Source organism: Pituophis catenifer, unplaced genomic scaffold, assembly GCF_029215685.1.
Source record: "Pituophis catenifer annectens isolate HBS135680 unplaced genomic scaffold, rPitCat1.0.hap2 SCAF_1, whole genome shotgun sequence".
In the NCBI taxonomy this organism is placed as follows: domain Eukaryota; kingdom Metazoa; phylum Chordata; class Lepidosauria; order Squamata; family Colubridae; genus Pituophis; species Pituophis catenifer.
In genome coordinates, this window is record NW_027256881.1 from 351,825,508 (window position 1) to 351,947,403 (window position 121,896).

The 121,896-nt window shown below is 41.5% G+C and overlaps 4 protein-coding genes across 4 annotated transcripts; all 4 read right to left on the reverse strand.

Annotated features, from left to right (window-relative positions):
- Window positions 1-40,294: 40,294 nt before the first annotated feature.
- LOC139313125 (vomeronasal type-2 receptor 26-like) lies at window positions 40,295-42,109 on the reverse strand. The gene is made up of 2 exons (XM_070938516.1): window positions 41,557-42,109; window positions 40,295-41,199 (listed from the first exon to the last, which is right to left on the reverse strand). Exons 1-2 carry the CDS (start codon window positions 42,107-42,109, stop codon window positions 40,295-40,297), a joined length of 1,458 nt encoding a protein of 485 aa, XP_070794617.1.
- A 28,024-nt stretch (window positions 42,110-70,133) lies between these two features.
- LOC139313129 (vomeronasal type-2 receptor 26-like) lies at window positions 70,134-84,593 on the reverse strand. The gene is made up of 6 exons (XM_070938531.1): window positions 84,352-84,593; window positions 79,251-79,542; window positions 76,846-77,025; window positions 75,905-76,123; window positions 75,248-75,377; window positions 70,134-71,038 (listed from the first exon to the last, which is right to left on the reverse strand). The coding sequence occupies exons 1-6, from the start codon at window positions 84,591-84,593 to the stop codon at window positions 70,134-70,136; spliced, it is 1,968 nt and encodes a 655-aa protein (XP_070794632.1).
- Window positions 84,594-85,041: 448 nt separating this feature from the next.
- On the reverse strand, window positions 85,042-110,077 carry LOC139313138 (vomeronasal type-2 receptor 26-like). The gene is made up of 6 exons (XM_070938542.1): window positions 109,940-110,077; window positions 103,467-103,534; window positions 96,240-96,531; window positions 88,410-88,628; window positions 87,765-87,894; window positions 85,042-85,946 (listed from the first exon to the last, which is right to left on the reverse strand). Exons 1-6 carry the CDS (start codon window positions 110,075-110,077, stop codon window positions 85,042-85,044), a joined length of 1,752 nt encoding a protein of 583 aa, XP_070794643.1.
- Window positions 110,078-111,062: 985 nt separating this feature from the next.
- LOC139313146 (vomeronasal type-2 receptor 26-like) lies at window positions 111,063-120,989 on the reverse strand. Its single transcript, XM_070938555.1, has 5 exons — window positions 120,751-120,989; window positions 119,666-119,957; window positions 116,319-116,537; window positions 112,380-112,464; window positions 111,063-111,967 (listed from the first exon to the last, which is right to left on the reverse strand). Exons 1-5 carry the CDS (start codon window positions 120,987-120,989, stop codon window positions 111,063-111,065), a joined length of 1,740 nt encoding a protein of 579 aa, XP_070794656.1.
- Between the last annotated feature and the right edge of the window lie 907 nt (window positions 120,990-121,896).

Below are 121,896 nucleotides of genomic sequence, written 5' to 3' on the forward strand. Positions count from 1 at the left end.
CTAGTATTTTTCCTATAGATCTATCAATTTCCTGGGAAATTAGTAGTGCTGAAAAAAGAACCACCTAAATAATAGAAAATAAAGCTTGAATCTCACACTCCCATCCAGTGGTGAAATCCAAAATTTTTTACTACCAGTTCTGTGGGTGTGGCTTGGTGGGCATGGCAGGGGAAGGATGCTGCAAATTCTCCATTCCCATCCTACTCTGGGGCCAGCCAGAGGTGGTATTTGCCAGTTCTCCGAACTGCTCAAAATTTCTGCTACCAGTTCTCCAGATCCTGTCAGAACCTGCTGGATTTCACCCCTGCTCCCATCCTTTATGAAAAGATTGCTAGCTATTCTTCCAATGGGATGTGAAAGTATGGGAGGACAGGCTAGTAGGGTTCCCATATGTTGTTTCCTGAAATTTCCCTGCATTAAATTGGTTAGGAGAAGGAAGTTGGCCTGTGGGCTGAGTTTAGTTCCATAAACTAAGATGAGAACTATGAATACTTTGAAGCACGTCAATCCTACCAAAAATTAATTAATATGAAAATATATTAATATCAGCTGAATGGTGTCCTTGAACATGGAAGACCTAAATTTGAAGTGTGATCTACCTGTTTGATCAGAAATGGTCCCTTCTGGACAAGGGTCACATTGGTAGCAGCAAACTTGCTCGTCCTCTGGAACTCTTCTCCTCTCCCCTGCCTGGCACCTCTTCCTTCCACACCTGGCAAAGGGCACCTTCTAAAAGACAAAAGAGAAATGCTTGAGATGGCCTAAACAGTGAACATTTCCATGTTCAGAAGGTCTTCAAAATAAGTGATACACCATGTTCTACAAGAAACCAGGAACATCTCCTGAGGGATTAACACCATGGAAATTGTTCTTGTCTCCTCCAATTGCATCCTGGTTTTCATGCAGAAGTCTCTTCCAATCCCAAACCTTTGTAGACCTGCTACATATCTACCTCAATTGTGTTACACGCAAAGCTTTCTCACCAAATGTCCACATGTTTTTAATTCAATAGTTCTGTTTCCAGTTAGTAGGATATTCTGCCTCCCCAGGAAAGAATGAATCTTTCCCTAAATTTACGGCATTTCCTTCCGTCTCACCTTTGTGGCCCAAACAATTCCATCAGAGTCAATGATGAAATCTTGGCCTGGGAGAGCTCCAGCATGTACTTGCCCAACTTTCACAGGGACAAAAGATTGATTGGGGAGGAAAACCCAGTTGAGAAGATCATATCGAGCAGACCCGAGTCCATTTTCTGAGAAGGAGACTTCATCTCCAGCACTGTTGTTGAACTGGACATTTCTCAAATAGGCAAGGATCTGAAAGGAAAGAAACATTCAGAAATTAAAGTAATTAATCAGAAAGTCACAAATGAGACATCATGGCTTCTATCATTCCGTTTCAGGTCTCATTGATCTCTATGGGGACCTTGGCATTCTGGTGGGATTGGTTCGCACCTTGGGATTGGTTCAAAGATGAACTCGACATTGGGAGGCACCTCAAAAGAAACAGTTTAACCTAACACTCCAGCACGCAAATTTCACGTTATGTCTACATTTTCTCTGCAATCACTGTCTTCCAATAAAAATTCCTTTTGAAATGCCGCTTGTTTCAAGAGTGCTGGTTTCTTGAGAAGGCCAGTGAGGCAGGATCTTACATTCTGTGACAGTCAGCATCTTAGTTGTATGTCTTAAAAGCTAGACACGTTCCCTTGAGGGAGATCTGAGTAATCAGGAGTCAAATCAAATATTTGGCTCCTTTCCCAGCATTACAAAAGTTTTTCTTTGGACATTTGTATCATGGCTTCTTCTATTTCGGCTATACGGGAATGATACCTACGGATGAAGATTTTAATTCTGTATTCCAAATTTTGTTGTATGGTTTTGCTCTTGTAGGTCTTTGGTTATTCGGGTTTTCTCCCGCGTAAAATTGGAGGTGTCTTGGCAAAGTTTCGACGAAGTCTCATTCGTCATCTTCAGGCGGGTGTCTTCAGCTTCGTTCTTTGCTCCTAGAAGCAGGAAGCCAAAGACACCCGCCTGAAGATGACAAAAGAGACTTAATTGAAACGTTGCCAAGACACCTCCAATTTTATGCGGGAGAAAACCCGAATAACCAAAGACCTACATATATATATGTAGGGAAATATATATATATAGGGAAAACCTGGCTAGAAGGAAAACACACATAAACCCTATGAAGAAGTAAGAAAATTGATACTGTGCCTTTACAGGGAGGATATGGGTGTGGCCTACTGATGACAGCTAACGAGCTAGAAATGGATCTATTTAGGTCTCCCACCTAGCAGTGAGAGCTTGCTAGGTGTTAGAAAAGAAAAAAGCCCAGAACCGAGTAGATGAGATTCTACTGAGCTGGAGCTACAAAAAAACCTTGGCTACGTAGGGAAAACCTGGCTAGAAGAAAAACACACACACACACACACACACACACACACACACATATATGTGTGTGTGTGTGTGTGTGTGTGTGTGTATGTATGTATGTATGTGTATATATATATATTTATTTCAATGTTTCAATATATATATATATATATATATATATATATATATATATATATATATATATATTTGTGTGTGTGTGTGTGTGTGTGTGTGTGTGTGTGTGTTTCAATATTTCAATATATATATATTTCAATGTTTATTTTGACTCAAGGCCTTGTGAATGACAAACACCATCTATATCACTTCACTATCTAGAGTGGTCCAACATTTAGTCTTTGATGAAGAAATATCCCATAAATTTCAGACTAGGACCCATTAGGACATCTTTGAAACCTACTCTGTATGCCGAGAGTGACAAAAACTGTTTCCACACAATAAGCTTAGCGCTACAATGAATGACTAAGAAAACAAATAATGTGCAGTCATAAAGGATTCTAAGCCACATAAAACATAAACAACGGTTAAGAGAGATTGAGTTGAGGGTGTTTTTAGAGCTTGGATTCAGCCTACATAGTGAAGGAAACTGAGATGGTTCTGCAAATATGCCCACTAGGGCTATAACTAACCTGTTGAAATTCTTGCACAAAAGCATCCATATTGTCATCTTGCTCTCCACTGACACATCCTTCTTGGAATGGCCACCTCCTGAAACTCAGGGAACTGCTGAAAAGTTTTTAGGACCTGATAGGTAGTTCTTTCCTCTTTTGATCTTATGGATAATTGCTGTGGTTTACTTCTCTTTTCACCCTTCTACCCCATTTCAACCAAACAGTGTACAGAATAATAGAGTTAGAAGGGACCTCAGAGAGCTTCTAATCTAGCCCTCTGCTCAAGCAGGAATTCTTATACCATTTAAGACACATGGTTGTCCAATCTCTTCTTGAAAACCTCCAGTGATAGAGCACCCACAACTTCTGAAGACAAGTGTCACCATTCCAGAAAACTCCCACTCCGAGTAAAGACGCGGAAGCAAGCATTTTCCAAAGTTCTCTTTACTAGAATAGGTAAACTGGCATGTCAGATGTAAATGCCTTATTCTCTAATGTGTAAATAATATATGAACGGGGTATCAGGGGTTAACTTATTCTTCACTTCTTAATGTATTCATAATTCACCACTCCCACTTATAGCTCCACCCATTGTATATATAAGGAGCCACATACACCCTTTTCCTTGCTTCTATCTGTGAATATTCAGTGAATATAGAATGCCTATTGTAAATAAAAGGACGTATATTTAAACCTTTAACTCTTACTAATATTATTGAGTCTGATCCTGAAAATATTGCAACAAGCTGGTAGCAGAGGATGGTTAATTGACTCAATAAAAACTTAAAAATGTCTAAGAAAGATAGGCCCAACACCAGGGCCTACAGCAAAGAAATGGAAACAGAACAAGAAATAATCAACGAATCCACAAACGCAATTTCGAGAGAATCCGAAAAATACACCACTGAAGACGAAGAAATAATAGATGAAAATGATGACCAGGAAGAAATCGAAATAGAGAATAACGAACTCAGGTCAGAGATATTAAAACTATTAAAGAGCCAGAAGAATGATGAAAGCCTCATCGCGAAACTCCAAGATATGCTGAAGAACAGCGGAGCAGCGAGAGAGAAAAACATCACTAATGAAAAGTCTAAAGACCCAAAAATAGTGAGTGATATGACTGCAGAGAAAGTCATTACGAAGAAGAAAAACGGTGATCCCGCGCGAAATTTTGAATGGCAGCCATCTTGGTTTCAACAGGCCTCCAAGGTAAGCGAAGCAGAGCCAATCAAAATGCTCAATTCAAAATTTCTGGCGCGAAAAACGTTATCAGACAACGAAAATGAAAAAGAAGATTCAAACTCCTCAGAAGAATCAGAATCAGAAAGTGAAGATGATTCAACAAACTCCCAAATAAAATCAGCAATGAAAACGCTTTTTGCTGCATTTGGGCCAAAACTAAAAATTAACAAACAGCTACCGAAGAAGCGAGCGAGCAAGCCGATGCCTCAAGACCTGCCCGCTCCCATCCTGACTACGAGAACGCCGACGCCCGAACCCAGAGAGCCCTGCCGGTACCGCCCTACGCCACAGACCGAAGCAAGCACCAATGCCCTCAAAAGAAGAGGAAGAGCAGCCGCCGTCGTCAGGACTCCCAAAATCGAACCAGAGACCGATTCATCTGAAGAGGAGCAGAATGAGCGAGCCGCAATGGGGAGAACCTTCCACGATGACTCCAAAGAAGAAATGGACAACGCACATGCGCAAAACTACGCAGACGGTCCGGGAAGACATGAACTGGCGAGAAGATCATGCAGACTCGTTGCGAGCATCCCCATGCCGTTTTGCAATTTTCTACACTTGCGAGACCACGGACTACCTCAGGTTGTAAGTAATGGACACAATAATGTCAGAAATTTACCCAGTGACTTCCCAAAGCTAAGGGTTGATGGCATTAATTTGCAAGAATGGTATCAACAGCTCCAGGTTGTCTTTATGAAGGAAAACTTACTGTTTTTTATCACTAGTCCCCCAAAAAGACCTTGGACTCTAAAAATAGATTGTTTACACCATAGAGCATTTTTCTTAATAATATCTAGTGTGTCTCCTGCAATGTATCATAGCATTAAGCCAAATCTGACTGTTTCAGAAATCATTCAATGCATGTTTAATTTGTTTCACAGTGAGAGTGTAGCTACCACCACAAGGATGTCTAAAGATTTCTTTTCATCTAGGGTAAAACCAGGGGTTTCCATAAGTGAGCATTTAATATCTTTAAACAAAATAAGAGCTGAGCTGCATTTGAGGGGGGAGGTGATTTCAGACCAAACAATGAAAAGTGTTATTATCAACTCACTTGATTCATCATGGGACAATTTTATGTCACATTTAGACACTATCAATCTAGGATATTTATCCATAGAAAGTCTATCCAATAAATTGATAGCAGAAGACAATTCAAGAAGGAATCGTTCTAGCAATCACTCAGAACACAAACCATATAGGAAAGTAGCTTTCCAAGAAAAATATAATGAAACATTTAAATGCCACAATTGTGGATCCAGGGAACACAATAGAAGAGATTGTCCCAAAATTTCAAAAGAAAGGCATAGGTCAGAATATAGAAACAAATACAATTATAGACAGTCTTCCATAGATAGACATAGATATAGGAGCCCACCAAATTACAAAGAGAATAGAGGGGGCAGAGATAATTCAAAGGATAGAAAATCTGACTCACTGAACGGGCTAAATAAACAAGACAACACTAACACTAACATACAGCAAAATGAGAACAATAATTGGCTTATTGATTCTGGAGCAACTAATCACACCACTAATAACAAAAATATATTGTCTTCATTTACAGAAGATAAATTTGTAATAAAGGTAGCTAACCAAGAAAAGGTTCAAGTATTAGGTAGAGGGAATGTAACCTTGCCTGGTCTAGGAAAAATAGAGGGGGTATTGCTAATACCTGAAATACCTCATAACATACTAAGTGCTATAAAACTAAGTATAGATTCCGACATTAACATTGTTTTTTCAAAAGGAAAAGCGACTTTGGAGAAGAACAAAATAAATATAGGCACTGTGATGATTAAAGGAGGCCTACCTTATCTGATAACAAAGGAAAAATGGTTGCATAACATTGACTCAAATATGGAAGATTGTATTGAAGTAGATGATGAAAATATTAGCAATAGTGACAATGATGAGTGTAAAATATCTCATGATCACAAAGATGCACACAATGAAAAAAAACCAAAAATAGGTAAGCCAATTCATGATGAGTGTGCTCACATCTTACATAGGAAGCTAGGACATGCCAGTTTCCCTGTAGTACAAAAAATGACTGAACACGCAGAAGGTGTTAAAATAAAAAATTGTGAAAACTATTTGGAATGCTCAGTATGTAAATCTACAAAACTAAAAACTAGTCCCAGGCCAAGAAAATCTACTAGATCAACTAACAAAATTTTTGATTTAGTACACATGGACTTAGTTGGTCCATTAACTCCATCAATCACTTATAGAAAACGTTACTTCCTGACAATAGTAGACGATTATAGCCGCTATGGGTTTGTTTATACATTAAAACACAAAGATGAAACATTTCAAAAATTTAAAGAATTTTACAAACGCATAGAAACACAACACAACATCAAAATAAAACAAATTATGACAGATAGGGGATGTGAATTCATGTCTAAAGAATTCTCCCAATGGTTAAAAGACAAAGGAATGTTACATTACACATCTAGTCCATTTTCTGCGTTCCAGAACGGGATTGCAGAGAGGAAGAATTCCACATTACAAACCATGATTAGATGCACATTGGAAGATGCTGGCTTAAGCAAACAATTCTGGTCAGAAGCCTTACATTATTCAAATTACACACAAAATAGAACTTGGTCCAGCATTGTAAATAAGACACCATATGAAGTGATGTATAATAGAAAACCAAAATTAGCACACATGCACATATTTGGAGTCACTGCAGACGTACACATACCTAAGCAATTAAGAAGAAAGGGAGAAAACATATCCAGAAGACTCAGATTTATGGGATATGAAACCGGTACTAAAGGGTACAGATTCATTGATAATAATAACAAATTTATAGTCTCCAGAACAGCTGTGTTCCATGAACAGGCCAACTGGTCTAAATTACATCTTAATGAAATATTTCCAAATAAATATAAAGGTACAAAATCTCATGAAGAAGGGATCATAGAAAAGCAAAATATCAACAAAAATAAGAACAAAACCAAAACTTGGACAAATAATCAACACAAAATTAAGACAGACACACTAACAAAAAAGGAAGCAAGATATTTGCATGATAATGATAGTAAACCTGAAAAAACCATTAGAAACACCAGAAATCAAATGCCAAATAAATACAAGGATTATATAATGCATATGGATGGTGAGCCAACAACACCCAATACATATGAGGAAGTGTTAAAACTCCCTCGTGAAGAAAAAGAAAAATGGGAATTAGCGATGAAGAAAGAGATGGAAAGTTTACAAGGATTAAATGTATTTACACCTGCAATTGCACCTAAGGATAAAACAATTATTGGTACCAGGTGGATATATAAAATTAAGAATTTAGAGGGAGGCAATACTCTATACAAAGCTAGACTAGTTGCACAAGGTTATGCACAGAAATATCCGGAGGACTATACTGACACGTATTCCCCCACAGTAAGAACAGAGAGTGTCAAAACAGCTCTAGTGGTAGCATCAGCACTCAACCTTGATGTATTTCAATATGACATACAGACTGCGTATCTACACGCTAAACTAGATAAGGAAATATACGTAAGAGCACCTCACAGTCAATACACAAACAAAAATGAGATTTGGTTGTTAAACAAGAGTTTATACGGGTTAAAACAATCTGGTAAACGATGGTATGATTGTTTAGTGAAAGTACTTAAAACCATGGACTTCAACGCTACCACTGCTGATAACTGTTTTTTTGTCAAAAAGGATGATGATTACATTGAATTTGTATTGATTTATGTGGATGACATTTTATACATAGGAAAACATAAAGAGAGAAGAGAAACTTTTGTAACTAAACTAAATGAACATTTCTCGTTAAAATCTCTAGGTAAAGTAAACAAATATCTTGGTGTCCAAATTAATAAGACTAGAAGGGGATTCAAACTTACTCAGAGAGATAAGATTATAGAACTTTTAAATAAATGCAATTTAAACAATGCCAAACCTTGTGATACTCCTATGCAAACTGATTTTCTAAGAAACACTGATGAATCTTCCCCCGAATTCAAGGATAACACATTTTATAGGTCAATCATAGGTTCACTTCTTTATATATCTAATTGGACTAGACCAGATATCACCTTACCACTCAATTTATTATCCAGACATGTCAGCAAACCAACAATGTATCACTGGGAAGCTGTTAAAAGAATTTTAAGATATCTGAAAAGTACACTAGACTTTTGCTTAATATTAGAACCTAAAGACAATAAAGAACCAAAGCTTACTTGTTACGCAGATGCGGATTGGGCTGGAGACACCTCATGTAGAAAAAGTACATCTGGTTATATATTTCTCTTAAATGACTGTCCAGTTTACTGGTACACTGGTAAACAAGAACTAGTGGCCACTTCAACGACAGAAGCGGAATATGTTTGTTTATCCAAAGCTGCAAATAACCTTGTATGGTTTAATGATTTAATTTCAGATGTTTGGAAAAAACCTGCTTTGCCTTTTGTTATGCATGAAGACAATAAAGCAGCCATTGAAATATCTAGATCTGATGCCATTGGACAAAGGTCCAGACACATAGATATAAAATTTAAACATGTAAGACAATTATCTCAGGATGGATTTATTAAAGCAGTGCATTGTGAAACTTCAGAACAATTAGCTGACATATTGACAAAGCCTTTACCTTCTAAGCAGCACAAATATTTAACTTCTAAGTTGTATGTATTATATTGTCCTGAATCCGAGTGTAATTGGTGTTGTATAACGAATCGGCATTTAGAGGGGGATTTGTCAGATGTAAATGCCTTATTCTCTAATGTGTAAATAATATATGAACGGGGTATCAGGGGTTAACTTATTCTTCACTTCTTAATGTATTCATAATTCACCACTCCCACTTATAGCTCCACCCATTGTATATATAAGGAGCCACATACACCCTTTTCCTTGCTTCTATCTGTGAATATTCAGTGAATATAGAATGCCTATTGTAAATAAAAGGAAGTATATTTAAACCTTTAACTCTTACTAATATTATTGAGTCTGATCCTGAAAATATTGCAACATGGCACATCTGGGAAAACCCGAATCTGAGAAGTCTGGGTTTTCCCTCAGTAAATCAAAACCCCCTAAATCATCCCCTCACTCCTCAGTTGATCACATGCTCCAATCAACGTCCGTCCCATCTTGACTCAGCACTCCAACCACTCCTTCTCCAGATGCCGGATCACCCTGACCTTGACTGACAGGAAGAATGCTACTACGTCTACAAATAACCCCTCTACTAAATCCCCCCTCCTACTTTCCCACCCATGAGAAGGTAGCAGCATGGAAGCTTCTGGCCTAATATGGCTTCCAACGCTGACAATAAGCTGTTCCACTGATTAATTGTTCCCAATATCAGGAAATTTCTCCTTAGTTCTAGGTTGCTTCTCTCCTTGATTAATCTCCATCCATTGTTTCTTGTCTTGCCTTCTGGTGCTTTGGAGAATAATTTGACCCACTCTTCTTTGTGGCAGCCCCTCAAATACTGTAATACTGCTATCATGTCCCTCCTAGTCCTTCTTTTCTTTAGACTAGCCAAACCCAGAATCTTAATAATTTTTTTTATACTGTGGTGACCAAAACTGGAAGAAGTATTCCTCATGTCCATTGCTTCTTATCCTGCCTTCTGGTACATTGTAGAATAGGTTGACCCTTCAGCTCCTCAAATATTGGAAGTCAGCTATTATGTCACCCCTAGTCCAGGGATGAAATGTTCCCGGTTCGGACAGGATCACCCAATCCGGTAGCGATAGAAGCAGGTGGTTCAGACAACAGGTGGCAAAAATACCTGCCCCCCCCCCATTGCCCAGCTGAGCCATGCGATCATCAGGGGCTTTTTTTAATTTTTAAAAGCATTTTTTGTACAACCTCTTCGGCCGAAAAAATGCTTTTAAAAGTAAAAAAAAAAAGCCTCTGATGATTGTGCAACTCAGCTGGGATTGTCAGAGGCTTTTAAAAGTATTTTTTCTACAACCTCTTCAGCCGAAGAGATGAAGGATTGTCAGAGCCTTTTAAAATAAAAAAGCCTCTGCCGATCAGGCAACTCAGCTGGGATCATCAGAGACTTTTAAAAGAAAAAAAGCCTCTGCCGATCAGGCAACTCAGCTGGGATCATCAGAGACTTTTAAAAGAAAAAAAGCCTCTGCCGATCAGGCAACTCAGCTGGGATCGTCAGAGCCTTTTAAAATAAAAAAAGCCTCTGCCGATCAGGCAACACAGCTGGGATCGTCAGAGCCTTTTAAAAGCATTTTTTACAACCTCTTCGCCGAAGCGGTTGTAAAAAAAAATGGTTTTAAAAGTTAAAAAAAAGAGAAAGTTGGCCGCGCCCACCCAGTCACATTACCCAACCACCACCAAGCCACGCCCACAGAACAGATAGTAACAAATTTTAGATTTCACCACTGCCCTAGTCCTTCTTGACTCAATGGTATTTATTTCATATTGTTATCCTGTTTTAAAATAATTCTTTAAGCTGTTCTGAGATGTACAGATATGGTAGCATACAGAGATTGAATCAGTGAGCTCAAGAAATACATACAGGAAACTTTCTTTCTGGAGTTCTGTGGATTAAATAAAAAATTACATAGATTACCTGCCATGAATGGACATCTGAGATCCTCTTTCCAAGCTTCATCATGGATGGTTGGGCTCTGGATCCAAACATCGCATGTAATGCATGTGCCAGAGCAAAAATGGCATTGTAGATATTGTAACTTTCACCTGTCATGCTTGTTTCAAAAATGTGAGTGGGCACATTTTGTACATTCTCCTTTCCTGTACATTTCTTCTTCTTCTTCAGAGTGATCATTCCTGGTTTGTGAAATCTGCAGTCAAAGATCTTTTCCCACCACTGTGGGAGGAAGATGTCCCCTTTTGGGTGCAAAGGGTCTAAAGATATGAGAAAATGGCTGAATTCTGAGATATCCCCTGTGTGGTCCCTTAACTGCAAAGCCCCATGGAAGGGCTTTATAAGTGGCAATGCATCTTTAACTGCCGCCACATTATGTTTCCATTGGGAAGTTAGGATCCAAACTTTTTGAGGCAGTGACTTTGTTGACGTTATATGAAAATGCAAAGCTAACTGTATATTTGCATTAGTATGAGGGTCTCCAAAGAGAATAATCACTTCAGCTTGACAACAGTTTTTTAAAAAAAGGACAAATGTATTCCATGTATTGAAAAAATCATCCGATTTCAACATTTCAGTGAAGGCCACACAGATCTCCTTCTCCTTGAGCATCGGCATCAGAGATGAGAGGAAATGTTCTCCACTGTCAGCTTTGTTGGCCACCAGCCCAACCCAGTTCCACTGGAAATACAGGAGCAGCTGGACTAAGCCCACATACTGAGGAAATTCCTTAGAATTAATCCTGAAGAAGGAAGGATAAACTCTTCTCTCTCCCTCAGAGAACTCAAAGCCCACACCGAGCTGGGGAAAGTGAGATTCTTCTTTTAACGACAAACTAAGTTTTATGGTAAGTTTTAAGGGTCACCATTTTATGGCTGATGGCTCCATTAGTCAGCCTAATTCACTCTGACTGGCACCCTTAAGCTTCTTCCTTCTTAGGAAGAAGGGAAAATTACATATTTTGCCTGGTTGGGACAGGTCAGAAGACAAAGATACAAACCATTCACCTGATACAGGGAATACATTGCACTGAAAGGGTGGCTAAAGTATTAGTTAATTAGGAAGTAACTTCTACATAAAAAAATCCTCTTGGCACAGTCAGTATTTAGGAAATATCTCATTATCTGATTCTATCATAGAATAACAGAGTTTGAAGAGACCTTCACATCCAACCTGCTTAGACAGAAAACCCTATATCATTTCAGAGAAATGGTTATCCAATCTCTTCTTAAAAACTTCCAGTGTTGGAGCATTTACAAATTCTGGAGGCAAGTTGTCTCACTGATTAATTGTTCTAACTGTCAGGAAATTTCTCCTTAGTTCTAAGTTCTCTCCTTGATTAGTTTCCACCCATTGCTTCTTGTCCTGCAGTTCCTGCAACTATTCTTCATATGCCCATTGACAAAGGTGGGGCGGGAGGCAGGAAGCTGCTTTGTGTTTAAAACATGTTTCTCCATTTCTCATCCAGGGAAATACAATATGCTGCCTTTTTTTAATATTTTCTAAAATATTTCATTCTTCTAGGAGAGGGGTGGGTGCTAACTTCCTACAGAACTGTGTTAGCTTTTTGGCAGTTGCAGCACACTGCTCGCTCATATTTAAATGATTGTTATGTTATATAAAAAATTATCTTGACACATGAACATAAAAATAAATCCAACTGTCATGTGGATTCTCTAAGTCACATATTTGTGATGTGTCCCAGTAAGCATCTTTAGTTTCTCCGTGTTTCTCCTTCTTTTGTTTGTCCATGTCCGTATCCAACATTGGAAGCCCCTTACCTGTGGGACCTTGAAGATGCTGAAGATGGAGGCCATCTGCCTTGAAGATTTGGGGATTAAGCCTCCAATGACAGAGAGCAGAGGGTCCTGCCTGTCACATTTATAAATTGGAATCATTCGGCCTCGTGTGGAGAGCAGGGAGAGGCCGATTATTGAAATACTTCTCTCAATCTTTTGATTGTCAGAAATGTCGAACCCCAGTGTGATATTGGGGAGGAGAACCAGATCCTTGTTGACCTCTCCGACTGCAAATACCATGGCCAGGAACTGCTGGTAGCTCTTGGCTATGAGTCTATTGTGAGAAAAATCATGGGGGAAATTTTCAGAAAAGGTCATGCTGTTGTATTTGCCTTTCCTTGCCCCCCCCTTTTTTTTTTGGGTGTTGGTTGGAGTCAGAAGTCCCAAGTTTCATTGGTTTGAGCCCGTAGACATTTCTTGATGAAACTTGTATGACTTTGTGAGAAAGGAGAAAAGTGTCTCTTTTCACATCACAGAACATTTTATACCTTCTAAAGAACTTTCCCTCTTCACTTTGCTGCAGTGGTTGTAATCCTTCCCCGTTCTTTTACTGGCACCCTAATTAATTCTGTTCTCTTTTGGAGCAGTTTCTTCAGTGGGAGTCCCAGCATCTACAGTAGTGGCCAAAATTGTGGAAACCTTTTGGGGAAAGTGTATTTTCTAAAACTAGCTAATAAGTCCACTTTTTTTGGAGTGGTACCGTAAAATTATATACTGTATCAATGGGAAGATAATTTAATCAAGAATGTAATGCAATAACTTTTATGAAGGATTTGTTATTAGAATAGCAGTTAATGTATAAAGAAGAAAAGGGAAACTTGTAGAAAAAATGAGATATACAAAAATTATCACCATGTCAGTTAATCCTTAGTTGGGTAACCTTTAGCATGGATTAAGGCAGGGGTGAGTTCTACTTACCTTTACCACCAGTTCGTAAGAGGATTGCACGCATGCACAGATCACTGATGACGACATACAGGGCAGTTGCTGGGGCCTCCCGCCTGTTTTACTACTGGTTCTTGTGAACTGGTCTGAACCGGGGGCAACCCACCACTGAATTAAGGTCTTACAACATCTTCCCATGGAGTAAGCCAAGTCTTTTAGTTCTGCAGCTGTTATAATGTGAAACCAAGATTGAATGGTTGCTTCTAGTAACTTCGTTTAATTGCAATGGAATATTGCAATGGAATATTGTTTCCTTGAAACTCCCCCCCCCAAAAAAGTGGCGTTATTAGCCATCAAAGTTCACAAATACACTTTTCCCAAAAGGTTTCCACAGTTTTGGCCACTACTGTATTTGTGAAAGATTGTCAGCCCTACTGATTTAAAAACTGAGCAGTTTTTTATGCAACTCCTGGACACTGGAAAAGTATTGAGCTTCTCTTTAAGCTTATCCAGGAGCTTCTCTCCGAATTAATTTTATAACTCAACTTCTTCACAAGGCCAGTACAATTTCTAAGCTCTTGTCCTGCCTCACTTTTGTTGTTTACTGATGAAAACTTATTTATAGAGAATTTTACCTATTTTAAGAATTAGGCTCTTTACGGAAGAAAGAACAAAGATTTGAACTAGATGCCAGAACAGGTGTTTTTCAAAAGAGTCCCTGAATTTAAAACAAAGCAAATGATTATCTACATCATTCTCTTCCAGGTGAGACTTACACACTTTGCAGCTGTGTAAAAAGCAAGAATGGGTCTTTTTGGAAGTCTGGAATGATGGAAAGACCAATGGTTCCCAGGTGCACATTCCCACCAATAATGAGATCACCGGGCCTATAGTAGCTTTCCTGTGACTGGAAATAATTCCTCAACACACACACACTTTGCATCTTCTTAGCAGCAGTTGGAGGCAGGAGCCAGAAGAGCAGCAGCAGCAGGAGAGGCAGCCCAGTCATTCTTGTCACCTTCCCTCCTAGATCCTAAGTCAAGGTTTTTGGAGAAGCCAACTTGCAGGTAGCACTTGAAATCTCACCAAAGCTTTAGCACAATAGACACCACCCATTCTACCTGGATGGCCTCAGGGAAAATTTATATCAACCATGTTTCCTCTTATCAGGGTTCAGGCTGTGGCCAAAGAGAAAACAATGGCCAGCTGAGTCTCAGCAAACCCAGAAGTTTGCTATTTGCAAGACAAGAGAAAGTACAGTCATGTCCTGTCTCCACTGAGATAACTAGAGGCATATTTTTTTTATAGCGGATTTTATCGTGAAAGATTTGTGAGGGTAGAAATCTATAGGGGATACCTTAACAATTACTGTTCTGACATATTCTCCTGGCACTAGAAGGGGAAAAAACATGTTTATATCTCTTGTTGCTGATTCACAGAGCAAATCGACTTGAGAGTCAAGGTGAAGCTGGGTGTTTGAATTATATGAAAATGAGCATGTGTGTCATAATTTGGTATGATTTAGAGTTAGACAATAACTTTATTGTCACTTTGAATGTACACTAATCACCAAACCTTAAAATGAAATTTTGTTGCATACAGTTCTGAAAGAGTCACCACCTCCAATATACACTACAAAAACATGATGAAATAAATGAATAAATACAAAATTATGCACATACCCACATATGTTATATGACACAGAGAAATAACTCAGTCTAAATAACACAGAGAAAAAACACAATTTGGATGTATACATGTACACGGCAAGAAAAATGAATCTTGCGAGTTTACCAGAATCTGGTAGTGCTGCTTTAAATACTTTGAAACCTCTTCCCAGAGGGGAGCAACAGAAACAGACCTTGGAGTGGTTGTGTGGGGTCTCTAACAAAGCTTTGAGCTCTAAGTATGTAGTGCTTATAAGCAATATCCTGAAAAATAGGAAGAGAGCTTCCTATAATCTTCTCGATTGTCCTGACCACACTCTGTAAGAACTTTCTATCTGAGGTACTGCTGCCACTAAACCAAAAATTTGGTAAAATGCTCTCAATCGTACCTTTGTAAAAAGTGGCCAGGACAGAAAAAATTAAATTAAGAAACTGTACAGGTGGAAATTATTATCCATTTATTTAATCTCAATGTTGAGTTCTATGTCCATTACCAAGTCTTCTCTGGGGACAACTATCAAAATGCACCCAAGCTGAAATAAAAATTCCCAAATCCCATACAAATCAGAGATTTCTGTGCTTCATTATACTTTCTTTACAATTCAGATGGGGTCTCAATAAGATAATGTAGCATTTGGGGGAAAAGATACAAACCAAAAGACCAGCTCCAGAGGCCAAAATGGAGAAGATCTCCACAGCCACCATGGACTTTCCCTTAGTGCTCAGATAGGTGGGAAGGAAAGTGATCCAAACACTGCAAAAAACTAGCATGCTAAAAGTGATGAATTTGGCTTCATTAAAGCTGTCAGGCAATTTCCTGGCCAGGAAAGCCACTGTGAAACTGACAAGGGCCAAAACACCCAGATAGGCAAGGACAGCATAAAACATTGAAGCTGAGCCTTCATTACATTCCAAGATTATCTCTCCTACCAAGGAGTGGAAGTCAAAATTGGGAAATGGAGGGGAGGTTCCCAGCCAGGTGGCACAAAGAAGTGCTTGGATCAGGGGACAGGCTAAGACAATAGAGTTGGTCAGTGGTTTTCCTAAGAATTTCCTTGCCCTGTTCCCGGGTTTGGTGGCCATGAAGGCCAGAACCACCATGACAGTCTTTGCTAACACACAGGAAACTGCCAGGGAAAAGAGAATGGCAAAGGCAGATTGTTGTAAGAGACAGGTGATCCTCCCAGGTCGACCAATGAAGAGAAAGGAGCAGAAGAAGCAGAGCATTAGGGAGACCAGGAGGATGTAGGTGAGATCTCGGTTGTTGGCCTTGACAATCGATGTTTCGTGATGTTTAAGGAAAATCACCAGCACTGCCAATGTGATCATAGAGAGGAAAAGAGCGAGACATAATAAGGTGTATCCCAGGGTCTCTTGATAGGCAAGGAAGTGGATCCTCTTGGCAACGCAGTGGTCCTTGTGCTCATTGGGGTATCGGTCTTCTGGGCAGAGGTCACAGTGAGCAGCATCTGAAATCAAGAGTCTTGGTTTAAGGATTTCAGGGGCATCTGCCATAAGCGTTATCCCTCCCATCAGGGTGACATGACTGCCTCCTTTCTGCTGTGGGAAACAGAGAGACTTAGTGATGGAATGAACTATGTGTATTACATAGGAGATCAAAAAGAGCACATAATTCTTCAGGATGACACTGAGGGTAGATTAGAGACAAGAATATGTTCAGCCTTAGCTGTTTGATGAGTTTGCTGTGATATAAAGGGTCTCTCCAATCACTGGGCACATTAAGGAAGGGGGCTAGATTCCATATTAGATAGGGCTCTTTAATCAGCACTGTGGGTGGGAGGGGCAGATATGGTGGTAGCAGGGGGCCATATCATATTTTGGGAGTGTGCACCCGCTGCCTTCGAGCAATTGCGCACTCCGGTCCCCAATGCTTTTCTTGTTCCCCGGGTTCCACAGATCCTCAGGGCCCGGGCCTCTGGCTGATGTTGTGCAAAGCCAGGTCCGTGATAAATAAAGCCCCCCTCATTTGCGATCTTATTCAGGAGGGGGGAGTTGACCTGGCAGGTATTACAGAGAACTGGTTGGGTTGGGAGGGGGGGTTCTCCTCGTTGAAATGTGCCCACCAGGCTTCCGTGCTTTCCATCAGCCGAGGGCTCAGGGTAGGGGCGGGGGGAGTGGTGGCTGTTATAAAGGAAGGTCTTTGTCCGAGGGAGGCCACTGTACCTCAGATAGCCAGATGTGAGTCCCTCCTTGTGAAGTGGGATCGTGGGGTGCAGATGGGCTTGCTGATTGTGTACCTGGCTCCCTGCCACGTAGCGGAAGCCTTGCCCAAACTGCTCAACTTAATAGCCAGGGTGGCGGTGGATACCCCCCAGGCTTATGGTGATGGGGGATTTCAACCTGCCATCTGTCGGTGAAACATCAGAGGCAGCCCGGGAGTTCATCGCTTCCATGACGGCCATGGACCTGACCCCGTTAGTTCAGGGCCCTACTCACATGTGGTGGGGACACACTCTGGACCTGATTTTTGTCTCTGGTCAGTGGCTGAATGATCTAGAAACAGGGGATATAGTCATCAAGCCCTTGTCATGGTCAGACCATTCACTCCTTCGACTAGACTTTCGAGCCGCTACCCTCCACGGCAGGGAGACAGAACCGACTAGGTGGTTCTGTCCCAGGTGCCTTATGGATCCGGATAATTCCTCATGGAGCTTGGGCCATTCCCTGAGGCTCTGGCTCATGACTCGACTGAAGAACTGGTGGCCGCCTCGGATAGGGCAGCCACTGGAGCTTTGGACCGTATCGTGCCTTTGCGGCCTCTGACCCGGTGCCGATCTCAATTGGCTCCTGGGTTCTCTAAGAAGCTGAGAGAGATGAAGCACCAGAAAAGATGCCTGGAGAGCGGTTGGAGGGCCAGCCGCTCCGAATTGACCGAACACTGGTGAGGTCTCATATTAAGATCTACCTAGTGGCGATAAGAGCGGCAAAATCTCATTATTTTTCCTCTCTTGTTGCATCTGCAGAAAACCGCCCAGCCACTCTGGTTAGGGTAACCTGCTCCCTACTTCATTTGGGAGAGCGGGAAGACCCCTTGCAGGATAGGGCTGAGGATTTTGTGCAATATCTGCATGACAAAATCACTCAGATTCGGGAAGTCACTTGGACTCTGACTGGGTAGGCTTAGATGCGGTGATGGAGGTGAGTCTTGAGAGTGTTATCTGGGAGGAGTTTGACCCTGTGACTCCCGAGAATGTGGACAGGATTCTGGGAAGGCTTAGCACTGCCACATGTTTATTGGACCCGTGTCCCTCCTGGTTGGTGCTGGCCTCCCAGGCGGTCACACGAGGCTGGCTCCAGGTGATGATTAACGCTTCTCTGAGTGACGGTTTCTTCCCCTTTGCCTTGAAAGAGGCGGTGGCGAGGCCCCTCTTCAAGAAGCCTCCCCAGGACCCGGCTGTATTAGCAAACTATCATCCAGTCTCCATGCTTCACTTTGTGGTGAAGGTTGTTGAGAGTGTGGTGGCGCGACAACTTCCCCGGTACCTGGATGAAGCCGTCTATCTAGATCCATACCAGTCAGGTTTCAGGCCTGGGTACAGCATGGAAACAGCATTGGTCGCATTGGTTGATGATCTCTGGAGGGCTCGGAACAGGGGTTGTTCCTCTGTCCACCGTATTACAGTGGTTCTCCTCCTTCCTCTCTGACCGTATGCAATCTGTGTTGGCAGGGGGGCAGAGGTCGACCTCAAGGTGCCTTGTTTGTGGGGTGCCGCAAGGGTCGGTCCTCTTGCCCCTCCTGTTCAACATTTATGTGAAGCCACTGGGTGAGATCATCCGTGGTTTTGGGGTGAAGTTCCATCAGTATGCTGATGATACTCAGCTGTACATCTCTACCCCGGACCACCCCAATGATGCCCTTGATGTGATGTCCCAGTGTCTGGAGGCCATGCGGATCTGGATGGGGAGAAACAGGCTCAGACTCAACCCCTCCAAGACTGAGTGGCTGTGGTTTCCGGCATCCCGTTATAGCCAGCTGGTTCCATCTCTGACTATTGGGGATGAGATTTTGGCCTCCTCAGAGAGGGCTCGCAACTTGAGTGTCCTCCTGGATGCACAGCTGTCTCTAGAAGATCACATGACAGCTTTTTATCAGGTTCGCCTGATTCACCAGTTGCGTCCCTTTCTGGATCGGGACTCCTTGCGCACGGTCACTCATGCCTTTGTCACTTGCAGTCTGGACTACTGTAATGCTCTCTACATGGCGCTCCCCTTGAAGAGCACCTGGAGGCTCCAACTGATCCAGAATGCAGCCGCGCAGGTGATTATGGGAGTGACACGGTGCTCCCATGTAACACCTCTCCTGCGCAAGCTGCACTGGCTTCCGGTGGTCTTCTGGGTGCGATTCAAGGTGTTGGTTACCATCTTTAGAGCGCTCCATGGCTTAGGACCTGGGTACTTACGAGGTCACCTGCTGCTACCGATAGCCTCCCACCGGCCAGTACGCTCCCACAGAGAGGGAGTCCTCAGGGTACCATCGGTCAAACAATGTCAACTGGCAACCCGCAGAGGGAGGGCCTTCTCTGTGGGGGTATCCGCCCTTTGGAATGAATTGTCCCCGGAGATACAGATGATCCCTGATCTACGCACCTTTGGCCGTGCCCTCAAGACGTTATTGTTCCAACAAGCTGGGCTGGCCTAAACATTAATTTTAATGGGTTGTTTTAGTTTTTTAATGATTATTTTAATTATTTAATAAGTTTTTTAAATTGCTTTTAATTTTATATATGTGTTTGTTTTATTTCTTGGCTGTGTACTGCCCTGAGTCCTCAGGGAGAAGGGCGGTATATAAATTGGTAATTAAATTAAATTAAATTAAATATGTTGTTTACTGAAATTAACCTGCATTAAATTGGTTAGGAGCAGGAAGTTGGCCTGTGGGCTGAGTTTAGTTCCATAAACTAAGATGAGAACTATGAATACTTTGAAGCACGTCAATCCTAACAAAAATTAATTAATATGAAAACATATTAATATCTGCTGAATGGTGTCCTTGAGCATGGAAGACCTCAATTTGAAGTGTGATCTACCTGTTTGATCAGAAATGGTCCCTTCTGGACAAGGGTCACATTGGTAGCAGCAAACCTGCTGGCCCTCTGGAACTCTTCTCCTCTCTCCTGCCTGGCACCTCTTCATGCCACACCTGGCAAAGGGCACCTTCTAAAAGGCAAAAGAGAAATGTTTGAGATGGCCTAAGCAGTGAACATGCTTCATATTGATTTCCACATTTCTTTTTCCATGTTCAGAAGGTCCTGAAAATAAATGATACAACATGTTCTACAAGAAACCAGGAACATCTCCTGAGGGATTAACACCATGGAAATTGTTCTTGTCTCCTCCAATTGCATCCTGGGTTTCATGCAGAAGTCCCTTCCAATCTCAAACCTTTGTAGACCTGCCACATATCTACCTCAATTGTGTTACACGCAAAGCTTTCTCACCAAATGTCCGCATGTTTTTTAATTCAATAGTTCTGTTTCCAGTTAGAAAGATATTCTGCATCCCCAGGAAAGAATGAATCTTTCGCTAAATTTACAGCATTTCCTTCCGTCTCACCTTTGTGGCCCAGACGATTTCATTACAGTCAATGATGAAATCTTGGCCTGGGAGAGCCCCAGCATCTACTTGCCCAACTTTCACAGGGACAAAAGATTGATTGGGGAGGAAAACCCAGTTGAGAAGATCATATCGAGCAGACCCGAGTCCATTTTCTGAGAAGGAGACTTCATCTCCAGCACTGTTGTTGAACTGGATATTTCTCAAATAGGCAAGGATCTGAAAAGAAAAAAACATTCAGAAGTTAAAGTAATTAATCAGAAAGTCACAAATGAGACATCATGGCTTCTATCATTCTGTTTCAGGTCTCATTGATCTCTATGGGGACCTTGGCATTCTGGTGGGAGGGGGAAGGTTTGGAGCTAGGCTTATATGGGGTTTTCCTTTGGTCCTTTCTCTGCTTTGATGGACCTTTGGGGAAGTTGGGAAGGGGGAAGAATGTGCCTCTGGCCATCTGTTTTTTCTCATCACCAGAGGCACCTGGGAACTGCCTGTTATCACCTTCTTAGCCAAAAATTATCACAACAACTTTGCACCTTCGGATTGGCTCAAAGATTAACTGGACCTTGGGAAGGGCATCAAATTAATTTAATGACCACAGCTGAACAACTGTAGCAAAAAATCTCTTAAAATGGGTCAAAGCTCACTTAAGAACATGCCTTGCTTAGCAAATTTTGGTCTCAATTGTACTTATTCCTTATCGTTACACTGTTTATGGTAGCATAAAGATATTGAATCGGTAAATTCAAGGAATACATACAGGAAAGTTTCTTTCTAGGGCTATGGACTAAATAAAAAAGTTACATAGATTACCTGCCATGAATGGACATTTGATATCCTCTTTCCAAGTCTCATCTTTGATGGTTGGGCTCTGGATCCAAACAACGCATGTAATGCATGTGCCAGAGCAAAAATGGCGTTGTAGATATTGTAACTTTCACCTGTCATGCTTGTTTCAAAAACATGAGCGGGCACATTTTGTACATTCTCCTTTCCTGTACATTTCTTCACCATCTCTGGAATGAATATTCCTGGTCTCTGTATCTCACAGTCAAAGACCTTTTCCCACCACTGTGGGAGGAAGATGTCCCCTTTTGGGTACAAAGGGTCTAAAGATGTGAGAAAATGGCTGAATTCTGAGATATCCCCTGTGTGGTCCCTTAACTGCAAAGCCCCATGGAAGGGCTTTATAAGTGGCAATGCATCTTTAACTGCCCCCACATTATGTTTCCATTGGGAAGTTAGGATCCAAACTTTCTGAAGCATTGACTTTGTTGACGTTATGTGAAAATGCAAAGCTGATTGTATCTTCGCATTAGTATGAGGGTCTCCAAAGAGAATAATCACTTCAGCTTTACAACAGTTTTTTAAAAAAAGAATAAATGTTTTCCATGTATTGAAAAAATCATCCGATTTCAATATTTCAGTGAAGGCCACGCAGATCTCCTTCACCTTGAGCATCGGCATCAGAGATGAGAGGAAATGTTCTCCACTGTCAGCTTTGTTGGCCACCAGCCCAACCCAGTTCCACTGGAAATACAGGAGCAGCTGGACTAAACCCACATACTGAGGAAATTCCTTGGAATTAATCCTGAAGAAGGAAGGATAAACGCTTCTCTCTCCCTCAGAGAACTCAAAACCAACACCAAGCTAGAGAAAGTGAGATTCTTCTTTTAAAGACAAACGAAGTTTTATGATAAGTTTTAAGGGTCACCATTTTATGGTTGATGGCCCGATTAGTTAGCCTAATTCACTCTGACTGGCACCCTTAAGTTACTTCCTTCTTAGGAAGAATGAAAAGTTACATATTTTGCCTGGTTGGGACAGGTCAGAAAACAAAGATACAAACCATTCACCTGATATAGGGAATACATTGCACTGAAAGGGTGGATAAAGTATTAGTTAATTAGGAAGTGACTTCTACATAAACCATCCCGTGGTTTTGGGGTGAAGTACCATCAGTATGCTGATGACACCCAGCTATACTTCTACACCCCAGACCACCCGAACGATGCCCTTGAAGTGATGTCCTGGTGCCTGGAGGCCATACGGATCTGGATGGGGAGGAATAGGCTCAGGCTCAACCCATCCAGGACTGATTGGCTGTGGTTTCTGATGTCCCGATATAGTCAGCTGGTGCCATCGCTGACTATTGAAGGCGAATCATTGGCCCCCACGGAAAGGGCTCGTAACTTAGGCATCCTCCTGGATGCACGGCTGTCTTTAGAAGAGCACTTGATGGCTGTGACCAGGAGGATTTTTCATCAGGTTCGCCTGATCCGCCAGTTGCGTCCCTTTCTAGATCGGGACTCCCTACGCACTGTCACTCATGCCCTCGTCACCTCTCGTCTGGACTATTGTAATGCTCTCTACATGGGGCTCCCCTTGAGGTGCACTTGGAGGCTCCAACTGGCACAGGGTGCGGCCGCGTGGGTGGTTATGGGAGCGACGTGAAGTTCCCATGTAACACCTCTCCTGCGTGAGCTGCACTGGCTCCCGGTGGTCTTCTGAGTGCGCTTCAAGGTTTTGATTATCACCTTTAAAGCGCTCCATGGCTTAGGACCTGGTTATCTACGGGACCGCCTGCTACCACCAATTGCCTCCCACCAGCCAGTACGCTCCCATAGAGAGGGGCTCCTCCGGGTGCCGTCGGCCAAACAATGTCGACTGGTGGCCCCCAGGGGGAGAGCCTTCTCTGTGGTGGCACATACGATCAGAGGATCCCGGATCTGCGCACCTTCCGTCGTGCGCTTAACCCTTTTTTATTTAGCTTCCGGGTGGCTCCGCAGGACTTCGCTGACATCCCTCCTTGGGTGTCCGATCCCCGGTCTCGTAAAAGCCCCAGAACAGCCAAAAAACAGCTGTCTGGGGCTTGAAAACCCTCTCCCCAGGCAAAAGGGAGGGAGAAGAGCCGGCAGGCGGAGTTAGAGCCCCCCAAGTGCCTTAGGAGAAATCCTGGGGCGCGAAGGGCGAGGGCTCCCTAGAAGCCTGCCAATCTGCTCCGGACCTGGGAAGACTCTGCTAATTAGTGGGCTAGAAGCCGCGTCCATCTCTGCTGACAACAAATGAGGGATTTTTAACATCTTTAATTGCTGCAGGCAGAACAAGCCAGGAGAAGTCAGACTGCAAGTATTCACACTTAACTCCAAAGCTTTATTGCCTCCTTCGGAAGTAACAAATTAGCAATTTGCATCAAAATGGTGATTGAAACCTGAAAGGGAGGGGCAGACAAAGGGAAAGTTACAGAAAGTTTTGTTTCCCTGGCAGCCTCTTGCCTGGAAAGAATTGCTGTGCTGAGAGAAGGAGGATTTTAAATGTTAATTTATGATTGGGAAAATTCTTGGACTTTGATGAACTTTTCTTTTTGGCTTCTGAATAAAATATAACAATTAATTTAAACTGAAAATGGCCTTAAAATCTGTAAAGAATGTTCCTATTAAAGGAACGGGAAGTGCTGGCAGCTCCCCAGCTCACATTCCTAGATTGCAAGTTTCTGCCCCTCCAGCAGATCCACAGACTTTAACGTTGGAGATGTTACAACAAGCTCTCCAAGTTACACAAGAGAAACTTGCTATTGTGATTAATGAAAAAATTAATGAAACCAATGAAAAAATACAGGTTGTGTCAGATGAGATTGCAACTCGGAATCAGCAAATTAGGGATGATATTATAAAGTCATTTAAATGTTTGGCAGGCAATATTGAAATGGTGGATGATAAAGTTGAAGAAGTTAAACAATCTACAGTAATTTTGGATAATAAATTAGCAGAAGCTCAGAATAGAATTCAGAGGGCTGAAGATGATGTAGCTATGATACAATACAGAGATATGGAATTTGCTTTAAGATTTAGAGGGGTGAAGGAGAACAAACAAGAGAACTTGAGAGAAATGATGTCTGAGGTATTGGCATCGTTGGTGGGGGAGTCAAAAAATCATCTGGGCTGGCAGGTTGACAAGCTTTTTTCGTGTTAATTCTTGGGTTGCTAGACAGAAACATTTACCAAGAGACATTGTGATATATTTTACTACAAGGAGAGTACGTAATGAAATTCTACAAGCCACTTTTCAAAACAAACTTCGGGTTGAAGGCCAGGAAGTGATGACAATGAAAGAAATCCCCCCCTAAGATCTTGAGAGCCAGAAGGGAGTATCCTTTTCTGGTGGATGAAGTGAAAAAACGCCAGATACAGTACAGATGGGAGGTGCCAGCTGGATTAATAGTGACTTACTCAGGAGAGAGGTATCGGCTTAATACAATATGGAAAGCAAGAGATTTTTATATTAATGTATTAAAGGCTGGCACACCCAAATCACCCAAATCACCAGAAGGCAAAAGAAAGAAGGATGTGATGGAAGGTGAAAAAGAAGAGCTCCTGACAGTAGTTCAGGGGGGAGGTTTGACAGGCCAAGGAGAAGAACCACTACAAATTCAAATGGCTGTTCAAGAGTTGGAGTTAATTGATTTAGAGCAACCCAAGGATCAAAGACAGACCAGATCGGTGACAGCAAGGCTCACAGAGGTATCAAGACAGCAACAATTCCAGATGGCAACTCAAGAAACAATTCAAGAATCTACCAAAATAGAAGCAGTGGGAGGAGCAAGACCTAAAGGTCAATTGAGACAAGACCACCAGAATCTGCTCCAGTTTCTTCAAGGGCCCAGAGATGGGAACTAGATTTTTGACGTGGAATGTTAATGGTTTGAATTCTCCACAGAAAAGAAGAAAAATATTTCATTATCTCAAACAATTTAAAAATGATGTGATTTGTCTACAAGAGACTCATATAAGAGTACAAGATCAAAAATACCTGATAAATGCAAGACTTGGTACACACTACGTAGCAGCATCATCAGAAAAGAAAAATGGTATAGTTATATATCTGAAAAGAGACTTAGTTGCTAAATTAATTGAAGCAGATGACCAAGGAAGATTCTTAGAGATAGAACTTTTAATTAAAGGAGAAAAAATACTTGTAATTGGAATCTATGCCCCGAATCAACAACAAGAAAATTTCTACAATTTACTACACTCAAAGTTGACACAATGGGCATATAAAACTTGTATCCTGTTGGGGGATTGGAATGGGGTCTTGGATATTAAAAAAGATAAGAAGGGACCTAAACAAAATGTTTTAACAAGAGCAAAACTGCCCAAAGCATTTTGGGAGATGATGGATGATTGGGAGCTGAGGGATATTTGGCGTGAAAGAAATCCGGAAGAAAAAGATTTTGCTTTTTTCTCAGACAGACATCAATCCTTTTCAAGGATTGATTTTATACTAATTACTAATGATCTTTTATCTAGGGTGAAGAACACGAAGATTTGCTCAAGAATATTGAATATTTGGTTGGAATTGGAGTGTGGGAAAGGGTCTAGGAGGTCCTGGAGGTTAAATGATAACTTGTTTAGATATGAAGAAAATGTAAAAGAGTGTAAAAAAATTATAAAAGAATTTTTTGTTATGAATATGCAAAAGGGTACATCTATGGAAATGGTACGGGATGCAAGTAAAGCATATATGCGAGGAATTTTGATATATTTGAATAATAAGCATAGAAAGAAACAGGGGGCAAAAAGAAAAGAATTAGAAGATGAGATTGGTAAACAGGAACAGGCTTTAATAGTCAATCCAATAGATAAGAAAATTAAAGAGGCAATCAATTTATTGAAAGGTCAATTTAACATGTTAATAACAGATCAAGTGGCAACTAATTTACGATATGCAAAACATAATACTTTTTATAATGTCAATAAACCAGGCAGGTGGTTAGCATACCTGTTAAGGAAAAAGCAAAAATCAAGGACAATAGAGAAAATAAGATATAAGGGTAAGGAGGTTTATGAGCAACAATTGATTAAAAAATCTTTCTTAGAGTTTTATTCGAGGCTGTATACTGGTGATAAAATTAAAGATATAGATATAGATAGATATTTGCAGAAAGAGAATATTTATACAATCTCAAATGAGCAGAGGGATAGCTTAAACCAAATGATAACTTCCGAGGAAATTGTGTTAGCAAGTAAGCAGTTGAAAGTGGGTAAAGCCCCTGGGACGGATGGTCTGACAGCTATTTATTATAAAACTTTACAGGAGGAAATGGTGGAACCATTGAAAGAATTATTTAACAATATACAACAGGGAGGAGAGGTGCCTCCAACTTAGAAGACAGCATTTATCTCGTTGATCCCAAAAGAAGGGCATGACAATATAGATCCTAACAATTATAGGCCGATTTCATTACTGAACACAGACTATAAGATTTTTGCTAAAATTTTAGCAAATAGATTAATGACAGTTATGCAGCAAATGATTCACCATGATCAAACTGGTTTTATAAATGGCAGACAAATGAAGAGTAATGTAAGGCAAATTGTTAACTTATTAGAGTATCTGGGAAGGAACAACCAGGTCCCCGCAGTGCTAGTGTTTTTGGATGCTGAAAAAGCCTTTGACAGACTGAATTGGCAATTTTTATTAAAATGAATAGAAAGGATGCAATTTGGAGAACAATTTGTACAATCTATTAAGGCAATATATCAAAAACAAACAGTGCAAATAATAGTTAATGGTGGCTTAACAGATCCTTTTAATATAGAAAAAGGAACAAGGCAAGGTTGTCCCTTGTCTCCGTTATTGTTTGTGTTGACGCTGGAAGTTTTACTTTACTTTACCGAGGGCCCAGGGGAGGGGAGGGGGGGGTGGCAGTTATTATTAACGAGGATCTGGGTCCGAGGGAGACCACTGTGCCTCAGATAGCCGGATGTGAGTCCCTCCTTGTGAGTTGGGGTCGTGGGGTTCAGATGGGCTTGTTGCTTACGTACCTGGCTCCCTGCCGCATGGCAACAGCCCTACCTGAGCTACTCGACGTGATAGCCATGGTGGCAGTAGATACACCCAGGCTTTTAGTCATGGGTGATTTCAACTTGCCATCTGTTGGTGAAACGTCTGAGGTGGCTCGGGAGTTCATGGCTTCCATGACGGCCATGGACCTGACCCAGTTAGTTCATGGCCCTACTCACAGGGGAGGTCACACTCTGGACTTGATTTTTGTCTCTGGCCAGTGGTTGAGTGGTCTTGTTATAGGGGACATAGACATGGAACCCTTGTCATGGACTAACCACTCACTCCTTCGCCTAGATCTTTGAACTGCAACCCCTCGTCGCAGGGAGGCGGACCCAATTAGATGGATCCACCCCAGGTGCCTGATGGATCCTGATAGGTTCCAGACGGAGCTTGGGCCATTTCCTGAGGATCTAGCACATGACTCGGCCGAGGACCTGGTAGCCGCCTGGGATCGGGCGGCTGCTGGGGCCTTGGACCGAGTCGTGCCATTGCAGCCTCTGACCCAGTACTGATCCCGTGTGGCTCCTTGGTTTACTGAGGAGCTGAGGGAAATGAAGTGCCAGAAAAGATGCCTGGAGAGCGGTTGGAGGGCCAGTCTCGCTGAATCTGATCGAACACTGGTAAGGTCGCATATTAAGGCCTATCTAGTGGCGATAAAGACGGCAAAGTCTAACTACTTTTCTGCCTCTATTGCATCATCAGGGAATCATCCGGCCGCCCTGTTTAGAGTGACCCACTCCCTGCTACATCCGGGAGTGCGGGAGGATCCCTTAGAAGGCAGGGCGGAGGATTTCGGACAATACCTGTATGACAAAATCGCTCAGATCCGGGGGGATTTGGACTCTGACTGGGTAGATCAGGGCAGGGTGATGAGGAACAGTCTTGAGAATGTTATCTTGGAGGAGTTTGATGCTGTGACTCCCGATGATGTGGACAGGATTTTGGGGAGACTTAGTGCGGCCACATGTTTACTGGACCTGTGTCCCTCCTGGTTGGTACTGGCTTCCCGGGAGGTTACACGAGGCTGGCTCCAGGGCGTTATTAATGCTTCGTTGAGTGAGGGTTACTTCCCCACTGCCCTGAAAGAGGCGGTGGTGAGGCCTCTCCTCAAGAAGCTGTCCCTGGATCCGGCAATATTGGCTAACTATCGTCCTGTCTCCAACCTTCGCTTTATTGCGAAGGTTGTTGAGAGTGTGGTCGCATGACAGTTTCTGCAATTCCTGGAGGAAACATCTTATCTAGATCCGTTCCAGTCGGGTTTCAGGTCTGGGCACAGCATGGAAACGGCATTGGTCGCGTTGGTTGATGATCTCTGGAGGGCTCAGGACAGGGGTTGTTCCTCTGTTCTGGTCCTGTTAGATCTCTCAGCGGCTTTTGATATCATCGACCATGGTATCATGCTGCACCGGCTGGAGGGGTTGGGAGTGGGGGGCACCGTTCTGTGGTGGTTCTCCTCCTTTCTCTCCAACCGGTCGCAGTTTGTGTTGGCAGGGGGGCAGAGGTCGACCTCGAGGCCTGTCATCTGTGGAGTGCCACAGGGATCGGTCCTCTCGCCCCTTCTGTTCAACATTTATGTGAAGCCGCTGGCTTTGGGGTGAGATACCATCAGTACGCTGATGACACCCAGCTGTACATCTCCACCCCAGGCTACCCCAATGATGCTCTTGAAGTGATGTCCCAGTGCCTGGAGGCTGTGCGGATCTGGATGGGGAGGAACAGGCTCAAGCTCAACCCCTCCAAGACTGAGTGGCTGTGGCTTCCGGCGTCCCGATATAGCCAGCTGACGCCATCGCTGGCTATTGGGGGCGAATCACTCTCCCCCACGGAGAGGGCTCGTAACTTGGGCGTCCTCCTGGATGCACAGCTGTCTTTAGAAGATCATTTGACGGCCGTGTCCAGGGGGGCTTTTTATCAGGTCTGCCTGATACGCCAGTTACGCCCCTTTCTAGATCGGGACTCCCTACGCACAGTCACTCAGGCACTCGTCACTTCCCGCCTGGACTATTGTAATGCTCTCTACATGGGGCTCCCCTTGAGGAGCACCCGGAGGCTACAACTGGCACAGAGTGCGGCCGCGCGGGTGGTAATGGGAGCGACATGGCGCTCCCATGTAACACCTCTCCTGCGTGAGCTGCACTGGCTCCGGTGGTCTTCCGGGTGCGCTTCAAGGTTTTGGTTACCACTTTTAAAGCGCTCCATGGCTTAGGGCCTGGTTATTTACGGGACCGCCTACTACCACCAATAGCCTCCCACCGGCCAGTACGCTCTCATAGAGAGGGACTCCTCCGGGTGCCGTCAGCCAAACAGTGTCGACTGGCGGCCCCTAGGGGGAGAGCCTTCTCTGTGGGGGCACCTACCATCTGGAATGAGCTCCCCCCGGAGATACGGAGGATCCCGGATCTGCGCTCCTTCCGCCGTGCTGTGAAGACCTTTTTATTCCATCAAGCGGGCTTGGCCTGATCTCTTCCCTTTTTAAATATGTAAATTTTAATCTGTTTTTAAATTATTGGGGTATTTTAATTTGTCTGGGCCAAAAAGTTTAATTTGATTTTATCGGTTTTTTAAATTTTGTGTATTTATGTATTTTATTGTTGGCTGTTCACCGCCTTGAGTCCTTCGGGAGTAGGGCGGTATACAAATCAAATAAATAAAATAAAATAAAATAAATGTCGGCTGACGACTCCCATGGGGAGAGCCTTCTCTGTGACGGCGCCCACCCTCTGGAACAACCTCCCCCCAGAGATACGTACAATAACAGATCTCCGGATTTTTCGTCGGGCCCTGAAAACCCATTTATTTCAACTAGTTGGGCTGGCTTGAGTTAAATTTTAAATTGATTTTAAATTGCGTTGTTTTAATTTACAGCCAAAATATTTAATTATTTTAAACTGCTTTTAAATTTTGTATGTATTGTTTTTTACTTTGGCTGTTCACCGCCCTGAGTCCTATTTGGAGAAGGGCGGTATAGAAATAAGAACAAATAAAATAAATAAATAAATAAATAAATAAATAAATAAATAAATAAACATTGGATGCCCCTTACTTGTGGGACCTTGTAGATTCTGAAGATGGAGGCCATCTGCCTTGAAGATTTGGGTTTGAAGCCTCCAATGACAGAGAGCAGAGGGTCCTGCCTGTCACATTTATAACCTGGAATCATTCGGCCTCGTGTGGAGAGCAGGGAGAGGCCGATTATTGAAATACTTCTCTCAATCTGGTGATTGTCAGAAATGTGGAACCCCAGTGTGATATTGGGGAGGAGAATCAGATCCTTGTTGACCTCTCCGACTGCAAATACCACGGCCAGGAACTGCTGGTAGCTCTTGGCTATGAGTCTATTGTGAGAAAAATCATTGGGGAAATTTTCAGAAAATGTCATGCTGTCGTATTTGCCTTGCCTTGCCTTTTTTTTTTTTTTTTTTTTGGTGTTGGTTGGAGTCAGAAGTCCCAAGTTTCATTGGTTTGAGCCCTTAGACATTTCCTGATGAAACTTGTATGACTTTGTGAGAAAGGAGAAAAGTGTCTCTTTTCACATCACAGAACATTTTATACCTTCTAAAGAACTTTCCCTCTTCACTTTGCTGCAGTGGTTGTAATCCTTCCTTTTACTGGCACCCTAATTAATTTTGTTCTCTCTTGGAGAAGTTTCTTCACTGGGAGTCCCAGCATCTATAGTAGTGGCCAAAATTGTGGAAACCTTTTGGGAAAAGTGTATTTTCTAAAACTAGCCAATAAGTCCACTTTTTTTGGAGTAGTACCGTAAAATAATATACTGTATCAATGGGAAGTTAATTTAATCAAGAATGTAATGCAATAACTTTTATGAAGGATTTGTTATTAGAATAGCAGTTAATGGATAAAGAAGAAAAGGGAAACTTGTAGAAAAAACGAGATATACAAAAATTATCACCATGTCAGTTAATCCTTAGTTCGGTAACCTTTAGCATGGATTAAGGCAGGGGTGGGTTCTCCTTACTTTTGCCACCAGTTCGTAACAGGATTGCACGCATGCAGAGATCGCTGATGATGACATACAGGGCAGTTGTCGGGGCCTCCCACAGGTTTTACTACCGGTTCTTGTGAACTGGTCTGAACTGGGGCGACCCACCACTGAAGTAAGGCCTTACAACATCTTCCCATGGAGTAAGCCAAGTCTTTTAGTTCTGCAGCTGTTATAATGTGAAACAAAGATTGAATGGTTGCTTCTAGTAACTTCGTTTTATTGTTGGGTCGCTTTTGACCAACAAGTTTCTTTAGTCAGCTCCATAGATTTTCCATTGGGTGAAGGTTTAGGCTATTCCCAGGACATTCCAGCAATGGAATATTGTTTCCTTGAAACTCCCCCTCCCCCCAAAAGTGGTGTTATTAGCCATCAAAATTCACAAATACACTTTTCCCAAAAGGTTTCCACAGTTTTGGCCACTATTGTATTTGTTAAAGATTGTCAGTCCTGCTGATTCAAAAACTGAGCAGTTTTTATGCAACTCCTGAACACTGGAAAAGAGTTGAGCTTCTCTTTAAGCTTCTCACCATGACCTTCTCTCCAAATTAATATTATAACTCAACTTCTTCACTAGGCCAGCACAATTTCTAAGCTCTTGTCCTGCCTCACTTTTGTTGTTTACTGATGAAATCTTCTCTATAGAGAATTTTACCTATTTTAAGAATTAGGCTCTTTACGGAGGAAAGAATAAAGATTTGAACTAGATGCCAGAACAGGCATTTTTCAAAAGAGTCCCTGAATTTAAAACAAAGAAATAATTATCTACATCATATCCCTCCAGGTGAGACTTACACACTTTCCAGCCGTGTAAAAAACAAGAATGGGTCTTTTTGGAAGTCTGGAATGATGGAACGACCAATTATTCCCAGGTGCACAGTTCCACCAATAATGAGATCACCGGGCCTATAGTAGCTTTCCTGTGACTGGAAATAATTCCTCAACACACATACACTTTGCATCTTCTTAGCAGCAGTTGGAGGCAGGAGCCAGAAGAGCAGCAGCAGGAGGAGAGGCAGCCCAGTCATTCTTGTCACCTTCCCTCCTAGATCATAAGTCAAGGTTTTTGGAGAAGCCAACTTGCAGGTAGCACTTGAAATCTCACCAAAGCTTTAGCACAATAGAAACCACCCATTCTACCTGGATGGCCTCAGGGAAAATTTATATCAACCATGTTTCCTTTCATCTGTGTTCAGGCTGAGGCCAAAGAGAAAACTATGATCAAGGCCAGAGGTTTGCTATTTGCAAGACAAGAGAAAATACAGACATGTCCTGCCTCCACTGGGAGAACTAGGGGCATATTTTTTTATAACAGGTTTTATCATGAAAGACTTGTGAGGGTAGAAATCTATAGGGGATACATTAACAATTACTGTTCTGACGTATTGTCCTGGCACTAGAAGGGGAAAAAACATGTTTATATCTCTCGTTGCTAATTCACAGAGCAAATCGTCTTGAGAGTCAAGGTGAAGCTGGGTGTTTGAGTTACATGAACATGAGCACTTGTGTCATAATTTTTTTTTTTTTATTGCAAAAGTTTTACAATTACATTTTCACCCCTTTTTTCACCCCCCCACCACCCTCCCCAAACTTCCCCTCCTCCCTAACCCTCCCTAACCCTCCCCCCCCAGACTTCCCTATTACATACTCATAACTAATAACACTAATAAATAAACCTGAACCCATCCCTCCCCCTATATAATTTTTCCTCTTTGTCTCTTTACATTAAAATATTTCTAATACATTATTTTCAAATAAAAGCTATTTGATACTTTCTAGTTTGGTATTTGTTCTGAACATATTCTATCCACCTTTTCCATTCCCATTCATAAGTCTCTTGTGAACAATCTTTTAAATACGCTGAAATCTTCGCCATCTCTGCAAAACTGGCCATCTTCAAAGTCCATTCCTCAATAGTAGGCAAAGCTTCATTCTTCCAGTATTTACCTATCAACAATCTTGCTGCTGTTATCATATACAATATTAGTTTTATTTCACCCCGTGTAAAACCCTTAACTATACCCAATAAAAACAATTGTGGAGAAAATTGAATTTTTTTCTTCAAAACATTCTGCATGACCCACCAAATTTTTATCCAAAAAGCCTTAACTTTCCTACAGGTCCACCATACATGATAATACGTAGCATCCAAACATTCGCATCTCCAACATTTTGGCTGAACATTAGGGTACATACATGACAACTTTTTAGGATCTAAATGCCATCTATAAAACATTTTATAAAAATTTTCTCTCAGGTTTTGCGACTGTGTAAATTTAACATTCTGAACCCAAATTTTTTCCCAAGTTTCCAGCATCACTGGTTCTTCAAAATTCTGTGCCCACTTAATCATACAATCTTTAACTAATTCCGTTTCTGAATCTCTTTCTAACAAAACATTATAAAGCCTTTTAATATGCATTGGACCTTTCTCTCTTATATGTCTAACCAATTCTTCCTCATGCAACATAATACCAGTTTTTTGGTCCTCTTTCCATCTCATTTGTAATTGATTATATTGTAACCAGGTTAAATTAATCCCTTCGTCCAACAGTGTCTGCAATGTCTTCAGCTGCCATCTGCCCGCATCTGTAAAAAGAACCTCTTTATATAAAAACCCCCCGAGTGACATTATATTTGTATTCCACAAGGTATGACCAAGATCCAGCCATAGCGGTATTTTATAATCCCATTTGAGTCGGTGCTTCTTCCAAACTTTCATCAAGGAGTCTCTAAGTATATGACTTTTAAATACTTTATCCACTTTATTTTCATAGAATAAGTAAGCATGCCATCCAAATTCAAGATCAAAACTTTCTGCATTCAATATTCCAGCCTTTTTATTTCCAAACCAGTCACTTGTTAAAGTTAAAGCTGCTGCATCATAATATAACTGTAGGTTTGGGAGTTTAAGGCCTCCTCTTTCTGGAACATCTTGCATAATTTTCAATTTCACTCTCGGCTTTTTCTCGTTCCAGACAAACTTATTCACACCAGACTGCCAGACTTTCAGTTGTTTGTCACTTTTAAGCACCGGAATCATTTGGAACAAAAACAGAAATCTTGGCAAAATATTCATCTTAACTGCTGCTATTCTTCCAAGTAAAGACAGTTGCAGCTTTTTCCAAGTCTCCATGTCTTTCTGAACCTCTCGCCACAACACCTCATAATTATTTTGAAACAATTTCATATTTGATTCTGCAACCTGAATTCCAAGATATTTTACCTTAGGTACAATTTCAAAACCTGCCCTCCTTTCAAGCTCGTGTTTACGATCTTGTGTCATATTCTTAACTATCATTTTAGTCTTTTTTGAGTTCAGTTTAAAACCTGAAACTCTACCATAGTCTTGTATAATGTCGTTCATCAGGATTATTGATTCCATTGGTTGTGATAGGGTAACAACCAGATCATCTGCAAATGCCTTTATTCTATAATCCTCTTGCCTTATCACTATACCTTTCAAAATTTTTGAGTCCCGTATTGTATTTAGCAAGACTTCCAATGTTAATATAAATAAAAGTGGGGACAACGGACATCCCTGTCTTGTTCCTTTTTCAATTTTAAACTCTGTCGTCAAACTTCCATTAATAATAATCTGTGCTTTTTGCTCTTGATAAATTGCTGAGATCGACTGTATAAATTGGTCCCCAAAGCCCATCTTTTTTAAAGTCTTTAGTAGAAAGTTCCAATCCACTCTATCAAAGGCTTTCTCCGCATCCAAAAAAACCAGCACTGCAGAAATCTGTTTATTCTTATCAAGATATTCCAATAAGTCTATTACTTGCCTTACATTATCCTTCATATATCTGCCCTCAATAAATCCCGCTTGGTCCTCATGAATTACTTTTTGGATTACTGGCATCAACCTGTTGGCTAATACCTTCGCATAAATTTTATAGTCTGTGTTCAAAAGAGATATTGGTCTGTAGTTCTCTGGTTTTTTAGGACCAACTTGTTCCTTTGGTATCAGAGATATATAAGCAGTTGTCCAAGATGGGGGTATTTTACCCCCTTGTTGAATATTGCAAAATAAGTCTCTAAGTTGTTCCACCATTTCAGCTTGTAAAGTTTTGTAATACACTGCAGTCAAACCATCCGTGCCAGGAGCTTTGGCTGTTTTTAGCTGCTTAATTGCTGCTATTATCTCCTCCTCTGTTATAGGATAATTCATTCTTTCCTTTTGTTGATCAGTAATTTTTGTAACTCTCTTATCCTTTAAATATTTTTCTATAAGTCCATTCTGCACCTCTTCTTTGGCATATAATTTAGTATAATAATCCACAAAAGCTTCTTTAATTAATTTTTGTTGAAAAATTTCTTTCCCTCCAATGTTAATACTATCAATAGTCCGTATACTTTGTTTTTTCCTCAGTGTGTAAGCCAACCATCTGCCCGGTTTATTGGCATTGCAAAATGTATTATGCTTCGCGTATTGTAAACTTGTTGCAACTTGTTCCGCCATAAGCATTTGAAATTGGTCTTTCAAAAGTTTTATAGCACTTCGTATTCTTTCATCTGTTGGGTTTTTAATAAGTAATTGTTCCTTATTCTTTATTTCCATTTCCAACTCAGATCTTTTCTTTTGTCGGAACAGTCTATGTTTAGAATTCATGTAGATAAGTACCCCTCTCATATAAGCTTTACTAGCGTCCCAAACAATTTCAATTGGGGTACCTTTATTCAAATTTATCTCAAAAAATTCTTTCAAATGCTTTTTAAGTTCTATTGTATTTTTTTCATATCTAAACAAATTCTCATTTAATCTCCAAGAACGTCTCTCAACCTTATCCATCTCAATTTCTATCCATACAGGGCTATGGTCAGTCAAAGTTCTTGGAAAAATCTTTGTTCTTTTTGTCTTAATAAGTAGATCATTTGACAACAGGATAAAATCAATCCTAGAAAAGGATCTATGTCTATCGGAAAAGAAAGTGTAATCCAATTCATTTGGATTATGTATTCTCCAAACATCTTTTAGTTCCATATCTTCTTTCAAATCAAAAAAAGTCTGCGGTAGTCTAATTCTAGACTTTGCCAAGCTCTTTTTGTCTAATTTAGAATCAATTACTCCATTCCAATCTCCCATAAATAAAATAGATCTATAGTCCCATTGCACTATTTTAGTATGTAACATCTTGTAAAAACAATCCTGTTGTTGGTTGGGAGCATAAATTCCAATCAAAAGAATTTGACCATTTGCTGTAAGCAATTCAATTGCTACAAACCTACCATCTTGATCTAGTTCTATAACTTTTGCTGTTAATTTTTTATTAACATAAATAACCACACCATTCTTTTTCTGCGAAGTTGAAGATATATAATGTACTCCTAATTTTGAATTTATCAGATATTTCTGATCTTGAGTTGTAATATGCGTTTCTTGTAAACATATTATATCATTATTAAATTGTTTCAAATATGTAAATAGTTTCTTCCTTTTCTGTGCTGAATTCAACCCATTAACATTCCAAGATAAACACTTAAGGGTCATCGGCCTGTTTCTGGAGCGCAGAGCAAAATATTTGAAGTTCATCCAAGAGCTTCGATCTTGCTCCTCCCATAGCTCCACTCTCTTGTGGGGTACTCTTTGCTGCCTTCTTGTCTTGTCTTTCCTGTTGTTGTTGTTGCTTTTGTTTAAGTAATTTAGATTGAGCTCTAGTTATACGTTGATCTTTAACTTCAGTCAACTGAATCAAATCCAAAATTGGAGAAGAATCCAGCAAGGGCTCACTCAGAAAACCTCCTTCTGCACCTTGCACATTTTCTAATTCCTGCTTAGGCTGTTCTTCCAATTGCCTCTCTTCACTCTCCTTAATCTCCAAAACTGTAGATGTACGTGGAGATGGTGTTCTTTCCTTAAGAATAGTACTATAAAAATGTTGTGCCTTCTCCACAGTATTCAATCGATATCCTTCTCCCTTATATCTAAAAATTATCCCAGCTGGCGCGTCCCACCGGAAGGGTATCTGTAAGTCTTTCAATTCCTTAACAAGAAAACCAAATTCTTTTCTAGCTTTCAGCATTTTAGGAGGTAATTCTTTAAAAATTACAAGTCGTGAGCCCCCCACTTGTACAGAGGTGTGAAAAGATTTTTGGAGGATTTCATTTCTAATTTCTCTCTCAGTAAAATATATGACCACATCTCTAGGCAGTTGTCTTTGTCTGGCCACCCAAGAGTTCACTCTGTAAATTTTATCTATTTTGTGAAATACCAGATCAGGGTTAACTTGTAAGATCTTAGCCAAGGCTTCAGAGCAAACTTGTCTCAAGTCCTGTCTCTCCTCCTCTCGAATTCCCCGAAGCCGTATGGCAAATTCCATCGCCCGGAATTGTATCATGACAATCTCATCTTCAATTCTCTGCATTTTATTATCAGCTTCTTCAATTTTATAGTCATTATCTTTCATCCTAACATTAACTTCTAATTTGAGTTCTTCAACTTTAAAATCAACTTTCCCAATAAAATTTGCCAGGCCAGACGCCACTTCTGATATTTTTTTGGTCACCATATTTTGATTCTGCTTCACCATATCTTTAACTTCATTAATTTCCTGCAGAAATTCCTCATGTGATTTTTGAAGTTTATGATCTATTTCCTGTTGAGATTCTTGAAATTTTTCATCCAAAGTTTTAGAAATAAAGTCTTTTAAATCTCCCACATCAATTTCTTTTTTCTGAGTTTGTAACTGTTGAGCAGGGGGAAGTTGCGTTTGATGTTTATGTGTGGGGGATCCCCCCCCTGATGCCTTCCCTTCCTGCTTCTTTGAAGCCATTGTGCCACGTAAGCTAATTTTTCTAAAGAGGGAAGTTCTTTTTCCTTTCCCTCTTCCACAAAAGCTTCTAAAAAAGTCCCCCAGATTTAATCAAGTGAAGCTGAAGTAAAACAAAGTCAAATTTTAGAAAAAGAAATTTTTTCTTTAGATAGAGCAACTTTGTAGCAGCTTTATAACTTTGTAACAAAGCAAGAAGGCTTCACAAATCCACTTTCATTAGCTCGTTAACTCAAATGCTGGGCGCCATTTTTTTTCAAATCACTTTCACTCACTCACTTTCTCTTTTAAATTAGAAAGTCAACAAAGCACTGATACTTGCAGTTTTCAAGTTTCTGGATTCAAGTTGATATTTCCGTTGATTGTTAAAATTAGTTCCTTTCGCTTTAAGAGTTTGCTGCTGCCGGCTTGTTCTGCTAATTAGCAGAAACGTCCCACGCCGCCCGGAGTTTCAGCAGGTTGGAAGGGAGCCACGCCTGTTTCCTCCCCAGAAACAGTTCCCTGGGGGATTACAGGGGCTCAACCTGTACCCTGCTATCTCTTCTCCTTCAATCTTCAAGATTTTGGAGTTTTCGAGCCGCTCCTCGATCGCGGGGCGGCTCTACAGGCGGCGGGGCTGGCGGTCTTTAAAGAAACACCGCCGTCGCCGAGGCTCGCAAACCGGAAGTCAGCACTTGTGTCATAATTTGATATGACTTAGAGTTAGAATAACTTTATTGTCACTTTGAAAGCACACTAATCGCCAAACATTAAAATGAAATTTTGTTGCATACAGCTCTCAAGGAGTCACCACCTCAAATATACACTACATAAACATGATGAAATAAATAAATAAATACAAAATTCTGCATATACCCACATATATTATATGACACAGAGAAATTACACAGTCTAGTTTGGATGTATCCATGTACATGGCAAGAAAAATGAATCTTGCGAGTTTACCAGAATCTGGTATTGCTGCCTTAAATACTTCTATTTCTATTTCTATTTTATTTTATCAAATTTATATTCTGCCCTACTCCCGAAGGACTCAGGGTGGTGAACAGCCAAAAATAAAACACATAAATTACAAAATTTAAAAGACAGTATAAAACCACATTAGATAATTTGGCCCGGGACAAATTAAAACACCCCCAATATTTAAGACAAATTTAAAATTCACAATTTAAAAAGTTAAAAAGGGAAAAGTTAGGCCAGGCCAGCCTGTTGAAATAAAAAAGTCTTGAGGGCGTGGTGGAAGGTGCGTAGATCCGGGATCCTCCGTATCTCTGGGGGGAGCTCATTCCAAATAGCAGGTGCCCCCACAGAGAAGGCTCTCTCCCTGGGGGCCGACAGTCGACACTGCTTGGCCGACGGCACCCAGAGGAGCCCCTCTCTATGAGAGCGTACTGGCCGGTGAGAGGCTACTTGTGGCAGCAGGTGGTCCCATAAGTATCCAGGTCCCAAGCCATCCAGGTCCTAAGCTTCGAAACCTCTTCCCAGAGGGGAGCAAAAGAAACAGACCTTGGAGTGGTTGTGTGGCATCTCTAACAATTCTTTGAGCTCTAAGTATGTAGTGCTTATAAACAATATCCTGAATAATAGGAAGAGAGCTTCCTATAATCTTCTCAGCTGTCCTTACCACTCTCTGTACGAACTTTCTATCTGAGGCACTGCTGCTACTAAACCAAAAATTTGCTAAAATGCTCTCAATCGTACCTTTGTAAAAAGTGGCCAGGTCAGAAGTAACTAAATTAAGAAACTGTACAGGTGAAAATTATTATCCGCTTATTTAATCTCAATGTTGATTTCTATGTCCATTACCAAGTCTTCTCTGGGGACAACTGTCAAAATGCACCCAAGCCGAAATCAAAATTCCCAAATCCCATACAAATCAGAGATTTCTGTGCTTCATTATACTTTCTTTACAATTAAGATGGGGCCTCAGTAGGATAATGTAGCATTTGGGGGAAAAGATACAAACCAAAAGACCAGCTCCAGAGGCCAAAATGGAGAAGATCTCCACAGCCACCATGGACTTTCCCTTGGTGCTCAGATAGGTGGGGAGGAAAGTGATCCAAACACTGCAAAAGACCAGCATGCTAAAGGTGATGAATTTGGCTTCATTAAAGCTGTCAGGCAATTTCCTGGCCAGAAAAGCCACTGTGAAACTGACAAGGGCCAAATACCCCAGATAGGCAAGGACAGCATAAAACATTGAAGCTGAGCCTTCATTACATTCCAAGATGGCCTCTCCTATCAAAGAGTGGAAGTCCAAGTTAGGAAATGGAGGAGAGGTTGCCAGCCAGGTGGCACAAAAACCTGCTTGGATCAGGGGACAAGCTAAGACAATAGAGTTGGTCAGTGGTTTTCCCAAGAGTTTCCTTGTCTTGTTCCCAGGTTTAGTGGCCATGAAGGCCAGAACCACAGTGACAGTTTTTGCCAAGACAGAGGAAACTGCAAGGGAAAAGAGAATGGCAAATGAAGTTTGTTGGAAGAGACAGGTGAGCTTTCTGGGTCGACCAATGAAGAGAAAGGAGCAGAAGAAGCAGAGCATTAGGGAGACCAGGAGGATGTAGGTGAGATCTCGGTTGTTGGCCTTGACAATCGGTGTTTCGTGATGTTTAAGGAAAATCACCAGCACTGCCAATGTGATCATAGAGAGAAAAAGAGTGAGACATAATAAAGTGTATCCCAGGGTGTCTTGATAGGCAAGGAAGTGGATCCTCTTGGCAATGCAGTGGTCCTTGTGTTCATTGGGATATCGGTCTTCTGGGCAGAGGTCACAGTGAGCAGCATCTGAAATCAAGAGTCTTTGTTTAAGGATTTCAGGGGCATCTGCCATATGTGTTAACCCTCCCATCAGGGTGACATGACCACAGACTTAGTGATGGAATGAACTATGTGTATTACATAGTGGATCAAAAAGAGCACATAATTCTTCATGATGACACTGAGGGTAGATTAGAGACAAGAATCTGTTCAGCCTTAGCTGTTTGATGAGTTTGCTGTGATATAAAGGGTCTCTCCAATCACTGGGCACATTAAGGGAGGGGGCTAGATTCCATATTAGTGAGGGCTGTTTAATCAGCACTGTGGGTGGGAGGGGCATATATGGTGGTAGCAGGGGGCATATCATGTTTTGGGAGTGCGCACCCGCTGTCTTCGAGCAATTGCGCACTCCAGTCCCCAATGCTTTTCTCATTCCCCGGGTTGCACAGATCCTCAGGGCCCGGGCCTCTGGCTGATGTTGTGCAAAGCCAGGTCCGTGATAAATAAAGCCCCCCTCATTTGCGATCTTATTCAGGAGGGGGGAGTTGACCTGGCGGGTATTATGGAGACCTGGTTGGGTTGGGAGGGGAGGTTCCCCTCGTTGAAATGTGCCCACCAGGCTTCCACGCTTCCCATCAGCCGAGGGCTCAGGGTAGGGGCGGGGGGAGTGGTGGCTGTTATAAAGGAAGGTCTTTGTCCGAGGGATGCCACTGTACCTCAGATAGCCGGATGTGAGTCCATCCTTGTGAAGTGGGGTCGTGGGGTGCAGATGGGCTTGCTGATTGTGTACCTGGCTCCCTGCCACGTAGCGGAAGCCTTGCCCAAACTGCTCAACGTAATAGCCAGGGTGGCGGTGGATACCCCCAGGCATGGGGGATTTCAACCTGCCATCTGTTGATGAAATGTCACAGGCAGCCCGGGAGTTCATCGCTTCCATGATGCCCATGGACTTGACCCAGTTAGTTCAAGGCACTACTCACATGGGGGGGACACACTCTGGACCTGATTTTTGTCTCTGGTCAGTGGCTGAATGATCTAGAAACAGGGGATATAGTCATCAAGCCCTTGTCATGGTCAGACCATTCACTCCTTCAATTAGACTTTCAAGCCGCTACCCTCTACCGCAGGGAGACAGAACCGACTAGGTGGTTCCGTCCCAGGTGCCTGATGGACCCGGATAGGTTCCTGACAGAGCTTGGGCCATTCCCTGAGGCTCTGACTCAGGACTCGACTGAAGAACTGGTGGCCGCCTGGGATAAGGCAGCCGCTAGAGCTTTGGACCGCATCGTGCCTTTGCGGCCTCTGACCCGGTGCCGATCGCAATTGGCTCCCTGGTTCTCTGAGGAGCTGAGGGAGATGAAGCACCGGAAAAGATGCCTGGAGAGCGGTTGGAGGGCCAGCCACTCCAAATCTGACTGAACACTGGTGAGGTCTCATATTAAGATCTACCTAGTGGTGATAAGAGTGGCAAAATCTAATTATTTTTCCACTCTTGTTGCATCTGCAGATAACCGCCCAGCCACTCTGTTTAGGGTGATCCACTCCCTATTTCATTTGGGAGTGTGGGAAGACCCCTTGCAGGGTAGGGCTGAGGATTTTGTGCAATATGTGCATGAAAAAATCACTCAGATTCAGGAAGGCTTGGACTCCAAATGGATAGGCTCAGATGGGGTGATGGAGGTGAGTCTTGAGAGTGTTATCTGGGAGGAGTTTGACCCTGTGACTCCCGAGGATGTGGACAGGATTCTGGGAATGCTTAGAACTGCCACATGTTTATTGGACCCGTGTCCCTCCTGGTTGGTGCTGGCCTCCCAGGCGGTCACACGAGGCTGGCTCCAGGTGATGATTAACATTTCTCTGAGTGATGGTTTTTTCCCCTTCACCTTGAAAGAGGCGATGGTGAGGCCCCTTTTCAAGAAGCCTTCCCTGGACCCAACTGTATTAGCGAACTATCGTCCAGTCTCCAACCTTCACTTTGTGGTGAAGGTTGTTGAGAGTGTGGTGGCGCGACAACTTCCCCGGTACCTGGATGAAGCTGTCTATCTAGATCTGTACCAGTCGGGTTTCAGGCCTGGGTACAGCATGGAAACAGCATTGGTCGCATTGGTTGATGATCTCTGGAGGGCTCGGGATGGGGGTTGTTCCTCTGTTCTGGTCCTATTAGACCTCTCAACGGCTTTTGATACCGTCGACCATGGTATCATGCTGCGTCGGTTGGAGGGGTTAGGAGTGGGGGGCACCATGTTATGGTGGTTCTCCTCCTTCCTCTCTGACCATACGCAGTCTGTGTTGGCAGGGGGGCAGAGGTCGACCTCGAGGAGCCTTGTTTGTGGGGTGCCGCAAGGGTCGGCCCTCTTGCCCCTCCAGTTCAACATTTATGTGAAGCCACTGGGTGAGATCATCCATGGTTTTGGGGTGAAGTTCCATCAGTACGCTGATGATACTCAGTCACTTCCTGTCTGAACTACATTAATGCTCTCTATGTGGCGCTCCCCTTGAAGAGCACCCAGAGGCTCCAACTGATCCAGAACGAAGCCGCGCAGGTGATTATGGGAGCGACACAGAGCTTGTAAGCAAGGAATGTTGCTATTTTGTTTATGTATAGAAAAACAGAGTTGGAAAGTCTACTAGTCCAGCCCCCTGCTTAGGCAGGAAAACTCCATATCATTTCAGACAAATGGTTGTTCAATCTCTTCTTAAAAACCTCCAGTGTTGGAGCATTCACAACTTCTGCAGACAAGTTGTTCCACTGATTAATTGTTGTAACTGTCAGGAAGTTTCCCCTTACTTCTAAGTTGCTTCTCTCCTTGATTAGTTTCCACCCATTGTTTCTTGTCCTACTCTCAGGTGCTTTACAGAATACCTTGACTCTCTCTTCTTTGTGGCAGCCCCTGAGATATTGGAACACTGCTATCATGTCACCCCTAGTCCTTCTTTTCATCAAACCAGTCATACCCAGTTCCTGCAACCATTTGTCATATATTTTAACCTTCAATCCCCTAATCATCTTTGTTGCCCTTCTCTGCACACTTTCTAGAGTCTCAGCATCTTTTTTATAGCGTGGCAACCAAAACTGGGTGCAGTAATCCAAATGTGCCCTTACCAAGGCCTTATAATGTGGTATTAACATGTCACATGATCTTGATTCTATCCCTCTTTTGATGCAGCCTAGAACTGTGTTGGCTTTTTTTTGGCTGCTGCAGCACACTGCTGGCTCATATTTAAATGATTGTCCATTCAGACTCCAAGATCTCTCTCACAGTTACTATTATTGACCTAAATAATAAAACTTAAAGCTTAAACCTCACATTCCCGTCCTTTACAAAAAGATTGCTAGCAATTCTACCAATGGGATCTGAAAGTACGAGAAGACAGGCTAGTAGGGTTCCCATAAGTTGTTTACTGAAATTACCCTGCATTAAATTGGTTAGGAGCAAGAAGTTGGCCTGTGGGCTGAGTTTAGTTCCATAAACTAAGATGAGAACTATGAATACTTTGAAGCACGTCAATCCTAACAAAAATTAATTAATATGAAAACATATTAATATCTGCTGAACGGTGTCCTTGAGCATGGAAGACCTACATTGGAAGTGTGATCTACCTGTTTGATCAGAAATGGTCCCTTCTGGACAAGGGTCACATTGGAAGCAGCAAACCTGCTCGCCCTCTGGAACTCTTCTCCTCTCTCCTGCCTGGCACCTCTTCATGCCACACCTGGCAAAGGGCACCTTCTAAAGGGCAAAAGAGAAATGTTTGAGATGGCCTAAGCAGTAAACATGCTTCATATTGATTTCCACATTTCTTTTTCCATGTTCAGAAGGTCTTCAAAATAAATGATACACCATGTACCAGGAAAACAGGAACATCTCCTGAGGGATTAACACCATGGAAATTGTTCTTGTCTCCTCCAATTGCATCCTGGGTTTCCCTTCCAATCCCAAACCTTTGTAGACCTGCCACATATCTACCTCAATTGTGTTACATGCAAAGAAGTTTTTTCACCAAATGACCGCATGTTTTGTAATTCAATAGTTCTGTTTCCAGTTAGAAGGATATTCTGCATCCCCAGGAAAGAATCAATCTTTCGCTAAATTTACAACATTTCCTTCCATCTCACCTTTGTGGCCCAAACAATTGCATCAGAGTCAATGATGAAATCTTGGCCTGGGGGAGCCCCAGCATGTACTTGCCCAACTTTCACAGGGACAAAAGATTGATTGGGGAGGAAAACCCAGTTGAGAAGATCGTATCGAGCAGACCCGAGTCCATTTTCTGAGAAGGAGACTTCATCTCCAGCACTGTTGTTGAAGTGCACATTCCTCAAATAGGCAAGGATCTGAAAGAAAAAAACATTCAGAAGTTAAAGTAATTAATCAGAAAGTCACAAATGAGACATCATGGCTTCTCTCATTCTGTGTCAGGTCCCATTGATCTCTATGGGGACCTAGGCATTCTGGTGGGAGGGGGAAGGTTTGGAGATATGCTTATATGGGGTTTTCCTATGGTCCTTTCTTTGTTTTGATGGACCTTTGGGGAAGTTGGAAAGGGGGAAGAATGTGCCTCTGGCTATCTGTTTCTTCTCATCATCAGAGGCACCTGGGAACTGCCTGTTATCACCTTCTCAGCCCAAAGTTCTCACAACAACTTTGCACCTTTGGATTGGCTCAAAGATGAACTGGACATTGGGAGGGGCATCAAATTCATTTAATGACTACAACTCAACAACTGTGGCAAAAAACATCATGAATTGGGTCAAAACTCACTTACCTGCCTTGCTTAGCAAATTTTAGACTCAATGGTACTTATTTCATATCATTATACTGTTTTAAAACAATTCTCTAAGCTGTTCTGAGATTACCTGCCATGAATGGACATTTGAGATCCTCTTTCCAAGTCTCATCATGGATGGTTGGGCTCTGGATCCAAACAACGCATGTAATGCGTGTGCCAGAGCAAAAATGGCATTGTAGACATTGTAACTTTCACCTGTCATGCTTGTTTCAAAAATGTGAGTGGGCACATTTTGTACATTCTCCTTTCCTGTACATTTCTTCATCATCTCTGGAATGAATCTTCTTGGTTTCTGGATCTTGCAGTCAAAGACCTTTTTCCACCACTGTGGGAGGAAGATGTCCCCTTTTGGGTTCAAAGGGTCTAAAGATGTGAGAAAATGGATGAATTCTGAGATATCTCCTGTGTGGTCCCGTAACTGCAAAGCCCCATGGAAGGGCTTTATAACTGGCAATGCATCTTTAAATGCCCCCACATTATGTTTCCATTGGGAAGTTAGGATCCAAACTTTCTGAAGTGTTGACTTTGTTGACGTTATGTGAAAATGTAGAGCTGACTGTACATTCGCATTAGTATGAGGGTCTCCAAAGAGAATAATCACTTCAGCTTTACAACAGTTTTTTAAAAAAAGAACAAATGTTTTCCATGTATGGAGAAAATCATCCGATTTCAATATTTCAGTGAAGACCACACAGATCTCCTTCTCCTTGAGCATTGGCCTCAGAAATGAGAGGAAACGTTCTCCATTGTCACTTTCTGAGGCCACCAGCCCAACCCAGTTCCACTGGAAATACAGGAGCAGCTGGACTAAACCCACATACTGAGGAAATTCCTTGGAATTAATCCTGAAGAAGGAAGGATAAACTCTTCTCTCTCCCTCAGAGAACTCAAAGCCAACACCAAGCTGGAGAAAATGAGATTGTTCTTTTAAAGACAAAGTAAGTTTTATGGTAAGTTTTAAGGATGACCCTTATATGATTGATGGCCTCATTATTCGGCCTGACTAAAGAAGCAAACTTAAGCTTCCTTCTTAGGAAGATTGAAAAGTTACATATTTTGCTTGGTTGTGACAGAAGACAAGGATACAAACCATTCACCTGATATTGGGAATAAATTGCAAATGGGTGGCTAAAGTATTAGTTAATTAGGAAGTAACTTCTACATAAAAAAAAATCCTCTTGGCACAGTCAGTATTTAGGAAATATCTCATTATCTGATTCTATCATAGAATAACAGAGTTTGAAGAGAACTTGAAGATCTCCTAGTCCAACCCTCTGCTTAGGCAGAAAACTCTATGTCATTTCAGAGAAATGGTTATCCAATCTCTTCTTAAATACTTCCAGTGTTGGAGCATTTACAACTTCTGGAGGGAAGTTGTTCCACTGATTAATTGTTGCAACTGTCAGGAAATTTCTCCTTAGTTCTAAGTTGCTTCTCTCCTTGATTAGTTTTCACCCATTGCTTCTTTTCTTGCCCTCAGGGGCTTTGGAGAATAGCTTGGCTCCCTCTTCTTTTTGGCACTACCTGAGATATTGGAAGATTGCTATCATGTCTCCCCTAGTCCTTCTTTTCATCAAACTAGACATGCCCAGTTCCTACAACTGTTCTTCATGTGTTTTAGCTTCCAATCCCCTAATCATCTTTGTTGCCCTTCTCTGCACTCTTTCTAGAGTTTCAGCATCTTTTTCACCTGGTGTTGACCAAAACTGGGTGCAGTATTCTAACTGTGGCCTTACCAAGGCATTATAAAGTGGTATTAACATTTCACGTGATCTTGATTCTATCCCTCTGTTTATACAGCCTAGAATTTTTGGAAGGAATATCCATCTGGTTTCAGTTCCTAGTGGGGAAAAAAACCCTGGAAACATGGAGACTGCTAGGAAAGATGGTTTAATGGTGGACAGGATCACATGGTTTGAGTTCCTGAGCAGAAAAAGGGCCGAGATGCTGAGTGTGCCTTGGTTTTATGCTCTCTCTGCGCTTTGAACTTCCTGGGGCACAGGAAGAGTATCCCGATTGGTTATCAGACGCCTAGGGGGTGGGGGGGGGTCTTAGCTAGCCTTGCTGGCTGGTGTAATCTTCACAGGTGCCATGGGGTGAGTTTCTGTTGCTAGATGGGTGGGCCGGGAGGCAGGAAGCTGCTTTGTGTTTAAAACATGTTTCTCCATTTCTCATCCAGGGAAATATAATATGCTGCCTTTTTTAAATATTTCCTAAAATATTTCATTCTTCTAGGAGAGAGGTAGGTGTTAACTTCCTACAGAACTGTGTTGGCTTTTTGGCAGTTGCAGCACACTGCTGACTCATATTTAAATGATTGTCATATTATTTTGACACATGAAAATAAAAATAAATCCAACTGTCATGTGGATTCTCTAAGTCACATATTTGTGATGTTCCCCAGTAAGCATCTTTGGTTTCTCTCTGTTTTTCTCTTGTTTGTCTGTGTCCGTATCCAACATTGGATGCCCCTTATCAGTGGTGGGATTCAAGTAATTTAACAACTGGTTCTCTGCCCTAATGATTTCTTCCAACAACCAGTTTGCCAAATGCTCAGAAAGTTAACGACTGGTTCTCCCGAAGTGATGCGAATTGGCTGAATCCCACCAATGCCCCTTACCTGTGGGACCTTGAAGATGCTGAAGATGGAGGCCATCTGCCTTGAAGATTTGGGGATGAAGCCTCCAATGACAGAGAGCAGAGGGTCCTGCCTATCACATTTATAACCTGGAATCATTCGGCCTCTTGTGGACAGCAGGGAGAGGCTGATTATTGAAATACTTCTCTCAATCTTGTGATTGTCAGAAATGTGGAACCCCAGTGTGATATTGGGGAGGAGAACCAGATCCTTGTTGACCTCTCCGACTGCAAATATCACGGCCAGGAACTGCTGGTAGCTCTTGGCTATGAGTCTATTGTGAGAAAAATCATTGGGGAAATTTTCAGAAAAGGTCATGGTGTTGTATTTGCCTTTCCTTGCCCCCCCTTTTTTTTTTTTAGTGTTGGTTGGAGTCAGAAGTCCCAAATTTCATTGGTTTGAGCCCATAGACATTTCTTGATGAAACTTGTATGACTTTGTGAGGAAGGAGAAAAGTGTCTCTTTTCATATCACAGAACATTTTATACCTTGTAAAGTCCTTCCCCTCTTCACTTTGCTGCAGTGGTTGCAATCCTTCCCCGTTCTTTTACTGGCACCCCAATTAATTTGGTTCTCTCTTGGAGCATCTTCTTCAGTGAGAGTCCCAGCATCTACAGTAGTGGCCAAAATTGTGGAAACCTTTTGGGAAAGATGTATTTTCTAAAACTAGCTAATAAGTCCACTTTTTTTGGAGTAGTACCGTAAAATTATATATCAATGGGAAGATAATTTAATCAAGAATTTAATCAAGAATTTAATCAAGAGCCTTGATAGTACAAGGGTTTAGTGCACCCTGTTATTAACACAGCTGCCTGCAATTTCTGCTGGTTCGAATCTCTCCAAGGCTCAAGGTTGACTCAGCCTTCCATCCTTTCTAAGGTAGGTGAAATGAGGACCCAGTTTGTGGGGGCAATAAGCTGACTTTGTATAAAATATACAAAAGAATGAAGGCTATTGCTTAACGCATTGTAAGCCGCCCTGAGTCTCCGGAGAAGGGCGGCATATAAATCAAATTAAAAAAAAAAAAAGAATGTAATGCAATAACTTTTATGAAAGATTTGTTATTAGAATAGCAGTTAATGTATAAAGAAGAAACAGGAAAGTCGTAGAAAAAATGAGATATACAAAAATTATCACCATGTCAGTTACTCCTTAGTTGGGTAACCTTTAGCATGGATTAAGGCAGGAGTGGGTTCTACTTACCTTTACCACCATTTCACAACAGGATTGCACGCATGCACAGATTGCTGATGATGACATACAGGGCAGTTGCCAGGGCCTACCGCCAGTTTTACTACCGTTTCTTGTGAACCGGTCTGAACCGGGGGCAACTCACCACTGAATTAAGGCCTTACAACATCTTCCCATGGAGTAAGCCAAGTCTTTTAGTTCTGCAGCTCACCATGACCTTCTGTCCAAATGAATATTATAACTCAACTTCTTCACTAGGCCATCACAATTTTTAAGTTCTTGTCCTGCCTCACTTTTGTTTTTTACTGATGAAAACGTCTCTTAGAGAATTTTACCTATTTTAAGAGTTTGACTCTTTACCGAGGAAAGAACAAAGATTTGAACTGCACTAGATGCCAGAACAGGCATTTTTAAAAAGAGTCCCTGAATTTAAAACAAAGCAAATAATTATCTACATCATACCCCTCCAGGTGAGACTTACAAACTTCGCACAAAAAGCAAGAATGGGTCTTTTTGGAAGTCTGGAATGATGGAAAGAGCAATGATCCCCAGGTGCACATTCCCACCAATAATGAGATCACCGGGCCTATAGTAGCTTCCCTGTGACTGGAAATAATTCCTCAACACACATACACTTTGCATCTTCTTAGCAGCAGTTGGAGTCAGGAGCCAGAAGAGCAGCAGGAGGAGGAGGAGAGGCAGCCCAGTCATTCTTGTCACCTTCCCTCCTAGATCCTAAGTCAAGGTTTTTGGAGAAGCCAACTTGCAGGTAGCACTTGAAATCTCACTAAAGCTTTAGCACAATAGAAACCACCCATTCTACCTGGATGGCCTCAGGGAAAATTTATATCAACCATGTTTCCTCTTCATCTGTGTTCAGGCTGAGGCCAACGAGAAAACTATGGCTAGCTGAGTCTCTCTGGGAGAACTAGGGGCATATTTTTTTATAACAGGTTTTATCGTGAAAAAATTGTGAGGGTAGAAATCTACAGGGGATACATTAACAATTACTGTTCTGACATCATGTCCTGGCACTAGAAGGGGAAAAAACATGTTTATATCTCTTGTTGCTGATTCACAGAGCAAATCGACTTGAGAGTCAAGGTGAAGTTGGATGTTTGAGGTATATAAAATTGAGCATTGTGTTATAATTTTTCACATATGATTTAGAATAACATTATTGTCACTTTAAATGTAGACTAATCAGCATACATTAAAATGAAATTTCATTGCATACAGCTCTCAAAGGGTCAGCACCTCCAATATACACTACATAAACATGATGAAATAAATAAATAAATACAAAATTATGCATATACCCCCATATATTATTTGACAGAGAGAAATAACACAGTCTAGTTCAGGTGTATACATGTACATGGCAAGAAAAACGAACCTTGCGAGTTAAGCAGATGGATGGCATTGGGAACAAAGCTGTAACAGAATCTGGTAGTCCAGCTAGAAATACTTTGAAACCCTCTCCCAGAGGAGAGTGACAGAAACAGACAGTGAAGCGGGTGTGTGGGGTCTCTAACAATACTTTGAGCTCTATGTACCTAGGGCTTATAAGCAATATCCTGAATAATAGGAAGCGAGCTTCCTATAATCTTCTTGACTGTCCTTACCACTCTCTGTAGGGACTTTCAATCTGAGGCACTGCTGCAAAAAATGGCCAGGACAGAAGGATAAAGATGTGTTCTCCTCATCTGATGCAAGAAATACAAACTCTGGTTTGCACGCTTCAGTAAGGATGCGGTGTGGAGAGACCAGTTTAGATTGTTGGTGATCTGCACCAGTGATGAAATGTCAAATTTGTTACTACCGGTTCTGTGGCTGTGGCTTGGTGGTGGTGTGGGTAATGTGACTAGGTGGGCGTGGCCAACTTTTTGTTTTTAACTTTTAAAAGCATTTTTTCTACAACCTCTTTGGCCCTGAAGAGGTTGTAAAAAAATGCTTTTAAAAGCCTCTGATGATCTCAGCTGAGCCGCGCAATCGTCAGAGGCTTTTTTTTTTACTTTTAAAAGCATTTTTTCGGCCGAAGAGGTTGTGGGGGGGGGGCAGGGATTTTTGTTACCGGTTCTCCGAACCACCTGCCACCATCGCTACCGGATCAGGTGATCTGGTCCGAACCGGAAGCATTTCACCCCTGATCTGCACCCCCAGATATACAATACTGTTAACTATCTCTACAACTGTATCTTTGATACTGAGTGGAGAATGACTATGCCAGCTCTTTCTAAAATCTACAATGACCTCCTTTGTTTTATCAACATTTAGAACCAGGTTACTTTTATTGCACCGGTCCAACAGAGCCTTCAGCTCTTCCCTATCAGCATCTTCATTGTTGTCTTGGGTAAGACCCACCATTGCGATGTCATCCACATACTTCACAATATGATTCGTAGCAGATTTGGCACAACAGTCGTGGGTTATCAAACTGAAAAGTAGTGGTGTCAAGCGCCCTCGACAACTTACCGAATGAGAGGAGCTTTCCACGTGGAAAGCCAGCTGGCCGAACATATTAATGCCAGAATAATAAACACAGGTGTTGGTGATGGTGGCGAGACTGGGGCGATAGCAATAGCAATGTTGGTGGTGGGATTAGTGGGGTTCGGTACAGCTGTTTGTGGGATATTGGGAGGTAGGAATCCTGTGCCGGATAATTGGAACAACCCAACCTGAAGCTGTAAACACAGATCGAAGATGTCATATGCCAGCAACCGAGGAAACCTCCAGCAACTTCAAAGCGGGGAGAAAAACATGCAGCTTATCAACTGACGCTGATTGTGGGCAATTACAAAGCAGCCAGCAAGATAGCCTATAAAAAGGAGCTGAGTAGCGGCCGCTCTCAGCTCCAGCTTTATTCTTATATAGAGAGCCAGCATTTGCTTATCATCTGTCGAGTAGCTGTCATTAAACAAGTTAAATCATAGTTTGAGTTGTGTGTTTAACTCAGCCAGCACAGGCAGGAAAGAAAAGCCAAGAAGTGGACTCAAGACACAGTCCTGTGGGGAACCTATACTCAAATGGAGCCTTCAGCTCTTCCCTATAAGCATCTTCATTGTTGTCTTGGGTAAGACCCACCACTGCCGTTTATCCACATACTTCACAATATGATTCGTAGCAGATTTGGCACAACAGTTGTGGGTTATCAAAGTGAAGAGTAGTGGACTCAGGGCACAGTCCTCTGGGGAGCCCATACTCAAATGGAGTTGGAAACTTTTCTTCCAACTCGCACAAACTGGGACCTATATATGCTAATCAGGCATGGTGGCGGGGTGTGATGTTAGTTCGCTTCCTCGTTGTGCACCCTGGATAGCACGGAAGTGTGAACCAAATGACTGGCAACAATTGGCAGCCAGATTACATTGAAGAGTTGGCAGTTAATGCGAGTTGGCAGTCAGGCATCTTTGTAGAGCTCCTGTCTGAATATATGGCAACGGTTAAACAATGCAGGCCTTTTTTTTTTGGTCTTGAGCGACCTTTCACCACCAGCTCTATCTGTTGTGGCTCCGTCCTCCGAGCCTATTTTATCGGAGGAAGAAGGCTCCAAACATGAAGGAGAGGAGATGGCCAGGCCTCCCTCTCCAGGACCCTCCTCTCTGGCAATGCCTCAGGTGTCTCCCGAAGGAGAAGAGATTGGCCAGGAGCCAGGTGTTTCTGAGCCATTGGATAGTGACGAAGAAACATTGTGGTTGGACCCATGCCAGCATCGGAGAGACAAGTGTGCCCAGCAGAAAAGGAGGTGTGCCAGAGATTAAGCTGAGTCACTGGACCACACACCACAGGCTATAAAAGGGAGTGTGGTGGCCATTTGGACTCTGTGGCGGACAAAGCTAATCTCTGGCGAGTCACTTTGCACCTTTGGACACAACGCCTATTTGCTGTGGATTCAATTACAAACTGGACTATTCAAACTGTGTGTATTTTTGCCTGTGTTATCGGAGTAAAAGTTCTTGGCAGGCAGCCACGGAGTTGCTGCCAAGTTCCTTATCACTGACGTTGAGTGTTTGAAGAGTTTATTTAACCCACGGCTGGCTGGTTGGGTGTGTGCGTGGTATGGGGACAGAACACTATCAAGGCAGGAAGACTTAGTGAAGGAGTACAACAAAATTTTGAGAAACCCACTTCTTCTTGTGCACCTCTTTCCCTGAGGTGCCAGGACCCTCCTCTTCCTCTTCCCCTGAACTCAAAAAGAAGGAAAGAAGGAAGGAAGGAAGGAAGGAAGGAAGGAAGGAAGGAAGGAAGGAAGGAAGGAAGGAAGGAAGGAAGGAAGTGTTCATGGATAAAAATAAAGCAGCCTAAAGCTGATAGAATGAGATATTTTTCTCTAATAGTAAGACTCACAAGGACTAGTAGTCTGAGGAGCAATAGTAGGAGGTGTAGTAGCAGTGGGGAAAAGTGGACTAGTGGTGAGTAATGAATACTAGTTTGTGTATGTGTTGTCTAAGGGCCTGTGTTGTTGGATTGTCTCTCTTATGTTTTGGAGCCCACTGACTCAGAAATTTAAAAGAACCCATGAAAATAGCCACAAGAAGTGTGTATACCAATTATATAGAACATTTCCTGCAAATCATTTAGACAACATACCATCATCTCTATATACAGTTACACAAATATGTATCTTCCCAAATAACCAGTTTCTAAGCTCTGTGAGATATAAAGCCCAATTTTTTTAATCCTCGCAATTCATAAACAAGTCTGATTCACAAAATCAAAGGTTTATTGGAGATAAAATGAAGAAAAATAAAAAGTGGTTGCAAGCGCGGCCTCTTAGATCTATCCCAAATGGATTGAGTTCAAAGAGTGCAAAAAGCAGTTTTCAAGCTATAGATTTTATACTCCTACACAATGCACACCACTCCTAAGAATCCCTCCCAACTCCCCTTTATTCTCCTAAGTCATTCTTCAAGTTGTTTTACACTTTAAAGGGTCATCTTTTTTTTTTAATTTTATTTATTTCTTTACAACAAAATATTTATTCACACACAGATTGCGACGGGAGCTTTACAGAATATATTAACTTCAGTCAAGATATACAAATAAAAAATAAAAAATCTACACTAACCTTATAAGGTACAAGCATGCGATGATGACCTAGTATTTATATTGGAAGACCCCACTTTATCGGGTCCAAATTTGATTAATGAATTAGGAAAATATGGAAATATAGTGGGTTTAAAAATAAATAAGGAAAAAACTAAGGTTATTACTAAAAATTTGACAGTAAAGCAGGGGAAGGAATTAGAAGCGAATTTGGGATTTAAAGGGTCATCTTGACATTTCCTGCCTAACAACAACTATCTTGTCATGTTTACTTTTAACATCACCTTGGGCAAATGTTCCTTTTTACTGATAACAGTTTTGCCCAAGACGTAGGTTTCTGTCTCCAAGGGAGCTTTTAGCAAATCATACACTTTGTCTCGACTAATTACGATTTGTGATCAATTTCCAAAAGTAAGAACATCATAGCTTTTTAATACATTTAATACTTTTATAAAAGAGTAACTTATTAGGGTTAGGAAAATTACCCATTAGGAAATACCCATTAATGTCTATTTCACATGATATGTATTAATAAAGTATCTATTAAGTTAACAGTTAAAATGACTCATTTAATTCTAGAATTAAAAAAACTGATAGTCTACTGAATGAAAATGTTAGTAGGGCACTTAGCAAAACCTCAGAGCTCTATGGGAAGAAACATGTTTAAAAACATCGATAGTGAATCCAACCCATTTTTTAAAACTGATTTGATAAAAATAAATTAAAAAACTGTACAGGTGGAAATTCTTATCCACATATTTAATCTCATTGTTGATTTCCATGTTTATCACTAAGTCTTCTCTGGGGACAACTGACAAAATGCGCCAAAGTCAAAATAAAAATTCCCAAATCCCATACAAATCAGAGATTTCTGTGCTTCATTATATTTTCTTTACAATTAAGATGGGGTCTCAATAAGATAATGTAGCATTTGGGGAAAAAGATACAAGCCAAGAGAGCAGCTCCAGAGGCCAAAATGGAGAAGATCTCCACAGCCACCATGGACTTTCCCTTAGTGCTCAGATAGGTGGGGAGGAAAGTGATCCAAACACTGCAAAAGACCAGCATGCTAAAAGTGATGAATTTGGCTTCATTAAAGCTGTCAGGCAATTTCCTGGCCAGAAAAGCCACTGTGAAACTGACAAGGGCCAAAAAACCCAGATAGGCAAGGACAGCATAAAACATTGAAGCTGAGCCTTCATTACATTCCAAGATGGTCTCTCCTATCAAAGAGTGGAAGTCCAAGTTAGGAAATGGAGGAGAGGTTGCCAGCCAGGTGGCACAAAAACCTGCTTGGATCAGGGGACACCCTAAGACAATGGAGGTGGTCAGTGGTTTTCCCAAGAGTTTCCTTGTCTTGTTCCCAGGTTTAGTGGCCACGAAGGCCAGAACCACAGTGACAGTTTTTGCCAAGACAGAGGAAACTGCAAGGGAAAAGAGAATGGCAAATGAAGTTTGTTGGAAGAGACAGGTGAGCTTTCTGGGTCGACCAATGAAGAGGAAGGAGCAGAAGAAGCAGAGCATTAGGGAGACCAGGAGGATGTAGGTGAGATCTCGGTTGTTGGCCTTGACAATCGGTGTTTCGTGATGTTTAAGGAAAATCACCAGCACTGCCAATGTGATCATAGAGAGGAAAAGAGCGAGACATAATAAAGTGTATCCCAGGGTCTCTTGACAGGCAAGGAAGTGGATCCTCTTGGCAATGCAGTGGTCCTTGTGCTCATTGGGGTATCGGTCTTCTGGGCAGAGGTCACAGTGGGCAGCATCTGAAATCAAGAGTCTTTGTTTAAGGATTTCAGGGGCATCTGCCATATGTGTTATCCCTCATGTCAATGGTCAGGGTGACATGACTCCCTCCTTTCTCTTGTGGGAAACAGAGAGACTTAGTGATGGAATGAACTATGCGTATTACATAGCGGATCAAAGAGAGCACATAATCCTTCATGATGACACTGAGGGTAGGTTAAAGATAAGAATCAGTTCATCGTCAGCTGTTTGACCAGTTTACTCTGGAATAAAGGCAGTGGTGGGATTCAAAAAATTTAACAACCAATTCTCTGTCTAATGGGCTGGTGGGTGAGCGTGGCTATGGTGGGCATGGCCAGGGGGTGTGACAGGTAGCACTCAGCTTCCTACACACACACCCCAGGAGCAAAAATGGGGTGTGTGGGTACTCCTGGAGGGGGCGGGGCGGGGCGGGGCCAGCCAGCAATTTAACTACCAGTTTGCCTAAATCTGCCCAAACTGGCTGAATCCCAAAACTGAATAAAGGGTCTCTCCAATCCCTGGGCACATGAACGCCTATTGTACATTTCAGAGTGACAGAAATTATGAGATGTGGGTTTTTTTCAAATTAATATTGAAACCCACAGAATTCTGATAGATCTGTAAGGCAGGAATCTTGCTGTTTTGTTTATGCGTACCTTGTTCATTCTTCTGGGCTGAAAGTCACAAAACGAGAACTGTACATACAACTGTATATTGAGTATTGTAAGGGAGAAAGGTCTCTTTTCTCGTTCAAAAGTGATTTACCAGGAAATTGATTGTAGGAGAGAGAAAGGAAAAAAAGATGCAGAGACAATACAGCATTGAGAGCTTCCTGGATCAGCATCTCTGTTTGTATTTCAAATCTGCCCATTCAGATTGTTTTTCCCTCCAGGAGAAGGTTAGTAGAGAGCTATAAATCAATCTACTATTTTTCCTATAGATCTATCAATTTCCTGGGAGATTAGTAGTGCTGAAAAAAGAACCACCTAAATAATAGAAAATAAAACTTGAATTTCACATTCCCATCCAGTGGTAAAATCCAGAAATTTTTACTATCAGTTCTGTGGGTGTGGCTTGGTGGGCGTGGCTTGGTGGGCACGGCAGGGGAAGGATACTGCAAAATCTCCATTCCCACCCTTCTCTGGGGCCAGCCACAGGTGGTATTTGCCAGTTCTCCGAACTGCTCAAAATTTCTGCTACCGGTTCTCCAGATCCTGTCAGAACCTGCTGGATTTCACCCCTGTTCCCATCCTTTATGAAAAGATTGCTAGCTATTCTTCCAATGGGATGCGAAAGTACGGGAAGACAGACTAGTAACAGGGTTCGGCTCAACCCTGCTAAGACCGAGTACCGGCATCTCTTTTCGAACAAGATATTCCATCTTTGGTTATAGAGGGTGAGGTGTTGACCCCTGTCGACAGGGCGCGCAACCTGGGCATCACCCTGGATTCACGGTTCAAATTGGAATATCATGTAACGACTGTGACCAGGGGGGCATTTGCCCAGGTTTGCCTGGTGCATCAGTTGCGCCCCTACTTGGACCAAGATGCCCTATGCACGGTCACTCATGCACTCATCACCTCTCGTATTGACTACTGCAATGCTCTCTACATGGGGCTGCCCCTGAAGACCACTCGGAGGCTTCAGCTGGTGCAGAATGCGGCCGCGCGGGTAGTGATGGGAGTGTCCTGACACTCCCATGTTACACCTCTCCTGCGCGACTTGCATTGGCTGCCAATGGTCTTCCGGGTGCGCTTCAAGGTTTTGGTTACCACATTTAGAGCACTCCATGGCTTAGGACCTGGATATTTACGGGACCACCTGCTGCCACCAGTGGCCTCTCACCGGCCAGTATGCTCTCATAGAGAGGGGCTCCTCTGGGTGCTGTCGGCCAAACAGTGTCAACTGGCGGCCCCCAGGGGGAGAGCCTTCTCTGTAGGGGCACCTGCTATCTGGAATGAACTCCGCCCAGAGATACGGAGGATCCCGGATCTACGCACTTTCTGCCGCGCCCTCAAGACCTTTCTATTTCAACAGGCTGGCCTTCCCTAACTTTCCCTTTTTAAATTGTAAATTTTAAATTTGTCTTAACCATTTGGGGTGTTTTTAATTTGTCCCGGGTGAAATTATTTAATGTGGTTTTATACTGTCTTTTAAATTTTGTAATCTATGTGTTTTATTTTTTGGCTGTTCACCGCCTTGAGTCCATCAGGAGTAGGGCGGTATATAAATTTAATAAAAATAATAATAAAAAAAATAAAGCGCTATATGGCTTAGGCCCGGGATATTTGGCGGACCATCTGCAGCCAGCAACAGCTTCCTATCACCCGGTGCGCTCCCACAGGGAGGGCCTACTCAGGGTGCCATCAGCCAGACAGTGTCGGCTGGCGACCCCCAGGGAGAGAGCTTTCTCTGTGGGCGCACCCACCCTTTGGAATTAACTCCCTCTGGAGCTCTGGGTGGCCCCCGACCTTTGCTCTTTCCGCCGTGGGCTGAAAACTTGGCTATTTCACCTGGCCGCCTTGGACTAATGGGGGTTTTAATCCGGTTTTTATTGAATTTCTTAATTTTAACTTGGACTTCTGTTTTAATGGTTTGTCTGTTCGGTTTTAATTGTTGTGAGCCGCCCTGAGTCCTGTGGAAATAGGGCGGCATACAAGTCCCAACAAATAAATAAATAAATAAATAAATAAATAAATAAATAAATAAATAGTAGGGTTCCCATATGTTCTTTTCTGAAATTACCCTGCATTAAATTGGTTAGGAGCAGGAAGTTGGCCTGTGGGCTGAGTTTAGTTCCATAAACTAAGATGAGAACTATGAATACTTCGAAGCACGTCAATCCTAACAAAAAATAATTAATATGAAAACATATTAATATCTGCTGAACGGTGTCCTTGAGCATGGAAGACCTAAATTTGAAGTGTGATCTACCTGTCTGATCAGAAATAGTGCCTTCTGGACAAGGGTCACATTGGTAGCAGCAAACCTGCTCGCCCTCTGGAACGCTTCTCCTCTCTCCTGCCTGGCACCTCTTCATGCCACACCTGGCAAAGGGCACCTTCTAAAAGGGAAAAGAGAAATGCTTGAGAAGGTCTGAGCAATGAACATGCTTCATTGTTGATTTCCACATTTCTTTTTCCATGTTCAAAATAAATGGTTCACCATTGTCTACAAGAAAGCAGGAACATCTCCTGAGGGATTAAGGCCAGTAGCATTCCTGACCGAACAATGGATACTGGAGATTGGAACTGGGAGCTCAGTCTTGAGAGAAAGGGGGGAAAAGCATTGAGCTTTCTTTAAAAAAAGATTCATGAAGATCCAACTGAACAGGAATAGTCCATGAAAATTTTGTTTTTGTGTCCTCCAATTGCATCCTGCGTTTCAAGAAGAAGTCGCTTCCAATCCCAAACCTTTGTAGACCGGCCACATATCAATTGTGTAACACGCAAAGGTTTTTTTACCAACTGTCCGCATGATTTGTAATTCAATAGTTCTGTTACCAGTTAGAAAGATATTCTGCATCCCCAGAAAAGAATGAATCTTTCCCTAAATTTACAACATTTCCCTCCATCTCACCTTTGTGGCCCAAACAATTGCATCAGAGTTAATGATGAAATCTTGGCCTGGGAGAGCCCCAGCATCTACTTGCCCAACTTTCACAGGGACAAAAGATTGATTCGGGAGGAAAACCCAGTTGAGGAGATCATATTGAGCAGATCCGAGTCCATTTTCTGAGAAGGAGACTTCATCTCCAGCACTGTTGTTGAAGTGCACATTTCTCAAATAGGCAAGGATCTGAAAGAAAAGAAACATTCAGAAATTAAAGTAATCAACCAGAAAGTCACAAATGAGACATCATAGTTTCTAACATTCTGTGTTAGGTCCCATTGAGCTCTATGGGGACCTTGGCATTCTGGTGGGAGGGGAAAGTTTTGGAGCTAGGCTTATATGGGGTTTTCCTTTGGTCCTTTCTCTGCTTTGATGTACCTTTGGGGAAGTTGGGAAGGGGGAAGAATGTGCCTCTGGCCATCTGTTTTTTCTCACCACTGGAGGAGCGAGATCGTGGCACCTGGGAATTGCCTGTTATCACCTTCTCAGCCAAAAATTCTCACAACAACTTTGCACCTTCGGATTGGTTCAAAGATGAACTGGACATTGGGAGGGGCATCAAATTCATTTAATGACCACAGCTCAACAACTGTGGCAAAAAAATCTCTTAAAATGAGTCAAAGCTCACTTAACAACATGCCTTGCTTAGCAAATTTTGGACTCAATGGTACTTATTCCATATCGTTACACTGTTTATGGTAGCATAAAGATATTGAATCAGCAAATTCATGGAATACATACAGGAAAGTTTCTTTCTAGGGATATGGACTAAATAAAAAAGTTACACAGATTACCTGCCATGAATGGACATTTGATATCCTCTTTCCAAGCCTCATCATGGATGGTTGGGCACTGGATCCAAACAGCACATGTAATGCATGTGCCAGAGCAAAAATGGCATTGTAGACATTGTAACTTTCACCTGTCATGCTTGTTTCAAAAATGTGAGTGGGAACATTTTGTACATTCTCCTTTCCTGTACATTTCTTCACCATCTCTGGAATGAATCTTCCTGGTCTCTGTATCTTGCAGTCAAAGACCTTTTCCCACCACTGTGGGAGAAAGATGTCCCCTTTTGGGTTAAAAGGGTCTAAAGATATGAGAAAATGGCTGAATTCTGAGATATCGCCTGTGTGGTCCCTTAACTGCAAAGCCCCATGGAAGGGCTTTATAAGTGGCAATGCATCTTTAACTGCCCCCACATTATGTTTCCATTGGGAAGTTAGGATCCAAACTTTCTGAAGAAGTGACTTTGTTGACGTTATATGAAAATGCAAAGCTGACTGTATCTTTGCATTAGTATGAGGGTCTCCAAAGAGAATAATCACTTCAGCTTTACAACAGTTTTTTAAAAAAAGAATAAATGTTTCCCATGTATTGAAAAAATCATCTGATTTCAATATTTCAGTGAAGGCCACACAGATCTCGTTCTCCTTGAGCATGGGCATCAGAGATGAGAGGAAATGTTCTCCACTGTCAGCTTTGTTGGCCACTAGCCCAACCCAGTTCCACTGGAAATACAGGAGCAGCTGGACTAAACCCACATACTGAGGAGATTCCTTGGAATTAATCCTGAAGAAGGAAGGATAAACTCTTCTCTCTCCCTGAGAGAACTCAAAGCCAACACCGAGCTAGAGAAAGTGAGATTCTTCTTTTAAAGACAAAGAAGAGGGAAAGGAGAGCAATCAGATGGGGGTAGAACTCCCCAAAAGCCCCTGAAATAGCTTTGGGGCTAGGAGGGTGAGAGCTCCCCAGGAAATTCGGTGAAACTCCGAGATCCAGGGCACTTCTGCTTTAAGCAGAAAAAAACGTCGCGACCGTCTCTGCAATCTTTATTGAGATCTAAGTTGTTTATCCATGCAGACGGAGTGAAGACAGGAGAGCAGATAATCACAAGTAACAAGCCCTTAATTCTATGCTTAAATTGCTACTTTGAAGTTGATTGAAGCAAGGAAGAAGATGGCGCTTAATAGGGCGTGAAAGTGAAACTTAACTCTCGTTAAAGCAGTTAACATCCAGCATTGTTTAAGGTGGTTGGAGAAAAAGAAAAGAGAAATGGCTGGCTTTGTTGAAAACCTTGAAGATTCACTATTACAAACATCATTAAAGACACAAATACTGATTGGGGATCTTTTTAAAGAAATATTAAAATCATTTACCTCTGTGATAGGGGAGAGAATTGAAAGACTTTTTAAAAAGGATTTTATTCAAGTTCGAAACCAAGAGACAAAAGACATTGTATCGGAATTGCAGTTGCTAAATAACAGTGAATTGTGGAATGGAGAGGTGAAAGAAATTCAGTTTAATATGCCTCCGGGAAATGGAATGGATGTTTTTCAAATTAAGAAGGAAAGGTTGAGGGGCTTGAAGGAGCGTAATCAGGAAATACTGACTGAGATTTCCCCAAAAGCTTTGTTACAGTCAATTGGAAAATTGTCAGGAGGTGTTGGGATTCCTAATATAAGAAAGAAGATTCGAAGTGGAACTTTACAATTTTTTTACAAAAATGGATCCTTAATCGCAGTTAAGGAGATGTGTTCACTGAGAGGAATTACTTTGCAAAGAGAAGAAGATGAAGGTGGAGGAATAAGACTGAAAAAGAAAGTTCGCAAAAAAGTTAGGAAAAAACGGAGATGGAAAAATTACAATCTTTTTGTTGGGGAAGGATAGTAATAGTGAAAATGAATGATTATACCTGTGTTTAGGGATATGATTTGTTTTGAAAAGTTATACTATAGTGAAAATGAATGATTTACTTATATTAAGGGATATGATTTGTCTAGAAAAGTTACATTAAATAATGTTATGTTTGTATTGTTATGGATTACTGACCAAACTTTTATCATTGTCTTGAAGTATATTAATACTAAACTTATATGTCTAGGAATGTTTTGTTGAAGAATCTATATATGCTTATGGGTTAAAAATGGTGCAAGGGTTGAGGGAAGGTTTTTATAATATTTTTTTTAATGATTCAAATAGTGAAGATGTTATTTGATTATACGTAATGGATTTGTAGAGAACAAGATGAATCAGTTTGTTAAAAATAAGGTTTTTTACAATATATTTTATTCGCGATTGGTTAAAATATTTTGCTAATGTGTTAATATATGCAAAGGTTGGAGATGTGATGGTTAATTGTATCTGGGTTCTGATTGTGTAATGCTGGAAGAAAGAAGACTTGCTTATTATTGAAGAACGGCTAAGAAAGAAGTTGGATCGATTACTTTTAAATAATAATTGGTTTAAATAGTTATATTTAGATATGAAAGGGGAGTTAAAGTTTTTTTTTCTTTCTATATGTTTGTTAGATGCTATATCCTGTATTTGCTCTGGGATTTCCGGGGGGGGGGGAAGGTTGGGGGTGGAGGGGGGAGGAGGGAAGGGAAAACATGTGTAAAGAATCTGGAGAGGTTCTTGGAGTTTACATAACTGTTTTTTTTTAAAGAGGTTGTTAATTTGTAAATGTGGTTGTACAATCCATATATGGAAAGATGGCAAAAGGTTTATGTTTTTCTTGTAAAAATGTTTTTTGTCTTGTAAAACTCTTTAATAAAAAAAAAGACAAACTAAGTTTTATGGTAAATTTTAAGGGTCACCATTTTATGATCGATGGCTCCATTATTTATTTATTTTATTTTATTTTGAATTTGTATACCGCCCTTCTCCCTGAGGACTCAGGGCAGTGAACAGCCAAGTAAAAACATCAAATACAAATATTAAAATACAGTTAAAAATATATATAAATTTGGCCCCATTAATTAAAACAATAAACAAAACAATTAAAAACACTTAAAAAGAATTAGGCCAGCCCGGCTTGTTGGAAAAGGAAGGTTTTAGTCAGCCTAATTCACTGTGACTGGCAAGCTTAAGTTTCTTCCTTCTTAGGAAGAATGAAAAGTTACACATTTTGCCTGGTTGGGACAGGTCAGAAGAGAAAGATACAAACCATTCACCTGATACAGGGAATACATTGCACTGAAAGGGTGGCTAAAGTATTAGTTAATTAGGAAGTAACTTCTACATAAAAAAATCCTCTTGGCACAGTCAGTATTTAGGAAATATCTCATTATCTGATTCTATCATAGAATAACAGAGTTTGAAGAGACCTTGAAGGTCTTCTAATCCAACCCTCGGCTTAGGCAGAAAACCCTATATCATTTCAGAGAAATGGTTATCCAATCTCTTCTTAAAAACTTCCAGTGTTGGAGCATTTACAACTTCTGGAGGCAAGTTGTTCCACTGATTAATTGTTCTAACTGTCAGGAAATTTCTCCTTAGTTCTAAGTTGCTTCTCTCCTTGATTAGTTTCCACCCATTGCTTCTTGTCCTGCCCTCAGGTACTCTGGAGATTAGCTTTGCTCCCTCTTCTTTTTGGCACTACCTGAGATATTGGAAGACTGCTATCATGTCTCCCCTAGTCCTTCTTTTCATCAAACTAGACATACCCAGTTCCTGCAACTGTTCTTCATATGCCCATTGACAAAGGTGGGGCGGGAGGCAGGAAGCTGCTTTGTGTTTAAAACATGTTTCTCCATTTCTCATCCAGGGAAATATAATATTCTGCCTTTTTTTATATATTTCCTAAAATATTTCATTCTTCTAGGAGAGGGGTGGGTGCTAACTTCCTACAGAACTGTGTTGGCTTTTTGGCAGTTGCAGCACACTGCTGGCTCATATTTAAATGATTGTCATGTTATATAAAAAATTATCTTGACACATGAACATAAAAATAAATCCAACTGTCATGTGGATTCTCTAAGTCACATATTTGTGATATGCCCTAGTAAGTATCTTTAGTTTCTCTCTGTTTTTCCCTTGTTTGTCCGTGTCCGTATCCAACATTGGATGCCCCTTACCTGTGGGACCTTGTAGATGCTGAAGATGGAGGCCATCTGCCTTGAAGATTTGGGGATGAAGCCTCCAATGACAGAGAGCAGAGGGTCCTGCCTGTCACATTTATAACCTGGAATCATCCGGCCTCGTGTGGAGAGCAGGGAGAGGCCGATTATTGAAATACTTCTCTCAATCTTTTGATTGTCAGAAATGTGGAACCCCAGTGTGATATTGGGGAGGAGAACCAGATCCTTGTTGACCTCTCCGACTGCAAATACCATGGCCAGGAACTGCTGGTAGCTCTTGGCTATGAGTCTATTGTGAGAAAAATCATGGGGGAAATTTTCAGAAAAGGTCATGCTGTTGTATTTGCCTTGCCTTGCCTTTTTTTTTTTTTTTTTTTTGGTGTTGGTTGGAGTCAGAAGTCCGAAGTTTCATTGGTTTGAGCCCTTAGACATTTCTTGATGAAACTTGTATGACTTTGTGAGAAAGGAGAAAAGTGTCTCTTTTCACATCAAAGAACATTTTATACCTTCTAAAGAACTTTCCCTCTTCACTTTGCTGCAGTGGTTGTAATCCTTCCCCATTCTTTTACTGGCACCCCAATTAATTCTGTTCTCTCTTGGAGCAGTTTCTTTAGTGGGAGTCCCAGCATCTACAGTAGTGGCCAAAATTGTGGAAACCTTTTGGGGAAAGTGCATTTTCTAAAACTAGCTAAGAAGTCCACTTTTTTTGGAGTAGTACCATAAAAATATATATCAATGGGAAGATAATTTAATCAAGAATGTAATGCAATAACTTTTATGAAGGATTTATTATGAGAATAGCAGTTAATGTATAAAGAAGAAAAGTGAAACTCATAGAAAAAAACGAGATATACAAAAATTATCACCATGTCAGTTAATCCTTAGTTGGGTAACCTTTAGCATGGATTAAGGCAGGGGTGGGTTCTACTTACCTTTACCACCAGTTCACAACAGGATTGCACGCATGCACAGAGCACTGATGACGACATACAGGGCAGTTGCCGGGGCCTCCCGCCAGTTTTACTTCCGGTTCTTGTGAACCGGTCTGAACCGGGGGCAACCCACCACTGAATTAAGGCTTTACAACATCTTCCCATGGAGTAAGCCAAGTCTTTTAGTTCTGCAGATGTTATAATGTGAAACCAAGATTGAATGGTTGCTTCTAATAACTTCGTTTAATTGTTGGGTCACTTTTGACTAACAGATTTCTTTAGTCAGCTCCATAGATTTTCCTTTGAGTTAAGGTTTAGGCTATTCCCAGGACATTCCAGCAATGGAATATTGTTACCTTGAAACTCCAAAAAAAAAAAAAAAAAAAAAAAGTGGTGTCATTAGCCATCAAACCTAAAAAATACACTTTTCTCAAAAGGTTTCCACAGTTTTGGCCACTACTGTATTTGTTAAAGATTGTCAGCCCTGCTGATTCAAAAACTGAGCAGTTTTTATGCAACTCCTGGACACTGGAAAAGAGTTGAGCTTCTCTTTAAGCTTCTCACCATGACCTTCTCTCCGAATTAATATTAGAACTCAACTTCTTCACTAGGCCAGCACAATTTCTAAGCTCACTTTTGTTGTTTACTGATGAAATCTTCTCTATAGAGAATTTTACCTATTTTAAGAATTAGGCTCTTTACGGAGGAAAGAATAAAGATTTGAACTAGATGCCAGAACAGGCATTTTTCAAAAGAGTCCCTGAATTTAAAACAAAGAAATAATTATCTACATCATACCCCTCCAGGTGAGACTTACACACGTTCCAGCCGTGTAAAAAACAAGAATGGGTCTTTTTGGAAGTCTGGAATGACGGAATGACCAATTATTTTCAGGTGCACATTTCCACCAATAATGAGATCACCGGGCCTAGAGTAGCTTCCCTGTGACTGGAAATAATTCCTCAACACACATACACTTTGCATCTTCTTAGCAGCAGTTGGAGGCAGGAGCCAGAAGAACATCAGCAGGAGGAGGAGAGGCAGCCCAGTCATTCTTGTCACCTTCCCTCCTAGATCCTAAGTCAAGGATTTTGGAGAAGCCAACTTGCAGGTAGCACTTGAAATCTCACCAAGGTTTTAGCAAAACAGGCACCACCCATTCTACCTGGATGGCCTCAGAGAAAATTCATATCAACCATGTTTCCTCTTATCTGGGTTCAGGCTGAGGCCAAAGAGAAAACTATGGCCAGCTGAGTCTCATCAAGCCCAGAAGTTTGCTATTTGCAAGACAACAGTAGGTGACAGACATGTCCTGTCTCCACTGGGAGAACTTGGGGCATATTTTTTTATAACAGGTTTTAACTTGAAAGATTAGTGAGGGTAGAAATCTACAGGGGATACATTAACAATTACTGTTCTGACATATTGTCTTGGCACTAGAAGGGGAAAAAACATGTTTATATCTCTTGTTGCTGATTCACAGAGCAAATCGACTTGAGAGTCAAGGTGAAGTTGGATGTTTGAATTACATGAAACTGAGCACTCCTGTCACAATTTGTTCAGATATGACTTAGAATAATAATAATGATAATAATAATAATAATAATAATAATAATAATAATAATAATAATAATAATTTATTTATATACCGCCCATTCTCCCGAAGGACTCAGGACGGTGTACAGCCAGAATTAAAATACAAATATACAAATATACAATATCATAGTTAAAATTAATTAAAATCATTAAATAGTTTTGGCCGAATTTTAAAACCCAAAATTAAAACCCAATTTAAAATCATTCAATTTAACAGCCCCACGTGTCGGAACAGTAGGGTCTTGAGGGCACAGTAAAAAACCCGGAGGTCAGAGATTTTATGAATTTCTGGGGGCAGTTCACTCCAGAGGGCAGGAGCTCCCACAGAGAAGGCTTTCCTCCTGGGTGTCGCCAGCCGACATAACTTGGCCAACGGCACCCTGAGGAGTCCCTCTCTGTGGGAGCGAACTGGTCGGTGGGAGGCTGTTGGTGGCAGAAGGCGGTGATATCCTGGTCCTATGCCATGGAGCGCTTTAAATATGGTGACCAACACCTTGAATTGCACTCAGAAGACCCCTGGGAGCCAGTGCAGCTCGCGCAGGAGAGGTGTTACATGGGCGTAATGAGGTGCGCCCATAACCACCCGCGCGGCCGCATTCTGGACCAGTTGGAGACTCCGAGTGCTCTTCAAGGGGAGCCCCATGTAGAGAGCATTACAATAGTCCAGACAGGAGGTGACGAGGGTGTGAGTGACTGTGTGCAAGGCGTCCCGGTCCAGAAAAGGACACAACTGGCGGATCAGGCGAACCTGATAAAAAGCCCCCCTGGCTACGGCCATCATATGATCCTCTAAAGACAGCCGTGAGTCCAGGAGGACACCTAGATTGTGAGCCCTCTCTGTGAGGGGGCAGAGATTCACCCCCAATAGTCGGCAATGGCACCAGCTGACTATACCGGGATGCCGGGAGCCACAGCCACTCAGTCTTGGAAGAGTTGAGCTTGAGCCTATTTCTCTCCATCCAGACCCGCACGGCCTCCAGGCAGCAGGACATCACATCAAGGGCATCATTGGGGTGGTCTGGGGTGGAGATGTACAGCTGGGTGTCATCAGCGTACTGGTGGACTCTCACCCCAAAACCACGGATGATCTCACCCAGCGGCTTCACATAAATGTTGAACAGAAGGGACGAGAGGACCGACCCCTGTGGCACTCCCCAAGCGAGGCGCCTCGAGGTCGACCTCTTCAGTGACAGTAACGTTATTGTCACTGAATGTAGACAAATCAGCATACATTAAAATGAAATTTCATTGCATACAGCTCTCAACGGGTTACTATCCCAATATACACTACATGATGAAATGAATATATATATATATATATATACACATAAATAAATACATAAATAAATACATAAATAAATACATAAATAAATACATAAAAAAATAAAAAAAAATATGCATATACCCACATATATTATACGACAGAGAAACAACACAATCTAGTTTGGATGTATACATGTACATGTATACAAAGCTGTTACAGAATCTGGTAGTCCTGCTAGAAATACTTTGAAACCCCCTCCCAGAGGACAGCAACAGAAACAGACCCTGGAGTGGGTGTGTGGGGTGTCTGACAATGCTTTGAGCTCTAAGCCCAGAGCGCTTAAAGCAGAATCCTGAATAATAGGAATCGAGCTTCCTATAATCTTCTTGGCTGTCCTTACCACTCTCTGTAGGGACTTTCTATCTGAGGTACTGCTGCAGAAAGTGGCCAGGAAAAAAGGAGAAGGATGTGCTCTCCTCATCTGATGCAAGAAATGCAGACTCTGATTTGTTCGCTTCAGTAAGGATGACATCTGGAGAGACCAGGTCAGATTATTGGTTATCTGCACCCACAGATTCTTAATACTGTTGACCACCTCTACAGCGGCATTGTTGATATTGAGTGGAGTATGACCGTGCAGGCTCTTTCTAAAATCTACAATGACCTCCTTTGTTTTATCAACATTTAGAACCAGGTTACTTTTCTTGCACCAGTCCAACAGAGCCTTTACCTCTTCTGTATAATCATCTTCACTGTTGTCTTGGGTAAGACCCACCACTGCCGTGTCATCCACATAATTCACAATATGATTCATAGCAGATTTGGCACAGCAGTCGTCGGTTATCAAAGTGAAGAGTACTGGATTCAAAACACAGTCCTGTGGGGAGCCTGTACTCAGATGGAGTTGGAAACTTTTCTTCCAACTTGCTCAAACTGGGACCTATAGTTGCTAATCAGGGATGGTGGCAGGGTGTGATGTCAGTTCACCTCCTCGTGGTGCACCCTGGATAGCACGGAAGTGTGAACCAAACAAAACATCAGAGCTCTATGAAAAGAAACATGTTTAAAAACATAAATAGTGAATCCAACCCATTTTTTAAAACTGATTTGATAAAAAATAAAGGAAGAAACTGTACAGGTGGAAATTATTATCCACTTATTTAATCTCAATGTTGATTTCCATGTTCATTACCAAGTCTTCTCTGGGGACAACAGTCAAAATAAACCCAAGCCAAAATAAAAATTCCCAAATCCCATACAAATCAGAGATTTCTGTGCTTCATTATATTTTCTTTACAATTAAGATGGGGTCTCAATAAGATAATGTAGCATTTGGGGGAAAAGATACAAACCAAAAGACCAGCTCCAGAGGCCAAAATGGAGAAGATCTCCACAGCCACCATGGACTTCCCTTTGGTGCTCAGATAGGCGGGGAGGAAAGTGATCCAAACACTGCAAAAGACCAGCATGCTAAAAGTGATGAATTTGGCTTCATTAAAGCTGTCAGGCAATTTCCTCGCCAGAAAAGCCACTGTGAAACTGACAAGGGCCAAAAACCCCAGATAGGCAAGGACAGCATAAAACATAGAAGCTGAGCCTTCATTACATTCCAAGATGATCTCTCCTATCAAAGAGTGGAAGTCCAAGTTAGGAAATGGAGGAGAGGTTGCCAGCCAGGTGGCACAAAAACCTGCTTGGATCAGGGGACAGCCTAAGACAATGGAGTTGGTCAGTGGTTTTCCTAACAGTTTCCTTGTCTTGTTCCCAGGTTTAGTGGCCATGAAGGCCAGAACCACCGTGACCGTTTTTGCCAAGACAGAGGAAACTGCAAGGGAAAAGAGGATGGCAAATGAAGTTTGTTGGAAGAGACAGGTGAGCTTTCTGGGTCGACCAATGAAGAGGAAGGAGCAGAAGAAGCAGAGCATTAGGGAGACTAGGAGGATGTAGGTGAGATTTCGGTTGTTGGCCTTGACAATCGGTGTTTCGTGATGTTTAAGGAAAATTACCAGCACTGCCAATGTGATCGTAGAGAGGAAAAGAGCAAGACATAATAAAGTGTATCCCAGGGTGTCTTGATAGGCAAGGAAGTGGATCCTCTTGGCAATGCAGTGGTCCTTGTGCTCATTGGGGTATCGGTCTTCTGGGCAGAGGTCACAGTGGGCAGCATCTGAAATCAAGAGTCTTTGTTTAAGGATTTCAGGGGCATCTGCCATAAGCATTATCCATCCCATCAGGGTGACATGACCACAGACTTAGTGATGGAATGAACTATGTGTATTACATAGTGGATCAAAAAGAGCACATAATTCTTCATGATGACACTGAGGGTAGATTAGAGACAAGAATCTGTTCAGCCTTAGCTGTTTGATGAGTTTGCTGTGATATAAACGGTCTCTCCAATCACGGGGAACATTAAGGGAGGGGGCTAGATTCCATATTAGTGAGGGCTGTTTAATCAGCACTGTGGGTGGGAGGGGCAGATATGGTGGTAGCAGGGGGCATATCATGTTTTGGGAGTACGCACCCGCTGTCTTCGAGCAATTGCGCACTCCAGTCCCCAATGCTTTTCTCATTCCCCGGGTTCCACAGATCCTCAGGGCCCGGGCCTCTGGCTGATGTTGTGCAAAGCCAGGTCCGTGATAAATAAAGCCCCCCTCATTTGCGATCTTATTCAGGAGGGGGGAGTTGACCTGGCGGGTATTACAGAGAACTGGTTGGGTTGGGAGGGGGGGTTCTCCTCGTTGAAATGTGCCCACCAGGCTTCCGCGCTTTCCATCAGCCGAGGGCTCAGGGTAGGGGCGGGGGGAGTGGTGGCTGTTATAAAGGAAGGTCTTTGTCCGAGGGAGGCCACTGTACCTCAGATAGCCGGATGTGAGTCCCTCCTTGTGAAGTGGGATCGTGGGGTGCAGATGGGCTTGCTGATTGTGTACCTGGCTCCCTGCCACATAGCGGAAGCCTTGCCCAAAGTGCTCAACGTAATAGCCAGGGTGGCGGTGGATACCCCCAGGCTTATGGTGATGGGGGATTTCAACCTGCCATCTGTCGGTGAAACATCAGAGGCAGCCCGGGAGTTCATCGCTTCCATGATGGCCATGGACTTGACCCAGTTAGTTCAAGGCCCTACTCACACGGGGGGGACACACTCTGGACCTGATTTTTGTCTCTGGTCAGTGGCTGAATGATCTAGAAACAGGGGATATAGTCATCAAGCCCTTGTCATGGTCAGACCATTCACTCCTTCAATTAGACTTTCAAGCCGCTACCCTCTACCGCAGGGAGACAGAACCAACTAGGTGGTTCCGTCCCAGGTGCCTGATGGATCCGGATAGGTTCCTGACGGAGCTTGGGCCATTCCCTGAGGCTCTGACTCAGGACTCGACTGAAGAACTGGTGGCCGCCTGGGATAGGGCAGCCGCTGGAGCTTTGGACCGCATCGTGCCTTTGCGGCCTCTGACCCGGTGCCGATCGCAATTGGCTCCCTGGTTCTCTGAGGAGCTGAGAGAGATGAAGCACCGGAAAAGACACCTGGAGAGCGGTTGGAGGGCCAGCCGCTCCGAATCTGACTGAACACTGGTGAGGTCTCATATTAAGATCTACCTAGTGGTGATAAGAGTGGCAAAATCTAATTATTTTTCCACTCTTGTTGCATCTGCAGATAACCGCCCAGCCACCCTGTTTAGGGTGACCCGCTCCCTACTTCATTTGGGAGTGTGGGAAAACCCCTTGCAGGGTAGGGCTGAGGATTTTGTACAATATCTGCATGACAAAATCACTCAGATTCAGGAAGGCTTGGACTCCAAATGGGTAGGCTCAGATGGGGTGATGGAGGTGGGTCTTGAGAGTGTTATCTGGGAGGAGTTTGACCCTGTGACTCCCGAGGATGTGGACAGGATTCTGGGAAGGCTTAGCACTGCCACATGTTTATTGGACCCGTGTCCCTCCTGGTTGGTGCTGGCCTCCCAGGCGGTCACACGAGGCTGGCTCCAGGTGATGATTAACACTTCTCTGAGTGACAGTTTTTTCCCCTTCGCCTTGAAAGAGGTGATGGTGAGTCCCCTCTTCAAGAAGCCTTCCCTGGACCCAGCTGTATTAGTGAACTATCGTCCAGTCTCCAACCTTCACTTTGTAGTGAAGGTTGTTGAGAGTGTGGTGGCGCGACAACTTCCCCGGTACCTGGATGAAGCTGTCTATCTAGATCTGTACCAGTCGGGTTTCAGGCCTGGGTACAGCATGGAAAGAGCATTGGTCGCATTGGTTGATGATCTCTGGAGGGCTCGGGACGGGGGTTGTTCCTCTGTCTTGGTCCTATTAGACCTCTCAACGGCTTTTGATACCGTCGACCATGGTATCATGCTGCGTTGGTTGGAGGGGTTAGGAGTGGGGGGCACCGTGTTATGGTGGTTCTCCTCCTTCCTCTCTGACCATACGCAGTCTGTGTTGGCAGGGGGGCAGAGGTCGACCTCGAGGAGCCTTGTTTGTGGGGTGCCGCAAGGGTCGGCCCTCTTGCCCCTCCAGTTCAACATTTATGTGAAGCCGCTGGGTGAGATCATCCATGGTTTTGGGGTGAAGTTCCATCAGTACGCTGATGATACTCAGTCACTTCCTGTCTGAACTACTGTAATGCTCTCTATGTGGCGCTCCCCTTGAAGAGCACCCAGAGGCTCCAACTGATCCAGAACAAAGCCGTGCGGGTGATTATGGGAGCGACACAGTGCTCCCATATAACACCTCTCCTGCGCGAGCTGCACTGGCTTCCGGTGGTCTTCTGGGTGCGATTCAAGGTGTTGGTTACCATCTTTAGAGCGCTCCATGGCTTAGGACCTGGGTACTTACGGGGTCGCCTGCTGCTACCGATAGCCTCCCACTGGCCAGTACGCTCCCACAGAGAGGGACTCCTCAGGGTGCCATCGGTCAAACAATGTTGACTTGCGACCCACAGGGGGAGGGCCTTCTCTGTGGGGGTTCTCGCCCTCTGGAATGAATTGTCCCCGGAGATACAGATGATCCCTGATCTACGCACCTTTGGCCGTGCCCTCAAGACGTTATTGTTCCAACAAGCTGGGCTGGATTAAACATTAATTTTAATGGGTTGTTTTAGTTTTTCAATATTATTGGGGCCAAATTATTTAATATGTTTTTAAAATTGCTTTTAATTTTATATGTGTGTTTGTTTTATTTCTTGGCTCTGGAGGGCCCTGAATCCTTCGGGAGAAGGGCGGTATAAAAATTAGATCAAATAAATAAATAAATAAATAATGCGTAATGTACATTTCAAAGTGAGAGAAACTATGAAATATGGGTTTTTTTTCCAATTCATATTGAAACCCCCAGAATTCTGATAGAGCTTGTAAACCAGGAATGTTGCTATTTTGTTTATGTATAGAAAAACAGAGTTGGAAAGTCTACTAGTCCAGCCCCCTGCTTAGGCAGGAAAACTCCATATCATTTCAGAGAAATGGTTATCCAACATCTTCTTAAAAACTTCCAGTGTTGGAGCATTCACAACTTCTGCAGACAAGTTGTTCCACTGATTAATTGTTGTAACTGTCAGGAAATTTCTCCTTAGTTCTAAGTTGCTTCTCTCCTTGATTAGTTTCCACCCATTGTTTCTTGTCCTACTCTCAGGTGCTTTGCAGAATAGCTTGACTCCCTCTTCTTCGTGGCAGCCCCTGAGATATTGGAACACTGCTATCATGTCACCCCTAGTCCTTCTTTTCATCAAACCAGACATACCCAGTTCCTGCAACCGTTTGTCTTATATTTTAACCTCCAATCCCCTAATCATCTTTGTTGCTCTTCTCTGCACACTTTCTAGAGTCTCAGCATCTTTTTTATAGCGTGGCAACCAAAACTGGGTGCAGTTATCCAAATGTGCCCTTACCAAGGCATTATAACGTGGTATTAACTTGTCACGTGATCTTGATTCTATCCCTCTTTTGATGCAGGATAGAACTGTGTTGGCTTTTTTGGCAGCTGCAGCACACTTCTGGCTCATATTTAAATGATTATCCACTCAAACTCCAAGATCTCTCTCACAGTTACTATTATTGACCTAAATAATAAAAATTAAAGCTTAAACCTCACATTCCCATCCTTTATGAAAAAATTGCTAGCTATTCTTCCAATGGGATGTGAAAGTACGGGAAGACAGGCTAGTAAATTCCCATATGTTGTTTACTGAAATTTCCCTGCATTAAATTGGTTAGGAGCAGGAAGTTGGCCTGTAGGCTGAGTTTAGTTCCATAAACTAAGATGAGAACTATGAATACATCGAAACACGTCAATCCTAACAAAAATTAATTAATATGAAAACATATTAATATCTGCTGAATGGTGTCCTTGAGCATGGAAGACCTCAATTTGAAGTGTGATCTACCTGTTTGATCAGAAATGGTCCCTTCTGGACAAGGGTCACATTGGTAGCAGCAAACCTGCTCGCCCTCAGGAACTCTTCTCCTCTCTCCTGCCTGGCACCTCTTCATGCCACACCTGGCAAAGGGCACCTTCTAAAAGAGAAAGGAGATATTCTTGAGATGGTCTAAGCAATGAACATGCTTCATTATTGATTTCCACATTTCTTTTTCCATGTTCAAAATAAATGGTTCACCATTGTCTACAAGAAATCAGGAAAATCTCCTGAGGGATTAAGGCCAGTAGCATTCCTGACCAAATAATGGATACTGGAGATTGGAACTGGGAGCTCAGTCTTAAGTGAAAGGGGAAAAAAGCATTGAGCTTTGTTTAAAAAAAAAAAAAGATTCATGAGAATCCAACTGAACAGGAATGGTCTATGGAAATTGTTCTTGTCTCCTCCAGTTATATCCTGGGTTTCAAGCAGAAGTTCCTTCCAATCCCAAACCTTTATAGACCTATCACATATGTACCTCAATTGTGTTACACACAAAGAAGTTTTTTCACCAAATGACTGCATATTTTGTAAGTCAATAGTTCTGTTTCCAGTTAGAAGGATATTCTGCATCCCCAGGAAAGAATCAATCTTTCCCTAAATTTACAGCATTTCCTTCCATCTCACCTTTGTGGACCAAACAATTGCGTCAGAGTTAATGATGAAATCTTGGCCTGGGAGAGCCTCAGCATCTACTTGCCCAACTTTCACAGGGACAAAAGATTGATTGGGGAGGAAAACCCAGTTGAGAAGATCATATTGAGCAGACCCAAGTCCATTTTCTGAGAAGGAGACTTCATCTCCAGCACTGTTGTTGAACTGGATATTCCTCAAATAGGCAAGGATCTGACAGGGAAGAAACATTCAGAAATTAAAGTAATTAATCAGAAAGTCACAAATGAGACATCATGGATTCTATCATTCTGTGTCAGGTCCCATTGATCTCTATGGGGACCTGGGCATTCTGGTGGGAGGGGGAAGGTTTGGAGATATGCTTATATGGGGTTTTCCTTTGTTCCTTTCTCTGCTTTGATGTACCTTTGGGGAAGTTGGGAAGGGGGAAGAATGTGCCTCTGGCCATCTGTTTTGTCTCACTACCGGAGAAGCGAGATTGTGGCACCAAGGAACTGCCTGTTATCACCTTCTCAGCACAAAGTTCTCACAACAACTTTGCACCTTGGGATTGGCTGAAAGATGAACTGGACATTGGGAGGCACCAATGGGAGGGGCATTGAATTCATTTAATGACTACAACTCAACAACTGTGGCAAAAAAAACATCATGAATTGGGTCAAAACTCACTTACTTGCCTTGCTTAGCAAATTTTAGACTCAATGGTACTTATTTCATATCATTATACTATTTTAAAACAATTCTCTAAGCTGTTCTGAGATTACCTGCCATGAATGGACATTTGAGATCCTCTTTCCAAGTCTCATCATGGATGGTTGGGAACTGGATGCAAACATTGCATGTAATGTGTGTGCCAGAGCAAAAATGGCATTGTAGATATTGTAACTTTCACCTGTCATGCTAGTTTCAAAAATGTGAGTGGGAACATTTTGTACATTCTCCTTTCCTGTGCATTTCTTCATCATCTTTGGAATGGACATTCCTGGTTCCTGGATCTCACAGTCAAAGACCTTTTCCCACCATTGTGGGAGAAAAATGTCCCCTTTTGGGTGCAAAGGGTCTAAAGATGTGAGAAAATGGCTGAATTCTGAGATATCCCCTGTGTGGTCCCTTAACTGCAAAGCCCCATGGAAGGGCTTTATAAGTGGTAATGCATCTTTAGCTGACACGACATTATGTTTCCATTGGGAAGTTAGGATCCAAACTTTCTGAAGCGTTGACTTTGTTGACGTTATGTGAAAATGCAAAGCTGACTGTATATTTGCATTAATATGAGGGTCTCCAAAGAGAATAATCACTTCAGCTTTACAACAGTTTTTTAAAAAAAGAATAAATGTTTTCCATGTATGGAGAAAATCATCCGATTTCAATATTTCAGTGAAGGCCACACAGATCTCCTTCTCCTTGAGCATCGGCATCAGAGATGAGAGGAAACGTTCTCCATTGTCACTTTCTGAGGCCACCAGCCCAACCCAGTTCCACTGGAAATACAGGAGCAGCTGGACTAAACCCACATACTGAGGAAATTCCTTGGAATTAATCCTGAAGAAGGAAGGATAAACTTTTCTCTCTCCCTCAGAGAACTCAAAGCCAACACCGAGCTGGAGAAAGTGAGATTCTTCTTTTAAAGACAAACTAAGTTTTATGGTAAGTTTTAAGGGTCACCATTTTATGGTCGATGTCCCCATTAGTCAGCCTAATTCACTCTGACTGGCACTCTTAAGCTTCTTCCTTCTTAGTGGAAAGTTACATATTTTGACTGGTTGTGACAAGTCGGAAGACAAAGATACAAACCATTCACCTGATATCGGGAATACATTGCACTGAAAGGGTGGCTAAATTATTAGTTAATTAAGAAGTAACTACTACATAAAAAAATCCTCTTGGTACAGTCAGTATTTAGAAAATATCTCATTATCTACTTCTATCATAGAATAACAGAGTTTGAAGAGACCTTGAAGATCTCCTAGTCCAACCCTCTGCTTAGGCAGAAAACTCTATGTCATTTCAGAGAAATGGTTATCCAATCTCTTCTTAAAAACTTCCAGTGTTGGAGCATTTACAACTTCTGGAGGGAAGATGTTCCACTGATTAATTTTTGTAACTGTCAGGAAATTTCTCCTTACTTCTAAGTTGCTTCTCTCCTTGATTAGTTTCCACCCATTGCTTCTTGTCCTGTCCTCAGTAGCTTGGCTCCCTCTTCTTTTTGGCACTACCTGAGATATTGGAAGATTGCTATCATGTCAACCCTAGTCCTTCTTTTCACCAAACTAGACATACCCATTTCCTGCAACTGTTCTTCGTATGTTTTAGCCTCCAATCCCCTAATCATCTTTGTTGCCCTTCTCTGCACTCTTTCTAGTGTCTCAGCATCTTTTTCACCTCGTGGTGACCAAAACTGGGTGCAGTATTCTAACTGTGGCCTTACCAAGGCATTATAAAGTGGTATTAACATTTCACGTGATCTTGATTCTATCCCTCTGTTTATGGGACCATCTGGGTTCAGTTCCAAGTGGGGAAAAAGACACTGGAAACAATGGAGGCTGCTGGGAAAGATGGTTTAATGGTGGACAGGATCACATGGATTGAGTTCCTGAGCAGAAAAAGGGCCGAGATGCTGAGTGTGCCTTGGTTTTATGCCCTCTCTGCGCTTTGAACTTCCTGGGGCACAGGAAGAGTATCCCGATTGGTTGTCAGATGCCCAGGGGGTGGGGGTGGGGGTCTTAGCTAGCCTTGCTGGCTGGTGTAATCTTTCCAGGTGCCATGGGGTGAGTTTCTGTTGCTAGATGGGTCCTATTGTGTTGCAGATGATGCCCATTGACAAAGGTGCGGTTGGAGGCAGGAAGCTGCTTTGTGTTTAAAACATGTTTCTCCATTTCTCATTCAGGGAAATATAATATTCTGCCTTTTTTTAATATTTCCTAAAATATTTCATTCTTCTAGGAGAGACGTAGGTGCTAACTGCCTACAGAACTGTGTTGGCTTTTTGGCAGTTGCAGCACACTGCTGGCTCATATTTAAATGATTGTCATGTTATATAAAAAATTATCTTGACACATGAACATAAAAATAAATCCAACTGTCATGTGGATTCTCTAAGTCACATATTTGTGATGTGCCCCAGTAAGCATCTTTGATTTCTCTCTATTTTTCCCTCGTTTGTCTGTGTCCATATCCAACATTGGATGCCCCTTACCTGTGGTGGGATTCAAGTAATTTAACAACTGGTTCTCTGCCCTAATGATTTCTTCCAACAACCAATTTGCCAAATGCTCAGGAAGTTAATGACTGGTTCTCCCGAAGTGGTGCCAATTAGCTGAATCCCACCAATGCCCCTTACCTGTGGGACCTTGAAGATGCTGAAGATGGAGGCCATCTGCCCTGAAGATTTGGGTATGAAGCCTCCCATGACAGAGAGCAGAGTGTCCTGCTTGTCACATTTATAACCTGGAATCATCCGGCCTCGTGTGGAGAGCAGGGAGAGGCCGATTATTGAAATACTTCTCTCAATCTGGTGATTGTCAGAAATGTGGAACCCCAGTGTGATATTGGGGAGGAGAACCAGATCCTTGTTGACCTCTCCGACTGCAAATACCATGGCCAGGAACTGCTGGTAGCTCTTGGCTATGAGTCTATTGTGAGAAAAATCATGGGGGAAATTTTCAGAAAAGGTCATGCTGTTGTATTTGCCTTTCCTTGCCCCCCCCTTTTTTTTGGTGTTGGTTGGAGTCAGAAGTCCCAAGTTTCATTAGTTTGAGCCCGTAGACATTTCTTGATGAAACTTGTATGACTTTGTGAGAAAGGAGAAAAGTGTCTCTTTTCATATCACAGAACATTTTATACCTTCTAAAGAACTTTCCCTCTTCACTTTGCTGCAGTGGTTGTAATCCTTCCCTTTTACTGGCACCCTAATTAATTCTGTTCTCTTTTGGAGCAGCTTCTTCAGTGGGTGACCCAGCATCTACATTAGTGGCCAAAATTGTGGAAACCTTTTGGGGAAAGTGTATTTTCTAAAACTAGCCAATAAGTCCACTTTTTTTGGAGTAGTACCATAAAATTATATACTGTATCAATGGGAAGTTAATTTAATCAAGAATGTAATGCAATAACTTTTATGAAGGATTTGTTATTAGAATAGCAGTTAATGTATAAAGAAGAAAAGTGAAACTCATAGAAAAAATGAGATATACAAAAATTATCTCCATATCAGTTAATCCTTAGTTGGGTAACCTTTAGCATGAATTAAGGCAGGGGTGGGTTCTACTTACTTCTACCACCGGTTCGCATGCACAGATTACTGATGACGACATCCGGGGCGGTGGGCGTGGCCTCCCTCCAATTTTACAACCATTTTTTTTGAGAATTTTTTTTTATTTTAAAGCAAAAAGAAAACATAAAGCCATCATCATTCCAAACAATTACAGACAGTGAGTCAAACGGTTCATATTCTCTTGTGCATAAACCCATTTCTAAAATACCAATTTATAACAGAAACTTATATCTTTTATAGAAAAAAAAAACCATCAGATATTTTACCTTTACATCAACCCCATATTTCATGCTTCAATTCCATGATTTATTATCTATCCATTGATAAAACAAATCCCATATCTAGTAATATTGTTTATCTTCCTGGTCTCTAATTTCAAATGTCAATTTACTCATTTCAGCACATTTCATAATTTTCTTAATAATCTCATCATCAGTAGATAACTTCTCTCCTTTCCAATTTTTAGCAAATACGATTCTAGTCACTGTTAAAACGTTCACATTTAAATATTGCAATTCTCTGTTATATGTTTCTGGTAAAATCCCCAATAAAAATATCTCTGGTTTAAAGTCAATATGTTTCTTTGTCATTTTTTCCAACCACGTGTGTATCTTAGTCCAATAACTTTTAGCTTCTACACATGTCCACCACATATGGCAATATGATCCTGGAGTCTGATGATACTTCCAACATTTCTCCGATTTATTCCTGAACATTCTGGCTATCCTTGTTGGGGGGTAGGTGCCACATGTAAAACATCTTATACAAATTCTCCTTATATGCTGTAGACATTGTCATTTTATAATTCTGCGACCACAATTTTTGCTATTTTTCTAAATCAATACCATGACCAAAGTTTTTCCCCCATGCTATCATTGACTCTTTAACTTGTTCTTCTTCCAATTTTACCTCTAACAAGTATCCATATAATTTTTTAATCACATAGTCATCAAAACCCATTAAAATCTTATCAAAATTAGTCATAACATTATAAAAGCCTTCTTGTTTAAGGTCTTCTTCATATCTAGAATGTATTTGCAAGTAAGAAAACCAATCCATCTTGAAACCTTGTTCTTCTAATTCTTGCTTTGTTTTAAGTTCACCCTTTTCATCCATTAATTCACTATATCTAACAATTTCCTTTCTGAATTCCCTTCTGAATACTACTGAATATGAAAATGCTTCAATTGTAGATACCCAGACTGGAATTTTCAAATAATGTTGTTTTTTAATCTTTTCCCAATTCAACAACAGAGCCTCAGATATATAGTGTCTTCTAAAATACCCCTGTATTTTTGTTCCTTTATACCATAAAAAAGCATGTCACCCCATCAACAAATCATGTCCTTCTAGATTCAATCATCTAATATTTCCTAAAGGTATCCATTCTTTAATCCACATCAGGCTTGTTGCTTGATAATAAAGTTCCCAATTAGGTAAACCAAAGCCTTCCCACATTCTAGCATCTTGTAATAACTTTAATTTTATCCTCTTTCCCTCCCAAATATATTTTAACACGATTTTATTCAAATCTTCAAAAAAATCTTTCCCCAATCTAATTGGAATTGTCTGGAACAGATATAAAATTCTAGGCAAAATATTCATCTTAATAGTTGATATCCTACCAATCAAGGAAAGCTGCCAATTTTCCCATTTCAACAAGTCTGCCCCCATCTGTTGCTTAAGTTTATTATAGTTATTTTCTTTAAGTGTACTACACCTTGCTGTCAAATATATTCCCAAGTATTTAACTTTATTAGTGACCTGAATCTTTGATATCTTCATCAATTCTTCTTTTTGCTTTGTCAACATATTTTTGGTCAAAATCTTCGTTTTATCTTTATTAATTTTCAAACCAGCTACTTTCCCAAACTCTCCAATATTCTCTCTCAAAGTATTTATTGAGTTAATGGATCTTCAATAATAAAGACCAGGACATCAGCAAATGCTTGCAATTTGTATTCTTCTTTTTGAATTTTCATTCCTTTTATATCTTTTTCTTCTCTAATATTTCTATTTAAGATTTCTAATGTCAATATAAACAACAGTGGGGACAGTGGACATTGTTGTCTGGTACCTTTTTCTATCTCAATGGAATCAGTCAATTCTCCATTTATCATTACTTTTGCCTTTTGTTTGTGGTATAAAATTTCTATTGCCTGAATAAATTTTCTTGTGAACCGGTTTGAACCGGGGGCCACCCACCACTGAATTAATGCCTTGCAACATCCTCCCATTGAGTAAGTCAAGTCTTTGAGTTCTGCAGCTGTTATAATGTGAAACCAAGATTGAATGGTTGCTTCTAGTAACTTCATTTTTTTGCTGGGTCATTTCCCAGGACATTCCAGCAATGGAATATTGTTACCTTGAAACTCAAACTAAATAAATAAATTTAAAAAGAAATTGGTGTCATTAGCCATCAAACCTAAAAAATACACTTTTCCCAAAAGTTTTGGCCACTACTGTATTTGTTAAAGATTGTCAATCCTGTTGATTCAAAAATTGAGCAGTTTTTATGCAACTCCTGGACACTGGAAAAGTGTTGAGCTTCTCTTTAAGCTTGTCACCATGACGTTCTGTCCAAATGAATATTAGAACTTTATTTCTTCACTTGGCCATCACAATTTCTAAGCTCTTGTCCTGCCTCACTTTTATTCTTTACTGATGAAAACTTCTCTATAGAGAATTTTACATATTTTAAGAGTTAGGCTCTTTACAGAGGAAAGAACAAAGATTTGAACTGCACTAGATGCCAGAACAGGCATTTTTCAAAAGAGTCCCTGAATTTAAAACAAAGCAAATAATTATCTACATCATACCCCTCCAGTTGAGACTTACACAGTTCGCAGGTTTGTAAAAAGCAAGAATGGGTCTATTTGGAAGTCTGGAACAACTGAAAGAGGCATGATTCCCAGGTGCACATTTCCACCAATAATGAGATCACCAGCCCTATAGTAGCTTTCCTGTGACTGGAAATAATTCCTCAACACACATACACTTTGCATCTTCTTAGCAGCAGTCGGAGGCAGGAGCCAGAAGGAAAGCAGCAGCAGGAGAGGCAGCCCAGTCATTCTTGTCACCTTCCCTCCTAGATCCTAAGTCAAGGTTTTTGGAGAAGCCAACTTGCAGGTAGCACTTGAAATCTCACCAAGGTTTTAGCACAATTGACACAACCTATGCTACCTGGATGGCCTCAGGGAAAATTTATATCAACCATGTTTCCTTTCATCTGTGTTTAGGCTGTTGCCAAAGAAAAAGCAATGGCCATCTGAGTCTCAGCAAACCCAGAGGTTTGCTATTTGCAAGACAACAGTAGGTGACAGACATGTCCTGTCTCCACTGGGAGAACTAAGAGCATATTTTTTTATAACAGGTTTTATCTTGAAAGATTTGTGAGGGTAGAAATCTACAGGGGATACATTAACAATTACTGTTCTGACATTGTCCTGGCACTAGAAGGGGAAAAAAACATGTTTATATCTCTTGTTGCTGATTCACAGAGCAAATTGACTTGAGAGTCAAGGTGAAGTTGGATGTTTGAATTACATGAAACTGAGCAGTTGTGTTATAATTTGTTCAGATATGACTTAGAATATCATTATTGTCTCTTTGAATGTAGACTAATCAGCATATATTAAAATGAAATTTCATTGCATACAGCTCTCAAAGGGTTACTATCCCAATACACACTACATGATGAAATGAATAAATACATAAAAAATAAATAAATATGCATATACCCACATATATTATACGACAGAGAAATAACACAATCTAGTTTGGATGTATACATGTACATGCATACAAAGCTGTTACAGAATCTGGTAGTCCTTCTAGAAATACTTTGAAACCCCCTCCCAGAGGACAGCAACAGAAACAGACCCTGGAGTGGGTGTGTGGGGTGTCTGACAATGCTTTGAACTCTATGCCCAGAGCGCTTAAAGCACAATCCTGAATAATAGGAATCAAGCTTCCTATAATCTTCTTGGCTGTCCTTACCACTCTCTGTAAGGACTTTCTATCTGAGGCACTGCTGCAGAAAGTGGCCAGGACAGAAGGAGAAGGATATGCTCTCCTCATTTGATGCAAGAAATGCAGACACTGGTTTGTTCACTTCAGTAAGGATGACATCTGGAGAGACCAGTTCAGATTGTTGGTTATCTGCACCCACAGATTCTTAATACTGTTGACCACCTCTACAGTGGCATTGTTGATATTGAGTGGAGTATGATCGTGCAGGCTCTTTCGAAAATCTACAATGACCTCCTTTGTTTTTTCAACATTTAGAACCAGGTTACATTTCTTGCACCAGTCCAATAGAGCCTTCACCTCTTCTGTATAAGCATCTTCACTGTTGTCTTGGGTAAGACCCACCACTGCCGTGTCATCCACATAATTCACAATATGATTCATAGCAGATTTGGCACAGCAGTCGTGGGTTATCAAAGTGAAGAGTACTGGACTCAAAACACAGTCCTGTGGGGAGCCTGTACTCAGATGGAGTTGGAAACTTTTCTTCCAACTTGCTCAAACTGGGACCTATAGTTGCTAATCAGGGATGGTGGCAGGGTGTGATGTCAGTTCACCTCCTCGTGGTGCACCCTGAATAGCACGGAAGTGTGAACCAAACAAAACCTCAGAGCTCTATGAAAAGAAACATGTTTAAAAACATCAATAGTGAATCCAACCCATTTTTAAAAACTGATTTGATAACAAATAAATGAAGAAACTGTACAGGTGGAAATTCTTAGCCACTTATTTAATCTCAATGTTGATTTCCATGTTCATTGCCAAGTCTTCTCTGGGGACAACTGTCAAAATACACCCAAGCCAAAATAAAAATTCCCAAATCCCATACAAATCAGAGATTTCTGTGCTTCATTATATTTTCTTTACAATTCAGATGGGGTCTCAATAAGATAATGTAGCATTTGGGGGAAAAGATACAAACCAAAAGACCAGCTCCAGAGGCCAAAATGGAGAAGATCTCCACAGCCACCATGGACTTTCCCTTGGTGCTCAGATAGGTGGGGAGGAAGGAGATCCAAACACTGCAAAAAACTAGCATGCTGAAAGTGATGAATTTGGCTTCATTAAAGCTGTCAGGCAATTTCCTGGCCAGAAAAGCCACTGTGAAACTGACAAGGGCCAAAAAACCCAGATAGGCAAGGACAGCATAAAACATAGAAGCTGAGCCTTCATTACATTCCAAGATGATCTCTCCTATCAAAGAGTGGAAGTCCAAGTTAGGAAATGGAGGGGAGGTTGCCAGCCAGGTGGCACAAAAGCCTGCTTGGATCAGGGGACAGCCTAAGACAATGGAGTTGGTCAGTGGTTTTCCTAAGAGTTTCCTTGCCCTGTTCCCTGGTTTGGTGGCCATGAAGGCCAGAACCACCATGACAGTTTTTGCCAAAACAGAGGAAACTGCCAGGGCAAAAAGAATGGCAAAGGCAGCTTGTCTGAAGAGACAGGTGATCCTCCCAGGTCGACCAATGAAGAGGAAGGAGCAGAAGAAGCAGAGCATTAGGGAAACCAGGAGGATGTAGGTGAGATCTCGGTTGTTGGCCTTGACAATCGGTGTTTCGTGATGTTTAAGGAAAATCACCAGAACTGCCAATGTGATCATAGAGAGGAAAAGAGCAAGACATAATAAGGTGTATCCCAGGGTCTCTTGACAGGCAAGGAAGTGGATCCTCTTGGCAATGCAGTGGTCCTTGTGCCCATTGGGGTATCGGTCTTCTGGGCAGAGGTCACAGTGGGCAGCATCTGAAATCAAGAGTCTTTGTTTAAGGATTTCAGGGGCATCTGCCATAAGCATTATCCATCCCGTCAGGGTGACATGACTGCCTCCTTTCTCCTGTGGGCAACCGACAGACTTAGTGATGGAATGAACTATATATATTACATAGTGGATCAAAAAGAGGAAGAGAACATGTACAAAATATTCTATAGATGGCACCTCCTCCCACCAGTTTGTTTAGCAAGAATGTTTCCGAATACCTCCCAAACTTGCTGGAAATGCAAATTGCAAAAAAAAAAAAAAAAAAAAAAAAGAACCTACTACCACATGTGGTGGTCTTGTCAGAAAGCAAAAGAGTTTTGGCAGGCAATCAAGATACAAATAGAGGAAATTATACACCAGAAAATAGAACTGAGACCAGAAACCTTCCTATTAGGAATAATTACAGGACATTACGAAAAAGAAATAAAATATCTAATTATTCACATACTAACAGCAGCACAGAAAATTTTTGCCCAGAATTGGAAGCATGAAGATATACCAACAGAAGATAAAATAATCAGCAAAATTATGGAATGTGCAGAAATGGACAAACTTACAAAGGAAATACAGGAAAAGGAAGAAGCAGATTATTATTTAGTATGGTAGAAATGGTATAACTGGTTGGAGAAAAAGAAAGGAAAAGAAGAATAGGGACACAAAAGAGAGAACAAACTCATAAATAAAAACATAGTACTAATTAAGGAATATAGTAAATGAAATACATAGATTAAGAAAATCAGAAAAGAGGATGTACTAGAAACAGAAATAAAAAAGATACATCAGAGAAGAATTTTATATATATATATAATATATGGATACATGGATATGAACACAAATATAATCTATCGATGCAACAAGTTCAAAAAGGAAGTCATAAAGACTTGATTCATGTTTATTTGTTATGTATGTTTTATTGTTGTATGTATGTATGTTTGTACTTTCTAACTAATAAAATTTAATACATAAAAATTAAAAAAAAGTAATCGAGTTTGACACCCCTGGTATATTGTAACTGCAGCAAGACTATATGCTTAACAATGAAAGAATAATGAAATTGTCACAGTGGAGGAATGGATTGTGAAAATGTCAGAACTTTTGCTGAGATGGCAAAGTTGATTTGTTTGGTTAGAGGGGAAAAAACTTTTTTTCTTGCACCTTTTTCTTTCTTTTCTATGTTTTCTTTGTATTTGACTTTTACTGTATGCAAATCTCTCAATAAATATAAATGATTTTTTTTTTTAAAAAAAGAGGAAATAACCCTTCATGACGACATTGAGGGTAGGTTAGAGACAAGAATCTGTTCAGCCTCAGCTGTTTGATCTGTTTGCTGTTGAATAAAGGGTCTTTCCAGTCACTGGGCACATTAATGCCTACTGTACATTTCAGAGTGAGAGAAACTAGGAATAGATCAATCTCTTATTTTGCCTATAGATCTATCAATTTCCTGGGAGATCAGTAGTCCTGAAAAAAGAACCACCTAAATAATAAAAATTAAAGCTAGAACCTCACATTCCCATCCTTTATAAAAAGATCGGTAGCTATTCTTCCAATGGGATGTGAAAGTAGGGGAAGAAAGGCTAGTAGGGTTCCCATATGTTGTTTACTGAAATTACCCTGCATTAAGTTGGTTAGGAGAAGGAAGTCGGCCTGTAGGCTGAGCTTAGTTCCATAAATTAAGATGAGAACTATGAATACTTTGAAGCACGTCAATCCTAACAAAAATTAATTAATATGAAAATATATTAATATCTGCTGAATGGTGTCCTTGAGCATGGAAAACCTCAATTTGAAGTGTGCTCTACCTGTTTGATCAGAAATAGTGCCTTCTGGACAAGGGTCACATTGGTAGCAGCAAACCTGCTTGCCCTCTGGAACTCTTCTCCTCTCTCCTGCCTGGCACCTCTTCATGCCACACCTGGCAAAGGGCACCTTCTAAAAGACAAAAGAGAAATGCTTGAGATGGTCTAAGCAATGAACATGCTCACATATTGATTTCCACATTTCTTTTTCCATGTTCAAAATAAGTGGTTCACCATTGTCTACAAGAAATCAGGAACATCTCCTGAGGGATTAAGGTCATTGTTCCTGACCGAACAATGGATACTGGAGATTGGAACTGGGAGCTCAGTCTTGAGAGAAGGGGGTGGGGAGCATTGAGCTTTGTTTAAGAAAGATTCATGAAGATCCTACTGAACAGGAATGGTCCATGGAAATTTTGTTTTTGTGTCCTCCAATTGCATCCTGCATTTCAAAAAGAAGTCCTTTCCAATCCCAAACCGTTGTAGATCGGCCACATATCTACCTCAATTGTGTTACATGCAAAGGTTTTCCCCAAATGTCCGCATGATTTGTAATTCAATAGTTCTGTTTCCAGTTAGAAGGATATTCTGCCTCCCCAGGAAAGAATGAATCTTTCCCTAAATTTACAGCATTTCCTTCCATCTCACCTTTGTAGCCCAGACGATTCCATCAGAGTCAATGATGAAATCTTGGCCTGGGAGAGCCCCAGCATCTACTTGCCCAACTTTCACAGGGACAAAAGATTGATTGGGGAGGAAAACCCAGTTGAGAAGATCATATCGAGCAGATCCGAGTCCATTTTCTGAGAAGGAGACTTCATCTCCAGCACTGTTGTTGAAGTGCACATTCCTCAAATAGGCAAGGATCTGAAAGGAAAGAAACATTCAGAAATTAAAGTAATTAATCAGAAAGTCACAAATGAGACATCATGGATTCTATCATTCTGTGTCAGTTCCCATTGATCTCTATGGGGACCTTGGCATTCTGGTGGGATTGGTTCGCACCTTGGGATTGGTTCAAAGATGAACTTGACATTGGGAGGCACCTCAAAAGACGCAGTTTAACCTAACATTTCACATTTCACATTTCATAATTTCACATTATGGCTACACTTTCTCTGCAATCACTGTCTTCCAATAAAAATTCCTTTTGAAATGCCGCTTGTTTCAAGAGTGCTGGTTTCTTGAGAAGGCCGGTGAGGGAGGACCTTACATTCTGTGACAGTCAGCATCTTAGGTGTATGTCTGAAAAGCTAGACATGTTCCCTTGATGGAGATCCGAGTAATCAGGAGTAAAATCAAATATTTGGCTCCTTTCCCAGCATTACAAAAGTTTTTCTTTGGACATTTGTATCATGGCTTCTTCTATTTCGGCTATACTGGAATGATACCTACAGATGAAGATTTTAATTCTGTATTCCAAATTTTTTTGTATGGTTTTGCTCTTGTGATACTTGGGTGTATATATATATATATATGCATATTCTTTCTAGCCAGGTTTTACCTATGTAAACTTAGTTGTTCTTCAGCCCTAGGTTCTGTGAAAACTCATTCACAAGTTCTTGGGCCCTTTTTCTGCTGACAAACTGCAACTCTGTGTTGCTTCCTGGGAAACCCAGATAGCTATTTCTACCTCTTAAGGCGTCATCAGTGGGCCACACCCACTTCCCAATTATCCTCCCTGTAAAAGGCATAATGTATCTTTTTTCTTTTTTCATAGGCTTTTATGTGCATATTCTTTCTAGCCAGGTTTTACCTATGTAAACTTAGTTGTTCTTCAGCCCTAGGTTCTGTGAAATCTCATTCACAAGTTCTTGGGCCCTTTTTCTGCTGACAAACTGCAACTCTGTGTTGCTTCCTGGGAAACCCAGATAGCTATTTCTACCTCTTAAGGCGTCATCAGTGGGCCACACCCACTTCCCAATTATCCTCCCTGTAAAAGGCATAATGTATCTTTTTTCTTTTTTCATAGGCTTTTATGTGCATATTCTTTCTAGCCAGGTTTTACCTATGTAAACTTAGTTGTTCTTCAGCCCTAGGTTCTGTGAAATCTCATTCACAAGTTCTTGGGCCCTTTTTCTGCTGACAAACTGCAACTCTGTGTTGCTTCCTGGGAAACCCAGATAGCTATTTCTACCTCTTAAGGCGTCATCAGTGGGCCACACCCACTTCCCAATTATCCTCCCTGTAAAAGGCATAATGTATCTTTTTTCTTTTTTCATAGGCTTTTATGTGCATATTCTTTCTAGCCAGGTTTTACCTATGTAAACTTAGTTGTTCTTCAGCCCTAGGTTCTGTGAAATCTCATTCACAGAACCCAAGAACTTGTGAATGAGATTTCACAGAACCTAGGGCTGAAGAACAACTAAGTTTACATAGGTAAAACCTGGCTAGAAAGAATATGCACATAAAAGCCTATGAAAAAAGAAAAAAGATACATTATGCCTTTTACAGGGAGGATAATTGGGAAGTGGGTGTGGCCCACTGATGACGCCTTAAGAGGTAGAAATAGCTATCTGGGTTTCCCAGGAAGCAACACAGAGTTGCAGTTTGTCAGCAGAAAAAGGGCCCAAGAACTTGTGAATGAGATTTCACAGAACCTAGGGCTGAAGAACAACTAAGTTTACATAGGTAAAACCTGGCTAGAAAGAATATGCACATAAAAGCCTATGAAAAAAGAAAAAAGATACATTATGCCTTTTACAGGGAGGATAATTGGGAAGTGGGTGTGGCCCAGTGATGACACCTTAAGAGGTAGAAATAGCTATCTGGGTTTCCCAGGAAGCAACACAGAGTTGCAGTTTGTCAGCAGAAAAAGGGCCCAAGAACTTGTGAATGAGATTTCACAGAACCTAGGGCTGAAGAACAACTAAGTTTACATAGGTAAAACCTGGCTAGAAAGAATATGCACATAAAAGCCTATGAAAAAAGAAAAAAGATACATTATGCCTTTTACAGGGAGGATAATTGGGAAGTGGGTGTGGCCCACTGATGACGCCTTAAGAGGTAGAAATAGCTATCTGGGTTTCCCAGGAAGCAACACAGAGTTGCAGTTTGTCAGCAGAAAAAGGGCCCAAGAACTTGTGAATGAGTTTTCACAGAACCTAGGGCTGAAGAACAACTAAGTTTACATAGGTAAAACCTGGCTAGAAAGAATATGCACATAAAAGCCTATGAAAAAAGAAAAAAGATACATTATGCCTTTTACAGGGAGGATAATTGGGAAGTGGGTGTGGCCCACTGATGACGCCTTAAGAGGTAGAAATAGCTATCTGGGTTTCCCAGGAAGCAACACAGAGTTGCGGTTTGTCAGCAGAAAAAGGGCCCAAGAACTTGTGAATGAGATTTCACAGAACCTAGGGCTGAAGAACAACTAAGTTTACATAGGTAAAACCTGGCTAGAAAGAATATGCACATAAAAGCCTATGAAAAAAGAAAAAAGATACATTATGCCTTTTACAGGGAGGATAATTGGGAAGTGGGTGTGGCCCACTTATGACGCCTTAAGAGGTAGAAATAGCTATCTGGGTTTCCCAGGAAGCAACACAGAGTTGCAGTTTGTCAGCAGAAAAAGGGCCCAAGAACTTGTGAATGAGATTTCACAGAACCTAGGGCTGAAGAACAACTAAGTTTACATAGGTAAAACCTGGCTAGAAAGAATATGCACATAAAAGCCTATGAAAAAAGAAAAAAGATACATTATGCCTTTTACAGGGAGGATAATTGGGAAGTGGGTGTGGCCCACTGATGACGCCTTAAGAGGTAGAAATAGCTATCTGGGTTTCCCAGGAAGCAACACAGAGTTGCAGTTTGTCAGCAGAAAAAGGGCCCAAGAACTTGTGAATGAGATTTCACAGAACCTAGGGCTGAAGAACAACTAAGTTTACATAGGTAAAACCTGGCTAGAAAGAATATGCACATAAAAGCCTATGAAAAAAGAAAAAAGATATATATATATATATATATATATATATATAAGTCTCATTCGTCATCTTCAGGCTGGTGTTCTCGGCTTCGTGCTTCCAGGAGCAATGTGAGATCGCAGCTGTCTCTTCCTTTTAACTGCTAGTGGGGGTGTGAGCTGATTGGGTGGGGACTTGGCTGTGCTCTGATTGGATGGGGGGTTGGTTGTGCTCTGATTGGCTGGGGGTGTGTTCTGTTTGGTTGGGGGCTTGGTTGTGCTCAGCTTAGTCTGAGTTGCAGGGGGATTTGAGCTGGTGAGCTGCGTTGTTGTTGTTTGGCTTCGTGTTTGTGGCCGTGCGAGCTCTTCACGGTGGGTGTCAGTCTGCTTCATGTATGGATTGGAGGGGTTTAAAGTGGCTAATGATGCAGCTGCGGTCTGGCTTCTGGTCCTTGGTCGTGGCTCATTATCAGTGTGGGTTTGAGTCTGCTTTCTGCGTGGATGTGTGGTGGTGACATCCTGTGTGGCTCTCATGAGTGTGGGTCTGGTGTCATTCGTCGTGTTAGGGACTCGTTTGTCAATAAGGGCGGGTTTCCAAATGGCTGGTAGGCGGGAGGTATCGTCTCGTTTGTTCATGCTGTGTGGGCGTTTTTCTATCTCGATGGCTTCTCTGATTATTCTGTTGTTAAAGTGTTCAGTTTTGGCGATAGTTCTGGTCTTTTTAAAGTCAATATCATGTCCTGTGGCTTTAAGGTGTTGGACCAGGGAAGAAGTTGGTTCCTCTTTTCTGACTGAGTTCTTGTGTTCTTCTATGCGTGCACTTATTCGTCTGTTGGTTTGTCCGATGTATGTGGTGTGGCAGGCAGTGCATGGGATTTCATATACTCCTTGATTTTCTAACTCAATTTTGTCTTTGGGGTTCCTTAGGATGGTGGATATTTTTCGGTTTGTGCAGAATGCTGTCTTGATGTTATGTTTGTGGAGGATTTTGCTTATTCTGTCTGTGGTGCCTTTTATGTATGGGAGGAGGGCTTTGCCGTTTTCTTGTTCTCTGTCTTGGATTTTAGTGGGGGTTTCTTTTTGGATTAGGTTGGTGATCTTATTTCTTTGGAATCCATTGGATGTTAGTACGTTAGTGAGAGTGTGTAGTTCGGTTTTTAGGTGTTGTTCGTCAGCTAAGCGTTTTGTTCTGGAAATGAGTGTCTTGGCTACAGAGTTGATCTGGGCAGGGTGGTGGTGTGAGAGTGCGTGCAGATAGCGGTTTGTGTGTGTTTTCTCCTGGTAGATAGTGTGTCCTAGGGAGCCATTGGATTTTCTGTAGACTAAGACATCCAGGAAGGGAAGTTGGTTGTTCGCTTCTGTTTCCATGGTGAACTGTATTTTGGGGTGTAGGCTGTTGAGGTGTGTGAGGAAGTTGTCCAGTTTTTCTTTCCCATGTGGCCAGATTATGAAGGTGTCGTCTACATATCTGAGCCAGAGTTTGGGTTTTGACACCCACCATGAAGAGCTCGCACGGCCACAAACACGAAGCCAAACAACAACAACGCAGCTCACCAGCTCAAATCCCCCTGCAACTCAGACTAAGCTGAGCACAACCAAGCCCCCACCCAAACAGAACACACCCCCAGCCAATCAGAGCACAACCAACCCCCCAGCCAATCAAAGCACAGCCAAGTCCCCACCCAATCAGCTCACACCCCCACTAGCAGTTAAAAGGAAGAGACAGCTCCGATCTCACATTGCTCCTGGAAGCACGAAGCCGAGAACACCAGCCTAAAGATGACGAATGAGACTTCGTCGAAACGTTGCCAAGACACCTCCAATTTTACGTGGGAGAAAACCCAAATAACCAAAGACAGACAGACAGACATAAATACATACATACATACATACATACATACATACATACATATATATATTTCAATGTTTATTTTGACTCAAGGCCTTGTGAATGACAAATAGCATCTATATCACTTCACTATCTAGAGTGGTGCAACATGGCCCAGCTGAGCCATGTGATCATCAGGGGCTTTTTTTTTTGTACCACCTCTTTGGCCGAAAAAATGCTTTTAAAAGTAAAAAAAAGCCTCTGATGATTGTGCGGCACAGCTGGGATCGTCAGAGGCTTTTAAAACTATTTTTTCTACAACCTCTTCGACTGAAGAGATGAAGTATCATCAGAGGCTTTTAAAAGAAAAAAAGCCTCTGCAGATCAGGCAACTCAGCTGAGATTGTCAGAGGCTTTTAAAATAAAAAAAGCCTATGCCGATCAGGAAACTCAGCTGGGATCATCAGAGCCTATTAAAATCATTTTTTTACAACCTCTTCGCCGAAGCGGTTGTAGAAAAAAATGGTTTTAAAAGTAAAAAAAAAAGAAAGTTGGCCACGCCCATCCAGTCAAATTACCCCATCACCACCAAGCCACGCCCACAGAACAGGTAGTAACAAATTTTAGATTTCACCACTGCCCTAGTCCTTCTTGACTCAATGGTACTTATTTCATATTGTTATCCTGTTTTAAAATAATTCTTTAAGCTGTTCTGAGATGAACTGATATGGTAGCATACAGAGATTGAATCAGTGAGCTCAAGAAATAAATACAGGAAACTTTCTTTCTGGGGCTCTATGAATTAAATAAAAAATTACATAGATTACCTGCCATGAATGGACATTTGAGATCCTCTTTCCAAGTCTCATCATGGATGGTTGGCCATTGGATCCAAACATCGCATGTAATGCATGTGCCAGAGCAAAAATGGCATTGTAGATATTGTAACTTTCACCTGTCATGCTTGTTTCAAAAATGTGAGTGGGCACATTTTGTACATTCTCCTTTCCTGTGCATTTCTTTATCATCTCTGGAATGAATATTCCTGGTTTGTGAAATCTGCAGTCAAAGACCTTTTCCCACCACTGTGGGAGGAAGATGTCCCCTTTTGGGTTCAAAGGGTCTAAAGATGTGAGAAAATGGATGAATTCTGAGATATCCCCTGTGTGGTCCCTTAACTGCAAAGCCCCATGGAAGGGCTTTATAAGTGGTAATGCATCTTTAACTGCCCCCACGTTATGTTTCCATTGGGAAGTTAGGATCCAAACTTTCTGAAGCGTTGACTTTGTTGACGTTATGTGAAAATGCAGAGCTGACTGTACATTCGCATTAGTATGAGGGTCTCCAAAGAGAATAATCACTTCAGCTTTACAACAGTTTTTTAAAAAAAGAATAAATCTTTTCCATGTATTGAAAAAATCATCCGATTTCAATATTTCAGTGAAGGCCACACAGATCTCCTTCTCCTTGAGCATTGGCATCAGAGATGAGAGGAAATGTTCTCCACTATCAGCTTTGTTGGCCACCAGCCCAACCCAGTTCCAGTGGAAATACAGGAGCAGCTGGACTAAACCCACATACTGAGGAAATTCCTTGGAATTAATCCTGAAGAAGGAAGGATAAACTCTTCTCTCTCCCTCAGAGAACTCAAAGCCAACACCTAGCTGGGGAATGTGAGATTCTTCTTTTAAAGACAAACTAAGTTTTATGGTAAGTTTTAAGGGTCACCATTTTATGGTTGATGGCTCCATTAGTCAGCCTAATTCACTCTGACTGGCACCCTTAAGCTTCTTCCTTCTTAGGAAGAATGAAAAGTTACACATTTTGCCTGGTTGGGACAGGTCAGAAGACAAAGATACAAACCCTTCACCTGATACAGGGAATACATTGGACTGAAAGGGTGGCTAAAGTATTAGTTAATTAGGAAGTAACTTCTACATAAAAAAATCCTCTTGGCACAGTCAGTATTTAGGAAATATATCATTATCTGATTCTATCATAGAATAACAGAGTTTGAAGAGACCTTGAAGGTCTTCTATTCCAACCCTCTGCTTAGGCAGAAAACCCTATATCATTTCAGAGAAATGGTTATCCAATCTCTTCTTAAAAACTTCCAATGTTGGAGCATTTACAAATTCTGGAGGCAAGTTGTTCCACTGATTAATTGTTGTAACTGTCAAGAAATTTCTCCTTAGTTCTAACTTGCTTCTCTCCTTGATTAGTATCCACTCATTGCTTCTTGTCCTGTCTTCAGGGGCTTTGGAGATTAGCTTGGATCCCTCTTCTTTTTGGCACTACCTGAGATATCAGAAGATTGCTATCATGTCACCCTCTAGTCCTTCTTTTCATCAAACTAGACATACCCAGTTCCTGCAACTATTCTTCATATGCCCATTGACAAAGGTGGGGCGGGAGGCAGGAAGCTGCTTTGTGTTTAAAACATGTTTCTCCATTTCTTATCCAGGGAAATATAATATTCTGCCTTTTTTTAATATTTTCTAAAATATTTCATTCTTCTAGGAGAGGGGTGGGTGCTAACTTCCTACAGAACTGTGTTAGCTTTTTGGCAGTTGCAGCACACTGCAATTTATTTAAATGATTGTTATGTTATATAAAAAATTATCTTGACACATGAACATAAAAATAAATCCAACATCATATTTGTGATGTGTCCCAGTAAGCATCTTTAGTTTCTCTCTGTTTTTCCCTTGTTTGTCCGTGTCCGTATCCAACATTGGATGCCCCTTACCTGTGGGACCTTGAAGATGCTGAAGATGGGGCCCATCTGCCTTGAAGATTTGGGGATGAAGCCTCCAATGACAGAGAGCAGAGTGTCCTGCCTGTCACATTTATAACCTGGAATCATCCGGCCTTGTGTGGAGAGCAGGGAGAGGCCGATTATTGAAATATTTCTCTCAATCTTTTGATTGTCAGAAATGTGGAACCCCAGTGTGATATTGGGGAGGAGAACCAGATCCTTGTTGACCTCTCCGACTGCAAATACCATGGCCAGGAACTGCTGGTAGCTCTTGGCTATGAGTCTATTGTGAGAAAAATCATGGGGGAAATTTTCAGAAAAGGTCATGCTGTTGTATTTGCCTTGCCTTGCCTTTTTTTCTTTTTTTTTGGTGTTGGTTAGAGTCAGAAGTCCAAAGTTTCATTGGTTTGAGCCCTTAGACATTTCCTGATGAAACTTGTATGACTTTGTGAGAAAGGAGAAAAGTGTCTCTTTTCACATCACAGAACATTTTATACCTTCTAAAGAACTTTCCCTCTTCACTTTGCTGCAGTGGTTGTAATCCTTCCTTTTACTGGCACCCTAATTAATTTTGTTCTCTCTTGGAGAAGTTTCTTCACTGGGAGTCCCAGCATCTATAGTAGTGGCCAAAATTGTGGAAACCTTTTGGGAAAAGTGTATTTTCTAAAACTAGCCAATAAGTCCACTTTTTTTGGAGTAGTACCGTAAAATAATATACTGTATCAATGGGAAGTTAATTTAATCAAGAATGTAATGCAATAACTTTTATGAAGGATTTGTTATTAGAATAGCAGTTAATGGATAAAGAAGAAAAGGGAAACTTGTAGAAAAAACGAGATATACAAAAATTATCACCATGTCAGTTAATCTTTAGTTGGGTAACCTTTAGCATGGATTAAGGCAGGGGTGGGTTCTACTTACCTTTACCACCAGTTCGTAACAGGATTGCACGCATGCACAGATCACTGATGACAACATACAGAGCAGTTGCCGGGACCACCTGCCAGTTTTATTACCGGTTCTTGTGAACCGGTCTGAACCGGGGCAACCCATCACTGAAGTAAGGCTTTACAACATCTTCCCATGGAGTAAGCCAAGTCTTTTAGTTCTGCAGCTGTTATAATGTGAAACCAAGATTGAATGGTTGCTTCTAGTAACTTCGTTTAATTGTTGGGTCGCTTTTGACCAACAAGTTTCTTTAGTCAGCTCCATAGATTTTCCATTGGATGAAGGTTTAGGCTATTCCCAGGACATTCCAGCAATGGAATATTGTTTCCTTGAAACTCCCCCTCCCCAAAAAAGTGGTGTTATTAGCCATCAAAGTTCACAAATACACTTTTCCCAAAAGGTTTCTACAGTTTTGGCCACTATTGTATTTGTTAAAGATTGTCAGTCCTGCTGATTCAAAAACTGAGCAGTTTTTATGCAACTCCTGGACACTGGAAAAGAGTTGAGCTTCTCTTTAAGCTTCTCACCATGACCTTCTCTCCGAATTAATATTATAACTCAACTTCTTCATTTGGCCAGCACAATTTCTAAGCTCTTGTCCTGCCTCACTTTTGTTGTTTACTGATGAAAACTTCTCCATAGATAATTTTACCTATTTTAAGAGTTTGGCTCTTTACGGGGGAAAGAATAAAGATTTGAACTAGATGCCAGAACAGGCATTTTTCAAAAGAGTCCCTGAATTTAAAACAAAGAAATAATTATCTACATCATACCCCTTCAGGTGAGACTTACACACTTTCCAGCTCTATAAAAAAAAAGAATGGGTCTCTTTGGAAGTCTGGAATGAGGGAACGATCAATTATTCCCAGGTGCACCGTTCCACCAATAATGAGATCACCGGGCCTGTAGTAGCTTTCCTGTGACTGGAAATAATTCCTCAACACACATACACTTTGCATCTTCTTAGCAGCAGTTGGAGGCAGGAGCCAGAAGAACAGTAGCAGCAGCAGGAGAGGCAGCCCAGTCATTCTTCTCACCTTCCCTCCTAGATCCTAAGTCAAGGATTTTGGAGAAGCCAACTTGCAGGTAGCACTTGAAATCTCACCAAAGCTTTAGCACAGTAGACACCACCCATGCTACTTGGATGGCCTCAGGGAAAATTCACATCAACCATGTTTCCTCTTATCTGGGTTCAGGCTGTTGCCAAAGAGAAAACTATGGTCAGCTGAGTCTCATCAAGCCCAGAGGTTTGCTATTTGCAAGACAACAGTAGGTGACAGACATGTCCTGTCTCCACTGGGAGAACTAGGGGCATATTTTTTTATAACAGGTTTTATCTTGAATGATTTGTGAGGGTAGAAATCTACAGGGGATACATTAACAATTATTGTTCTGACATATTGTCTTGGCACTAGAAGGGGAAAAACATGTTTATATCTCTTGTTGCTGATTCACAGAGCAAATCGACTTGAGAATCAAGGTGAAGCTGGGTGTTTGAGTTACATAAAAATGAGCACTTGTGTCATAATTTGATATGACTTAGAGTTAGAATAACTTTATTGTCACTTTGAAAGCACACTAATCGCCAAACATTAAAATGAAATTTTGTTGCATACAGCTCTCAAAGAGTCACTACCTCCAATATACACTACATAAACATGATGAAATAAATAAATAAATACAAAATTCTGCATATACCCACCTATATTATTTGACACAGAGAAATAACACAGTCTAGTTCAGGTGTATACATGTACATGGCAAGAAAAATGAATCTTGCGAGTTTAGCAGATGGATGGCATTGGGAACAAAGCTGTTACAGAATCTGATAGTCCAGCTAGAAATACTTTGAAACCCCCTCCCAGAGGACAGTGACAGAAACAGACAGTGAAGTGGGTGTGTGGGGTCTCTAACAATACTTTGAGCTCTATGTACCTAGTGCTTATAAGCAATATCCTGAATAATAAGAAGCGAGCTTCCTATAATCTTCTTGACTGTCCTTACCACTCTCTGTAGGGACTTTCAATCTGAGGCACTGCTGCAAAAAATGGCCAGGACAGAAGGAGAAAGATGTGTTCTCATCATACCAGATGGATGACTTAGGGAACAAAGCTGTTACAGAATCTGTTAGTCCTGCTAGATATACTTTGAAACCTCTTCCCAGAGGGAAGCAACCGATCATAAAGTGGGGTCTCTAACAATACTTTGAGCTCTAAGCACATAATGCTTATAAGCAGCATCCTGAATAATGGGAAGCCAGCTTCCTATAAACTTCTCAGCTGTCCTCACCACTCTCTGTAGGCACTTTCTATCTGAGGCACTGCAGCCACCAAACCAAACAGGGATACAGTTTGTTAAAATGCTCTCAATTGTGGCTTTGTAACACGTGGCCAGGACAGAAGGTTTAAGATGTGCTCTCCTCATCCGACGCAGGTAATGCAGATGCTGATTTGCACCAACTTCAGTAAGAATGACGTGTGAAGAGACCAGTTCAGATTGTTAGTTATCTGCACCCCCAGATACTTAATACTGTTGACCACCTCTACAGCTGTATCCTTAATATTGAATAGATTTTTACTATGTCAGCTCTTTCTAAAATCTACAATGACCTCCTTTGCTTTATCATTTAGAACCAGGTTACTTTTATTGCACCAGTCCACCAGGAAATTCCTCCTTAGTTTTGGGTTGCTTCTCTCCTTGGTTAGTTTCCATCCATTGTTTCTTGTCTTGCCTTCTGGTTCTTTGGAGAATAATTTGACCCACTCTTCTTTGTGGCAGTGTTTGTGGCAAATACTGGAATACTGCTGTCATGTCATCCCTAATTCTTCTTTTCTTTAGACTAGCCAAACCCAGAATATCAACATCTTTTTTTTATATATTGTGGCAACTAAACCTGGATGCAGTATTCCATGTGTGGTCTTACAAAGACTTTGTAAAGCAGTGTTAACACTTCACATGATCTTGATTCTGTCCCTCTATTACTGCAGCTAAGGATATCATTCACTGTTTTGGCTGCCGCCACACACTATTAACTCTTATTTAAGTGATTGTTCACTAGGACTCCAAGTTCCCTCTCACAGTTACTGGTATTGAGCCAAATTTCATTTTATTTGTACCTGTACACTTGTTTTTTCTTGTCTAGGTGTAAAACCTTACTTTTCTCTACATTGTTTCATTTTATTAGATAGGGCCCAGGGTTCAAGTCTGTCAAGATCCATCTAGATCTTGAGCCTATCTTCTGCGGTGTTGGCTATTCCTGCCAGCTTAGTATCATCTGCAAATTTGATAAGTTCTCCTTCTATTCCCTCATCTAAGTAATTTATGAAGACATTGAAGAATACTGGGTCTAAAACAGAAACTTGGTTTACCCCACTGCTTACTTCATTACAGTCCTCTGATAATTCCCTGGTGTTCCACAAGCTTTGAAAGATGTGGTTCAATGATTTCAAGATCACATCAGCCAACTCCTTCAGAACTCTGGGACATAATCCATCATGTCCTAGTAATTTGAACTCATTTAGAGTAGACAGGTGTTATCTAATCATTTTGTTGCCTATTTTAATTTGTATTCCTGGCCTGTCTTTTATGGTTCTGTTTTTGGTAGGTTGAGCTATTTCTCCTTTTTGTGTGAAGACAGATGCAAAGAAAGAATTAAGCAGCTCTGCTTTCTCCCTGCTGCTCCTCAATTTCTTGCCATCATCTCCCATTAGTTGACTGATTGTTTCCTTGAGTTTTTTCTTGTTTTTTATATGTTGAAAGAAACTTTTTAAAATTATATTTGACTTTTGTTGCAAGTATTCATTCTGAGCCTTACTGTAACTTTCCTGACTTCATCTTTGCAGATTCTGGTTATATGCTGATATTCCGCCTTTGTTATATGTCCCTCTTTTACACTTTTTGTATTTATCCTTTTTGTCTTTCAGCTTATCAGAGAATTCTCTGTGCAAACTTGTTGGTTTCTTCTTGGCTTTCTTATTTTTCTATTTTAATGGTCCAATCTATCACTCTGACTGTTTGAAGATTTCCTAAGGATAATTCAGAGGTTCTCTCAGACCAACTATTTTTCATTCCATTCCATTTCATTCATTTCATTTCATTCATCTGCAGTTTGAACCTTTCATTGAGTGGCAATTCTAATATCTTGGTAGTGAACACAACACTGTAAAACACTAACACGTTAAAAGTTTCCTTTAAAAAGAACAAAATTAGAAAATGTATTCCATGAAATAAACACATCTTTAACATCAAGTATATTTCCCTGCAGGGAACTGGATCTCAATGGGAATAAATAAAGGACATGGAAAACAAAATACTGAGTGACCAGCCATAGCATTAAATAACCAATTATTAATTGACAAAAGCTTCCTTCATCTCAGGAACTTTAAGAAAAGTCATCCTATTCTAAAAAAGCTTTAAAGACAAATAAAAAATGTGGCTTATCCTGTCATCATCCTGTTAGAGATTCTTGTTTCTTATCATATTTTCTCTACAATTAAGATTGGCCATCAGTAAGATAATGTAACATTTGGGGAAAAAATACAGACCAAGAGAGCAGCCCCAGAGGCCAAGATGGAGAAGATCTCCACGGCCACCATGGACTTCCCTTTGGTGCTCAGGTAGGTGGGGAGGAAAGTGATCCAAACACTGCAAAAGACCAGCATGCTAAAAGTAATGAACTTGGCTTCATTAAAGCTGTCGGGCAATTTTCTAGCCATAAAAGCCACTGTGAAACTGATGAGATCCAAGAAACCCAGATAGGCAAGGACAGCATAAAACATTGAAGCTGAGCCTTCATTACATTCCAAGATGGCCTCTCCTACCAAGGAGTGGAAGTCCAATTTGGGAAATGGGGGAGAGGTTCCCAGCCAGATGGCACAAAGAACTGCTTGGACCAGAGGACAGGCTATGACAATAGAGTTGGTTAGTGGTTTTCCTAAGAGTTTCCTTATCCTGTTCCCTGGTTTGGTGGCCATGAAGGCAAGAACCACCATGACAGTTTTTGCCAAGACAGAGGAAACTGCAGGGGGACAACTCAAAAAGAAAGTAATAGAATATGATTCACCAGTAAGGGCAGATCTTCCTTGGTTCAAGATTGTTCTTAGAGAAGGATCTGTTGAATTCCAATGGCCTTCTAAGTAGACTATTACATTTATGGTTAGCAGTTAGCAGTTTATACTGGAATACCAATAGATCTCTCGGCCACAAATCCTGCTATTCAATTTTTATCTACATCAGTTTTTCTCAATGTCAGTAGCTTATAGATTTTCTGGATTCAACTCTCAGGAGGCTGGCTGGGAAATTCTGGGAGCTGAAATTCATACATCAGAAATTCACTCAAGTTGAGAAACTCTGAAATACATTATTTCTTGGTATGTTCTAATACATTATTTATTGATATGTTCTAAGAGTCATAGTAAGGGAGACACACTGGGACATTAATGTGGCATGTTAGGTAGACAAGAGAAGATGTTCTTAGACTGATCAAAAATGATTCTCATGGTAACTTAGTTTTAGGAGAGCAAATGTTAGAAAGACTCATATGCATGAGCTCCCAACCACAGTAGGCCGCTCATGCAGGCTAGTGATCAGGGGTTTTCCCATTGGACCCTGGTATTGGATGGGAGTGGAATGGAGAGCAGAGATTGACCAATTCCTGCCCTACAATTATTATTCATTGGTGAGAGGACAGGACTGCCCAATCCTTATTCCTTAAAAGTAAGGAATCGAGACTTGGGGGCATGAAAATTTAAGTCCACATCCTGAAGATTTCTTCTGGAAATATTGACTACAGGGAACATGTCCAACTTGTCCAAAATGACAAAGAAAATTAAATCATATAATTAAGTGAACTGATTCCTTGACTTGGAAAGATCCACAATGGAAGGGTGCATCTGAAGATGACCTTATTTTATTATTGTTTTGCTTTACTTTGTTTTGTTTACCATATTTGTATGACTTCCCATCTCATAAGAGAGTGACTCTGGGTGGCAAACTTAAATAAAAAGAAACAAATAAATACATACAAACACACTTGATAATAATTGTTATTATTACAAATGATAGAAACTGCACACATGAAACAAAAGACCATAAGCTTAGTGTCAGTAAAGGAACCATCAAAGGTCCTCTGGGATTTGTCAGGCATGATAGTCATAGTTTATTTGTCCCAGGAAGACCTACAATGGAAGGAGGTTCCCTAGATTTGCTCTACCTGTCTTATTAGAAATGGTCCATTCTGGACAAGCATTACATTGCTAGCAGCAAACTTACTTGCCCTCTGGAACTCTTCTCTCTCCTGCATGGCACCTCTTCACACCACATCTGGCAAAGGGCACCTTCTAAAAAAGAAATGTATGAGACAACCTAAACGATGAACATATTTCATTTATTCAATTCAAAGTTCCTATTTCCATCTTTGCAATATTTTCAAAAAAAAAAAAATGGTTAACTAGGATTTATAAGAGACCAGGAATAAATTTTTGGGGATTCAGTTCAGTTGCATTCTGGAGCCATCAATGGATGCTGAACATTGGATCTTGGACCTTGACATAAAATGGAAGGCTTTTGACATTAAACTACAGCTGTCAACTGTCCAACTAATTGAACTAATAAAAGCAGCCATTTTCGGGAACTTTAAAATCCCAAAAGCAAAACTTTATTGAGTACATCATTTTCGCACTGAAGAAAGGAAAACCAACTCTAAATTTTCCTGGGTAAACCTGCATAGTTAAAAATGAATTTCATCCCTCCTCCCATGGAATGTGTCACATGGACCAATTAGGAATCAGCCTTTTGTTTTGATAACAGTCCACGTCTTGGCTGACACCTGCAGAAGTGTCCTTGGCTCTCACGGTTAAAGATTGTAACCTCTGCATTCCATCTCATCTTTCCCTCCCCCCAGTTCTTTGCATGTTGAAAAGCAATCATAGTCACAAGCATTTTTCAATCTTGACAACAGTATTTCTAAAAGAAAAATGAGGAAGTCATTGAACATGAATGGTCCATAGAAGTCACTGTTGCCTGCTCTAATGGAATCATGTGTTTCAAGCAGAAGTTCTTCCCAATCTCAATGCTTCATGCATTTGGTTCTAATTTTTATACATAACTCTTTTAATTCTAATTGCTTTTATGTCAATCATTTTATCACTTGTATACTGCTCAGAGTTGCCTTATCAGTGAGATCAGTGAGAAAATATTTTTATTTTCTTTTAATGACCCTGTAATCCCTTGCATCGGGGTGGACTTGGGTTGACTAAATGGAGCTGAGCATTTACTGACCGGATGCCCTTCCTGATGTCTACACAGTGTTCACAGCAGATAATAACTCATTGCACCCGGAGAGAAAATATCTGCCGCTACCTAGAATCGAACTCCCAGCCTCCTGATTGTCATGTGAAAGCTCCACTTCTAGGCCACCATGCCACTTGGCAGACATAAATTTAATAAATATATAAAAGAAATGGACCTGTCACAAATGAGACCTCAAATATATTAAAGTGAAAGCAAGTTTTTTATGAAACATCTGCCACATTTTCTGATTTAGTAGACCTGTTTTCCAGTTAGAAGGATATTGGACATCCCCAGGACAGGGTAACTCTTTCCTTCAATTTACAATATTTCCTTCCAGCTCACCTTTGAGGACCAGTTGATTGCATCAGAGTTAATGGTGAAATCCTGGCCTGGGGGAGCCCCAGGATATATTTGCCCAACTTTCAAGGGGGCAAAGGATTGATTGGGGTGGAGAACCCAGTTGAGAAGATCATAATGAGCAGATCCCAGTCCATTTTCTGAGAAGGAGACCTCATGTCCAGCACTGTTGTTGAACTGCACATTCCTCAAATGGGGAAGAATCTGAAACGAAAGAGACCTTCTGAAATTGGACTAATCAGCTGAAAGCCACAAATGAGACATCATGGCTTCTGTCATTCTGGGATAGGAGATGGGTGTATGTTTGAGAAGCCAGAAGAGTTTTCTTGGTGGAGATCGAGCAATCAGGAGTAACAAAAAAAATGACTCTTATCCCAATATGAGAAACATTTCTCTTTATTATGCTGCATATTTTTTTTATTTTTTTATTTTATTTGTCAAACACATAAGATAAGAGATATAACTATAAACATGATTATGAATACATGAAATGGATACAAATAAAAGGGGGACAGTAGGACAGGGACGGTAGGCACGCTGGTGCACTTATGCACGCCCCTTACAGACCTCTTAGGAATGGGGTGAGGTCAACAGTAGACAGTCTAAGGTTAAAGGTTTGGGGGTTTGGGGAAGAAACCACAGAGTCAGGTAGTGCATTCCAGGCATTGACCACTCTGTTGCTGAAGTCGTATTTTACACAATCGAGTTTGGAGCAGTTTACCTTGAGTTTGTATCTATTGTGTGCTCGTGAATTGTTGTGGTTGAAGCTGAAGTAGTCATTGACAGGTAGGACATTGTGGCACATAATTTTATGTATTACACTTAGATCAGATTGAAGGCAGTGTAGTTCTAAGTTGTTTAAGCCCAACATTTCAAGTTTGGTGGCATAAGGTATTTTATTGTGAGCAGAGGAGTGGAGGATACTTCTTGTGAAATATCTCTGGACTCGCTGAATTGTATTAATGTCCGATATGCAGTGTCAGTTCCAGACAGATGAGCTGTATTCGAGAATTGGTCTAGCAAAGGTTTTGTATGCAATAGCTTGCAGTACAATATTACCAGAGAAGAAGTTTCACAAAATTAGGTTAACAACTCTTAATGCCTTTTTGGCAATGCTATTACAGTGAGCTCTGGCATTTAGATCATTAGAGATGTGTGTGTGTGTATATATGTGTGTGTGTATGTATGTATGTATGTGTATGTGTATATGTATATGTATCATGGCTACGTCAACTCTAGTTCTACCAAATTATACCTATATACAAAGATTTTAATGCCACATAGCAAATATCATTGCGTGGTTTTGCTCCCGTGATAGTTGTCTATATGCATTTTTAAATCTTTTCTTTGGCCCAAGGTCATGCAAATAATAAATGCATTTTAGGAATACATAAATAATTTCTATCAATAGCCAATAGCCTCCCACCGACCAGTCTGTTCCCACAGAGAGGGTCTCCTCAGGGTGCCATCAGCCAAGTTATGTCGGCTGGCGACACCCAGGGGGAGGGCCTTCTCTGTGGGAGCCCCAGCCCTGTGGAATGAACTGCCCCCGGAAATACGTAAGATCTCCGACCTCCGGGTGTTCCGCTGCGCACTGAAGACCCTGTTGTTCCGCCAGGCAGGGATGTCAATATAATAATTTTAAATTGGGGTATTTTAATTTTTAGGGTTTTAAATCGGCCAAATCTATGTAATTATTTTAATTTTTAATTATTGTTGTGTCTTGTATTTTTAAATTGCCTGTACACCGCCCTGAGTCCTTCGGGAGAAGGGCGGTATAGAAATAAAATTATTATTATTATTATTATTATTATTATTATTATCACAATAGTATAAAATTCCACTGACTTTCTCTAACTGACATTGAAGGAGAGCAGCATGGAGCAATCAGGTCCAAACAAATGGGGCCATATGGAAAGAAGAATCTGTCCTGGTTTGTCACTTTGCTACCCAGGAATATCCAACTTTTAGTCCTTGATGCCAAAAGCCTGATGAATTTCAGACCAGAAACCTGTTATGATTACTTGGAGTCATATTCTGTGTTCCGAAGGCTACTTTCACACAACAAGTTGAGTTGGTTGAAAAGATTAGCCAGTGATATCACTGACTCCTTTCATGTTCCCCTGGCAAGAACTGGAGTGAAGGACAAGAGCTCAACCCCTCCCATGGCAGCTCTTGAGTCGCGAACATGGGCTTCCTCACCTCCTGCCCAGTGTTGCAACCACTTGAGCCACCATGTTCCTATAAACCAAGGTTAAACTGATGACACCCAGCTGTACATCTCCACCCCAGGCCACTCCAAAGATGCCCTTGAAGTGATGTCTCAGTGCCTGGAGGCTGTGCGGATCTGGATGGGGAGGAACAGGCTCAAGCTCAACCCTTCCAAGACTGAGTGGCTGTGGCTCCCGGCATCCCGATATAGTCAGTTGACTCCATCACTGACTATTGGGGGCGAGTCTTTGGCCCGCACAGAGAGGGCTCACAATCCGGGAGTCCTCCTGGATATGCAGCTGTCCTTGGAGGAACATCTGACGGCTGTAACCAGGGGGACCTTTTGTCAGGTTCGCCTGATTCGCCAGTTGCGGCCCTTTCTTGATCGGGATTCCCTGTGCACAGTCACTCATGCCCTCGTCACCTCTCGCCTTGACTACTGCAACGCTCTCTACATGGGACTCCCCTTGAAGAGCACCCGGAGGCTCCAACTGGTCCAGAACGCAGCAGCGCGGGTAGTGATGGGAGCAGCATGGCGCTCCCATGTAACACCGCTCCTGCGCGAGCTGCACTGGCTCCCAGTGGTCTTCTGGGTGCGCTTCAAGGTGCTGGTTATCACCTTTAAAGTGCTCCATGGCATCGGGCCTAGCTATGTTCGAGACCGCCTGCTGCTACCAACGACCTCCCATCATCCTGTGCGCTCCCACAGAGAGGGCCTCCTCAGGGTGCCATCAGCCAAACAGTGCAGGCTGGTGAACCCCAGGGGGAGGGCCTTCTCTGTGGGGGCACCTACCCTCTGGAATCAGTTGCCCCCAGAGATAAGGAGAATCCAAGACCTCAGTGCCTTCCGCTGTGCCCTTAAAACCCACTTTTTCCAGCAAGCCGGGCTGGCTTAAGAAGAAATTTTTAAATGTTTTAATTGGTTTGTGATTTTTAATTTTTGGGCCAAATTTATATATATTTTAATTGTTTTTTAATATTTGTATTTCATGTTCTTAATTCTGGCTGTACACCGCCCTGAGTCCTCAGGGAGAAGGGCGGTATATAAATTGGAAATAAATAAATGAATAAATAAATGGAATAATTGGTTTGTTTATAGGCACAAGGCAGGTGATGAATTCAGAATGTAAGTCCTCCAATAGATCTTAAAAATAGAAAATGTGATTCCTGAAGATGGGAATATTATTTTAACCACTAGTTGAAGCCAGAAAACATTGTGTGTTCTGTTTGTCTTTCATTTATTTGGACCATCTTGCCCAAATATTACGGCCAAAAGTGAAGAGTGTAAAAGTGCAAATCCGTGCTTTTCTGTTGGTGGCCCTGCTTTTTTCTGGAATAACTTCGCCCCAGAAATGGGATCTTCTCCCATGTCCCACAAGCTATTAAAACAGAATTATTCTGAAATGAATTTGAGTTTCTGAAGTCTTGCTGTCAATTGTATTGGTTCTATAATTATTTAATTAACTGCAGTGTTGGGTTAGTGTCAGGATTCCAAGTAACACACTCAACAGAATGAAAACTCCAAGGCAGGCATATTCTTCGAAGTATAGATTTATTAGGTATGTCATATTGGCACATCTGGGGAACCTGACTCTAACACCCCCCTCAGGTTTTCCCCTAGTTAAAAGTAATGTTTTCCATAGTCCAATCAGGTCACAGTCCAAAGGTCACTTGGACTCCTCCTCACCTCCTCACACCTTTTTATTATTATTATTATTATTATTATTATTATTATTATTATTATTATTATTATTATTATTATTCAAATTTCTATACCACCCTTCTCCTTTCGGACTCAGGGCGGTGAACAGCCAAAATAAAAACATTTATACATAAAGTTACAGTTAAAAATAGAGTTAAAATAATTTATAAATTTGGCCCGTAATTTAAAACTTGTCAATTTAAAATCAATATTAAAAATTTAAAACTAACCCTAAAATCAAGACAGACCGGCTAACTGAAAAAAATAAGTTTTTAGGGCCTGACGAAAAGTCCGGAGGTCGGAAATCACTCGTATCTCTGGGGGTAGATTGTTCCATAGGGTAGGTGCCACCACAGAGAAGGCTCTCCTCCTGGGGGTCACCAGTCGGCATTGTCTGGCCGACGGCACCCTGAGGAGGCCCTCTCTGTGGGAGCGAACCGGCCGGTGGGAGGCTATTGGTGGCCGAAGGCGGTCCCATAAGTACCCTGGCCCTAAGCCATGGAGCGCTTTAAAGGTGATCACCAACACCTTGAAGCACACCCGGAAGTCCACCGGAAGCCAATGCAGCTCGCGCAGGAGAGGAGTCACATGGGAGCGCCCCGTCGCTCCCATAATCCCCCACGCGGCTGCATTCTGCACCAGTTGGAGCCTCCGGGTATACCCCAAGGGGAGCCCCATGTAGAGAGCGTTACAACTTTCCCTGGTGGGAAAGTCCTTGGTTCTCAGAGGAAAGAATTTTATTTCGGCTACAATCCCCAGCTATCTCTATCTCTCCCCTCCTGTTCCCATAGATCAACTCATCTCTGCTGTGGCAGCCCTGGAGATGCCAAGGGACAATGGCTCCAGGACTGACATGCAGACTCATTTTTATTAGGAAACATAGCCAAAACTAGTTTCCAAAGAAACTAGGGCTTCTTGTAAATTGTTCACTCTATTTCTCCATCAAACAATTATCTTGATATTTGATACCATATATAAAAAAATCCATTCTCAACCCTCTGGATGGTCTATATTTGCCTCAATCTCAGGCCTTCTACCAGAGACCTGGCAGTTGGAGGGCTCTAAACAGTATTTTAGCACTTCCTAGCACTGCCCTTTTTGGGACAGAGAGTTCTGCTGTTGTTTTGGGGATCTGTTGGAGCCACTATCCCAATTTAGGAGTCCCAGGCCCAAGTGTTTCTACCATAACTGAAACCACTTTGGCCTTGACTTTCCATATCTTCTCTAGTTCCTCCTTCAGGCCTTGGTCCTTCCCCAGCTTCTCATGCTCCTTCTTCCTGATGTTGCTGTCAGTCAACACTACTGTGTCTATCACCAGCATTGTCTCCTTGTCAATGACCACTATATATGGTTGATTGGCCAATAGCAATAGCACTTAGACTTATATACTGCTTTACAGCCCTCTCTAAGCAGTTTACAGAGCCAGCATATTGCCCCCAACAATTTGGGTCCTCATTCCAAGGTCCACCTTGGAAGGATGGAAGGCTGAGTCAACCTTGAGCCTGGTGAGATTTGAACTGCCAAATTGCAGGCAGCCGGCAGACAGCAGAACTTTACTATACATTGCTTTTGTATCTATTCTCTAAGCATTGATAAAATAAATTCCATATATTATAATAATCAGTTTCTTCCTTGCCTCTAATTGCAAGTGTTAATCTATTCATTGCTACACATTCCAATATTTTCTTAATCACATTTTCATCTGTAGGAATCTCTTCACCTTTTCAATTCTATGCAAATACAATTTTAGCTGTTGTTATTACAAGAATAATCAAGTATACAATTTCTTCACTATAATTCCCTGGTAAAATCCCCAATAGAAATATTTCAGGTTTTACATCAATATGCTGCTGCATCATCTTCTCCAACCACATACGAATTGTTGCCCAGTATTTTTTTACATCTACACATGTCCACCACATATGATAAGTTCCTGTGTCTGACGACGTTTCCAACATTTAATTGATTTATCTTTAAACATTTTTGCCAGTCTTTCAGATGACAAGCACCACCTATAAAACATGATACATATTCTCCTTGTATGCAGTAGACATTTTTAATTTATAATTTCTTAAGGAGAAATGTTTTAGCATAATTTAAATTGTACTATACCAAATCTCAAATGTAATATAGAAGGAATTTCAAACAGGGAATTAAAATGATATATCTTTGCACCGATATGATTGTACAATATTTTCATAATTTTTAATCATTGGAAGAACAAGCCCCTCATCATTGCTAAGATATGACATCAAATTTAAAAAATGCCCCAAAGTCAAAATAAAAGTTACTACTTTACACATAAATCAGAGATTTTTGCGCCTCATTATATTTTCTCTCTGATTCAGATCAGGCCTCAATAGGATAATATAACACTTGGGAGAAAAGATGCAAGCCAAGAGACCAACTGCAGAGGCCAAGATGGAGAAGATCTCCACAGCCACCATGGACTTCCCTTTGGTGCTCAGATAGGTGGGGAGGAAAGTGATCCAAACACTGCAAAAGACCAGCATGCTAAAAGTGATGAACTTGGCTTCATTAAAGCTGTCAGGCAATTTCCTAGCCAAAAAGGCCATCATGAAACTGATAAGAGCTAGGAAACCAAGATAGGCAAGGACAGTATAAAACATTGAAGTTGAGCCTTCATTACATTCCAAGATGGCCTCTCCTACCAAGGAGTGGAAGTCCAAGTTGGGAAACGGGGGAGAGGTTACCAGCCAGGTGACACAAAAAACTGCTTGGACCAGGGGACAGGCTGTGACAATGGAGTTTGTCAGAGGTTTTCCTAAGAGTTTCCTTGTCTTGTTCCCTGGCTTGGTGGCCATGAAGGCCAGAACCACCATAACAGTTTTTGCCAAGATGGAGGAAACCGCAAGGGAAAAGAGAATGGCAAAGGCAGTTTGTTGGAAGAGACAGGTGAGCTTCCCAGGTCGACCAATAAAGAGGAAGGAACAGAGGAAGCAGAGCAGGAGGGAGATCAGGAGGATGTAGGTGAGATCTCTGTTGTTGGCCTTAACAATTGGTGTGTCATGATGTTTAAGGAAAATTGCCAGGACTGCCGATGTGATCATGGAGAGAAAAAGAGCAAGAGAAGCTAAAGTATATCCCAGGGTCTCTTGATAGGTGAGGAAGTGGATCTTCTTGGCAATGCATTGGTCCTTGTCCTTGTTGGGATATTGGTCTTCTGTGCAAGGGTCACAGTGAGTAGCATCTAAAATCAAGAATTCAAATATTTGACTGAAGAGTCCAGGCACATCTACCATAAGCATCATTTCTCCTTAGTTATTCCTCTTTGCTCCTGCTGTGGCCTGACTGTCCCCTTTCTGTTCTGGCAAATCCACAAAGAAATTGATGGAATGACACAGGGTGATCAAAAAAGGCAATTCTTTCTCTATTATTGATGATGCTTTGACTAAATTAGCCAGAAAGTTCAAATCCAGTTATCCTAGTCTGTTTTGTTTTCTTTTAACGACCCCATAATCCCTTGCAGGGTGGAGTCTGGGAAACTGAATGGAGCTAACAGAATGTTTAATGGCCGGATGCCCTTCCTGTCACCAATGCAGAGTTTTGTTCAGCAGATATATATTCTCATTGTGCCCAGAGAGAGAAATATCTGCCTCTACCTGGGATCAAACTCACAGCCTCCTGATTGTGAGGCAAGAGCTCCACCTCTAGGCCACCGCAACACTCCTTAGCCTGGTTTGTTTGCTGTGAGGAAAAAAATGCCATTTCTAATCACTTGGCACTTCCATGACTATTGTGGCTTTCAGTATTTGAGAGAGGTTGCCATTTCTTCCCCAATTTTATTTCCTATCACCCAGAAATGCTACTCTTTTGTATATTTGTGCGTTATTTTTGTGATTGGGTTGAGAAGATCTAAAATGCAACAGAGAAGGATATAAAAATATCTACTGAGTTTCGGGAGTGGGAAAAATCTCTTTGCCAAACCAAAGATGATTTATAGAGAAATTGATTACAGGAGGAAGAGAGGAAAGAATGATCCAGAAGCACCATAGCTCTGAGAGCTGTTTGGCTCAAATTTTCCACTTTGTACTTCAAATCGGTTGATTCAGATTTTTATTCTTGTTGCAGGGAAGGATTAGCAGCCCCCAGACAGATGGATTTCCTGTTCCTCTGACAGATCTATCAATTTCATAGGTAACTGATAGTGCTGACAGAAGATGCATACTCTAAAGATTAAAAAAAAATAACTTAACATGCAGTGGTAGCCAGTTTTCCCAAAGGGACATGACATTACAATGCATGAAATTATTGAGGAGTGAGAGAGGGGGACTATGTGGACAGGACAATTTAAAACAATAAACTGTAACATCCTGCTGTAAACTATGAATATTTGGACATATGTCAATCCTATAAAAATGACAACAATCTTAAAATTTTGTTTTACTGAATGACTTCCGCCATATGTCAAGATCTGTTTTTAACATTTGCTCTACCTGTCTGATTAGAAATGGTGCCTTCTGGACAAGGGGCACATTGGTAGCAGCAAACTTGCTCGCCCTCTGGAACTCTTCTCCTCTCTCCTGCCTGGCACCTCTTCATGCCACACCTGGCAAAGGGCACCTTCTAAAAGAGAAAAGAGAAATGCTTGAGATAGCTTCAGCAATGAATATGCTTCCTATGCTCATTTGTACATTTTGGTTTCCATCATCGGAATGTCTTCAAAAGAAATGGTTAACTAGGATCTATCAGAAAAAGACAGGAAAAGCTATGGAGGGATTAAGTCCACTGGAAACCTGATTCATTTATTCTGAGCCATGGTGGCGCAGTGGTTAGAATGCAGTACTGCAGGCTACCTCTGCTGACTGCCGGCTGACTGCAATTTGGCAGTTTGAATCTCACCAGGCTCAAGGTTGACTCAGCCTTCCATCCTTCTGAGCTGGGTAAAAATGAGGATCCGAAATTGTTGGGGTCCTTAGGCTGACTCTGTAAACCACTTAGGAAGGGCTGTAAAGCACTGTAAAACAGTATATAAGTCTCAGTGCTATTGCTATTCTTCTCCACATTCCTATTTCAACTGGAGTAAAGCCTTCAAAGGAAATGGTTCAACTGAGCTTCCCAGACACCAAAACCAGCTGATTTAGGCCAGTGACATTCCCAACCCTACAATGGAATCGGAAGATTGGAACAGGGACCTAGGACCTAGCTATTCTGACCTAGGCTTCCTTAAAAAGCATGAAGCAGAGTCTTGGTCCCGGCCAAACCCCTTTTATTTACACGACTGTGAATTCCTTTCATTCACAGTCAGCAAGACTTGTCAAACAGTCTCTCAAAGGAATATTTATCAACACAAACCTTATCTTGCATGGAAAGCTGCCAGATAACGAGTTTCCAAACACAGTGTAAGGCAAAACTTGGCACAGAGTTTCTTAGAGTAACGAACAGAACTTTCCACTCTTGAAACGACCGAATGAGTGAATTGTTTCCTGCAAAAACCAACTCCTCCTCATTCACTCCTCTTTTGTTTCTTATGGGACGGACCAATCATCTCCAAGGTGTGGTTTTATTCCCAAGTCGACCCTGCTTTCTTAGTTGTTCTTGTCTTCTGGCAGCTCTGTGCATGCGCACACTGGAAACAGGCTCCAGCTGTTCCTCTGCCTCACTGCTGTCTAGCTCCCTCTCTGCCTTCAACACAGAGCCCTCGTCCGAGCTTTCCTCAGCCCCCAGGATTGGCCCATGTTCCTCCCCAACCTCCTCACTGTCTGACTCTGCTGACAGCTCTGCTGGCCACCAGGAGGGCTTGTGACATTAAGATACAGCTTTTATGAAACAATAAATGATGAGGATCAAAATGAACAGTGTGAGAGAAACAAGTTCTTAGAGGGATGGGAGCGGGTGAGAAAATAGAAACAGGAGAAATGGGTTCTAATTGAGGCATCATTGAAGTATTTGTTTCTCAGTACGCTTTATCAAATTTTCTATGGCAACATCATTGATATGCTTCTTTTAATTAAGACAATAATTCTTCCTTGGGGATAGTAACAGCAGACAGGTGTAGTCCAGGGGTGTCAATCTCGATTTCATTGAGGGCTGCATCAGGGTTGGGTTTGACCTTGGGGGTCCCGGATGGGCATAGCCAGAGTGGGTGTGGCCAGCTCGACGTCACTCATGTCAGGGGCAGCTGTGGTGGCCTGAGTGCCCTGCCAGGCTCTCTTTATTTGACTGTGACGGCTTCCTGAAACCCTCGGCCAACAAAAATGGAGTTTGCAAGGGCCCTCGTGAGTCAGTTTTCACTGGCAGAGGCACCAAAGGCCATCCCTTTACTGTTTCCAGGGTGTCCCCATGGGCCAGGTCTAAGCATCCAGGCCTGGAGTTTGACTCCCCTGTGTAGAAGTAACTTGAATTTTGCTAAATATGAATATCCATGGTTATATCATTAATTACTTATGCATATGTATGACTGTGTCATTTTATTCTCCTTTCCTGAAATTTATAAATATGAGCGAATCCTTTTATCTGTAGGAGCTCCACCTATTGTTTACTCCAGTGTACACTATTAAAGGGATGCGGTACCTCAGTGGCTAAGACGCTGAGCTTGTCGATTGAAAGATTGGCAGTTCAGGGGTTCAAATCCCTAGTGCCACGTAACGGGGTGAGCTCCCATTATTTGTCCCAGCTTCTGCCAATGTAGCAGTTCGAAAGCACGTAAAAAAATGCAAGTAGAAAAATCGGGACCACCTTTGGTGGGAAGGTAACAGCATTCCGTGCGCCTTTGGTGTTTAGTCATGCCGACCACATGACCATGGAGACGTCTTTGGACATCTTCAGTTTAGAAACAGAGATGAGCACTGCCCACTAGAGTCCGGAACGAGTAGCACATATGTGCAAGGGAAACCTTTACCTTTACACTATTAAATTCTGCAGTGAGAATTGGTTACTGGTTTTGGTGTCCTGTGTTTGATTCCAAAATAGGATTATTTGATAGAAATAAATGTTGGCCACCTTAATGGCATCCTGGCCTTCAACAAGTTCTTTCCAATCCTTTGTCGCTCAGAAAGGTTGGCAGTTCGGCCGTTCGAATCCCTAGTACAGGGATTGGACTAGATGACCGCCAAGGTCCCTTCCAACTCTGTTACTGTTACTAATCTCAACCCTTTGTGCCACAAATCAGGTCTGAAATGTATTACATGCAAAACAGGTTTTCACCAAATAGCTGCCATATTTTATGATTCAATAGACTTTTTTTCAGTTAGAAGGATGTTCTGAAGAGAACAACATGGCTCAAGGTTGACTCAGCCTTCCATCCTTTCGAGGCAGGTAAAATGAGGACCCGGATTGTGGGGGCAATAAGCTGACTTTGTATAAAAAAAGAACACTGCTTGGGGGGGGGGGCAAAAGCCCTACTAAGTAGGTATATACAAAAGTATGAAGGCTATTGCTTAACACATTGTAAGCCGCCCTGAGTCTCTGGAGAAGGGCGGCATATAAATTGAACTAATAAGTAAGTAAGTAAGTAAGTAAGTAAGTAAGTAAGTAAGTAAGTAAATAAATAAATAAATAAACATCTTTCCCTGAATTTACATCAATGCCTTTCAACTCACCTTCATGGCCCAGATGATTGCATCAGAGTTAATGGTGAAATCCTGGCCTGGGGGAGCCCCAGGATCGATTTGTCCAACTTTCACAAGAATAATTGATTTATTAGGGAGGAAAACCCAGTTGAGGAGATCATAACCAGCAGATGCCAGTCCATTTTCTGAGAAGGAGACTTCTTCTCCAGCACTGTTATTGAACTGGACGTTCCTCAAATAGGGAAGAATCTGAAACAAGCAAGACCTTCAGAAATTGGAATATTTGACTTGGAGCCACCAATGAGACATCATGGCTCCTACCATTCTATTATGGCCCTCATTTTCGCAGACCGGTTTATGTCTGAGAAGCTTGTGGAATTATCTTCATGGAGATTTGAGCAATCAGGAGTAATGCCAAATGCTTAGCTACTTCGCCAATACCACAAAGGTTTGCCATTGTGATTGGGCCTTTGTATCAATGGCAGTTTCAACTCCACTTTAAACAAATGCCTCCTACCTGCAAAGATTATAACACCTCGCTCCACAGTTCATTGTTTGGCTTTCCTCATGCTTTACTTGGCTAAATACATTTTAAAAACTGTACTTTGGACCAAGGACTTACAAATGACAAATGCATTTTAGGAATGATTGAATAATTTATTTCAAAACCGAGTGCAATTCTCCAGATTTTCTCTATTGACAAAGAAAGCAGAATGCAGGAATTGGATCTGACTAAGTGAGGCCATGTGGACGAAAATGTCTACCATGGATGGTCGTGGATTGTCTGAGAAGCTCCAACATTTAGTCTTTGATGTAAAAAAAAGTTTGATAAATTTTACACCAGGAATAGATTGGATTCAGGCTACATCCTGAGAGAAACTGAGGCGCTTCTAAGTGTTCTGTCCCCGTTCCACTCATGCACTCCCACAGACGGCCCGGAGTTAATAAGCCACACGACAAAATTCTTTGAAAATAAAGCTGGCAGCAACCCAGTGGCTAGCTGCCAATTCAGACTTTACTCACACAAAACAAAGGTTAGCCTGCCAGCATTCCGATAAAACAGGCAGAGTTTTCAACAATACAAGGATTAATCCAAATGCAGTCCGATAAAGCAGGCAAAGTCCAGTAACGTAGAAATCATGGATTAGTTCTAGTTTTTGCTCATCACAAACTGAACCGACCACCACACCCACATTTATACCCTGTGGGGTGTGGTCCAGTGACTCAGCTAATCTCTGGCACGCCTTCCCCTCTGCTGCGCACCTTCTCCCTGCGCCTCTGGCGAGGGTCCAGCCAGCACTTATCTCCTTCGTCGCTGTCCACCTGTGGCTGCGGGGACGTGCTTGGCTCTGAGCCTATCTTTCGGCCTTCGGTGTCCTCCGGAGGCATTGCCAGAGAGGAGGGTCCTAGAGAGGGAGGCCTTGCCAACTCCTCTTCCTCACTCTCAGAGTTTGCATCTGTCGATAGCCCAGGCTCAGGCAACGGAGCCACAACACTAAGAAAGGTGCCCCCTAGGACAAGATCTACCCTATTGGATCATTTTGCACCCAGATGGTCATCTTGCTCTGGGCTGACAGCATGAAACAGTCACTGTCAGGATTCAGAGTAATAATCCCATATTAAGCAAAACTCCGAGGCAGGTGAAGTCCTCAAGGAATAGCTTTATTGGAAATTTCATATTGGCACAGATCTGGTGAAAACCAATTTCAGTCAACTTCAGGGTTGACAGTCACTTCCTGAAATTCAGGCAACCATAGAAGAGTTTTCAGGACCTTATATGAAGACATTTCCCCTATGAACCTTATGGATGATCAGTTTGATTTATCTGTTTCCCCTTGTCCCTTTTCAACCAAACATTTGACTTCGTTCATAGTGTTATTTTTTTTCCTAATTGCTGTTTTAACCTGTTCTGGTGAACACTGATATGGTAGCATACAGATATTTAATGAGTAATTCCAAAAATACTTATGGGAAACTTCACCTCTAAGGATCTGTGGACTGGATAAAAAGTCACAAAGATTACCTGCCATGGCTGGACATTTGAAATCTTCTTTCCAAGCTTCATCCTGGCTGGTCGTCCTCCAGCTACATAGATTGCATGTAATGTGTGTGCCAGAGCATGTACGGCATTGTAGATGTTGTAACTTTCACCAGTCATGCTTCTTTCAAACAAGAAAAATGGTACATTTTGTATATTCTCCTTCCCAGTACAGATTTTCGTCCCTGGTGAATAAAATATACCTGGTTTGCGGAATTGGCACTCAAAGACACTTTCCCACCATAAAGGGAGAAACATATCCCCTTGTGGGTTCAAGGGACTTAAAGAAAGGATGAAATTCCTGAATTCTGAGATGTCACCCGTGTGGTCCCTAAAATGCAAAGTCCCATGCAAGTGCTTTAGATTTTGCCATAGATCTACATTTTCCATTACACCGGGTTTCCAAGAGGATGTTAGGATCCAAACGTTTTGAGGTGGTTCTGTTTCATGAATTATATAAACCTCGAAACTCCACTGAAAAAATTCAACAGTAGCAGAATCTCCAAAGAAAACAGTGACGTCAACTTTAAGCGACATTTTGAAATATAAAAGGAACTTCTCCATATCTTCAAAAATTGTCAGCCTTTCAGTGAAGGCCAGGCAGATCTCCTTTTCCTTGAGCATTGGCATCAGAGTTGAAATGAAATGTTCTCCAATGTCATTTTTAGAAGCCAGAATCCCAACCCAGTTCCACTGGAAATACAGAAGCAACTGGACTAAACCCACATACTGAGAAAATTCCTTGGCATTAATCTGGAAGAAGGAAGGATAAATTCTTCTGTCTCCTTGAGTGGATTCAAAGCCAACACTGAGCTGGAGAAAATGAGAATCTTCTTTAAAAGACAAAGCAAAATTTGATGGTGATTTTAGGGGTCCCCATTGTGTCGTTTATTGACCCCCATCAGTTAGGCTGAATCGTTTTGAGAGATAAGCTTCTTAGCTTCTTAGGATGAGCCATCAATTATGAAATTTGCAGAGTTGTGACATGTCAGAATCCAAGGGAGCAAACCATCAAACAATGTTATATGAAATATATCTTTTTTAAAAAAAAAAATTGATTTATATGCAGCCCTTCTCCAGAGACTTAGGGCGGCTTACAATGCATTAAGCAATAGCCTTCATACTTTTGTATATTTATACAAAGTCAGCTTATTGCCCCCACAATCTGGGTCCTCAATATCTTGACACATACAATACTAAAATGAATCCCAGTAGACTATCAATTCTCTAAATCACATATTTTTTAATCTACCCCCACCCCCAAAATACCTTTGGTATCATCTTGCACTTCTGTATATTTGTCTACTCCATAACTGTATATCTCAAGAAGCCCCCTTACCTGTGGGACCTTGAAGAGGCTGAAGATGGAGGCCATTACCATTGAGGATTTGGCATTGTCACCTCCAATGACAGAGAAGAAGGTATCCTGCTGGTCACATTTATAACCTGGGACCATTTGGTCTCGTGTGGAGAGCAGAAAGAGGCTGATTAAAGAAATCTTCCTATCCCACTGGACATTGTCATACATGTGGAAGCCCAGGGTGATGTTGGGGAGGAGAACCAGATCCTTGTTGATCTCTCTGACTGCAAACACCAAGGCCAGGAACTGATGGTAGTTGTTGGGAATGGCTCTATAGTAACAGAAACATTGTGAAATATTACAGGAAAGCTTGCGTGTGCTGGTGGAGTTTGCCTTGTCTTTGGTTCTTGCGGGGTTTACTTTGGAGCAGGAAGTCCAAAATATTAATAGTTTTTTAAATGTTTTTGAATAAACCTGAATGGATTTGTGAGAAAGGAGAAAAGCCTGTCTATCCAAATCACAGACTATTTTATATCCCTCTATCATCCATCCTTCTTCACTTCACTTCACTTCAGTGTCTGCAATTCTACCCAATTTCTCCTGTAGTAGCCTAATCAATTTTATTCCCTCTTGGAGCAGCTTCTTTTATCAGGTCTGATAACCATTGCTGAGAACAAAAGTGGGGGTCACAGCAAAAATATTCTGAGGGTTGTTATTCATAAGGACTGCTGATTCCAAAACTGAGTTGTTGTTTTTTTGTGTGTGTTTATGTGTTGGTGTGTGTGTGTGTGTGTGTGTGTGTGTATTATAGTACTCCATGCAGGAATAGCTTGGAGCTTCTCTTTGAGAATGTTCCATCTTGCCTTTCTATCCAAATTAACAGTGTAATCATCTTCTTAACTAGGGCAGTGCAGTTCCTAATATGTTGTCCCTCATCACTCTATATCGGAGTTTATCATCTTTCTGATGAAGAGTTCTGGAAAGTTTGAGAACCTAGCCCGTTTTATGAGCTCGGCTCTTTATTGAGAAAATCACAAACATTTGAACTACATCATTAGAAGAAATATTTTTGAGCAAACAAATCAAACAATCATTTATATAATTCTCCTCCAGGTAAAACTTACGAAAATGTGACCGAATACCATAATGGATCCATTGTAAAGTCTAGGTAGACAGTGTTACCATAGACGCCAAGAGGCAAATTCCCACCAATAATGAGATCACCAGGCTTGTAGTAGTATTCCTGAATCTTTAAACGTTTTGGCAAGACACACGTGGTTTGCATCCTCACAGCAGATGTTGGAGAAGTTGGAGGCAAGAGCCAGCAGAGCAGCAGCAGCAGCAGGAGAGGCAGCTCAGTCATTCTTGTCACCTTCCCTCCTAGATTAAAAAAACAAACGTTGTGCAGAAGCTGATTTGCAGGTATCACTTGAAATCTCACCAGAGTCTCAGTGCATAATCTGGTTATGCCACCTCGATGGCTCCAGTTCAAATTTATATCCAACATGCTTCCACTTACCTGTGTTTGGCCTGGGACCAAAGAGAAAACTGAGTCAGCCGAGTCTCACCAAAGTTAGAAGTTGGCCCTCTGGAAGACACAAAAATCTCTCTCCCTCCACAAAGAACATTTTTAAATCAGGTTTTATCTTGGAAGATTTTCATAGGTGGGAATTCATAGGGGGTACATTGAAAATCACTGTTCTTCTGATAATTGCAAAGAAATGCAGTGGTCCTGCCCACTTAGCACTATATTTTGTTTGTGCACCAGAAAATGAAAAACATGTTTGTGTCTCTTGCTGCTGTTCCACAGAGTCAACTATGTTGTTTTGGCTGAAGACACCATCCACCTCCACTCTCCTCCTTCAGCTCCAAACTGTGTCAACCTGAATTCATGTGAGAATAACCCATGATAGAAACAACCCCACAGCCAGTCAGATTCAAGCTTGACATGCAGTCTCCATTTATTAACGTTGCCAAAGTTTGAGAAACATTGCTCTGAGATGTTTTTTTCCTTCCCTTCACTTAATTTTTTATTTATTTATTTATTTATTTATTTATTTATTTATTTATTTATTTATTTATTTATTTATTTATTTATTTATTTATTTATTTATTTTATTGAATTTCTATACCGCCCTACTCCCGAAGGACTCAGGGCGGTGTACAGCCATGAAATAAAACACATAGATATACAAAATTTAAAATCGAATAAAATGAATTAAATAAATTTGGCTGAATTAATACCCATAATTTAAAATACCCATAATTTT

Excerpts from the sequence above, each read along its gene's own strand:
- LOC139313125 (XM_070938516.1), bottom strand. The coding sequence starts at position 42,109 with ATGGAAGCGATGAACTCCCGGGCTGCCTGTGACATTTCATCAACAGAT. Across the intron at positions 41,200-41,556 it reads CAATTGCTCGAAGACAGCGG|ATGCTGCTCACTGTGACCTC; the intron begins GTGCGCACTCCC and ends TCTTGATTTCAG.
- LOC139313129 (XM_070938531.1), bottom strand. The coding sequence starts at position 84,593 with ATGAATCATATTGTGAATTATGTGGATGACACGGCAGTGGTGGGTCTT. Across the intron at positions 77,026-79,250 it reads GCATCTTCAAGGTCCCACAG|TTAAGGGACCACACAGGGGA; the intron begins GTAAGGGGCATT and ends GGGGCTTTGCAG. Across the intron at positions 76,124-76,845 it reads AATGCACAGGAAAGGAGAAT|ATCCTTGCCTATTTGAGGAA; the intron begins GTACAAAATGTT and ends CTTCCCTGTCAG.
- LOC139313138 (XM_070938542.1), bottom strand. The coding sequence starts at position 110,077 with ATGCTGGTGATAGACACAGTAGTGTTGACTGACAGCAACATCAGGAAG. Across the intron at positions 87,895-88,409 it reads GAATCGTCTGGGCTACAAAG|AAGGTGCCCTTTGCCAGGTG; the intron begins GTGAGATGGAAG and ends TTTGTCTTTTAG. Across the intron at positions 85,947-87,764 it reads CACTATTTCTGATCAAACAG|ATGCTGCCCACTGTGACCTC; the intron begins GTAGAGCACACT and ends TCTTGATTTCAG.
- LOC139313146 (XM_070938555.1), bottom strand. The coding sequence starts at position 120,989 with ATGACTGAGCTGCCTCTCCTGCTGCTGCTGCTGCTCTGCTGGCTCTTG. Across the intron at positions 119,958-120,750 it reads TGGTATTCGGTCACATTTTC|AGCCATTCCCAACAACTACC; the intron begins GTAAGTTTTACC and ends CTGTTACTATAG. Across the intron at positions 112,465-116,318 it reads CAATCATCTGGGCCATGAAG|CAAACAAACCAGGCTAAGGA; the intron begins GTGAGTTGAAAG and ends TTTTCCTCACAG.